We start from the raw sequence: 139,289 nt of genomic DNA on the forward strand, positions 1-139,289 counted from the left end.
TTCGTGTGAGCGAATTCTTCTATAAATACATATCTGAAAAGATAGAAATAAAGGATTTTGTGTTCGTTTGACATTATTTGTGGGTGATGTCGTGAAAGGAATAACAGATTACTCACTTACTTTCATCTCTAGTATTAGGAAAGATTTGAAGGAAATTGAATAATTTTATCATATTAGCCTTGTAGCTTTGAAAGGTTATGTTTCTCCATGACAAAAAAGTATTGTTTTTCTTTGTTTCTAAAAATGAAAGCACTATATATAATAATAATAATAATAATAATAAATATATTATTTTAATTATTTATTAATTTTTTATCAGAAAATATCTTATTCACAAATATTATTTTATATCAATATTATGCTAATCTTATTTTTTATTTATTAAAATATATTTTTTATGACATCAATTAAATCTTACGTAAATTTTCATAAAATTAACTTCTAAATTTACTTTCAATTATCTTTAATTTGTTTTTTAAAAATAACACATATTTTACTCTTAAACCTATTTATTCACTTTCTCTCAAATCTTTTACTCAAGTGAATACATCCTAAAGAATTTTATAGTTTTGGTAAAGTTATGTTAATTAAAGATTAGGATTTAGGTTGTTAAAAGTAATTTAATGGTTTAATGTCTCGGTAGGTCTTTATTTTCGGCGTGAATCTCAAATAGGTCTCTTTTCTTTTCGGCGTCTCAATTGGGTCCTTTTTTGTGTAAAATTATAACAATTAGGGGTCTGCCGTCAAATTGAACAAACGGCCGTTAAGTTTGGGTTTGGTGGCATGATGACTGTATTGATTAATCACACGTGACATTAAAAAAACGAGTATGAATTGATTTTTTTATTAAAAAATGGATTACACATATGTTAAATCATGTAACTTAAGGACAAACTGGGAAAAAAAATTATGTGCAGCTGCAACTAAGAAATCGAAATCAGATTGGGGAAAAAAATTGGACTCCAAATTAGGGTTCGTGGGAGAGAAAAAGAAACCCCAATAATTTCCCAATTCAAGCCCTTCAAAGAAATTTCCAAATCCAATTTCATAACCTAACCCCAAAATTGCAATAGTTGAATTCCAAATCATTTTACAATCTGCAGAAAGGGAATCAAAAACTACCACCCCCAATTCGCGGGCCACACACGAAAACAGAGAACTCAAAAACCCCAAATGAAAACCCTTGCCACGAAACGCAGAATAGGGCTGCTTCTTCCCAATTAACCTAACCTGCTCCAAAAGTCCGGACTCAATGTGGACATTTTTCAGCACGTGAGCAATCAAGTTAAAAGATGTCTCCTGCCTCTCCAAGAACTCCACAGACTCTTCCTCGAAGGAAATAACTTGCTGGGTAGACGAGATTGGTCCAAGATTACCATCATTTAAACCCAAATTCAAAGCCAATAGATCAGCACTGGACCAATCTGTTGGCATCGGACGACGAAATTGGGATATAGTTCTGCGACACACCGACCAAGAAAGCCCTAGCAATGCTGGAGCGAGGTTCGCCGATCGCGGAAATGATTACTTCGCCAGCGAAGGCAGTGAGCTCCTCGGCAAAATCCAGCGACACTTGCGCGGCCTTGGAGACGTAGCCGGTGAAATCGACGAAAAAAGAGGTCACGAAATCGGCGTTGAAAGGGTGCGGCCAGAAGGACTGAGTGAAGGAATTGGGAACGGAGCGTAGAAACTCGACTATGTACATTTAATTTTTTAATTCAAAAAAAAAATAAAAAATAATTGACACACGTTTTTAATGCCACGTAAATTAAAACTACACTGTCAGCATGCCACGTAATACTTTCCTTAACGGCGTTGTTCAATTTGACGGGAGACCCCTAATTGCTTCAATTTTACAAAAATAAGGATCCAATTGAGACGCCGAAAAGAAAAAGAACCTATTTGAGATTCACGCCAAAAATAAGGACCTGTCGAGACATTAAACCTAATTTAATTTTTGTGGAATGCGTATTAATTTCTTAAAGTGTACACTACCAAAGGCGCACACCAAACGGCACTTGTCGGGTGTGGTATTCCCTATGCAACGTGTATTTGTTTTCCGTGATTGAGCATCGTTGGTGAAGTGCAAAAATTAAGGAACAATGATTTATACTATGTTAAAAAAAGCAAAAATTGATGAGGAGAGGAAGAAATTAAAAAGTGAATGATCTGAAAGTGTAGTATGAAATGATTACTGCTGCTATTATGTGTGTGCCATTTTTGTCCATATTCTGTCTTTCTTCTCACTCTAATTAACATCTTCCTTCGTCTGCCACACACAGACAACCCATGCCTCACAGTAACAAAGCTTGCTGTGACAACACACTGCTCTCTCTCTCTCTCTCTCTCTCTCTCTCTCTCACTCACTCACTCTTCACATATCAATTCTTTCCTAAACTTTAGCCCACAAACTATGCCTCTTTAACGTTTTTCTAGGAATAACTGTATAAAGAAAGCAACGAGTTGATCATTTTTTTTCTACTTAAAAACTTAAAACAATTTTTTTCATTAATAAAATTTGAATTTAACTATATAACACAATCAACATTATTTTCTATTTAAAAACTTAAATTAATAGATTTTTCACTTAAAGATTCCCTTTCTCATTTCTATCTAATAATATTATTGAATTTGTATCTAATAATATTATTGAATTTGGATTCCCATTTAAATTCTCAATAATTCATTCTTTGCCCAATCAAGATGTTGAAAGTGAACTGTGACACATTTGAACGTTTAACTCAGAAAAAAAACAACATAAGATATATATATTTATGCTTTTGATTCCTGTTCTTTCTTTTCGAGTTGAGATGAATCTTTGCAACACACTCGAACGGTATCATCAACCATACTAGATGCGGTAAATAAAAAGTAACGATACCATTATACATTTTTTAGGCTTTGTTTACTTGAACGGATTTTGATAAGAGTCATTGAATGAATTTAGACTTTGTTTACTTGAACGGATTTTGATAAGAGTTATTAAATGAATTTAAATGTAAATTTTTTGTTGTTTATTTAAGTGGATTTTGGATGTAAGTGAGAATGAATTTGGAACTAAAGTTTGTAAGAATTAATGCAGAATTTGATGGATGTGATAGATTAAAAAATTTTACTTTCAAATCCATTCTCACTTACGTCAAAAATCCACTCAAATAAACAACAATAAATTTATCTTTAAATCCTCTCAAATTCATTGAATCACTCTCACTCAAATCCATTCAAGTGAACAAAGTGTTACATTCATTTAACATAGGCTACAAGGGTAAAATGGTCAAAAAAGTGTAAATTTTTATATTGTTTCAAGAAAAAAGAGAATAAAAAAATAAATAAAGTAGTGTCAAATAAATATAAAATATTTAGGTGTATTAAAGAATCTTTACTCAATAAATAAATGAACAATTTCACCTTGTATTCATTATTCATTTTTATACTGTTTTCACAAATTTTTAAGATGTGTTAATTACGATATTAATCTTTGAATTATTTTAATGAAAGTTTTAATGACGGGACGAGACGATGTCTGCAACAAGGATAACATCATCCTGCATGTATCCTATACAATAATGTTAAGACTGAAATAAATAAAACTGTGTTATAATAAAAATAACTTCTTCTTTTTTCATTTTTTTAACTAAACAATCTTTGTTTTCTTTTTTCTTCTTCTGTTTTGAAAACTAAATTAGATTATCATATAATCAGTTTAAAGAAATCACTAATGTTTTGTATTTGTTTCTAGTCATGTATAGTAGTTTTAGATTGAAAAATGAAGAAAGATAACGTTTGTTAATCAGTGATAATGGGAAGATTATTTGCAACGAAAGTCATTTTTCATATCTTTTTGTTAATGCGAAGAAAGTCAGCATGAAAATCTTAAATTTAAAAATTTATCTTTTTACTGACATGAAAATATTTTACTCTTTACTTTTTAATAAAAAATGTGATATGCTGTGCTATATAATTACAATAATCAATTATGTTACGTAACATAATTATATTTAATATATTAATATAAAATAATAAAATTAAAATCACAAATCCTTAATCATACTAAAAATATTAATAACAAAAATTATATATTTATATAATAATAAAAATAATAATAGAATTTTAAAATGATAACAGTAAATTTATAAATAATAATTACAAAAATAACATATTTATTAAATGATAAAATAATAAAATTAAGAATATGAGCAATATTATTAAGAAAAGGTATTAATAAAAAATAAAATTACAAAATTTTAATAAGATTACAATAATATTATTATTAATAATAAAAATAATATCACTAAAAAATAAATATATAAAATAATAATAAAAGTATAATATAATATTTAATTAAAATTAATGTACAATATTAAGGATAATTTAGTATATATGTCATTTCATAATTTTTTAAAAAATTTATCATAACAATTAAATTATTTACAAATTTTTCATCGTTTTCTTTCACTTTCAACTTTTTATTTTAATTTAAACAATTTCACTTTTCTTTCATTTTCGCTTTATTTATTTTTTAATTTTATGGATATAGTGTGTGTAATATCTTTTATGTTAAGAATTTAAATGTGAGTAAAGTCTCACGTTGAATGAAAAGGTAATATTATAATAAAATTATTAACTCATTATTTTAATATTTTGAGTTTAAAATGATGTTAATTTTTTTTTTTATCTGACTTAAGTTTATTAGTGTTATGTCCATGTATTTTGCTAATTTTTTCTTTTGAAATATATATAGACAGGTGTAACCATATCTTGTTCATATATACACATATATTAACTCTAAAGAAAAAGGAATATAAGTTATATTATATGTCCTTGATCATTCTCTCCATTACCTTAATTAATTCATGCTGGTTCAACTAAGACTTTCATAAAACAATACAAAAACGTGAAACCATTACTTATAAAAGGTTACTCGAATGGATTGATTCCAGAGTTAACATGAATCAAATATTCTCTCCAAATTAGAGAAAACTTTGAGTATTTGAGTGTTAATAATTAAAACATTTATTTAATGAAGTTCTCTTTTATTACACTTATAATCATATCAAACATTCACCTCTATAAATATCTACACCAAAAGAAGTGTCTGCAAAACATGTTCCTGTTGTTTCTTTATATGAAGACCAATCGATGCATGTCAAGACAAAACTAATATCAGATTACGTATATATAAATAGTATATAAATAAGTATAACTTTTCTTTTAGAAATTGATTTTCTAAAAGTCACTGACTTTTATATTCTGAGCATGAAACTGCATGAATGCGAACCGTGAAAAAAACAGCTTTTGATACCGTCCCTGGTCAAGAATGCACTGTTGTTTTATCCCCACGCGCTCTGAACTCTGTTGAAGAATAATAAACTATAAGTGTCCATTTTTCGATTAGCTTTCTGCGTGGTTGTGTTTGTAGTTTAAAAGGGACAGAAGCAGTTGTGTTCAGACCTGCAGAATCCCTGAAGCAGAATGAAGTGAAGCGAATGATGATGGTTTAAGTTTCTGAAAGTGATTGTTCAAGTCAAGCCTTCGAAAGGGGTGAATGTTGCTGTGGTATTAGCGCCAGCGTGAACAAATCCAATCTTATCATTATCTGCCATCTCATTTCATCTTATATCTACTCCCACTGTTAGGTTTTTCCCACACATCAATATTAAGAAAATTATATTATTTCTAACTCAACTTTGAAGTACTGAATATGTGAATTTTCTTTTTATATCTTACATTTGCGTGTCAAGGTGGAAGTCTAACTAAGTATTATGATCTGTTACATGTGAAGGAATTTTTTGAGGTTTGTAATTTGTTTAGGGAATTAATTCTGATAAGCATGTATAGTTTCAAGTTGTTTTGGTGGAGATTATGGAATTGTTAAGTTGGAATGATCTGTATCATTTTTTTAGAGCATAGGATCTACCTATATGATTACTGTGCAGAATTTTATTGGCAATAAAGATCATGGTTTTGGTATTTCAATATATGGCTAATTGTGGTTATAGTGATATATATGTTCAATTGTTAAATTGATGGGCTGATGTTATGGTGAACTATATAGTGGAATAGAACATACTTGTTAGTTAAACCAAATTTGAAGGGTGTCGAGCTGTGTATAGTTTGAACTGGATTGTTTTATGTTGATCAATGTTGTGTAGGTTGGAAACAGTGAGTCGTTAATTAGAACAATGCTGTTTTGGTTTAATTCGTTATGTTAAATTTTTAACCGATATTGATGGTTGTACTGAGCTGTTCATAGTTTGAACTGTGTTTTTTAATGTTTTAAGTTGAATCTGTGTTGATTTTAAGATTGAATTTGTGATTTTATAGGTCGAATATGTGTTGTTTTAAGTGGAAGTCATGTTGTTGATGTTGTAAACGGAATGTTTTAAGTTGTACCGTGTTATATTGTTGTGTGTCGGGTTAGGTTGGTCTTGACCGGGCTATGTTGAGTTAGTTTTGTTGTGTTGTGTTGTTTTGAGTCGTGTTATATGAGGTTCGACCGAACTGGATTAGTTTTGACTGGATTGGGTTTTTTGGACTAAGTTGTTTTATACCTCGTCCAAAAGGTTTAGAACTCGGTAAGAGGTTTTGGAGGTTGATTGTGAGGTTTTTGACTTTGGCCAAGTTGTTTTGTTTTTGGCCAAGTTGTTTTTGTTGTTTGTTAGGCTATGTTTGAATCTGATCGAGTTGTTTTATTTTTGGTCGAGCTATTTTTGTTGGTTGCTTGGTTGTTTTTAAAATGATTGTGTGATATAACTCGTCGGTAATTGAGGGAAAGAAAAAAAGTAAAAAAGAAACATGAATTATAATTTATGTAGGGTATAAACCTCTTAAAAAAAAGTATTAAAACCCTTATTATTATTGGTTTTTAAATAATTTACCATAACAATCTAAATCATGTTAGTTTGTGATTTTTATAACCTCCACTAAATATTTTTTTTTGTAATGTCAGTTGGTGTTGGAAGACGTGGTTATGTGTTATGTCTTTTTGCGTTTAATTATAAAGTTGGATTTGGTTCTTTTCACCCAAATGACTTTGGTGAGTCAAGAAAAAGGAGAGATTATTTCCTCTGTAATGCTTTAGGCTTAAACTGAGTATAGTGCTTTGTTCATAAAACTTTAGTGAGCATGCAAAATTACTCATAAGGCTTATGTAAGTAGGGGAAACATGTCCTGACTGTAAGACTTTGGTGAGCAAGCAGGATGAATCTGACCGTAAAGCTTTAGTGAGCAGGCAGGGTGACACCATGTTACACGGAAAAACATATTCTTTAGTATTACTTTGTGGTAATACGACTTTGTGATTTTCATGGATGTGGTTTTGTTTCATGGATTTGGAATGGTTGATTTGAATAGTGTGGGTGAGTATTATGGTTATTATATTGTCATATGTATTTTCTGATTAGTTTTGTTTGTGTTTGTTGCGATTATCCTATAAGTCGTTTAGTTATAAAGGAGCAGATGTTACAAATAATGTTGGGGACACATAAAGTGAGGAGACATGTTGGAAAAACTATGAGTTTGTTGAATGTATTGGAAAAATGTTTTGTTATAACATTTGAACACATTTTTAAGTTTAAGTTTGGTTTTAACATTGTTTATGTTGATCAAATAAAGGCTTTTTTAAGTTTACTGTTTAGGAATGATACCAGAGGCTATATTTCTTTAAATTAATAAATATTTTACAAATTACAAATAACATCATGAAAGAGATAGTATAACGTGCATAATACACTTTGTCTTTAGAGATGTGAAATTTGATGAACATGAATTTTCATTCTTGGATTACAGGAGAACAATCTTTATACTCCTCACATTAATTATGAAATTAAATATGATATTATGATATTAAATAAAAAAATTATGATGTAAAAAGAAGTGTCTTGGTGACCCTATAAGAATAGACTCAAAAGTTATGTTTTTCCCAAGGGCATTTAAAAAAAAAATTAGTTGTAGTATGATAGGAAGATAGGAAAAAAAATGATATCATTTGTTTCAACATGCTTTGTTATTTTATGAAATAGTAAATTTTAAATTGTGTATCGTATGAAATAGAGACCGAGCAGTTATTAATAAAGCAGACTGGTCTATCCGCAATTGGGCCAGCGCTTAAGCTATTATTGGGCCAGTGGTCCAGTAGATAATAAAATAGGGTGTTGCTCCCTCCACCACCACACCTTTCTCCCTCCACCTCCCCAATTTTTTTTAATTCCAATTATATCCTCAAATTAAAATTTTTTATTTTTATTATTTTAATTTATTCCAAACCTAGTTCTCCTACTTTACTCCCTGCACTCAATCTTTCCATCTCTCAATTTCGTTTAACAATTTGTCTTCTGTTTTACTTTACAACTCCATTTGTCTTCTCCGTTTCACTTCTCCTCATACACGATTCTTTCTTCTTTATTTTCCTTACATTATTAAAATACATTAAAAATATATTAAAAAATAATAAATCAAAACATTTAAATTAAATTATTAAAATATTTCCAAAATAAAGAATAAACTAATAAAATAAATCCTAAAATTAAAAACGTAACTCGGAGTCCGTTTAAGGAAAGAACTGATGTCAACATCCGTTTATGGAAAGAACGGATGTCAACATCCGTTTAAGGAAAGAACGGATGTCAACATCCGTTTTTTCCTTAAACGGATGTTGACATTCGTTTTTTTCCTTAAACGGATGTTGACATCCGTTCTTTCCTTAAACGGATGTTGACATCCGTTGAAGGATGTCACCGTTTAAAAGTTACGTTTTTTATTTTAGGGTTTTATTTGAAGGTTTATTCGAAAACACACCTTAAGGAAGCAACACACGCACTGCACCACGAGAGGGAGACTACTTGATAATTCTTTCCACTACCACCAACCTTTACAACTTGTAGTATCTCACCGCGACAAAAGAAAGAGATGAACAAAAATAATGTTAAAATAAAAGAAAAATATTTTACTCATGTAGGAGGAACTAAAATAGGTTATTAGTGGAATAGGTTGTGAATGGGTAAAATTAAAAAAATTAACTCTAAAAATAAAATTTTATTTAAGGGCAAAATAGTAAAGGGGAGGTGGAGGAAGAAAGGTGTGGTGGTGGAGGGAGCAACACCCAATAAAATAATGAAGAATATTTGATTGAAGATCTAATGAAGATAAGAGGTTAAGATACTGATAAGTGGTAAATCTGTTTATATTTTATTCTGTTTATATTTTATTGGGCTTATGTCAGTTTAAAGTCCATGAGACAACTTATAAATATAGAGCCAGAGCCACAAGCTAGGTACCTTTTCACTTACGCATTATACACTCTACGTTACTCTCAAATACTAAACAGTGATAATCATTCACTTAATATTCAACCAAGAGCCGAGGCTCTTCAACAACACGCCTAACGTGAGCGTCAGAGATATTATAACGCCGAGTCTCTCGTCCCAGAAATATTTGCAACGAGTCTCTCGTCCCAGAAATATTTGCAAAAACAAAATGTATAATTTTGATAGAATATTATAATATATAAAACTAAAAGTTTTAAATTAATAATAAATTCATTATCACTAAAAATATTTATCACCAAAAAAATTCTAAAATATGTAGGTAACAATTTTTTATTCATTTGTAAAATTTTGTTGTTAAATACAAAATTTGTTATAGTTTCATAGTCAACACAAATTTTGACAACAATGGTAAAAAAACTTCAAAGTGCATAATTAAAAAAAGTAACAAAAGTAAAAGTGAAAGAAGAATGAGATAATCGACAATCAAAATAAAAGACGAAGAAAATGAAAATAATAAAAACGGACACGAAACAAAAGTAAAAGTAACTTTTAAAATGTAAAAGACATTTTGTTATCAGTTAGATAAAAGTTTTATGTAAAATGAAATATTTGCGTCAAATAAACTCACTCAACGTAAATTTTCTCTTTTACATGATACTAATATCCAGGCAAGAGAAAAATGTTCACCCAAATAATAAAATCATCATTCATTTCTTTACCACAATCAATTTTATTTTATGTAAATCTTAATTTGTACACTAATAATACAAAGTATTAAAAAATAGACAAGTTATAAATTATTGCTCATGTGACAAACTTTATTATCTTAATAATTGAAAAAACACAATATTTATTTTAACTTTTAAATATGTAAAAATGTTAAGTTTTGTGTAACATCCCATATTATGTAGAAGTACATAATATAACAAGTCCACATTCAAATAAAATAGAACAGTTAGAGTAGACTGTAAATGAAGTTGATAAGCTTACCGTCATCCCAAATTGAGTCAGAATTTAAAACTTAACATACTAGAGTGTTTTGAAAGATAAGGAAACATTTAAATTCCTAATGAAATTAAGCAGCAACATTGTCTTCCTCCAAAGCCTGCTCTAGAGGCACCTCATCAGCCTCTGCTCACATCCAAATGGATGATCATTGCAAAAGAAAAGCATACCCAAACAAAACACAACACAAAAGCAAGGGTGAGCTAGATATAAAAATCATGTTATAATAGTTACAGGCAACATGCAATATAAAGACAGATACGCTACACTACACACATGACTTGTTGCAGTTAAACTTGACTCGTCCGGACTAGAATGATTGTCGAACTATGGCGGGTTATGCACTCGTGGTGGCCTCTACTGCTTTGCAAAGTCGTTGCCAATGGGTCTCACCCTACCACACTCACGAGGTTAGTCCGTTATCACTCACCTTGGGCCATACTGGAAACACCCAAGGCTAGGACCTCTTGCTACTCCTCACCACATGGATCAATCATCTCTACTTGAGAATGAAAGACCATTGGAGCGTCAGGAAAACCCCCAAGACTAAGTTACCATGCGAATCATTCTACACGTTAAGGGCACCACCATAAATCTTCTCCTTGAAGATCATGGAATTACGTCCAACACTATAGGGCACCACCATGTGACCTCCCTTTGAGATCCATGGAATTACGTTCATCAACCATACTAATACAACCATATACTTTCAATCACCAAACATGTTTCACATACTCACATACTTTTAATATAATCACATCATACTATGCATTGCAACTCACACACTTGATTCAACCGAAAAGAGAGCAAAAGAGAAGACTGGACTAAAAGGGTTCGCACAGCGCACCCTATTCGCAAGGCGAGACAAGAGGATATCGCACAGCGCATTCGCATGGCGAATTAACTCGCAGCATGCATCAGACTTCAAACCTCTCGCATAACGCACCCAAGTCGCTATGCGAGAGTCCAGACAGAGACCAACCCCCCTAAAGCTCTCGCTATGCGCCCTACTCGCCCTTCGAATTAAATGGGCAGTGGTCCCAGACTACCACCAGTCGCATACGACAGGATTCACAAGGCGAATCCACAAACAGAGAGCAACACCCTCTGGTAATTCGCACAACGCACCAGCTCGCACAACGAATTACCCAGACAGTGAGCACCCTCTATAGGGTCTCGCTATGCGAGACTCTGCATCATCTGCAGAACGCGAATTCTGCAGAATCACACACTCACACCAGCCCTTACCATTTCTAGGCCTTTTGGCCAACTTCTAAAGCCTCTAATGGTTGATATGAACCTGATTAAACTTATCTAACTGATTTTTTTTACTGATTCCTATAGTGATTATTAAGTGATTAAGACCCAAATTCCTTCTTAAAACACTAGTTTCCTCAACTTAGGGGCTCAATTCTAATTCTACCATTTTTAGCCTGTTCTAAATTAGTTTTATGATCCTAACAAGTCACAATTGACTTGCCTAAGCTATCCTAACAGTCCAAATGTGCCCATAACCCCTACTTCCCAAAATCACTACCTCACTTCCTCTCAAGTGACCCAAAACCCTTACAGAACACCCAAATTTCCTACTCATTCACTGATACAACAGGTCCCTCACCACAAGCACTTCAACATAGTTATTTCAGCAATTAAATACATCCAAATAGTACACAAACATCACACTCTAGTTTCCACTGTCCCAAGGTTCAACCACATGCAACTAAACTTTTTTCAAGTCCAAACACAACATCAACAACACAGCAGTACAAAACGCAACATACAATTTATGCAACCAAATAAAAGAACAAATCCTAGCTCCCCTAATATTGGAGTTGAGCAGTACAGTCCACTAGAATGTCCTAACAGTGCCCTTTACAGCGAGAACCCGAACAGTGCCCTACAACCACCGAAATGGTGATGGAAACAGCTCTTAGAGCTTGGACCGAGTGGAAAAACAGGAGGAAAATGAAAGCACAAGCCACATGCAACTATAGAGATTACATATGCTAGTTCAAGGACAAAGAAGAGCTTGCATGAAGGGGCTTACCGACTTAGAATCCGAAACTGATCGGATGGTTCCGAAGCTCTCTACGCGGCGAATGTTTCGGCGTCACCTAAACAAAAATCCAGTGGTTCAGTGTAAAGAGATTGAAGAGAGAAGGATGAGAGGTTGTAGAGAGATGGCAGAGAAAAAGAAGAGCTGAACTTTTAGAGAGAGAATGGAAAGTGGGCTAACTGGACTCAGACTTTTGAAAGATCCCTTACTAAGGTCATAGTGCTCTTAGTCTTATGGGCCTGACTATCTCAACATAAGGCCCAACTGGCATATAATTTCAGGCCCTTACATTTTGTAAGATTATTTTAGTATGAACTTTGACCTATTAGTTAATGATTTAAAATTCATCAATTATTTATCATTAAATAAAATTTTATTAATAAAAATATATAAAACACGAAAATGACATAAATTCACGATAAAAATTGATGGAAATTACGTTTCACGAAATATAAATAAATTATAAAAAATTAAACCACTTATTATTAAATATATTTTCTCTTGTCAATCGGACTTTCTTCACCACCGTAATTTCCCATATTTCGGATGTTACTTTGGCAAAAAAAAAATTATGACCAGCAAAAAGTTATATTCTTTTTGTCCTTACTTAATACAACACAATTTCAAGGATTAACAAAAACAATTAACTTAGTTAAAATATGACCTCTTTCTTATAGAAAAAAAAACAGTCAATTAATCATTTACGACGAATTATAAAAATATAAATAATTAATGAACGAAAAGACCAACCTAAATTTCATAACAACCAATCAACTAGGACAAATCAATATAATAAAAAACCTATTCTATATAGGATTAAGTATAACATTAAACCAAACTTCCAAATCAAATTTTGCATCTATATGCAATAATTCAAATTTACCTTCATTCTTAACAAAATCTAAAATCCATTTTTATCTATTAATATGAAACACAAATCTAATAATATATTGGTGAAAATAATAATAAAAATGCATAAAAATCATAAACATTTTATCTATACCTATATATAAGTGGATTCTCTTTTTGATGTTCACATTTGTTTTCCAATTTTATCTTTTAAATATTTTTTTATTAAAAAATTATTTTATCAATTTCACTTAAGCTTTTTTTAAATTTAACAAATTTTTGTATTTGACTGTTTTTAAACTTAATTAGTTTTTTAATTATACAATATTTCCAAAATAAATAAAAACTAGTTACAATAAAATTATAAAAATTATTTATATTTAATTTTATAATAATAATAATATTATTATTATTTTTTTATTATAAAAAAATAAACTTACTTACATGTAATGTAATGAATGTGTTTTTCTGAAACGTATTTTATATTAAATATCAGAATGAGAATTGAGGTGAAAAAAATTGATTTCAGGAGAACTGTTCTTTTTATTTATTTATTTAAAAGATCAATAAATTGTTGGATTTTTAAGGTTTTTCTTTACAGCAGTACAAATACAAATCTGAACTCTAAAATAAAAATATTTTTGAATTTATTTTCATTCAATAAGTATTTTCTAGTGCATTACTTTTTTATAGTTAAATATATTATTCATTTTAATTTTGTGTAAATTATATCAGAAGTACTTTTACCATCAAAACATTTTTTTTATTCATTTTCTATGTTTTATGTTTTACTGTTCCTAATAATCCTTCAAGTCCATGTCTGTATAAATGAAAAACAGTCGTATAACTTTTTCTATGAAAAATTATTGTATAACATTGAATATTAGGTTACTAGACCCTACCCAACTAAAAAAGAATTATCTATAAGTCAAACATTAAATTTAGAAAAAGAAAAAAGAAATAGTTTATTATGTCAAATTTCATTCATACTCCAATATTCTTCCAAAAGTATCCATATAATAAAACTAACAAAATACTACATCAAATATTAAAGAAATGTACTATAGCATATATTCAATTCCTACCTTTAAATACAAATCTCATACATTAATTAAATTTTAGATACTTCAGAAATCATGTATCCATAATATTTTATAAACATAAAGAAAGAAAACAAAATTTAGTATTTAATAAAAATTATAAAATATTTTTTAATATTAAATATCTTCTATTTAATATTTCATAATCATTTAAGGATTAAATATCTTCTATTTAACATATTAAAAAACACTTTTAACCTCTTTAGGTTTTTAAGTGAGAGGTTGAGGGTCAATGGTTGAGAAGAGGTAAGATAAGAACATTAAAAGTAAAGCAAGACAGATTTAATGTGATAAAAAAAAAGCTTTTATAACCTCTTCTATTTGAATTTCTTGTTTTAACTTATTTTAATTTATGTATTAGCAAGACAGTTTCATAAACTCTTTAGTTTATAAATTTGAAATTGATAAACTATTTTATTGGATTATAAATGTTTAGTAAAAGTTAATTAATGAAATAAAGTAATACAAACAATATAACTACATAAAGTTTTATTATATATACAAAATTTACTTTTTTGACTTTACTGTTATGGAATTATACATTTATTTTTTAAATGATTAAATACTTATTAAATTTACTTCATTTTTAAAAGTTGTATAAAACTTTGTTTATTAAAAAAACATTTTATTTAAATGAGTTGATGTACCAAGTATTGACCAAATTTAACTTTCATTTGATTTTTTATATAAAATAATTAATTTTACATTTTTCTTAATAAATTATTAATATATAATATAAAACCACAGCGGCTAAATTTAGCTAAAAAAGGGTTACCGTGATGTTTCTTGGTAATGAAAATGCAAAATGGTTTCAACTTTTGAAGTCATTAACCAGTGAGATAAGAAGCTTTGAGCTTTTGGAAATGGGCTTCTTCTACAATCGGTTTTTGTTACTTACACTCGTCAACATATCTATCTACACCTCCCCTTCTTTAATTTTTTATATTACCAAATATACCCTTTTATCTAAAAATATGCATAAATCCTAAATTATTTCCACTCAATCCTTTTTTTTTTTATAAAATGTTTGTAAATTTCATTATAAAGATATTAGATTCAATTTTTTATAAAAAAATTTCAATCAAAATCTTAACTTTCATCTACACAAGATTGAGGTATATTTTATTCCTTTCATCGTTTCAAAAAATACCATCTAATAAAATTATTGTAAGTAACTTTTGAAAAAGTTACAATACTTTTCAAAAAATTTCTAGTGATTAACCTTTGATTATCTCTATTACAAAAAAGGGAGATAATTTTTTTTTGGAAGCTACTTAATTAGTTTGTCTCTAATTATTATAAAAGAGAAATAAAAGAAGTGAACGAAGAGGAGCTGGAAAAAACATAAAAGAGGAATATGAAGAAAACTCAAAAAAAAATATTAAGGTTGATAAACATTTACATAAATAAAAATGAATTTGATAAGTAAGGGTGTGTAAGAAATAAAATTTATTCATATCTCAAATGTGGAAGTCTTTATCATCCTTAAACAAAATATAAAACATATAATATAACCAAAAAAGGACCTGTACATAATATAAAATATTTTATAATATTACATAAATGCTTTAGTATATTTTGAAAATTATACATACTAAACTGAAAATTGAGTTTTACATCAAATTGATTTATTAAGTGAAATAGTTTAATAACTAAAGGATACGGAGTTGTAAATATTGTTTTAAAATAACTTTTTTTTTTCATGAAAACCTAATATACTGCTTCACAAATCCATTTACTTAAAATATATCATGTTAATTACTTGTCTAATCTCTCATGTTTCTTTTTTTTTTTAAAATATGCCTTAACACATATAAATTTTCTACATTAATTGTATATTATTTGTTTTCACTTTTTATTTTTTTTTAAATTTAATTTTTTTATGATAATTTTATTTTTATAATATTTATCAAATGAATGTAAATATGTATTATTTTATTATTATAGCATAGTTAAGTTTTGAAGTAATAGTTGGCTTAGTGATTTTCTTTTCTTCTTTGTAAGTGACAATATTCAATAAATGAAAGATATTATTTTTCTTCTTTTACTTGGTGCGGTTGATAACAAAATCAAACAATAAAGATTTAATCGAAACATAAAAGTTTCACACACTCAATAAAATAACTGTTCAATAAAAAAATATTATAAATACCCATTATGAGATACTAATAAAATAACTCTTTAACAAAAAAAAAATTATTATAAATACCCAAATTTATGAGATACTCAAAATTTAATTAAGAAAAAAAAAGATAATTGTGTTAAGTAAGATGTTTCATATAAGAGAAACCGAATTAAATTGTTTGGTAGAAGAAATAAAAACAAGTTACAATTTATCTTTTTACCTAGAAAAATGTAAAATGATATAAAAAAAAATGTGAAAGAAGAACAATCTGATCTTGTAGAAACTATTTAATGAAAGTGTTTTGAACTATTTTTCTTAATGTCTTATCTATTTAGTTTATCTTCTTCATATTTATTTTTAGATTGAATTTTAAAATTTCAAAAGTTGTCAATAACTAAAATAAACCTCATATTTATAAAATATACCATTAATAAAGAAATCATTCCTTTTGTTTTACTAAGTTTTGTTTTTAATTTTACCATTTTATTAACTATTTTTAAACTAAAATAAATAACTTGTCACAACAATAAAATTCACCTACACAAATAAAAAAAATGTCTATTAATAAATTTTAGAAACTGTTTATTTTTATAAAAGCTATTAATAAAGAGAATTTTCGCTTTTGTTATGCATAATTTTTTACAATTTTACTATTGCAATACTTGTTTATTTCAATTAAAATAAAAATAAATAATCTATACAATAAAAAAAATTAGTAATAAATTTACAAAAGTTATCTATCCTTATAATTACTTTTTCTAATAAAATTTTTATTATAGTTTGATAACATTTATATTTCAATAATTACTGTAAAATAACTTTTTTGCTATAATAAAAAAAAATGGACACACGTACTCTTGAACACACGTAATCTTGACACATGTGTTTCAACTAGTTATAATATATAAATTGCTTATCATATTCTAAAATATGAAATATATTATTATTATAAATTAGATATTTATTCCCCAAATTACATATATAAAAGTATTTTGTTTTTATTAATGTTTTAATGAATGGGTAAAAGAAAGGTAGTTGCTTTTCCTTTTCTCATAAATATATATATTTTAAATAAATAAATAACTCGAGTATTATTGACAGTAAAAAAGAAAGAAAACCGAGTTGGATCTGAAGAGAAGAGAAGCGCACTGTAGACAAAAGACACCATCTTCGTGTTAGTTCTATTCATAATGCTCTAAAATTCGCTCCATTCTCATCTCAACCCAAACCAAAACCTCTATTCGTATATCTCACTCACACCCTTCTCTTCTCTTGTTTTTCTTCTCTATATATCCATGCAAAGGAACGATTCCCTTTTATAATCGCTTCACTCCAGGTTCCACATCTTCTATCCTTTTCAATTTTTTTTCTGGATTCCAATTTTCAGTTCTCTTCGTTTCTTGATGTTATTTGGACTCGCCGAATATTTTTTAGAATAATCTGTTGAATCCGGATAGGTTTCGAGGTTGGACGTGTTTTCGATTGCAACATTCGATTCCACCACCACCGATTCACGGTTGGTTTAAACAATTAAGAAAATAAAAATTGTGGAAATGAAATTAGTCGGTTATTGCTAGTGTTTGTTTGTTGTGGAGAAAAGGATAGTTAAGTTTCACGTGTTGCGAGCCTTGTGAGCCTTGTGAGATCGCTTAGGTTGATCTTTTGAATGTTGAAGTTGGCGATGAATAGGTTTTTGGAATTTGGATAACTGGCAATTATTTTATTATTTATTTTAGTGGATTTTGTTTTGGTGAATATGCGCTTGGTTGAATCAGGGGCAAGATGGATTTTCCCTTGAGCAGTGAGGATCCAGCTATACTTCAATTGCACAATTGGGACCCTTCTGAGACCCCAATTGGGCTGTCGGACTTTCGTGAAGCTTTTATTTCTCCTACAAGAGAGGTACTGCTTTTACACTCACATGGAAGGGAAGCTCTTTTACTTCCTTTGGGTAAAGGTGATTTCTCTTTTCCTTTATTCACAATTTTATTTACAATTGTCTGTGTTTCGGATTAGTTGATTACATGTTACAATACGTGCATTTACTTTGTTACTTGCAGGAGAGTTCCATTCTGGTGGTGCTGAAGGGAACGTTGATGGTTACGATAAACACAATCCAGGGTCATCTAATGTTTCCTTGGAGGCATCCTCTAGGCCTAGTTGTTCAGTTTTGGTAAATGAATCACCTTGCACTTCAGGGTCGGATGTTGATACTAGTCTTACTGGAACAAAATGTTCAAGGTTCAATAGTTACCGATACATTAGTGATGTGAACTCATTGACATGGGCACGATGTGTGGATGGCTATGACCAGCACAATGATGCTTCATTTAGAGAAGTTCTATTTGTTTCTGGACGATGTGGGGTAACAGTCCATGCTTTTCCCAAACTAACTAAAACCAGTGGAATGGATGAAGTCATGTTAGAGGGTAACTTTAGGCAAGGCAGGTGGGTGGAATGGGGACCCATTGCTACTTTATCTTCCAATATTAGTCATGGAGTCTCTGGAGGCGAGAATGTAAATTTGACTGGTGGAGATGGCGGAGTCGAACCATTAAGTGGCTCTGCTACTAAGAGATACTTGGAGTCATTTTTAACTAAAGTTGAAACTGTTGTATGTGATGGTATTCTACGGACCAAATTCCCCGAGAATAATGGATTTCCTTGCTCGACAAAAGTGGTTTCTTTTAGCGTATTTGATGGCAGCCTATCTTTGGACCATCTCGTTGGAGAAAAATCAGTTCAAAGCAAGGAGAATGGACAGGAACCAGTTGATTCAAATAATAAGTTTGATATTTTTTCCACTGTATTTGGTATTGTGGTTAATGGGTTCTATGAATGCCCTAAAGTGTTCTCGAGTGCTTCATGTTGCTTGGTAGGATTTTATTTTACGTTAATCCATCACGTTACTGTCAATAGTAGTGATGCAAATCAAACGTGCAGGAGCAGAAATTTAATTCTTGTTGCCAAATTAGATAGTTGGGGTATTCAGTGGGTTTCAATGGTGAAGCTTGACGAAAGAATAAACATTGCTCAGGCAGTTGAGTGGATGGATTTCCAATTTTCTGATAATCTTCTTGTTTGTCTTAATTCTTCTGGATTGATTGTTCTCTATTCTGCAATGTCTGGTGAATATGTGACATACTTAAATGTTTCGCAGGCATCTGGACTTAACCCTCATTTTGATTTTCAAGGATTAGAAAATTTGTATTCAAATGATGATACATTTGCTAAACAGGAGTGTGGCATTGGGGATAACATGTCTAATCAGAAGAGTGATTCTTTTAGGAGATCATTCAAGAGGTTAGTTGTAGCTTCACAGACCTCCCTTTTAGCTGTGGTTGATGAATATGGTGTGATCTATGTGATATCTTTGGGGGAATATATTTTTGACAAAAAGTACTCATCTGAAAAGTTGCTTCCACATTGTCAGCAATTTGGGTTGGGAACATTAGTTGGCTGGGGAGTTGGTGGTTCGGATCTTGATTGCCAAGCAGTGCACTCAAGTGATTTGAACATAAAATATGGAAGTGCTGCTTCCTCAGACAAAGCTGTGGCAGGTAATGCACTTCAGAATATTAATGGTTGTGCATTAAAAGAAAAGGGGGATTTGTATAGCTTCCATTCAGGCGTTTTTTCTGCTGCTTCTAAAGTAAATAATAGTCACAAATTTCATGGTTCTGATGTCAAATCACCTGTTATGAGAAAGATACTCATTCCCAATTTTAGAGTATGTGAGGATGATTCTATTTGTTTCTCTCCTTTGGGAATTACTATTTTTTCTAAAAAGAAGCGTGTAAAGGATCAGAATGGTTCTCAACTTATCCATTTTAATCTGCAAGTGAATTTAGAAGTCCATGATGACAACTTCTTAGGCAGTGTATGTGATGATGTATACCACTTTGATGGAAAAGATGTCGCAGGAGAAGCAATTGGTTGCACATTCCAAGGTTGTTTTTATATTGTGAGAGAAGGTGGTCTATCTGTACATCTTCCCTCTATTTCAATTTCACCAAATTTTATTCCTGTTGAGTACATTGGTTATCGCCAATCAAGTAAGGATATAGGGATTCCAGTTCTACTAAATGACAATCTAGAAATAAAAGAACCAACGAAAAGGTTTTCTCCTTGGAAAGTTGAAGTTTTGGACAGAGTTCTTCTTTACGAAGGCACTGAAGTGGCAGAGCAGCTGTGCTTGAAAAATGGTAAGTTTTACCAAGAAACATCATTTTGCATTTATTTATAATATTCATTCACCGGAAAGGTATATAAACAATTTTTTTTTCACAAGTTTCTGTAATGGGGATGTCATAATTAATGTCTCTCCTATTCAAAGTGATGGTTCCTTTTTTCTGTAAAGGACTCTTTGTTTCATTGCATTAATTGCTTCATTTGAATAAAATATTACACTTCATTAAATAATTTCTATTTTTTGAAAATACATTCGTTCTAGTCCAACTTCTGTACATAAGTACCTTTGGATATTTTGCAGTGTAAGAACCAATCCACTTGTCCTGATTTGCTGATTTGGTTTTTTCCTTGCCTTTTGTTGACAAAATTACCTCTATTTCAAGATGATGATGATGATAATAATAATAATTATAGTTGTTGTTGTTATTATAGAAACCAGAAAATTGTCTATTAATTTAATTTTTGGTTTTAGAATTTGATGTGTTTGTATAATGGGGGTGGTGTTCTTTAGAATTCAGTGCAACTATTTTAGGTGCGTGGTTATTTATTTATTTATTCTTTGTCAGGATGGGACATCAAAGTATCTCGTATTCGTCAGTTACAAATAGCATTGGACCACTTGAAGTTTTATGAAATAGAAAGGTAAGCCAAAATTTAGTCAATGCATGCTTGATTTATACATTTGCTTTGTAGTGTCAATTTTGTGCCATAATCTGTGGTCATGTTCGTAGTGTTTTGTTTAAAGAAGAAAGCAAGGACGTATGGGGGGAGGGGCAATATCAATGATATTATCCTTAGATCGTGTATCAACATGATTGAGGAGTTGGATTAGTGGGCCAGTAATTCAACTAGTGAGTCACAGGATAAACTTAAAATATAAATTTAATTCAATTGCACATAATTTTTTTCAACGTTATTCTGTGTAATATATTTATATTTCTGGTTTCTTTCAAACTTCAACATTACGAAGTAACATGAAATCACTAATTCTAAAATGTATCATTTACACTATTCAAAATATAATATTAAACAAATTTGAAGAGACAAGTCCCATACAGTTTTGGACTGAGGCACCAGATGATTATTCAAATAAAATATATAGTTATCAATATCGCTTATAAAATCAGTGGTTTTTGCAGCCGTTTGGGCTTGGATAAGCTAGCAAAATTCTGCTCACCGGTCAAACTTGTTGTCTTATTTGGGTTTTATAACATTGATATCACTGAAAAGAACCTGGAAAACCCTGAGTGTTAGTTCTCCATCTAGCAAACAACCTAGGAGGCATGTGGCAGAAACTGTAGAGTTTGCAAAGGGATACTCACCATGCAAAGTGGAAATATTGGGCAGTTATCAGCATTTTTTTAGTTGATATTTATTCCTATTCAATACAATTGGTTTAGTGTTGTAATTTAATATCTTATCTCTGGTGGCCGTTGACATGAACATATGACTTGATTGTATTAATTGATACCTAGTGAAAGAAGGCTTTTTTTGTTGTTATCTTCACTGTGATAGCAGATAATCAGTAGGTATTCCTTTGGTCTGGGGTGGGAGATAGGAACAGGGATCTTCTTATCATCTAGGAGGTTTATTGTGGCACATACAAGGTTCTAATTCTATCAGACTGGTCATTCAAACATGTAAAAGTTGCTGGTCCACAGTCTGATCATTGAACTATGCAATACATGCACACAAACATTTGTGTGTAGAGAGAGGATAGGAGAGGAAGGGAGAGGCTGATAAAAAAAGGCTTAATTAAGTTTTGAGTCCCTGATAACTTTGGGAACTTTCAATTGAGTTCCTATTAAATTTTTGTGGTTTAATGAGTCCTACAAAATGTAAAACTTCATTTGAGCTGATAGATTTTTCTGTTGACTAAGTGATATGACTGTTAATTGGGTTATGTGACCGTTATCTTGTCCCATTACCTTCTTTAGTTTTCGCTACATGTAATTTTATAAGTTTATAACTTTACAATTTTTTAATTTTGTAATTTTGTTTTGTAATATTGTAATCTTATAATCTTATAATCTAAAAATTTTGTAATTTTACAATTTTGCAATTTTTTCACGAGAAAATTCTTTGACCAACTCTCTGTTGGCAGAGAATTGGAACTGAGCTTCACGTTTTGCAAGAACCACCTTTCTAGTTTAGTCTCCACCTCAGTTTCTGTAACGTGCACCTGCAAAGCGTGAAGCTTGGGTTTCCAAAGGAGGGGTGGGCAGAGAATTTTCCGATAAACAGGACAAGATAACAGTCATATCACCTAGTTAATAACCATATCACCTAGTTAACAAAAAATCTAACCGCATAGGTCAACTGAAAATTTTTAAATTTTTGAGAACTCAATAGATTACAAAAATTTAATAGGATTTCAATTGAAAGTTTCCAAATTTGTTAGAGACTTAAAACTTTATTAAGCCAAAAGAAAAAGGAAGGGAGAGGGATTAATGTGTACAATTTTTGTGCTCATGCTAACTTTGCTTACGCAGCTGCTTGCTTATTTTAAAATCTTATCATTTTCCATTTTCTATTTTATTAATGAAAATTTTATCATGTGCCATTTTCTAATTTCCATCTCCTTTAGCACAATCCATTTTTTCTTTCGCCTACATAGTGTGAACTGTATTCTGTCGCCTTCATTAAGTCCCCCATCATTTATCAAAATCCTATTTTCCTCTAACTCTAGAAACACAAATATCCTTGGCCAAAAAGTGAGCATCACATGAGGTAGTTATGAAAGAGCTTAAACCTGAACTGTTGCAGATCACCTCTAAAGAATTAGGATGGTATTTTGGGAAAGTTATTGCAGTTAGTGTAGGGGTTGATTAGTTCGTTAGAGAGGTATTTTTTTTTGTATAAATGAATAAAGAAGGAAGTAGGCATTAAGATTGTATCAGTTGTAGATTGAACTTGTTCTGTTAATTGAATAAAATCTTTCATTTTCTTTACCCATTTTGTTTGGGGTTTTTTTAACATCTCTGGTATTGATTTCACTGCTGCCACTATTTGAGAAACTTCTCTCCCTTTTGTAGACTACTGGATACCCATAAAAGGATTTCTAACTAAGCATTTTTATATGGATATTGTTTGAACGAGATTTGAAGGTTTAAATTGTTTGCATTATTATAAATTATAATTGAACTGACCACTCTGAGACTGTAGTAGGTGTCATCATTATTGCCAGCATTAACAATGAGGAAACTTGGGGTATGTTCTGATTTCTGAGCAATTATTGGCCTTATGGGGAATACTTTTATGCCTAGCTTTGGATAATACTGGATAAAACAATTTAACTGGTTCAGTTCAGTCACGTGCATCTGTATTTTTTTTTTTTTGGGAAGGAATATAGAGGAGTAGGATGTGATATGAACAAGAACAAGATTTGAGGAATGTGTTTGAAAAACTTGTGTGAAAATGAAACTATCATTAAGTGGAGAGTATGCACAGACAGGATAAGAAGAGAAAGTGCTACAATAGGATAATTAAAAACTTGAGGAATGTGTTTGAAAAACTTGTGTGAAAATGAAACTATCATTAAGTGGAGAGTATGCACAGACAGGATAAGAAGAGAAAGTGCTACAATAGGATAATTAAAAACAGTCAATAGAAAGGAAAACTAAATTAAAGGATATCATGTGAGAAGATTTTCATTGGATGAAGATGAAATCAATTGTAAGAAGTTGGTGCAAGAACTTGATGTCAGTCTGCCATACTCATTTGTTTATGCAATCACAAATATTTGTGTTTCATGAGGGCTATTTTTTAATGAGAGGAGTCTCGTAGGCCTTATATCAAAATTAATAGGTGGAATTAGACCACCTGATTGTTTGGTCATATGACTTTTGTCAGCTCTTTTGAATAATTTGTGATTGCTATATTTCAACTTTTGACATTTTGCTGCATGTTGTTTGAATTAGGGCTGAATTGTGTGTTGTCTCTATCTAGCATATATCTGGGTATGCCACTCTTGGAGAAAGTGGATTTTGAGTTTAAGTAAACCTCACAAATTAATAGGTTTATAATTTAACCATATCTCTAGTCATATGAGGTCTCCAACATATCCTCTTGTGCTGAGGAGTGACTCGAAGATGAGACTAAATATTTGTGGATGGTGCGATAATGGGTGACATGGTAGGTCTAACAAACCTTGTTATAATAGACTATGGTACCATCTTATAAAGTAGATATTAAGCTTACTTCAACCTCATAAAACTGATTTACAAGGTACTATAACCAAAAATAAAAATGCCAGGGGTAAGGAAGTTTAAGTCAATAACAGTGGGAAAATGGGTTTGGCTGCTTGGGGGAGGAACTTCTTTAGCATTTAATGAGATATTATTGTTGAATGTTCAACACAATAAATTCACCTTCTTGCAATTTCATGTGAAATGCACAATCAAGGATAATTTGAATATATGAGGGAGAAGGTTCATTGATGATGACAGTCATCATAGGGTTTCTCCAATGGGTTTATTGCCAATTCTTGGATTGTGTACGTTGAATTGTGGGCAGCTTGGGACTCTTGGAGATAAGTTTGTCATGAAATGAAAACCAAGCAATGTGAGTCAAATCAGTCTAGATCTTCTAATAGTCAGAGATTTCGAAATATGGATGCAACAGTAAAATGTTTAGGGTTGGGAAAAGGGGATGGTATGACTCACTTTACTATTGTGATCTTATTTTTTATTAAATGGTTGGGAGCTTCCTTCTTTGTTCTACTACTTTTCTTATTTATCAAATATATTCTTTCAAGAAACTTTTAGCATTTGTGACAGGCCACACTAGATCTGGCACTCCTTTATCAACAGATATCCATTCTTGATTTTACATTTTGATATAGTGTAGACTACACAAATTAAGTTATCATGTGTGTTACGATGGTTAAGAGGAAGTGAAGTTGTAAATGAGATGTATTATAATGATGTGTTTTTTCTGTAGGTTTTGAGACATGTTAGCAACATATACTCTGTAAGACATTCTTTTCAACATTCTTGATTATTGGCTGAAAATTTTCTCATTGAGTCAATTTTGAATATATTTCAGCCATACTAGAGAATGTGTTAGAAAAGTGTTAGAAAGTGTTGCTAGCACTCTTTAGGTTTTTATATGGCAAATATTATCTAATGAAATTCACTTTCCAGTTTTATTGATGAACAGATCTTTGGAAATGCTTGTGGATGTTGATCTAGCAGAAGAGGGGATTCTGAGATTGCTTTTTGCTGCAGTGTGTCTTATGCTTAATAAAAGCGGTAACGATAGTGAAACTTCTGCTGCTTCAAGGTAAATTTATTTGTCATTGCGGACATCCATATATTTTTGTCCTTTATCATTCTCAAACCAATTTACTACTTGATAATGTCATCTGAGTAGAATATATGGAGCCAATTTCCAGTTTTGTCCTCCAAAGATGTAACATGACATCACACTGGCCCTATAATGGCTTGTTACTTTAGGATAGCGATATAATTGTTCATTGAGTTTAGAATGTTATAGTAGTATATAGAGAGAGAAATTGAGAAAAGGAAAGCTGTTGTATGATTTTATAAAGAACACGGAGTGGCCCTAGGGTATAAAACAATGTACAAAGTGATAGGATCTGTTATAGATCTAACTGAATAACAGACTAGTAACTAACAGAATGCAGTTGGATTATTAAACAGTAGCAGCATTCAGTTCACTGAATAACAGAATGACAACTGGATCACTGAATAGTTGCAGCTGTCAAGACTATGCTCTAACATTGCTCCCCTACTAACCCAGGATGTTGGTGACTGAGTGTAGTAAACTGTAGTTTGGAGAGTGGCTTGGTGAGGATATCCAAAATTTGAACAAGATGGACATGGAGGGAGCCATCCAGAAACTTTTCTCCAACAAAATACATTATACTCCATGTGTTTTGTCATGGAGAAGAACAGTATTGTTATTCAACGCCACTGTGCTTTGATTGTCCCTATAGATAGTTGGAGTAGTAAAGGGAACTTGTAATTCCCTGAGCAGGGACTGAACCCGCGGAGTGTCAGATGCAGCAGCAGCTAAACTTCAATGCTCTTCCCCAACACTAGATTTTGCAGCAATAGTCTGCCTCTTAGACTACCAGTAAATGAGGTTGTTCTTGAAACAAGCAGGCACCAAAGGTGGATCTGCAATAATCCACATCAGATCCAACATCACAGTGGGCATAGAGGGGAAATTAGTGCTTCTGCAGTCTTGTTTGAAGGAGAAGACCAGGGTCAGAAGTTATTTCTTGTTATCTTAGGGTTTTCTTTACAACTTACCTATGAGAATTTAAAGGTTGTCCCATAAATTGGCAAACTTTGTTGACACTGTAGTTGATTTCGGGATGAGTGATGATGACTGCAGCCCACCAACAATGGACCGAGAGTGAGTTTGAGTCTTCCATGTACAGCAGTAGCACTGTGCTTATGGTGGCCTGATTTTGTAAATCATGAATATATTTCCTTTGAGAAAGTAACAAAGAACCATTATAAAGGTATTTTACTTAAATAAACAAGAAATGGTCCAGTTGGTCAAGCTGTTTTATGGTAAAAATGGTGGAGTATATTGGTAAGAGTTTGAATTACCGTGGAGGAAGTTCCCATACTGATAATACTCTCAACATATACGAGAACATAAAGGCAAGTAGTTGAAGTATAGTGTACTAGTAGAGAAGTAACTTTGTAATTATCACATTATAGAGGCAATTAGAGGCAAAAGCAAAGACCACGTGTTTGATTTTGCAATTGTATATTCGAACATGATTCAGGAGCTAAATTGAGTCTTCACAAAATTCGTATCGCGGAGGAGCTCACTTGTATTGTATTGTACGATTGAATTGAATGATGCTTACTATAATGCCGTGATGTATCTATTTGAATTGACCCTTACTCTCGTGGTAGCAATTTCCAATTAAACCATATATTCCATTTAGGATACTAAGATGTATCTATTTCAATTGACCCTTACTCTCGTGGTATCAATTTCCAATTAAAATTCCATTTAGGAAACTAAGATGTGTCTATTTGAACTGACCCTTACTCTCGTAGTAGCAATTTCCAATTAAACCATATATTCCATTTAGGATACTAAGATGTATCTATTTCAATTGACCCTTACTCTCGTGGTATCAATTTCCAATTAAAATTCCAATTAGGATACGTAGATGTGTCTATTTGAATTGACCCTTACTCTCGTGGTAGCAATTTCCAATTAAACCCATTAAGTTCATTGTTAATTCATAGATTCAAGGATCAAATCTAATCTTGTGATTTAAAACCTAAGTATCTCTCCTCTAGGTTCAACATTTAAGTTCACCTCTCAATCCCTTTCCTAAGCAATTATGAAGGTTTAAATCAATAGTTAAAAGTTTCATATAAAGGAATACAATAGAAGAGAAATCAATTAAAATCAAAAGTCATCAAGGGCTAGGCCCCAATACCCAAATAAAAAGAACTACTCACATATGGCTATAAGTTATCCCATAAAAAACAAGAGGTCCGAATAGAAGATGATAAGGCAGTCTGTCACTCTTACCTACGTTCAAAATAGTTAACCTAGCACAAAAAGTGCCTATTCAAAGCATGGGCACAACAATATCAGGCCCACACTAAAAGAAAATTAGTTAAATAGAATAAAATACAATAAGAAAATCTTGCTAGAGATATGTTAGATATATTATCTTTATCTTTTTTCTTGTTAGAGATATGTTACAAATAAGAAATAATAACAAACTAATTAAAAATAAAGATAATATATCTAACAAGATATAACCATTGTGTAATTGAGAATATTCTAAGAAAAGACATTCTTTAGACTTGAAATCAAGTTTGTGACTTATATGGTCGTAAAAGAGGAAAGCAAGAGCATGCCAAAGTTGAGAAAATAAAAATATGGGTCTTTATTGAACAAAACCGAATAGGGAATCAGAAAGTTTAAGGACGTTGTAGGTCTTGATAATCTATTGATAAGATACACAACAATAACAAAAGCATAATCCCAAAACTGTAAACGGAAAGAGGCATGATGCAATAATATAAGGCCTAAATCAACAATGTGTCTATGTTTGCGTTCAATGACATCATTCTGATGATAAGTTTGAGGACAAATGAGTTTATGAACAATACCATTATGAGCTAAGAAGGTGGTAAAAGGGCACTATTCACCTCCCCATTCTGACTAAACACTCAATTTTTAAATTCAGTTGTAACTCAACCATTTTCTTAGAAGTTTGAGAAACTGTTAAAGTTTTAGCTACCATGTTGCAGTAACTCAACCATTTTCTTAGTGGAAATATCCATGCGGATCTGGAATAAGCATCTACCAAAAAAACATAGTATCTATATCCTACATGAGAAGTAATATGTGCAGGCCCCCATAGATCAATAAAATAAGTTCTAATGGAGAATATACATGACTAGAATCATGAGAAGGCAACCTATGAAATTTTCATAAACCATAATTAGCATTATTGGACATAGGAATTTTGCAATGTCTAAGTACGATTTGCATAACATGACTACTTGGATGACCTAATTGGTTATGCCACGTTACAGAGGTAGGCTTATTGACATTGCTAGAAACATCCTTTATTACAAAGGATGCTTGAGTAGAATATGTAGTGAACTTAGGAGAGGACTGCAGCTGAGGACTGATTGAAAAGTTGAACATTGTTGAATGAATACAATCCATCAGCCATAACCGCTCCATGGAGAACTTTTTTCGTCCCATGAGACTTGACAAGACATTTATCAAAATGAAACTCAGAAAACAGAGTTATCCTTTGCAAACTGATTAACGCTTAAGAAATTTTTAGTAATGGGGAACATGCAACAAATTTTGTAACTAGAATAAGACTCTAGAATCATAAGGTGAGACAAAAGAAGATGAACCAACAACATAAGTACTCAAACTTGCACCATTTCCAATGAATATTTGATTTGGACCTTCAAATTGTTGGAGTTGTTTAATATTTAGAGGTTCACCAGTGACATGAAAATGGGCCACAGAATCTGGTATCCGTTAAGTATTGGCATTACCTTGAGAGTCAAACTTCATCAACGTAGCACTAGGTTGATTATAGCTATTCGACTTAGTGTTTGGATTCACCCAAGTGTTTGAAGTCTTGTATGAACCAACTAAATAGGGAATAGACTATTGTGTAGTCGGATCAATAAAAAATAATGACTCATGCTGCTGACAAGAGACATAAGATCTGAAGTGACAGACATTGGTTGTATGACCAAATTTTAGACAATTTTGCCATTGTAAATTAACAAACTTTCCACCACGACGTCTGTGGCAGAACCTCTAGCAGGATCTCCACCAAGAGAGGACCTTGGAAACCTCCTATTTGTTAGCACAATGAGAATGAGAACCTTGAGTGTAGTTCAGATATGGTGTGCCTAAACTTTGAGTCTCTTGAACATAACGAGTAAGTTGTGTTTCATGACCATACAAAAGAGCATTAACCTCAGCAATGGAAGAAGTGCATTTCTTACTCTAAATGATAGAAACAACAGGAGCATAATCAGATGGAAGTCCTTCTAATCAACATGTTCTACATGCCTAACAGGAACACCAACTCCAGCAACTTCAACATAGTTCTTAATTTTGAGCAAATATCCTTCCATTGATTTTGAGTCAAGTTTGATGGCATGCATAGCAATACGTAGCTGTCTTGCACGAGATTTAGTTTGGAGACTAAAGTACTCATGAATTTTCTCCCATACTTCATAGGAATGAGGGCATCCAAGAACACGAGACAAAACATATTTTGAGAGAGTAGATTGAAGCCACACAGACAATTTTTGATCCTAAACTCCCCATTCTTCAGACTCAGGATTAACAATGTTAGTAACAAAGTCATGTTCATTGAGATATCTAGATGGAACCACTGGATTAACAACTAATCGTTGGAGTTTATGTGACTTATTTACTGGTTCAACATATTGACATCAGCGTAAGTAGTTAGAATCATCAATTTCTCAGCAATAGATGAAGGAAACGAAGCAGAAGCCATAGCAAGCAGAATTATGAAGAGCAGAAAGCAGAAAAACAAAAATGCTTAGAGAAAAGAACCAGAGAAAATAGCAATTCACTATGTGCACAATTAATTCACCTTGAGCAAAGCCAGATAAACCTTTGCAAAGCACAAATTCAGAGACGAAAGATGAAACAAAGAACAATTCACTGTTCCAAAACTTGAAATCCAACATCAAGCAATCTGGAGAATGAAGAACAACGCATGAACTGGAACTTGCATTTTGGAGCAAAGCTCAATTTGAATAGAACAAAGAGATTCTGAACAAGTAAAGAACAAATTAGTGGCAGAACGCTCAAATCATCAGTGCCAAATACTATTGAACTAAGAATTTGGAACGAAGAACAATTCACTGATTGAAATACAAAACGCTTGAGAAGAAGCAATCATGAGCTAGATCTGGAAGAATTCACCAATTAAAATCTCAAATTGATGAAGCTGAATCAACATCGAGTTGAAATGAGAACATATCACCAATTAAAGATGTACATTGATGAAGTGAATCAATCTGAAACAATGCACCGAATGAAATCACAAGAGGATGAAGCGGAAGCAATTGCAATTTGAACAACTTATAGAACATTGAAGAACTTGAGGAAGTGGGATCATTGAAGAAGCTCTGGATACCATCTTAGAGAAACTGAAGAGAAAAGAGAGAGAATTGAACATGAATTGAATATATTTATTACTGTATCACGCTTAGAATCATGAGTAAAAGATGTATTTATAACTGTAGTTTACTATTAGCTATTGTAAGACCTGACAGCTGTACAAAGCAGTAAAACAGTTTACAGGTAAACCTACAACTGTACAAGGAAAATAGGAAGTTGTACGATACTTTTGTAAACTATACAGGTTAATTGTAGTGTGTATACTAACAGTAAGTGTGCTTATTTTGGCATTCACCAATTATGCCCTAATTCCATCCGAAAATGTCTCTGCCATACTCTTAGAAAGTGGATTTAGGTTTAACTTAACCATAAAACCTGTGGTAAGGTTTGGTTTGTACCACTTATATGTACATGTGTATGTTTATAAATATTATAATTTGATCATTACTGTAGTCTATGTGAAATCTCCAACACATTCTTAGGTTGAGAATTGGACATGTCAAATGTGAGACTAAATATTTGTGGTTGGTCTAATAGAAGGTGTCACTATGGGCTAAACAAACTTTGTTAAGTAAGATGGACTTTGAAACCATCTCAAGAATAGAAAATATGAAAAAACGTCTAAGAGAGCACATTCATCTCTTAGCCGAATAATTCATTTATATGGATTCTTACGTTAGTAAAATACAAAATGATATGATGATCTATGGATAGGTGTCAGATAAGGTAATACAAAATGAGTTAACCTATTCTAGCAAGTTAATCCCTTCACTTGAGTTAAGCAATTCTAATACATAAAACCCCCAAAAATGTAATATGTTTGGTAAAAGAGAAAAAATAAATAAAAACAAGCAGGACAAAGGTTTAAACAATGTATTATGCTCTACTAGTCCTAGCTCAAGTGGCTTTACATTCTTAACGAGAAAAATGTACTGCTGAAATTTCCATTTAACAAGCTAGTATTTTTTTTTTAATTCTGACTTGTGATATTATGTTTTTTGTTCAACATCTTTAGGCTTCTTGCACTGGCCACTTGCTTTGCAACAAGGATGCTTCATAAATATGGGATGCTACAACATAAAAAGGATACATGCTTAGCAGAGAGCTGTAATAACACCAAATTACTTCCTCTTCCACCAATTGAACCAGTTAAACTACAAACTGATGTGGATTTTACTCGTAAACTTTGTGAGATATCTCATTTCTTGGAGATAATCCGAAATCTGCAATGTAGGCATAGATCAATATTTCAAAGGGCCAGTCAAGGACTGGTATGGTGCTCCATTGCTATGCTACTTACATTCTGCTTAAATTGGTTGGATTGTTTTTCCAGAAAATTAAGTGATTCCTTATTTCTTATACACAGGCTGACAGTGGAAAAGAGTCATCTTTAACAAGTACACACATGTTACAGGAAGATCCCCAACTTCCAATTCTTCCATCAGATTTAGAGTCATTGGATGTGTTGAACCAACGTGAATCGTCGTTTCCTGTACCAGGCAGTGCCAATAATGAAAATCTTGCACTGGTGCCTGTTGATTCTGATTCTCATCTGGTCTCAGATGAATTTGGCAACATATCTCATTTAACCTCATCAGGAGGAATTTTACACAAGAAAGTGTTGCCTGTGGAAAATCCTAAAGAGATGATGGCACGCTGGAAGGTCGATAACCTGGACCTTAAAACTGTGGTTAAAGATGCTTTGCTCTCTGGTCGTCTTCCTTTGGCAGTTCTGCAACTGCATCTTTTTCATCAATTGAATGATTTCGTTGCTGACGAAGAGCCTCATGACACATTTACTGAAATTCGTGACATTGGCAGAGCTGTTGCTTATGAATTATTTCTGAAGGTAATGCATATAACATTCTCATTAGCTCTTACAAATTACATTAAAAATAACAAACCCAATGCAATTATATAGGGTGAAACTGAACTTGCTGTTGCTACACTTCAAAGACTTGGAGAGAACATTGAATCTTGTCTTAAACAACTGCTGTTTGGCACGGTAAGAAGATCCCTGCGCACACAGATTGCTGAGGAAATGAAAAGATATGGTTACCTAGGACCATATGAGTGGAAGATATTGGATGATATGTCACTAATTGAGGTAAGTGGAATTTAGTTTTCTTAATTTTTGTGGTAAATGTTGTGCAGTTCAAGTAGAGTGAAGAGAAATTTCTGAGCTGAGGCTTGTAATCTTATTTGTCTGTGCATGTATATGAGAAGAGTCTCTATCCTAGCAGTAGCTTCTGGAAAACATATAATCACCGACTGAAAGATATCAGCAATCCATCAGGCTCTGTTTTAACAGTGGAAAGTCAATTGAGGCTCTTGCATAACCATTCATTTGATAGTCATGTCATTGAATGTGGTGAGATAGATGGAATTGTGTTCGACACATGGATTAATATTAGTGAAAGCTCATCTGCCCTGGAAGTTGATGAAGATGATGCTCCTGCTGGATATTGGGCTTCTGCCGCTGTCTGGTTTGATGCCTGGGATCAAAGAACTGTTGATCGTGTAAGTTCCTTCTCTGTTCCATGTCTGCATGTTTGTATAGATGTTAATTTCTATTACTGATTTCTGATGAAGCCAATGATGATTAGCAACTCTCTCCACCTTTAGAACAGTCTAGATCATGAATTTTAAATTGATTTTATATTTGTTTACTAAATTATATAAAGACCAAAAGAGGTTTCCGTGAGAATTCTTGAAATTTGGGTTTATTTTGAGTGCAACATTTCTCTTGGATCAGGTTGGAAGCAAAAGGGCTTGTTTTCTTAGAGATTTGGATATGATTGCATGTGCCTATTTATTTTTTGAGGTCCTTTAGTTTACCAACTTCAACAGACACCTTTATTAGATCTATTTTCTTGATTCTCTACTTGTTTTGGTTTGAATATGAAACCAAATATTTCTATACTTAGGATTAAAATTACAGCTGAAATGAAAATTTACTTCCGTTGTTTAACTATGGTAACATTATTTTTTATTATTCATTCATCTTTGTGTGTACAGATGATATTGGATCAACCTTTTCATTCAAGCAATTCTATATTGTGGGATTCACAACTTGAATACTATGTTTGCCGTAACAACTGGAAGGAAGTCTTTAGACTGCTAAACTTGATACCTCCATATGTCCTATCAGTTGGAAGCCTTCAACTCAATTTGGATGTCTTACAGCCTACCTCATCTTATGGAGGCAATATAAATGTGAAGTCTTCTAATTATGGAAGTTTCTTGTGCTCTTTTGAAGAATTGGATTCTGTATGCATGGAAGTTCCAGATGTACAAATGTTTAGGTTTTCACCAGACATATGTTCTGGGTGGATGAGGATGCTTATGGAGGAAAACCTTGCAAAAAAGTTTATATTTCTGAAAGAATATTGGGAAGGGAGTTTGGAGATGATAGCTCTCTTGGCTCGTTCAGGTTTCATATCTGGCATAGATAAGTTAAGCATAGAGGATGATCTTACTGAGACTTCATCTGTTCGAGATGGATCTATACAAGCTTTGCATAAAATATTTGTACATCACTGTGCACAATATAACTTGCCAAATCTTTTGGACCTTTACCTTGACCAGCACAATCTGGTCCTTGACAACGATTCACTTTATGCTTTACAGGAATCTACAGTAAGCTTCTTTATGTTCATTATTTGTTATTGTTTTGTATGTTTTTCTATTCCAATCGCTTTTTTGTCTTTATTTCAAATTATGCTTAGATGCTTCCATAAGAGGCCGATGCACTGAAATTTGTAGGTTCCATGTTTTTTGGTGTTTTTCAAACTTTATTAAATATTTTGTATTATAATACAATTTTAGTTACCAATTCAGGTTACCTCTTTGATAAAAGAAGAAAATTCATAAGACTATGTGAAAAAACATAACAGAATATGGACAATAGGAGACCCCTCTATAGAGGGAAAAAGGAAAACGAAGTAGAGAAAAATTATCATTAGTGCAAAGCTGCTCAATCCCAGAGAACATAAAGAAGCTTTATTGTTGTACAAAATTCCTTTTCCCATTCATTATTTCATTCAACTTATATTCTTCAAAACCTTTATGTTAACATGATCTTTGCTTTTAAGAGGTTTTAGCGTTGGGCATTGATACATATTGCCTCTTAACAGGTTGATTGTGAATGGGCAAGATGGCTACTGTTATCGAGAGTCAGGGGGTGTGAATATGAAGCCTCACTTGCCAATTCTCGATCAATAATGTCACGTAATTTAGTTCCTAGAAGTGACCTCAGTGTTCTTGAGCTAGAAATAATTCGAACTGTGGATGACATTGCTGAAGGAGGGGGAGAAATGGCTGCCTTGGCAACCTTAATGCATGCTGCTGTCCCAATTCAAAACTGCTTAAATAGTGGTGGTGTAAATCGGCAGAGTAATTCCTCTGCCCAATGCACATTGGAGAACCTCAGGCCGACTTTGCAAAAGTTTCCCACATTGTGGCGCACACTTGTTGCGGCGTGTCTTGGGCAAGATACAATGGCCTTGCTGGTCCCTAAAGCAAGAACCGGTTAGCATTAAACTAATTTTTTGGTAACTCACTGTCCCTATTCTACTAATATTTGGGCACTTAAAATAACCCTATTTTCTGGTGGCAATTTTTGTCTTTCGCAATTTTGCAATGCAGCTTTATCAGACTATCTTAATTGGCGTGATGAGATCTTCTTCTCTACCGGACGTGATACTTCTCTTTTGCAAATGCTTCCTTGCTGGTTTCCTAAGCCTATTCGAAGATTGATACAGCTTTATGTCCAGGTCTGTTTTATTATTCTTTTCAATGTGATTATATCTTTCATCTCCAATCTTTTGTTATCTTCTGTTTGTTTATAAACACCGCAGCAGTTGTGTACTTTGCATGCTGTTGCAGAAACAATTCTTGTATATTTATGCAATTCAAGTTATGTAAGTTTTTCATTACATTACAGGGTCCTCTTGGATGCCAATCATTTTCAGAGTTTCCTACTGGGGAAACTTTGCTACACAGAGACATTGATTTATTCATAAATGCTGATGTACATGCTGAGATAAGTGCAATCTCTTGGGAGGCCACTATCCAAAGACACATTGAAGAACTATATGGTCCTTTACTTGAGGTATGGGCTTTTAATTTTATTGTTTGTTTCTCTCTTATTTTCCTTCCCTCTTTTACAAGGATTTATTGTGTGCCTTGCCATTTTCGTACTCAAATCTTCTTCCATAATGTTTTCACTCCTGAAAATTGCCAAGAAAGGCTCCACTGCCTAAAGCTTGTTTAGCTATATAGTATTTGCAGCTTTATTGGTACAACGGACTCCAATTGCAACATAGTATGACAAACTCAATTGACTTGGTTCAGCCAGCCACCTAGCTTGTCTGATTATGTGCAATTTTAAGGGAACATTTGTTTCCAACAACTTATGTTTAGCTTAAGATCTTAGCATGACATGATGTAGTTTTGTTTGCATGACAATTTTGAAATGTAGTCAAATAACTTTTTACATGTGAATAAATAATGAAATAAGCTAATTGGTGGTGAATCAAAGTATTAGAATAGGATATGAAGAAAAGATAAGAAAAAGCTTAAACGTAATACTAATCTTGAGTATTATTTCACATACTAATCAGAGAATACACACCTAGATATATAAACAAAAAACTAACATCCAATATAAGCTTTCAAACCATACCATTACCAATATAAATTTGAGTAAACCCTTCAAAATGATCCAACTGTTGAATATTCTGAATGTTAAAAAGTGGATTTTAAATTTAACTCAACCTTGTAAAACCAACTTGTAAGGTTGATTTAGGGTTTAGAGTTTAGTTGGGTAAAGAAATGGGTATTAGTACTTTTTTAAATTATTATTATTATTATGATTATTATTTCTTTCATATTATTATATTTATTATTGGTCTTCACAACACTGATGAATGGATCTGTCCTGTTCTTTTCTTATCACAAGATAAAATGTGTCCTTTACTATTAGTGTTATGTATTTGTCTATAGTGTTCTATTTTTCTGTAGTTTGTTTTAACTATTTTACAGGTGTGTTTGTATATTTTATTTTCTAGATTATTTGTTAAAATAAGATAATACACTGCTCTGTAACTGTCTATAACCTCAACTGCTATGTAATGTCTCCTGGTCATTCATGTTTTGCTACAGAACATACCTGTATTTTTATCTTTTGAAACTGATAATACAGCCTACATATTTTGCTTTCACACGACTGCCTGTTACTATCCTCTATATATTCTTTTCATCATCCTCATCAAATTCTATTATTTACAAACCAGAAAGTTAATTGAGAAACTTCATGTTGAGTTTTACTACCTGACTGCATAGGATCACGATCTTATTTTTATTTCTTCCCATGTTTATAAAAAAGTAACATGTATGACTGTTGGACTAGCATGAAGTGGTTGAACCAGTGATCCAATGACTTTCTTCGTATATTAGACTGATTACAGGTTACATTAGTTTGCATTTCTTGTATCTATTATGATTTTGGAAAGTCAGTCTACAACATTATATTTGATATTTGTTTCTCCCTTGTCTTAGTTGTGTGAAGCTCTCTAACGAGCACGTCATGCATTATGTTTGTTATACTGTGAAGAAATGACAATTGTCAATTAGGAACGACTTTGTATCTTTGATCTTGTGTATTTTCCACCAAACATATTTTTCGTGCTTCATATGTTTGACCTCAATAGCTAATTACAGTTCTTTCTAATTGCTTTATGGTGGCTAGGCTACAAACTAAATGAGTACACCCATGTGACTGAATTCCATGCAGTTTCTGGCATGCTGTAAGACTTAAATCTGCATGTGAAAATTTCCTTGAGAGTCAGTTTTTCCCCCTAATCAAAGGTTATTGTAGGAAGCAATGCTGTGCAGTAAACAAACACAACAAAAAATCTGCATGAATTTCTCATCATTCGATAGTTGTTGGATAAGTCAAAAGTGTGAGGGACCACCTATCTATTCAAAATTCAGTAACTGTTCCAACAAAATATTCTGCCTATCTATTATTTTTCCATTTTAGAAGCTTGACATCGTGTCGTTCTTCTTTTGTACAAGTGCAAATATGCTATTTGATGAGTTCCATTCCAATTATATTTTGATATTATATCTTGGTAATTTGAATTGATTTTTCAGGAAAATGGATTTGGGCTTGAGCATCTTTTGCATCGTGGACGAGCACTGGCAGCTTTTAACCAAATTCTTGGCCACAGAATCCAAAATCTGAAGTCAGACAGGGAATCTAGTACTTCAGGTCATGGACAAACCAACATTCAATCAGATGTCCAGACACTTCTTTCTCCACTAGAACAAAGTGAAGAGACTCTACTTTCATGTGTGAGTTTTTTTTTCTTCTGTTTATCTAGATTTCTGATTATGAACATGAAACGAGAGTTATAATTAAAACAAATGAAAGCATCTAGAATGCTAAAAAAATAGGTTCCTTTTCACTAGATAAAAATCTTTGTGCTCATTGAATATAGTGAAAAACTATATGGGATTAATCTCTCTTGTGTAGAAAATACACATAGGATATTGTCTTTATAATAAAGAAAATACGGGTTAAGCCAAAAATACAAATAAAGAATAATAAGTAACTGAACATAAAATATAAAGATAAAATATTTATTTATGATATCTAATAATCTAATATATCTAACACTCCCCATCAAGCTGGATGTATGTACTAAACTTGTTACATATATAATCAATTTTTGGTCCTGGTAAAAACTTAGTGAAAATATTTGCTAAGTGATCACTTGAGTTAACAAACTGAGTCTTAATGTCTCTAGATACAATCTCCTCTGACAGTCAATCTCAATGTGTTTGGTCCTCTCATGAAAGACAATATTAGAACTAATATGAAGAGCAGTCTAATTGTCACATATAAGTGTCATTTAATTGACATTTCCAAATTGTAACTCTCCAAGCAGTTTCTTAAGCCAAACAAGCTTACAAGTGGCTGAGGGGATAACTTTATATTCTGCTTCTGCACTAGATTGCCCAATCAACATCTGAATAACAAACAACTCTTCTATGGTTATTGGAACCATATTGCAACTTTTTTCCAAGAGATTTTTTAATGTATTTTAATTTACGGATGATTGTATTCCAATGATATTTACATGGGGAATTAAGAAATTGGCTTACCACACTGACTACAAAGGAAATGTCAGGATGAGTAACAGTAAGATAATTCAATTTCCCAATTAGTCTTTTATATTGTTCAGGATCTTACATAGGCTCCCCCTGATTTGTAGAAGTTTAGTATTAGGACCCATGGGTGTATCAATTGATTTTGGATTCATCAACCCAATTTTCTCCAAAATATCCAATGCATACTTCTTTTTGAGATATAACAATACCATTATTGGATTGTGCCACCTCAATTTCCAAGAAATATCTAAGTTTGCCAAGATTTTTGGTCTGAAAATGGTGGTAAAGATGTTGTTTCATCTGGGAGATGCCATGGTTGTCATTGCGCCGTAAGAACGATGTCATCAATATATACTCAAGTAGACACATCCAACATAAAAGACTAAATGATCACCAAGTCATACCAAATTGTTGAACAACGTTGCTAAAATTTTCAAACTAAGCCTTAGGAGACTGTTTTAGGCCACATAACGATTAGCAAAGATGACATAACAACCCAAAAGACTTCCCTTAAGCAACAAATCTTGGAGTTTAATGTTTGACGCCCAAGTCGAATAATTAGTGCCATCTAACTTATCAATAGACAAGTGCATATTGGCATAGTTAGTATATATTGACGATTCAGATGCATTGGTGGCAGAAGAGATATCAGAAGAGACAGTAGTATAAGAAGCCATAGATGAACAAGAGAGAGATAAACCCTAAAAATCCAAGGTTCTCCAATCAAGGTACAAAGCACAAATTCTGAAAGACGAGAAAGAGGCGGCTTCGGTGCTCTGAATCATTGCTAGAGAGGAGTCAGGACGCTCTGCCACGTGATGGAAAAAAGGAGCAGATCCGTAACTTCAAGAGGCACATGAGAGCTCTGATGAGGACATCGTTGATTGCATGGTGGTCCCCAGCCTAGACGATCAAATCCGTATGGTCGCCAATCGAAACTGGACCTCCGTGTTGATGACAACATACGGCGACTACGGTGGTTATAGTGGCAAAGGCGATGTTTTTTTTTTCTAAAGAACCTTGAGCTCTAGATACAATATTAAATATAGTGAAAAAATGTATGGGATTAATCTTCTTTGAATAGAAAATACACATAGGGTATTGTATTTATAATGAAGGAAATATTGGCCAAGTCCAAAATATGAATAAAGAATAATAACAAAGTAATTGAAGATAAAAGATAAAGATAAGATATCTATCTAAGGGATCAAATAATCTAATATATCTAACAATGGTGATGGTAAATTTCATAATTGGCAATGGCATTACTCCTAAGCTCATCTAGCAATATGTTTGTCAAGAACCAATTCAACCAAAAAGTTTAAAAATGTTTGTCTTTAACATGCCCTATAAGAGTGTTTTGAGCTTTAAGCATGAAAAATACCCCGTCCCATTTTATTTTATGTTATTGCTTGATGGAATTATGACAAAAATGGGTGGCAAATTTTGGCCACTTGGTCATTGGGGCTTTGGGACCTCATGAAGAACCGAAGAACCTAAATGTTTAAGCGGTTTGGTTAAGGGCATTAATGAATGATCCTTTATTTAACTCTTCATTCGGTATTTTATCAGGTTTATGTTACTCAGAATTTGGATATGAACTTAAATCAACTCTACAAAATTGGCTTTTAAGTAAGGGTTACTCATACTTGTACAATTTAATTTGATTATATCTATATTTGATGTGAGATCTGTAAGACACTCTTCTCATAGTAAGGATTAGACATCTTGAAGCATAAAGTTTGCAAGAATGACATCTATGGGTGATTGGAAAATGACTATCTTGATAGGCAACATATTTTATGATTGATTTTGATGCCATCTTAGAATTTAGGTTTAGGTATAACTCAATTCTATAAAACCAAATTGTAAGTGAGAGTTGCTCCATACTTAATATTTTAATTTGGTTATATCTTTGTACTTAGTTAGATTTTCGATAGAAACATCTTAGTATATCTTTTAATTTTGATGGTGGAGATTCTCATATTCTTTCTTAATATGTAATTTTACATTCATGAAAAATACAAAAAATATGAATCTCATTGAAGTTTTGAATGCTATATTGAAAATTGTTCCTAAATTTTCAGGTTTTGCCAATTGCCATTATGCATTTTGACGATTCCATGCTTGTTGCTTCATGTGCTTTTCTTTTGGAGTTATGTGGTCTATCTGCCAACACACTGCACGTTGATATTGCTGTGCTAAAAAGGATATCTTCATTTTATAAATCAATTGAAAGTAATGAAAATCTTAGGCAATTATCACCTAAGGGTTCTGTGTTTCATGCAACATCCCATGAAGGTGATGTTACAGAATCTCTTGCTCGAGCTTTAGCTGAGGAATACGTGCACAAGGATTCTCCTGTAATTGCTACTGAGACAGGATCTGTTGGTAAACAACCTTCACGAGCTCTTATTCTTGTCTTGCACCATCTGGAAAAGGCTAGCCTTCCACGGTTGTTTGATGGAAAAAGTTACGGTTCGTGGCTATTAAGTGGAAATGGTGATGGAAATGAGTTAAGATCTCAACAAAAGACTGCTAGTCAGCACTGGACTTTGGTAACAAATTTTTGTAAATTGCACCAGCTTCCATTAAGTACCAAGTACCTTGCTGTATTAGCCAGAGACAATGATTGGGTATGTTTCTACTTTTGTTTCTTTTATTGACTACTCAAACTAGGATCTTATGATTTTTTGGTTTCTGTCAGATTGAATTTTTGTCTGAAGCCCAGATTGGAGGATATTCATTTGATACGGTAGTTCAAGTGGTGAGTCTTGCTCCCTACCTTTACTCAACATCATGTTTAAACCATGTATATAATGTTAAAATGAAATTGTTCCACTTTGAAACTCTGTGATTGTGAATGGTAGGCATCAAAGGAGTTTAGTGATCCACGTCTCCGACTTCATATGTTAACAGTTTTGAGGGGAATGCAGTCAAAGAAAAAGGCAAGCTCTGCATTTTTCTTCGATACACTTGGGAAAGACGGTGAAACAACCTTTCCTTATGAAAACATGTGTGTTCCAGTTGAACTCTTCCAAATATTAGCAGAATGTGAAAAGCACAAATGTCCTGGAGAGGCTCTCTTGAGGAAAGCAAAAGAGTTGTCCTGGTCAATATTGGCTATGGTTGCTTCATGTTTCCTTGATGTCTCTCCATTGTCATGCCTGACAGTTTGGTTGGAAATTACTGCAGCAAGGTGACTGGGACTGTTTATAAGTAAAAGGATAATTTCATAAATATGTTCTTTTTATTTTAATTAATTTAGCCATTTCTGATGTGAAGAGCTTGCAGTTTTGTGTGATTTAATTTGTATTGAGCTGAGTGTATAAGTAGTCTAAGTTACAGTAGGCAAAATCTGTCTGTCCTCTATGTATGTTTTAGGATAAAGTAACTGCTTAAATGATATTGAAAATGTTACACAGAAGGAATTAATATTTTCGTGACTGGTTTATTGAAAAATACACTGCTGAATTGAAATTTTCATCATAAATATTACACTCATAAAACTTTACATTCATCTAAAATCTTTAATATTTCCTCATTACATGTTAAAACTGTCATCAAATTCAATATATTTAGTTTCATGTTTATTGGTGTCTAATTTTTTTAAAAGAATTGGTAAGACAAGAGCAACATATTCTATCCAACTCGACTAGTAGAATAAGGCTTGTATAATTAAATAATTGGGCTGAAAATTCAGATAATATGATGAATTGATAAAGCTCTGAGCATTGAGACATGGACCCAACCATGTATGTAAACTTCAATGATTGAAACTTTTTACTTTTCTTTTGTGGACAGGGAAACTTCATCCATTAAGGTGAATGATATTGCTTCCCAGATTGCAGATAATGTTGGAGCAGCTGTAAATGCTACTAATGCCCTACCTGTAGGTAACAGAGTACTTACATTTCATTACAACAGGCAGAGTCCTAAACGACGACGGTTGATAACTCCTATTTCACTTGACTCCTCTGCTTCTGCAATATCTGATATCTCTCGCACTTCTACCAGTGAAAAAGTATTTGATTCCCAAGATAAAGCTGTGGAGAATGATAGAAAAGTAGAACATTTTGGATGCCTTAATGTTCCAAGTGATTCTGTTGAAGGACCTGCATCCCTTTCAAAGATGGTTGCAGTGCTTTGTGAACAACAATTGTTTTTGCCTTTGCTCAGGGCATTTGAGATGTTCCTTCCATCATGCCCCTTGCTACCATTCATCCGTGCTCTTCAAGTAAGGCAACTCATTCAAAATTTGTTCATTTATTGTAGACTTCTGAATAGTGGATACTATGTTCAAGTGTCAGGGTTGGTTATTTTTTACAAGTGTTTCTTGACTTTTTTTCACTTGCTATTTTTTTTAAGGTAAATTGCACTTTATCTATCCCCTTGTAGTCTGTTAATGTGAATTTTTTTTGTTTATTCAGGCATTTTCACAAATGCGCCTCTCAGAAGCTTCTGCCCATTTGGGTTCTTTTTCAGCACGAATTAAGGAGGAACCAATGTACTTACAGCCAAATGTAGGAAGAGAGGCGCAGATTGGGGCATCATGGATTAGTTCTACTGCTTCAACAGCTGCTGATGCCGTGCTTTCAACCTGTCCATCTCCTTATGAAAAAAGATGCCTACTGCAACTTCTTGCTGCGACTGACTTTGGTGATGGTGGACATACTGCAGCATACTATCGAAGGGTTTATTGGAAAATTAATTTAGCAGAGCCTTTACTTCGTAAAGATAATGAGTTGCATTTGGGTGATGAAGAAATTTTAGATGATGCTTCGCTCCTATCTGCACTAGAGAATAATAGTCACTGGGAGCAGGCAAGGAACTGGGCCAAGCAGTTGGAGGCCAATGGTGCACCCTGGAAATCTGCTACGCATCATGTTACTGAATCTCAGGTAATACTTAAAGGTTGCAAACCAGTTTGTGATGTTAGTGTCTATTGAGGGAATTTCTTGAGCCTATATTAAAACCTTAGTCAATTCTTTTTAATTATATTGTCTCTTAATAAGTTTAGTTTTGGTCTGTAAAACTTAATATTAGATTAATTAAATTTTACTATGGGCATTATATATTCCTTTTCATATAGGCATATGTTGGCAATTGTAAACTTAGTATTTTGAACATGAGTAATGTTGTCATATAAAATATATTTTTCTTTGTCAGTACATCTTTTATACGCAATTATGTTCTGTTACTTGTGCATAATTGTGCAAATGATTTATCATATTGGTTTGACTCATACTGTAACTATCTGTTTTAATAAATTCTGCTATATATGATCATTTATTTTGATCAAATGGATGGCTATTAGAGTAATAGAGAGTTCTTCTCTAATGCTTTCTGTAAGCTGATTAGTTGAATGTCACATTGGCATAGTTTGTTAGGACCCTACAAATTATGTTGATTTTCCAATGTTACGTACCAAAGTTATAGTAGTAAAGAGTGAAGAAAATTCAAAGGTACTGGTGAATTGTATGTTATTTACAATAAAAAGGAAACTACAAAAAGAGGAAACCTCCAATTGCCTAGAGCATAGCTCCTCTAACAGAAAATCAGATCATAGCCCCGTCTCTCTTCTGCCTCATGAGACTAAATAATAAAAATATTCTCCCACATCTAACAAGCTCCCATTTACTCATGCCAGCTCCGTTTTGTAATAACCTCTCCACTTACTCATGCCACCTCATCGTGAGAATTTGCCTTCTTTCTTTTGCACACTTACACCTTTCATACCTTAGGTGTCTCACGCCCTTCATGGACCGACCCATAAACTTGTTGGGCTCCAACAGCTAGCTAGCCAATCAACTTACAAGAATCCTAACAAATTCCTGTGACAAACTATGTTGATGTGGCAATTAGCTAATCAACTTGCAGAAATATAAGAACTTTAGCAGAATATTGTGTTGAAAATGAGTTTTTATGAACAAATTTCATATTTTAAACATTAGACATTACTGAAAATTTATAAATTCACTTGAATATTGAATTATCTTATTTTTTCTGAAAATCTGAGTTCGGGTAGAAATTACTATTTGCCTCTTTTTTTTTGACAATTTTCTTTAATGCCTTTTATCAACTTTAAATGATAGATTGTGCATTTATCATCAACACTTTTCCCTCATTTGTCTTCCCCTTTTATAAATTGTAGGCTGAATCTATGGTAGCTGAATGGAAGGAATTTCTTTGGGATGTTCCAGAAGAGAGGGTTGCATTATGGAACCACTGCCACACACTCTTCATTAGATACTCTTTCCCTTCTCGACAAGTGTGTTTGGTTTCTAGTACACTACAGTCAACGTTCTGCTAACAATATCTTCTATATTGCTTTGTGCTGAAATTTCATCTGTTGTAATTATTTCAGGCTGGTTTATTTTTTCTTAAACATGCTGAAGCTGTTGAGAAAGATCTCCCTGCAAGGGAACTTCATGAACTTTTGTTACTATCGCTGCAATGGCTGAGTGGGATGATAAGTCTTTCCAATCCGTATGGAACATATTCAATCATTAGTGAACTACTTTCTGTTTCAATTTTAGTTATCGTTACTTATAAAATTGTTGAATTTTTCAGTGTCTGTCCATTGCAACTTCTGCGTGAAATTGAAACCAAAGTATGGCTCTTAGCTGTTGAGTCTGAGGCTCAGGTGAAGAGTGAAGGTGATTTCAATTTTACCTTTTCTACCAGGGAGAGTGGTATCAAGAATGACTCTAGTATTATTGACCGAACTGCAAGCATAATAGCAAAGATGGACAACCATATAAATACAATGAAGAGTAGAACTGTAGAAAAATATGAGTCCAGGGAAAACCAAATCCCTCACAAGAATTTTGTGATAGATGCTGGTCTTTCAACTACTGTTGGTGGGAATACAAAGACAAAAAGACGGGCCAAAGGATACATGGCACCAAGGCGCCCACCTCTTGAGTCAGCTGATAAAAGTGCTGATACTGATGATGTCTCTAGTACTATTCATTTAAAAAATGAGTCGCAGTTGCAAGATGATAACATTAAAGTTGAAATGTCCTTTTCTAGATGGGAGGAAAGGGTTGGAACAGCAGAGCTGGAAAGGGCTGTACTTTCTTTATTAGAATTTGGGCAAATTGCTGCCGCCAAGCAACTACAATACAAATTCTCTCCTGGACAAATACCATCTGAGTTTACACTTGTTGATGCAGCCTTGAAGCTTGCTGCTAGTTCCACTCCTCCTAGCAATGTATCAGTTTCAATGCTTGACGAGGAAGTGCGTTCAGTTATGCAGTCATATGGTATACTAAATAAACAGCACTATATTGACCCACTGCAGGTAGTTGTCCAACCAGACCCTACTTCATGCTGCAATTGCAAGTTCCTTTTCTCTACTGACAATAAGATGTGTATAATATAATATTGTGGACATGCAATGCTAGGTTTTGGAGAGTTTGGTGACCATTTTTACCGAAGGGAGTGGTCGTGGGCTATGTAAGAGAATAATAGCAGTTATAAAAGCTGCAAACACCTTGGGCCTCTCATTTTCTGAGGCATTCAACAAACAACCAATTGAACTGCTACATCTCCTTTCTCTTAAAGCACAGGATTCCTTTGAGGAGGCCAACTTTTTGGTGCAGACTCATCCAATGCCAGCAGCAAGCATTGCTCAAATACTCGCAGAATCTTTTCTAAAGGTTTGGTTCATCATTTGTTTCAATTTCTATTTCGTAATGGTTTTGGATGGAACAGTGTGTTGTAATCTGTAAATGTATTTCGTCACTCCTGGTCATAGATAAATTTTGTGGGCATGTTGCATAAATTTGGATATAGTCTCACTCATATTGACCCGGATATGTGAACTGGTGTCATTTTGACTTTTTTTATTTATTTAACATGTAGTTAAGAAGGTGTCTGTTACCCACTGCATAGGTACAATTTTTCGACATTAATAAGGTCCATATAACTATATTTCTGTTTTGCTAGGGTGTGTTGGCTGCACATCGTGGAGGGTATATGGATTCACAGAAGGAGGAAGGGCCTGCTCCTTTGCTGTGGAGATTTTCAGACTTCTTGAAGTGGGCAGAGCTTTGTCCCTCTGAACCAGAAATTGGGCACTCTTTAATGCGTTTGGTGATTACTGGGCAAGAAATACCACATGCGTGTGAGGTATTGTGTTCATAGTTGTCAGTCTAGCAATTTCTTTCACTAATAGTTCACAAAATGAGTAAATCGTGAATTAAAATTATATTGCTGATAGAAAAAATCTAATTCATGTTGATCTTTGGATGATAGATGAAGCCCTTTGTGATGTGATACACCTTGTTATTTGTTTTGTTTGATTATGGAGGAAATTCATTATGATGAAGAAAAGGATGACATGAATGTAGAAAAGCCCTAGTCAATCTCTCAACATGTCTGTGAGGAACACCCTTTGAAAAGACCATGTACTTTAGCCCATGTGGAAGTCAAGCACCTAATCTTATCGCGGAGTCACTGCTCTAGTGAAGAGATATCCTTAAAACCTGATAGGACTTGGGTATCAAGGGGTGCCTAAGTCCCAATTAGCAGTATTGGATACTCGGTGCAATATGAAATATTTAAGGAAAGAAATAAGGAAAGGCATTGAAAAGAGAGGTTGTTTGGATTGAGGAAGTATGTGAAAAGTGTGGAGAAAGTTTGCACCAGATTTAATTGATTTGATAGGATAAATTTGGTTGTATATTAATATATTTAGAAAATAATTTATAAAAAAATTTAAATAATTCGAAAATATAAATTATTGTTAAAATCAAATGTATATTAAAATAAAAAATTATTACAAAATTGTAATAATAAAAACTTATATTTCATAATAAAAATATATTAAAATAAAGTATCAAAATTTTAATTATTTTATTTATTAATTATTTTGATTATTTTAGTATAAAATATATTAACAAAATATTAAATTTATTTTTATTTTATTTCATTATTATATACTACATATCAATTAATAGTATATAATATTAGTTTGAAATTTAAGTTTTTAAATTTGATTTTAGGTTCTTACAAAATTAATTATTAAACATTAAAATAGTTTATTTTATAAAATATTAAAATTGAAATTAATTTGTTTACTATTATAATATTATCTGTTTTAATTATTTATTATATTTAATTAAACATAATCTATTATTTATTTGATAATCGATTATATTTATATATAATCAATTATTTATTTGATATTTGATCATGGGTGATTTTTAATACTTTCTTTGCATATTTGCATGGAAAGTTCTTTTTTTTTTTGTTTTTATGTGCTCCCTATGTTTCCATCGTTGGAAACAAATTGGTAACTTATCAGTTGAATAAAAGTTGACTGTCGGTGTCTCGCATAGGAAATTGAGTGAAGTGTAACTTACGTTTGGTTGTTAGGGTTGGTGCTGTGATGGACTTGGGTATCATGGATTGTTTAAGTCTTACATTGAGTAAAATGTGATACTCATTTAAGTGTTGAGTCTCCTCCTTAATAGCTACCTGTTAAGGGTGGATTCCCTAAGTGCTTGAGAACTTTACCAAAGCCACCTTTTTGTGACAAAATGTTGCAAACATTGCAATTTACCGAACTTATGTTTCTTTCTCTGGTCCAAAAATAATTAAAAACTCAAACAAAGAAATCAGTATAACAGTGGCAGCAGAACAATGTTAGAGCAGGCGAGTCAGATCATAACACTTTGGGATAAATTGCCTTGTCTCTACACACTTGAAAGTTGAAATATGCCATTGGCATTAATTCTATTAACATCAGTTGTTCAAATAATAGTCTTTGAGAGAGAGCCTTAGACTCCCAAAGGGGTTTCTTTTGGTGGAATGTTTCTCTATTCACTTACTTGTACTGAAGAAGAAACAGAAACAAGAGACTACATAAAGGAAACCCCAATTTAGAGGAGAGAGAGTGCAAGCAACAGAAGCAGCTACAGTCAGCTGTCACGTGCCAGCTAAAGCTGGCTGGGTGAACTTACTGAAAGTTAGCTCGGTACAATATTCACACATTTCCTAAACAAAAAAGGTTGTCATTTCAACAATAACCAAGTCATATACCGTAGCCAATAATTGACTCATCATTAGCTGGTGTGTGGCAGAATTTTAGGTGTAGAAATAATAAGACCTGTTTGTGTGTGTACAGAAAGAAAGAGACAAGACATATTGAGTTATGGAACTAGTTCACTATCAGAGTGAGGTAAGTGTATCGGAATCTTTAAATCTCATAAATTGTAAGGATTAAATGAGCACTACACACACTTTTAGGGCCCTAAACATAAGATGCTATGTTCAGTATTTTCTCTTTATCCAATGAAACCTTGACAGCTGATGGTGTTGTTTTCAATGCCCCTCTTCCTTTGCATTATTGGGTATCTAAACGATTCTGACTGAGTGAGTTACTTTTCCTGAAGCTGACACTATTCTTTCATGTAAATTTGGCATTTTCAGGTGGAGCTTCTCATTTTATCTCACCACTTCTACAAATCATCTTCTTGCCTTGATGGAGTTGATGTTCTTGTGGCCCTTGCTGCAACTAGGGTTGATGCTTATGTCTTGGAGGGTGATTTTCCATGTTTGGCACGCCTGATAACTGGAGTTGGAAATTTTTATGCTCTGAATTTCATTCTTGGCATTCTTATCGAGAATGGTCAATTGGATCTACTTCTTCAGAAGTACTCTGCTGCTGCAGACACAAACACTGGAACTGCTGAGGCTGTCAGGGGATTTCGAATGGCTGTTCTTACATCCTTGAAGCATTTCAACCCTAATGACCTTGATGCATTTGCCATGGTTTGTGTTTTCTTCGTGCTACAGTAAATGAATATATAGATTAATGATTGTATGCTGCTAACATTGAATTAGCCAGTACCTTCCGTTGCGCAATAATTTAGTCGGAGTGTATACTTCGTTTTGACCCATTCAGTAACATTTTTATTTTTAAATGATTCAGGGATCACTGAAATAGAGTCCTTTTAACCCACTACATAATATGTCAATAGTATGGCACTACATATTCTTTGTTATGTTAATAACTTCTTCGAGCGGTCACTTTAAAAGTGGACAAATTGCTCTTTTTTGTGTGCTCAGAAAGTTTTTCTTTTCATTTTCTCGGTTCTCCTTTTCTCCAAATCAATGAAGCTAAATTTCTCTCAACATAAATCAAAGAAACTAAACAAAAATATGATAATTTATTGATTGTAATTGTGTTCTGTACAGGTCTACAATCATTTTGATATGAAGCACGAGACAGCAGCTCTTTTAGAGTCACGTGCAGAGCAATCATGTGAGCAGTGGTTTCGCCGCTACAACAAGGACCAGAATGAAGACTTACTGGATTCCATGCGCTACTACATTGAAGCTGCTGAAGTTCACTCTTCTATCGATGCTGGCAACAAAACACGTAGAGATTGTGCACAGGCTTCCCTTCTGTCCCTTCAAATACGAATGCCAGATTTCCAATGGCTTTATAGATCAGAAACCAATGCTAGACGAGCGTTAGTTGAGCAATCTCGATTTCAGGAAGCTCTGATTGTAGCCGAAGCTTATAACCTGAACCAGCCAAGTGAATGGGCTTTAGTACTCTGGAACCAGATGCTTAAACCGGAGGTAATGGAGGAGTTTGTAGCTGAATTTGTTGCAGTTTTACCTCTTCAGCCTTCAATGCTGATTGATTTAGCTAGATTCTATAGAGCTGAAATTGCGGCCAGAGGGGACCAATCCCATTTCTCTGTCTGGCTCACAGGGGGGGGATTGCCAGCTGAATGGGCTAAATATTTAGGACGATCATTCAGATGCTTATTGAAGCGAACAAGGGATTTGAAATTACGGATGCAGTTGGCTACAGTGGCAACTGGATTTGGGGATGTCATTGATGCATGCGCAGAAGAAATGGATAAGGTCCCTGACAACGCAGCGCCACTAGTGCTGAGGAAGGGTCATGGTGGAGCTTACCTCCCTTTAATGTGAAACTTTCTACTTTAGATCATCAAAATGATCTGAAGTTCACGATAGATAGGAAGTTGGTTCTTGACGTTTAACCATTGATGGATTATAAACAATCGGGGATTATTGCGCAAACATTAAAGATGGGGGGAGCAGAGACCTGAAGTCTTGATCAAATGAAATTCGGATGGAAAGTTTATATAAAGTGCGATGTATATTTTTTTGGTTGAGCAAATGCTTGATGGTTGTATATTATGCCAACTGTATCTATAGCTCATTCTTGTAAAACACTATTCTAGTTTTGTTTTCTCCATTTTTTTGCAGGGAGGAGAGAGTAGATTCTTGTTGCTTTTGAGGCTAGTAGAATAGAATGTTACATTTGGTTTTTTTTGCCTCCAAAATGTATAGCTCCTGTACATCAAATATAAAATTCCATTGATAATGTTTTACAGGCTCCAATTCTTTCCACAAAATACTTGTGCGCAATTGTCTGATTTGGTCGGTGGATTCTACTAGTGATTGACATTTTATGTTAATACATTATCAAAATAGTTTATGTAGTGAAAAGCTCATTTTCGATTTTCAGTCTGCTAAACCTTCTCAGATCAGCGATTAACTTCTAACCTGGAGGTCATAAAGATCTATAGACCTCCTTTTAGCTTTGATTCAGAACATGTTACTGAGTGATGCTATTTCGTTGCAGTTTGACATCACAGAGTCAACACTTCCGCCTCCTTTTCAAGAGATGTTGACTATTTTGTAATCTCAATTCTTATTAATTCATGCTTCTCAAAATTCAACACAAAATCATTTCAGCAATTGAACAATGTATAGCTGACGGACAAGCGGGAAGGAAAATAATCAAATACTATTTTTCTCTGAACGCTTAAGAAAAAAAAATTAAAGAGGGTACACTGTATTTAAGAAAATATTGCTCTTGGAAAAAGCCAGTGAGATAGGCTAGGAAAAAAATCTATTTATCTTTACTTTTGTCTGAGTATGTGTGCTGAGATTCTATAGGACGCCTCTCAGCAAGAAAACGTTTTGTACTCTCAAGGACACCAAAGAATATTGAACCACCTATGCCTATCCATAGTACTCTGGGACCAATACCCTGCAGTAAATATAAAATTATACTTTAGAAGCAACAAAATAGATTTTTTGCCATTTAGCTGCACCCTATTTTTTCACTCTAGTTATACAATGTATGGATGAAAACACATAATCCTTACCTTCAAAAAGGCACGAGGTCCTTCTTCCTTAATAATAGTTTGAACACAGTCAACAATTCCTTTGTATTGGTTTGCAGATCCCTTGAGGAAGAAAATAGGAACTTGTGAATGTTCTCATTGATTTAGTTATAGACTACTCACACACACAAGGTAGCATTTATGTGTAAAAGAATATTATAAAAAAGGAACAGGATCATAGCTCACTTGAACCATTAGTCTTGTCTTGATGACATCAAGGGGAGTAGTTATGGCTCCAGTTAGTGCACCTACAAGAAATAATGCACTTAGTCACATCCCAACACAAACAATGGTGTCTAGTTGGACTTCCAATAAAGCTCAACAAATCAAACATAAAGAAAACTAAAACACAGCAATTTTTGGAGATGTTTTTTCCACTTTTTATTCTTATAACTACTTTAAGAGTTTATTAAAACAAGTTTGTAGGCATATTGATTCAATAAAGACTAGTATTCGAAAGAAAATTTTGAAATATGCATGGAAACAATGAGATCAAAATGCTTATCAAAGTCATGTTTAAGATATATATTGTTAGAACTTAAGCACAAAAGAAGAATCCAATCCAAAATACCAGTTCATCGGGTGGGAAAATCTCAAGGCTTAAATACTAACATTATCACCTCCTTTAAAAACCAATGCACATGACAATATTCATTTATCGACACTAACAGGATAACGCCATTTTCTCTTACACGGCTTCACTCGCGATAGGTATTTTGTTTGCGCCTAATTTCAATCTAAAGGTAGCCCTTTTTGTAGTCCAACTCTCAATCAAAAACACCAAATGTTAGGACATAAGCACAAGAGGAGAGTCAAACCCAAAAAACTAGTTCATTAAGTGAGAAAACCTCAAGGCCTAAGTACCACATCAAGAAGCTTATCTAACCCTATGTGGGATTCTGAACATATGTTATAACATCATTTATACTTGTTCTTCATAGCATGGAGTGGGGTCATGAATAAGTGATACAATACTTTGCCATGAAAGCATGATGTAGATCAGGAAACCAAAAGAAAAACGATTCAGGTTCTCTCCCTAATCCTCTATCTTTTTTCATTTTTAACTGATAACCAAAGCACCATATGGGGTACGAATGTAACTTGTCACCTTGCAAAGAAAATTCACAAGATACATGACATTAATTGTAAACAGTAACGGCTATTTGTGCCAAACGACCATACACCTTACAAGATTAATTCAATGATGAGGATAAAAAACCAAAAGCTTTTAAATCCCTCGTCCAGAAAAATGCCAGCCTAGAACTTAAACCCATCATAAGCTACTAGAAATGAAACCTAACATGTACCTATTTCCACATATTACTCTATAATACCTTTATAAAGATATGCGTATAATGGCATGCATTTACCTGCAAAAGCACCAATAATTGCATTTTCTGGATCATTCAGATTTCTTCGTGCCTAACAAATAGAATGTAAGATTTAAACTATATAAGGAAATAAAAATTTATTTTATTTATAACAATCCTACAAATTTTATTCTCATAACCAAACTCTAAAATAAGAAAATAAAAGCATATTGAAATGTATATGAAGATCCTAAGAATATTTTCTCTTGATCAACATGGATGGATATTTTTATCCTAATAATATGCTACTTACAACACTTTTCCCCAAGTTAGTAAATGGATATCAATCATTCTCAACTTATTCACAAAATCCTGGAATACGTCTTAAGGAAGCCCCTTAGTGGAAATGTTCGGTATCTAAAGTATGTAGAGATGAGTTGTAACCACAAGACCTTTGTCAATATTACTTTTGATAACATGTCAGTCAATTTCAACATATTTGATCCTATCATGTTGAACTAGATTATGGGCAACGTTCATGGTTGACTTGTTATTAAAGTACAATTGCAAAGGAAGAAATATCAACCTTTATTTTAAGGTCATCTGTATGATTTTCATCTAGAGTTTTTCTTCACACTTACATTAAGCAAAATCTCAAAATACAGCTTCTGCACTAGAACAAGATACTTTGTCTTGTTGCTTCTTTGGGTTACTAGACTTTCTCCAAGAAACGTAAAGTACTCAGGTGTAATTTTCAATCAATAATAGAACCAATACAGTCTGCATCAATGTATATCTTCGAAGTTAAAGAGTTTTGTTTAGCCAACTTCTCCAACTTTGGCCAAAACACAATCGTAGTCTTCTCTATAACAACCTCATAAAGAACATCTTCAAACACAGAAAAAAGAATCATCAAATGCATAATTTCTTCTTGCATCTACAAAACATGTCTCTCCGTGTGGCATACTCCTTGAGAGAGTGTCCACCTTACTCCTTAAGCAAAGCCCTCATCTCAATCCTCAAGTTGAAATTGTTCTTTTCAATAAATTTCTCTATCTTGGAAGTGATCCTTATCTTCTTGCAAGAATCTAATTGTCACATGTGGTAAGAGATCGAACTAGCTCTTATACCAATTTATTGCAAACAAATATTCAAATTGAGCCGAAAAAAATGAAAACATTGTGCACACATATTTCGAGCTCTAGCTAAAGGTGAGTGCCAAGGGGTTGACTCATCAATGAGTGCCCTAAAAATAGTCAATTCAACCCAATTTACTTTTTGGTAAACAAAATTTTGTAACTCGACCTACCACAGATTGGTAAGTTAAGTGAGTTGGTTCACTAAGCATATTTTGCTCTCTCATCTTGTTTTTTATATTTATTACAGTACAATTAAAATGGATTAACTCGACCCACACTAGTGCAATAAGGCTGTTCACTTATTTCACTAAATATTAATTACAGTTAGGACGGAAATCTTTTCAGGCTCAAAACTATAACGAGAAAAGGAACAAAAAAACAATATGGATGCTTCTAAAACACACGAAAATAGAACTTAAGGAATTTACCGCAACCATATAACCTATTCGAATCTGCTCATAGATGCAAAATTGAATAGCATCAAAGGGTAAATCTCGCAACAAAAAAGATCCATATCCCTGTGATCAAAGATCAATATTAGAGAAAATTTTGAACATATCATTGTAAAAACTTGGGGAATATAATTTATCAAAAAAGTTTGGAAGGAAAAAATGGTGAACTTCATACAGCATAAAATCCTTTGAAGCCTTCCTTAGAAGCAATAAAGCGAACGGCACCAGAAGCTGAAGTAAACTGCCCAGTTTGCATTCGTTGCTTGATAACCTTAGGAAAAATATGAAGTTGTCCGGTGAAATATATTTCAACCATGAAATTGTCTCTTTTACAAATAAAAGAAATTAATTACCTCTGTTGGAACACGAATCAATGAAGCAGCAATGCCTCCAATGGCACCTGCAGTCTAATGAGATTGAAAAAGACTGAGATTTTTGTCCCCATAAAATTAGTAAAGTTTTACAACAAAAGGAATGGGTGCCAGCAACAAAAGAATGATAAAATAGACAAAGCATCAACTCCAGTAGAAGCAAAATAAATGCCAGAGGCTTCAGAAGACTAATTGACCAAAATTCACACTTTTTTAAAGTAGTAACAGGTCTTTAATTTACTTAAATTTCAGTGTGCCCATTGTAATATTTGGAGAAAAGACAGATTTTTTTCTATTACTCATATGTGGAGCCATACAATGCTAGAATCTGAAGTGGGAATTTGGTTTGGAAATATCAACAAGTCCGCAATAATTTAAGAGAAAACAGGAGAAAAATAGGGGATGAAAAACTGATACTTAATTCTGATCTGAATTGGATAATTTAGATCGTATAATAATTCTAACTTATCTTCCTAACTTTCAATTCCAAACAAGCATTTAAACCAATATCTACATATTAATGCTAATATAAGAAGTATCTTACTAAATGGCTAAAGGCACTAAGATTTTCAGGAAATATCCTCAGCAATTTCTGCTTTATAGGTTCATAAACTCCCACAAATAAAGCAGACGCCCTGCACATTTAAAGCAACAAAAAGGTGTGAAGGAAAGAATCTAGATTCATTCATGATTTCATAACTTCATAAGCCTGAAATACAAAATTTGTGAAAATAACTTTCATAGATTTGATGGGGGGAAACTCTCCTTTGGCTTTCAATATGCATAATAATAAATAAATAGTTACTTTGCTCCAAATTATTCTACTCCAATATGCATAATAACAACCAGAGCCGAAATTAATTCAATTTTGGGAATAATTTTGTCTTCCTTCTTCACAATTTTCAATTAAAAGCCAAGTAGGCATGATTTATGTAAATAGGATGTAAAAATATGACATCCACAAATAAAAAATAACAATCACTTTATCCAATTAGAGGTATAAATGCAAATATTTCTTCCCTGGTGCACACCCTAATGCAAGAACCAAGATCATAATAGGGTTTAGGCCTTGCACAATACCAAATGAGCTACCAAGAACCCACAAGTGGAAACTAGAAAAGAAACTATATCGGGAGAGCACATCATTGAAGTAGAGTAAAACAATGGCGCCTAGGAGTACATAAATCCCCAACATGGAGTTTTCAATCTCCTGCTCTCCTACATCAATGTTATCTGCATAATTCCAAGTATCCTAAAGTCCAGCTATTTCAACAAATAAATGACGTGTTGATCTGCATAACAGTTTCCAACCACGACCAATATTTAGGTGAATCAAAATTCATAACCTGCTGATGTTGTGAGAATAGATTAAAGAATTATCAAATAGTTCTACCAAATTCTTATGATTTATTTGAATACACAAGCTCACTATATTTATGGTATCTCAATTCTTAGCAGCAATAATATAGTTGTGATCCCAAACTTCTCTATCAAAGGAACTCCGAGAACCTGGTTAAGTCACTCTTACTTTCGTGGATGCCATCAATCATATCATTTTTACAAAAAGAAACTAGCAGAAATTCTGCTGCGGAAGCAGCCTCGAGTGTTTTGCATTTTATGGATACATGCCAACAGCAGGATCCAGAAAAATACACAAGTAAACAAGGCACACAGGAAATACTGTGGTTTGCCCTTTGCCTATGTCCATGGTCCGACAACAAATAATTAAACTGAAGGAAAATTCCAGATAATACGGCTTAGTGGCTTAACTGCAGCTTAAGCACATACACCAGCCAATAATACTATACATACTTGTATAGCTTATTTAATTTAATAGTAAAAGAAAACCTTGATTGGCAAACTTGACATCGAATCTTGGAAGGATCTAACAATCTCGTATTTTAAAATATTGGGAAAATGGAGTAAAGTCACATTTTACTATCAACACTATGGGTTGCTTGGATGAGTTTCTAGACAGCACCTTTAGGAGAGAAAAATTAAAATTAGTCTTTCTGTAAGTTAATTTATAGAAGCTCTCTCGTCTCACTTATTTAATTATTTTCTTTTTAACTTGTGCATAAGTTAATTGTACCTTATGGAGAAGTTCAATTAATTTATTTATTTTTTGTTATTTTTCTCATTTAGAAGGGCTTATGGAAAAATTCATCCAAACAGACTCTAATTGTTTGACTCCATGTCTCTACAAAGTCTCCCCTTTCAAGACATAGTGCCAGAACCAGCTTCAAAAAGGATTGTTGCTGGATGCCAGCCTAAGAATTACAATATCTAAGCCACCTCTTTTTAGGATATGCAATATTAACTAGCCAAATAAATTTTCTTTCTTTGTCATATGTACTACTACATAAGGATATGTTATTTCTCAAATGTTTTTACCACTGAATCTGGAAAATGATATATAGAAACCAATGACAGTGCAATTTTGCAATTAGCATTTAGAAATTTACATGTTTCCTCTCTTTTTTTCAAAATAAAAGAACCTTCATACAAAAATGTAAGTCTCTTGAGTTAGCTCACAGAGCAGAAATTCAATGAATCACCACTCGTGGAAATAAAATTATTAATCATGCCAAAAACTTTCTCGGTCTTTTAAAAAGTGATTGGGATTTCAAAATTTCTAATTAACTTAAAAACCTATAATGTTTGAAACATCATGTCATCCATGAGATTCTCACGGTAAGACACCAGCAAGGTTCCCTGCCAATCCGGAATACAAGCCTTTCAATATTAGTTTTTCTCCCCCGCGAGCAGCCTAGGGAAAAAAAATATCATCAGCACATTCTATATCAAGTCAGCATAAATACACAAAAACAGGCATAAAAGGGCCATACGATTGTGTTGTCAGTCAGTAGCCACTAACGAAGGTACACCAAAAAAATGTTGTGAAAGAGCACAAACAAAATTCCATGACCGAAATTTAGCATAATGAAAAAAGTTTTATAGTGTAAATCAATTAACTAAGAGTCCAAGAAAAAATTGTATAGCATTCCTATTTTCTAATAGTAGATTTTATCTTAAAACCAATTGGCATTAAGATAAGTTGATTAATAAGTATATAAGTCACACCCAACAATGGAAGCAATTTGTGCAGAACTTTCCAACACACCACACACAGACAAATGCCACGTTATAGTTGAATACTATATATGTGGTGTAGATTCCATCCAAATATCTCTAGCAACTATCTAATAAATAAATTGGGTTTAATTCACTTTCAAAAGACTGCTCAAAGAAGGATGATTTTCAATGTCTTATAAGAGATGTCCGGAATGCCAACGTGGGACATCTTAACACTTGGGTCTTGCCAAAATAAAATACTGTCTATCAAGAATCATGCCTAGATGGCACTGATGCAGAGCCTTATCAAGCATCAAACAGTAATCAGTATAATATACAGCAAAGCACAACCCTTAATCTTCATTAAATATTTGTCATAAGAACCTGCCTGCAGACGTGTTTTAATAGTGTCGATTGGGTATAAAGCTGTTTCAACAACAACTCCAGCTGTACCTCCTGCAATAACGCCCTCTGCAAATTCCATCTTGCTCATCAGAAAGATTAAAATGCAATAAACCCATCAATTATAGTATGATAGTATCGTCTACCAACTAATTAACAAAGTAAAATACTACTTAAGAGGAGCCAAAATTCAGTTCTTCACTTCATATATGAAGAACTGGGGGATTGCATTTCCTTGCTGGTCATCTTTCAAACAGGGCTTAATTGCTAAATCTCTTATAGAGGAAGTGAGTATTTTATGTTGTGTTGAGATTACAGAACTCAGTAAATTAAACAAACTGACAGTAAAACACTTGCTAAAACACCAACAGTAACAAATATATTCAATGTGAACAACACCAAAGAAGATCTTATGCCTACCAAATAAAGTGCGTAAGAAGTCAAAAGGCTTTTCATCTCCCATGCTAACCGATGCAAAAGAATTTTTCAGAAGAAAGTTCTGTTTTCTCTTCGAACAAGCATCTGTGAAACCATATATCCTGCTAAAATGAGAAGCAGATGGCACAAACCAGCAACAAATAGAGTGCTCAAATTGTCATGAAAATGGCATGATACCTTTCACTATTGTTATTCCCGGAATATGTAATATGCAATATTAGTTTTCATATTCCTTTTTCACTGACCATACCAGCAATAATATGCTAAAATATGTAATTTCTTTTTCTCACCGCATGCAATCCTAAATCCTAACTAGCATATACTTAATTAAGAAAACCTCCTGTTTCCAATGGTGCTGCTTGAATCAATATCATAAATCCTTCAACTACAAACTATGAGCAGCAAAAAATCAACTCAATCAAAATTACTAAAGTACAATTTCTCCGTGTCCACATATAATTTGTATATCCTATAATTGTGAGATCAATGAGTTCCCAGTATTCACACCAAGAGAACAACAATCCTAACTAAAAGGAAAAATGAGAGAAGCACAATCAACTCTTACACCAATCTCAAGTAATTGGCATTCACAAGTTCAACCTCCACCCATGCTCTAACCTAAATATTAAGGAGTGAAAAACCTTACATTTGTAATTTTTCATATAAACAATGGCTTAATATAAAAAATATATATATGAACCCAAATGTCTCAAATTCACACTTACACACAGAAAATGCAATAGGGTTAGCTACCTGGTAATGAAATGGCAGGGTCATTAAACATAACGGAGAGTGTAAAGGGACCCATGACTGCTCCACTAACCAAATAACAAACTAACTGAATTAGACAGTATTATTTAACAAAGAAAGCATCAAATTTTGAAACAGGAAAAAATAAAAAAGCAACCACAGAAGTTTTTTTCAATATAGCGTGAAGAAAAAGCAAATGTTTACCGCAAAAGTGAGAAAGTTGCTGGAACTAATACAAGAAAAGTGAAGAGATAACAGTCACGGATAAAAGAAGAGGAAGAAATGTGCAGGTACAAGTTATCTTCTCTTTTATCGTCCTATATTACCCTATCAGTTATTTCTTGATGCATACCTGAAATTATCAATAAAAAAATTCAAATGATAAACTTTACTTAAAATTTAAAATAGAATAAATACTCACGTTTTATATGCAACTACTTTCATTATAAATAAAAGAATTTAGGTTTTAGAATAAGTTAATTTGGAAAAAAAAAACACAATACGTGTTTATTGACTTCTTTTTTATTTTCTCTTTTTTTCATTGTCCATTTTCATCCTAGTCACTTTCTCTAACTTATTTTATCTTTTACCATCTCTTTAGTTTATGAGAATTATTTCTTATCATTTTTCCAATCAAAGTCTACCTGTCATCGGAAGGTGATTAAGTATAAATCATTTTCATTTTATCATAATATGATATAGATTAGGTTTCTCTCTTATTTTAAATTTTTTGTATCCTTGCCAATTTAAATTCATTAGTTAGAGTTTCGATATTTTACTTCTGAGTTGGAAAAGTTATTTTTCGGTTTAATACGTCATTTAGTCCTTAGTTTGGGGCGTTGTGTTCAAAGTCGTCCTACCTTTTAAAAAAGTTCACTAATGTCTCATATTTCGTTAAAAACGGTTCAAGTGGGTCCTTTTGACTGACAGCGTTAAAAACATAACTGTACAATGATATGACAACTGTGACCTGTCCAATTTTTTGTGACGCGGCAACTGTGACCCAATTGACGTGGCCAGAAACTCTAATTTCCCTAAGGCCAGAAACCCTAATTTTCCTAAGGCCAGAGACCCTAATTTCTCTAAGGCCAGAAACCCTTGTGCCACCACCGTGAAACCTTAGCTGTCGTAGAACGAAACGCGCCACCACCAAACCCTCTGCCACCATGTCGTTGTCACCACCATCAACACAGACCTACAATTCGAAGCAGAGAAAAGCAACAGAAAACCCAGGAATCAAACCCAAATCGCCTAATTCCAACCAAACCATAGCCACCATGAAACTTAAACCACGTCGCCAGTAATCAAGGCAAAATCTCCACCATGTGTCGCGCCTCACCACCATTAAGCAAGAACTGAATTGAAATTCCTAACTTGCAAACTAGAAAATCCAACCCAAATATGAATAAGAAAATCGCAATCGGGACACTTAGAAACCCAATTCACACTTACAGCAAACCATAAATACACATAATCGTTACCCAAATCGCAGAAACTCGAGCAACATCCATGGACACCAACCTGCAAATTGCACAAGCCAGAAACGCAGAAACAATGTGCCTCCATGCATCGTGCAAGAAGTCTCTTCATGCGTCATCCATCTTCATCTTCTTTGCAAAGAGCAAAAGCTTAGAGAGAGCTTCTTCTTCGTTCATCACTGATCAAATGTATTACGCAACCATGGGCTGTCGTGAGTCAAGGTGCAAAATCATGAAGGCTCTCTCGCATAAACATTGCACATGTCACAGTTTCTCTGCTTCGAATTGTAGGTCTGTGTTGATGGTGGTGACGGCGGGATGGTGGCCTGAGGGTTTGGTGGTGGCACGTTTCGTTCTACAGCAGCGGCGGCTAGGGTTTCACGGTGGTGGCACAAGGGTTTCTAGCCTTAAGGAAATTAGGGTTTCTGACCACGTCAATTGGGTTATAGTTGTCATGTCATAAAAAATTGACAGGTCATTATTGTCACATCATTGCACCCTTATGTTTTTAACGCCGTAAGCCAAAAGAACCAACTTGAACAGTTTTTAACGAAATATGGGACATTAGTGAACTTTTTAAAAGGTAGGACGATTTTGAACACAACACTTCAAAATAGGGACCAAATGATGCATTAAATCTTATTTTTCTTAACTAGTTCATCTTTTTATATAAAGTGTTTTGATTTGTTTTTGCCGTGTTTCCCTAAATTTTGGAATGAAATTAACTTTTCATTTATTATTGCTTAGGAGATAAGTATATGTAAGAGAATCTATTTTAAATTATAGATGAATTTGGTTCTTTGTATTGGATATTTGATGAATATTGGATTCCTTTCATTTTAAATGTTTGAAGTGATTTGGTTGCTGATTTTTTTTTTATACTTTTTGTATTTAGATGGTTAAATTGAGTTATACTAGTTGTAGTAAGTAAATTGTGTGCCAAATGTGTGAAAAATACATTTCAAACTTAATAGAATAAAAAAATAGTTAGATTAGGGTTGAAAATATATATTTAGTGAAAACATGCACTATTGTTATTTTGTATATATCCTTAAGTTGTTTCTAAGTGATAACTATTAGTGTAGACACAAAACAATATTGCTCAAACAGAAACTTTATATTGTTCAGATACTCATCCCACAAAATATAGACGGGTTTCAGCAAGATAGGAACTACGTTAATTTTTTCTTATAACGTATCTTCTATTTACGTGATAGAGTTGTCAACTTATATATAGTCTACAATTCAATCACAATCTTTTTTGAAATTTTTTAGGAGAGTTATTTGAGGGAGTTAAAAAAAGTTATAGTGGTCAATGTTTCATATAAAATACATTAAAATCAGTATTAAAATCAGGGTTATGGTGATATAACCTTAGTCAAAAATTAATCAAATTTGATTAAGTTGTTGTTGGTCAAATATTAGTAAATTTAGCTTAGTCTATAACTTGGTTTTATCTATAAGCGATTTGGGACTTTCAACACACCCCCTTCACGCCGAGGTATAGACATGCTAGGATAGGTTCTAAACTTGACTTTGATACCATATTAGAAAGTGGTTTTAAGCCTAACTCATCCCTACAAAATCGGCTTGTAAAGTGAGGTTTGCACCTCACTTATATATTATAATTTGGCCTTATCTCTAGTCGATGTGGGACTTCCAATAGTTAGTATGAGTTTTCCTAAGTCAAATGACAATATAGATAGATTCAAATCAATGGTTGAGAGAAATCGACACAAGTCACAAGTTAAGACAAATCGACACGAGTCACAATTCAAGACGATTGGCTCATGTCAAAGGTTGAGAGTGGTACAACCAAGGTTGATGATCAAGATTGGTCATCCCGACTTAGTCCAAAGATCGACTCAGGGCGACCTAGACTGAAATTCAGATCATCGATTTAGGTAGAAGGTTAAGATAATCTTCTTAAACCAAAAGTTTAATAATATATTTTTAAAAAAATTAAAAAAAAATTACAAGTTGGTTTTGCGCTATTAAGTTTTTTTATAACGAGTTTTTATATAATTTTTTCAATGTTGTTAAATTATCAATATGAGACTAGTTATGTCTCGTCAACCTTTTTTGCTCCTCTAGTCGTGATATGTACTTTATTTTGACGAATCAAAATTGAGTCGAATTTAAATGAATTAGATTAACTTATTTTATCACTTATAACCACCAACAAACATAAAAGTTAAAACCGTAATTTTTTTTTCTGAAACACAATTTAAGACTTCTTAAATAGTATTGTATTTTTATTTGATAACGACTTCATCAAACGCATGTAATAGAAATATAAATTATTGTTATGCAATGGAGATGACCAATGGTTGGTTATACAAAATCAATGAGTCAAAAACAAAATTGGTATATGATTACAATAATGTTAAAAAATATTAGTGATGTTTTATGTAAAGAGATTAACAATAATACAATATGAGCTGAAGTTATATAAAAATTTAATATTATTTTCAATTAAAATAAATTTAAACTTTTTGTTAATTTTTATATTATTTTATAAAGTCTTCCAAATACAACTAATTTGATATATTAATTTTTTAATATATTTAAAATATTAAAAATTGTATATATTAGTAATCAAAACGCATCCAAAACCTTAAAACAGATCTTGTTCAACATTTTTTTATTATAAAAAAATTTAGACTCATGTTTCGATTCCTAAGCATATAAAAAAGTGAGGTTGAAATTGAAAAAATATATATTCATAACTTGTTTATTCTTTGTTAAGAAATATCTAGAATGGATAAAAATTCAAATATGATATACTTTTTCTTTGTAACTGTAAGAATTAGAATAATAATAAAAATATAAAAAGAAAATAACTTAGGTGAAACTTGAAGATGTGATGAAAATATAATAAAATTTGGAGGGTTGACAAGTTAAAAATGGTGGAGGAAGTTGAATTTAGTAATGGAAAATAAAAATAATAAACGATTGAAAAATTTAAAAGTGAGTTAATGTCTTCTAGATATGTGGGCTCACTATAAAATAAGGTAAAAACAATTGATTTTTTGACTGAACTTAATTTAAGTAAAATTCTTTACAATTTTACTTGACCCATTACATAATATTAAATTAGTATATTTTTGTTTCTTAACTTAGTAATTAAAGTGAGTTTGCTCAACTTAATTATTTATTGCAGTTGAAAAGTGTAATTAAGTTAAAGAGAAATATTCAAAATTTATTATAAAAAGGATCCGTGAAATTTAGTTTGATTCAAACTCATTTAATCAAGTATACCAAATTCATTTTAATTCATTAATTTTTTTTTTCAATTAAACCCAACTTAAACCTATTTTCACGAATTTAAACTCATTTTTCACACCTAATTTCTTGTTATAAGACAAATAGCTATTTTCCAGTTACATTGAAACAAATCTCTTAAATTATAAATCTGATAAGTTGTTTTCAATTTATACTATTGCAATAAAAATATCTAAAATTCATATTAATTTAATAAAAAAACCCAAATACAATAGTAGAAAGATCACAAATTTACAACAAAATAACTCTAGAGTATTCCTTTAGAGTTACATCATCTTAACCCAATAAAATATAGAAAAAATGAAGGGTAAAACAAACTCAAGACAAAAATGAATGTCAGCTGTTTAATATTTCATTACAATTTTTTAAATTATTTTGATGTCAAATTTCTTATTTAGTTTACATCACACTCTTAACTTGTTGAAGCAAATACACTTTTTGATATTTTGATACGACCTGTCAAAATTTTGCATAAAAATGTAAACATTCATTACATTTTCTCAATCATGACAACAGTATGCATACTAAATATACCTAAACATCTACATCATTTAATCTAATATCACTAATCTCTTGTCTAAATAACATCATAGTAAACATTACTATAAACTTTAACATTTCAACTACCAGTCCAAAAAATTTCTACAGACAAAATGTGAAAATGATGATAAATCCAATTAAATATCGCCTGACATGTTGCATTGCTGTAAGAATGTTTGCACTGCTCATAAGTGCTAAAGGAAAGCGACAACTTCCTTTAGATGGGTCATTTTGTACAATCTCTGCTAATCCATTGAAATCACATGCCTCAACACTTTGATCGTTTATTTGAAAGTACTGATTGAAAGCATATGAAACATTACCAGCTAAAGTCAAATCTGCACAAGAACGAGAAGAACCCAAGCTCGAGCAATCACCCATCGAACAAGCATAAGCTAATGCATCTTGCACAGCCTGCTTATCAGCTTTTGTTCCCTGTTTAAGGACACACCATTTTTGCTCTTGGTAACTAACCCCTTTTGCTGCTATAGGCATTTTATCTTGTCCTTTGCCAGAAAAATCAATAGAAAACTTTGGCTTCCCATCGTATGTAAAAATGCCCCAGTGGCGTTCAAAGTCACCTGGTGCAATGCTTTTCTGGTTCTCATCAGTAAGAGAAAACAGATAAGTAATCATAGATTTTGGATGAAGTGGTGACCCTTTTTTGTTTGCCATTTTCTTAAGAAACCCTCGGTAGAACCTTTTTGCATTTTCTCCATTGGCATTTTTATCACCATCTGTTGGCCATCCAACTTCACCTATAACGATTGACACGTTAGGGTGACCAGTTTTCTTCAGCGACCAAACAAGAGTATCTAAGTTTGCATCAAACATGTTGCTGTAATGCACATTTTTGTCATCAGTTCCCTTAGCATTACCATCGAAGAATGCATAATCCTTTGGAAAATCCTCATTCTGATATAGACTAAGGAATGGATATATGTTAACAAGAAAGGGTGACTTGTTTTCATCAAGAAATGACACTATTTGTTCCATAGTATCGTAAATGTCTTTGCGAAATTTTCCATCAGATGGTTTATCTGTAGCAGACTCATAAACATCAGCATTTAAAGCTGATGTTACCTTGATTTTGTCTCCAAGACCAGCCTTATTAATTGCCCTTTGAACATTCTTCATAGCTGGAAGTGTAATCCCCACATACGAACCATTGTAACTTTTCAAGAATGGCTCATTTCCTACAGATATATATCTGCATCAAACACATTCCCTTAAAGTTGTGATGTGTTGTTCTTGGTAATTAAAATGCTTGATATATCATTATGTTTTAGTCTATGCACTTAGAAATAACATGTTTCTGTGAGTAATCTGATGGAAGTGTAAAGATTGAGATGATTAACGAAACATGATTAATTAACTGAGGAAAATAAAGAATGAGAGTTTTTGTGTGAAGGAGTTATATAATATAAGCACACACCTGATGTCAACCCCTCCCTTAATTTGTTTGCTAACATTATGTTTAACCCAATCTTCTGCATTATCTTTATCTTTAGACAGTTTCTTCAACATTTCATTAGGAATTCCAACCATGACTTCGATGTTTGAGCCAGAAAAAGCACTAACAGTCCAAGGATCTGCATCAAAAAGCTTTATTCTACTAATTCCATTTTCTTTCAACAAATTCACCACAACAGGAGGATACAAAGGTTGAGAAGCCATTGCACCCCAATTGACACCAATATCTGATAGAGCTTCTCCTTGACCAGCTTGAAAGTGGGAGAGAGCCATAACCAAAACCATACAAAACGCCCACATAAATGATGAGTTCATACTAGTCAATAAAGGTTCATTAGCAGGCAAAAACATGTCCTGGGATTGAATAATTAACTACATCTGAGAAAAAAGTGACTGTTTTGTGTGTTTTATTAGCTATTATGTCTAAATAAAGCATTCTGAAAGTACTGGCTCTTAAGTTACTTCTTTAACTAACTTTCTATTTGTAGATGCCATAGTGATCTACCATAAGTTTATGAATTTTTTTTCTGTAGATAAAATAGAACAAATAAAATTGAGTTATCTGTTCACTGAACCAAATACAATAATCAATGTGCTGTCTACAATTTGCTTTACACTGTATACAAAATTCTTATATTGGTCATCATTCTTACCATGGTTACCACATTGACATTATTGCTGAACAAGTTCAGAGGGAGATGATATTATAAAAGTTTGGTTTTTTACTAAAAAATCCAACTGCATTGCCAATATTAAATATTTTAGACTTAGAAATACCAAAATTATGGATTCAACAAAACAAAATAGAGGACAAAAGTTATATTTAAGCCAAATTTTAAAATATGATGTTAATTTTTAAGTATGTACTAGTAATCTTTACAGTGTGAATTAATTATAATTTTATCTCAAATACTTTAAAAAAGCTTAAATATGACTATACTTTCTCTAATATACCTATTTTATTGTTTTTCTTGCTAAACTTTTTTGGCTATTATTAGTTTAATCACTTGCCTTTGAGCGATTATATGATAAATAAAACATTACACTCACCTCTTGCCGTGTTATATGTTACAGTAATAAAAATAGTAAAATTTACTTTATATGGACTAAACACACACACACACACACACATATATATATATATATATATATATATATATATATATATTTAAGGACCAAAATAATAAAATTACTGTATTATAATAAACAATCAAATATTTTAAGAAACAATATTTGTTATCTTCATGATTTTTTAAAATATTATATCATTTATGCATACATATTTTTTATTTAAATCAATTAGGTAATTGATTCATTAATTTGATTGGCTGATCTAATTTTCAAAATAAAAGTTTTATTTTTATTAATATGTTGAAAACTAAAAATAAAATCTCAAATTATAGAGAAAATAGAAAAGAAACATTGTATTGTTAAAAGATATATGTAAACATTAATATAAAATAATATCTTTATAAATGTATTTACAGATATATTTTTTAGAAATATGTAAATTATAATATAGATAATAACATATTGCCTTTTATAAGTTTTTTATGTATTTTTCATTTTTTCATTCTTATATATTACTCAATCTCATTCATTTATAAAATATATTCATTATAATAAATGGTTGTTATTCTGACAAAAAGTTACAACTTTTTTATTCTATAATTATAATATTAAAAATTCAATTAATACAATTTTTTTATAACCATAATATTAATATTATTTATTTTAATAATTAATATTTGAATATTATTGTAAAAAAAAGTGTTGATATAACATCAGTTATAAATTCTCTTACTACATAGAATAGTTTGAGGGGGTATATGCTTAAGCCCTCCGTAAACCCTAGTATATATAACTTGTAGTTTTTTTTTTTCTCTTTCTTCCTTCTCTTTCTTTTGGTTTATTCAAATTCAAAATCCTCAGTTTGCAGCCGTCCTTCTACTCCAGGTTCCACTTTCCCCCAATTTTTGTTCATTAATTCATTCGTCAACATTTCCTTCTCTTTTTCAGTCGAGGCCTTTAGTGTGTTTTATTTGTATTGACACTGTTGCGATTTAGCACTTACGAATTTCAATTACGAAAGAAGGAATTTGAAGTTCAGGAAAATCTTTAGTTTAACCAATTATTTATTATTGGTCATTTTTGTTGTGTACGTTGCGAAGAAGTGGTTACTTGTGAGCACTTAAATTTCGTAGCAAGGAAATGAGGAAGAAAGTGGACGAGCGAATCAGAACTCTAATTGAAAATGGCGTTAGAACAAGGCATAGGTCCATGTTCGTCATCATTGGTGACAAGTCTCGTGACCAGGTCTTTTTGTTGTAGCCTTATAGTGATATGCTTCCTAGGATTGGAACCCTTTGGAAACTGTATTTGAATGCTAACTGCAGTGACTCTTCTGCGTGCAGATTGTTAATCTTCATTACATGCTTAGCAAGGCGCAGATTAAGTCCAGGCCAACCGTATTGTGGTGCTACAAGGACAAACTAGAACTGAGCAGGTTCTGGATACAATCAATAAAACTGTCTTCTGTGAATAAACTTTGATATGCTGTTGTCTTGGTTGGTTAGAGTTGCTTCTGAATGAGGTTTGTTTGAGCTTGATTAAGATGATTGATCATAAATGTCCTAATGCAGTCACAAGAAAAAGCGCAGCAAGCAGATTAAAAAGTTGATGCAGAGGGGTCTTTATGATCCAGATAAAGGTGATTCATTTGAATTGTTTGTGGCAAGTGGGGGATTAACATATTGTTTATATAAGGAGTCGGAAAGAATTCTTGGTAACACCTTTGGAATGTGTGTACTTCAGGTATCATATATTTCCTTGTAGCTCATTTTCTTTTGCTTTTTTTCTTTCTGAGCTGTCTTTTTCTTTCCTTTCTCTACAATGATTTTTTTTTTTTTGCATCATCTTTCTCTTTAGGATTTTGAGGCATTGACACCTAATCTTCTAGCAAGAACAATGGAGACAGTGCAGGGAGGCGGGTTGGTTGTTCTGCTGCTACGCTCTCTATCCTCGCTGACAAGTCTGTACACCATGGTCATGGTATGAAAGTAGATTCATAAGAATTGATATTCTAGTTTTTCCTTTTAAATTTCCAATTCATTTGGTTAAGTATATGTGTTCTTTCAAGATATAGTTGTACTCCCTTCTTTTGCTGATATTCCTGTCCAGGGCTTTAGATCTGGGATATTCATTTTTGTTTGTTCTTGTCTGCATTTTCATTTATTGGAGTTCATATGCTTTCATGAATCATTACACTCTCTTCATGCCTATCCTTTTACTAAAAGAAGGATATCGGTCATTATTTGATGCTATTCTTATATCTGATTAGTAATAATTTTCTTGATATATCTGCAACCTTCTCAATTGGCAAGGAAGTATTTTTTGACGGCAACAAACCAAAATACATCAATCAATTATAGGTCGTGGGTTGGTGCACTTGTTAACAAAAAGTAATATATTTACAACTAATATTTTCTGATAAAAAAAGATAGCATAATCCTATATGTTTGATTGGGGCTTTACTAAAATAAATATAGTGTATGTTAAGGAGGCAAGGCTGGTACTTACCATGCTGCTTTTCTGTTAGAAGTCTCATTAAATTCAGCTTTCTTGTGGATCACTGCTTGCAGGATGTCCATGATAGATTTCGAACTGAATCCCACTCTGAGGCTGCTGGGCGCTTTAATGAACGGTTCTTATTGTCTCTAGCATCTTGCAAGGCATGCGTAGTCATGGATGATGAACTAAATGTTTTACCAATTTCATCTCACATAAGGTCTATTTCCCCGGTTCCCGCTAAAGAGGTACTTCTATTATTATGTATTAAACAAAATATTTCCTTGCACTTTTTTTTTCATTGGGGTTTGTGGATTGTTTGGGTTTTGATGTGTTGGAGATCCCATATTTCTACTCCAAGTTAGATCCTCTAACACACCCCTCATGCCAAGGACTAGATGAGCATGAGACTAGATATTTGTGGGTGGTCCAATAGAGCCCTGATATTGGGTAACATAGTTGGTTTCAACAAACCTCATCAAGATAGGTCCTTGATAAACTCAGATACTATTTTAAAAAGTGAACTTTTAAGTGTAACTTAACCTTATAAAACCAACATGTAGAGTAAGGTTTGCATATACTTGTATACTCTAATTTGCATATACTTATATACTCTAATATGACCATATCTCCTGTTAATGTGGGGTATCCAATATATTGCATGAAGGACTTTCTTTTAATGTTAGCATAAGTGCAAAACAAATAATTATTTTCTTTAAATATTCTCACATGTTTTAATTCTTAGTTTAAACTTGCAATGCTTCTTGATCGATTTTTTGTGTGAAGATTATGGTGCAAACAGGTCCTTCTCTTCCTCAAGAATCTGTCTGATAGAGTTCATATAAGTTTTGCTTTTTAATATATGATAGAGACTTAGTGATAGTTTTGAAGCATTTGATAACTGTGAATATTGAAGATATTTGTACTTGTAAACGTGGTGGAGAGTGATAGTACATGGAGGAAGATGGAACATGGAAGAGACTAGGGAGAGCGATTATATAATAGGGTGATCTGTATAGCACAGCCTCCCTATGTGTGTGTACATATGTGTGTGTGTGTGATATATAAATACTAATATACTACTAGTTATAGGATAAGGATACAGTGCAATACTGTATAAAGTACATCTAGGCCGCACATACTTTCAACAATACTAATTAATTTTTATTATTGATCTTCCTTCGGGATGCAGTATTCCTCATTTGTAATGATGGTTTGTAGTTTTGCATTTAGTAAATTTTGGTTCGTGTTATTTTTAAAACATTATCGTCATAATTTCCGGAGTGCATCAGTTGTTATTGACAACCTTTTGCATATCAAATATCATGAAAATTATTTATAGTAAATTTTGCACTGGAATGCTATAACATTCTTACTTGTTGAAAATACTATTCTAATAAATTTTGGAGTTATTATTTTGTATTATGTAGTGTAGTTTTGCATACTTTTTTACATTTTCCAAACTTTTGTCTTGTTGTCTTGATATCTGAAATATCCTATATTTTTCTAATTGTAGTGTATGAACGCAATTTTTTAAGTAATATTACCAAAGCTATTTAAACTATATTGTAGGATTTTTATTCTTCTATATTTCTTGGCATCCAAGCTTGATGGTTGTTTCTTTAAATTTTGATGGGTTTCAATAGCTAATATGTAAGTCTCTGAATTGGTGCTGTAGGACTCTGAAGAACTCTCAGAAGCAGAACTGGAGCTGAAAAACCTTAAAGAACAACTAAATGAAGATTTCCCTGTTGGTCCATTGATTAGGAAGTGTTGCACGATGGACCAGGTCGAATGTTTTACCTTAACTCATTTTCTTCTTACCAAAGAAATTAGTTTTTGGGTGGTGGATGTCAGCAAGTTTATATATGATTTTTGTATATAGGGAAAGGCTGTTGTGACATTTCTGGATGCAATTTTAGACAAGACACTACGTAGTACTGTTGCTTTATTGGCTGCTCGTGGCCGTGGGAAATCAGCTGCTCTTGGTTTATCAATTGCTGGAGCTGTAGCTGTGGGGTACTGTTCCATCAGACATAGATATATTTATTTGGATAGTTACAACAAATTTTTGAGTAACTTACAAGAAAATTATCTGTAGGTATTCAAATATCTTTGTGACTGCGCCTAGCCCTGAAAATTTGAAAACCTTGTTTGATTTTGTATGCAAAGGTTTTGATGCTCTTGACTACAAGGTACTGGTTTTCTCCCTTGTTGATGGCTACAACTATTATTGGTTAATTAGTATGACTTTTAGTTGCAAAAGTTCTAAAGATGGCAACTTGGTTATTAAGTAAGCATAAGTTCCAAAGATGGCAACTGGGCTGTTAGTTTTGGTAATTAAGTGATCACTAGCATTTATTTATTTTTATTTCTGTGGTTCATTTCCCATCTAAATCATTACCTATAGTGCATATTTGGATTGATTTATCTGAACAAAATTGATTTTAAAAAATGGTCACCCAGTACACGAGCTTAAAAAGTGAAGTACACTAAAGTTGCCTTACTAAACATACCAGCTTTTATTCTTAAATAATGTTTTTTAATCAGAATTTAATCTTTTCCAAAATATACTCTAAGAGGGCTACTGTTTCCACTGACAATAGGAACATATAGATTTTGATGTGGTGAAAAGTGTGAATCCCGAGTTCAAGAAAGCTACTGTAAGGATCAATATTTATAAGCACCACAGACAGACAATTCAGGTCAGGTCGTTGATCCCTCTGTATTAATACTGTTAATGGAACTTTCTGTTGCCGTGTAGTTACAATCAAATGTAATTCTGGACTTATTTTTCATCTTCATTTTTTTTTTCATTCAGTATATACTGCCAAATGAGCATGAAAAGCTTTCACAAGTTGAGTTGTTGGTTGTTGATGAAGCAGCCGCTATTCCACTTCCAGTGGTGAAGTCTTTGTTGGGCCCTTATCTGGTCTTTCTGTCTTCTACTGTTAATGGGTATGAATAATGTTTGTTTTTGGTGAAATATTCCATCAAATGCAATTTTTTTCTAAACAATTATCAATCCATTCGTTAGTCAATTTTATGTCTCAGTTAATGGACCTTAACTTATAACATGGCTTAATTGCTGACTCTTTTTGGTAATTCATTGGAAGTTATGAAGGTACTGGACGCTCTTTATCGCTCAAACTTTTGCAGCAATTGGAAGAGCGAAGTCACGTGTCTGCTAAGAGCACAAAGGACACTGGTACTTACACCTCAGACTTTTAGAATTCAATTTAAATGTAAATAAATATCGTGCATGTCATTAGTTTTTTTAATGAAAACAATCTAAGTTGATTGTGGAATAGAGATAATTGGTTTTCACTGATTAATATCTTTTTCAAGGTATGTGTGCATTAATGTTGACTTGATGCATCAGGTCGTCTTTTTAAGAAAATAGAATTGAGTGAATCCATCAGATATGCTTCTGGGGATCCCATTGAAAGCTGGCTTAACAATCTACTTTGCTTAGATGTTTCAAATGCCATCCCTAATCTTAGCAGGTTAGATCAAAGCACATTTCATATTTCCCTTGAAAGTGAGACCATTTTTTCAATCTCCATTTATTGTTTTTCTCTTGAAAACAGGTTACCACCACCCAGTGAGTGTGATTTATACTATGTTAATCGGGATACTCTTTTCTCTTACCACAGAGATAGTGAATTATTTTTGCAGGTAAAATCAGATATCTGATTTTGTAGGGTGGCTTGTGGTTGATATTTTCATGTGTTTAAATTCTGTTCTAAAAATATTTTATTATTGCAGCGAATGATGGCTTTATATGTTGCATCTCATTACAAGAATTCTCCCAATGATTTGCAACTAATGGCAGATGCTCCAGCACACCACTTATTTGTACTACTTGGTAAACTTGATTTTCTTTCTATGTATTATTCTTTTGTTCCTCGTCTTAATTAACATGACTTGAATTAGTCTTATAATAGTATTTGTATGACAGGGCCTGTTGATGAATCAAAGAATCAACTTCCTGATATTCTGTGTGTCATTCAGGTTTGCATATTTGATCAACCAATTTTTCTGCTCTATTTTTGCATTGGGCCTGTCTCATTGGCTCTCATGGCTTGGCTTCCCTTCTGTGTTTTGACAGAACCTCTTATTTCCATTTTTCTTTTCACCTGGTCATTATAATGTGTTCTTGATAGGTTTCTGATTTTATTGACCTCCAAGAAAGAATACAAGAATGAAGCAATAAGGGAGCCTAATCTTCCCCCAACAAGACTAAACAGTCTGTTTATACACTGGAATTGCCAAAAAGTTCCTCTCCTCTCCCCATCTCAATAATTTATACAAAAATATATTCCCGCTCTTCCTAACTATTAACACAGTTAGGCAACTAACTCCCTCTAACTGTTAACTAACAGTTGGTTAACACAGTTAGGCAACTAACTCCCTCTAACTGTTAACTAACAGTTGGCTAACCTCTCTTCCTCCTTACATACACTCTCAACTTCCTATCATTACCCTCCCCTCCATTTTCAACCTTGTCCTCAAGGTTGAACTCCGGAAATTGGTCCTTGATTGTTGCTAAATCTTCCCAAGTCGCCCCTTCTACACCCCCGGTCTGCCACTCTACCAGCACATGTTGAAACACCTCATCTCCCTGCTGTATTTGTCTGCGCTTCAGAATCTTGGTTGGCCAAAAAGCAGGTCCCTCTGCCTGCAACTCCTCGGGTAAACCTTTTTCTACTATTTGATCTCCCACCGCTTTTTTTAATTGAGAGGCATGGAACACCGAGTGAATTCGCGCTGCCTTTGGAAGCTCCAGCCTGAAAGCCACATTGCCAACCTACTGTAATACTTCGAATGGCCCAAAATATAGCTGACAACTTTAGGTGTAGTCGCACCGGCATGGAAGACTGTCTGTGGGGCCTTATCTTCAAATATACCCAATTCCCCACCTTTATATCCACTTCTCTTCTCTTTTTATTAGCTTGTTGTGTCATCAAATCCTGGGCACGGCTTAAATGATATTTCAACTGCTTGAGGGCCTCATCTCTCGTCATGAGATCTTGTGCTACAGCTTCAACCTGTGTTTCTCCTGGGATAAACCGACTGAAAGAGGGAGGGGGCCTTCCATATACAGTCTCAAATGGCGTGCATCTTGCTGCCCCTTGGTAGCTTGTGTTGTATCAAAATTATGCCCAGGGTAACATTGAATACTAGCTCTTGGGCTGTTCAGAACAAAAACACCGCAGGTAACCTTCAACTATGCGGTTCACAACCTCCGTTTGCCCATTCGTTTCCAGATGGTAAGATGTACTCATTTTGAGCTGAGTCCCTTGCATTTTAAACAGCTCTCTCCAAAAAATCTCAAGAACAAGGGATCTCTGTCACTTACCACCTAAACTGGGATCCCATGCAACCTGATTACCTCCTTAGCAAATACATCAGCGACTGTTTTTGCAGAATATGGGTGCTTTAATCCCAAAAAATGAGCATATTTAGTCAGCCGGTCAACCACCACCATAATAGCATCATATCCTTGTGACTTAGGTAGTCTCACGATGAAGTCTAGGCTAATTTCCTCCCACACTGCCTGAGGAATTGGTAAAGGCTGTAACAAGCCTTGAGGTGATGCTGTTACGTATTTGTGTTGTTGGCACACTGCACAACTCGCCACAAATTCTGTAATCTCCTTCTTCATACCCACCCAATACAAAGATTGGGCTATCCTTCTATAAGTTCTGTAGACCCCCGAATGCCCCCGGTCTTTGTCACATGAAATTCCTCAAGTAACTTAGGGATCCAAGTTGCGTTTGCAGATATTACCAGTCGGCCTTTATAATGCAGTCTTTCGTTCTCTAAAGTGTACGCCCCATGCGAGTTGGGATCACTTTTCAGACCAGCAATCACCTTTTGTAGCTCGGAATCCTCCTCTACCTCCTTCAAGATCTCTTGGAAGTCTGGCCAAAACGGCTTAGAGATAGCTTGCAATTCCCTTTCTCCCCGTTCTCCTTCATGCTTCCTCGAAAGAGCGTCGGCAGCCTGGTTCATACTACCCTTCCTATACACAATCTCAAATTCATAACCCATCAACTTCGCTAACCAGTTTTGCTGACTCTGGGTAGTTATCCTCTGCTCCAACAAATATTTCAAGCTACGCTGGTCTGTGTGCACCATGAATTTTCTTCCCACCAAGTACGGTCTCCAGTGTTGGATGGCTAACACCAAAGCCATTAACTCCTTCTCGTAGATCGATTTACTAAAGGTGTTCTCCGACAAGGCCTTAGTGTAGAAGGCAATGGGTCTCCTGTTTTGGGTCAGCACGACACCTACTCCTCCTCCTGAGGCATTACACTCAACATGGAACTCCTGATTGAAATGCCCGGCGTGATAGCTGCCTTTAATTCATCCATAGCTTGCTTCGCCTGTTCATTCCACGTGAATCTTCCCTTTTTGAGTAACTCCTTCAATGATTTTGCTATTTTTCCATAGCCCGTTAAGAACCTCCGATAGTAACTGGTGAGCCCCAGGAACCCTCTCAACGCTTTTAAGTTTCTGGGTTCTTCCCATTCAACCACCGCTCTAATTTTATCACCGTCCATTTCCACCCCTTGTTTGGAAATTTGATGGCCCAAGTAACGTATCTTCCTTCTTCCAAAGTCACACTTTTTCCGGTTGGCCACCCACCCATTTCGTTCCAGCAGCATCACCATACCCAGCTGCTTTAAATGATCCACCCAGTTTGGACTATAGATGAGAATATCGTCGAAAAACACCAGCACCCATTTCCTAAGATACGGTTGTAACAACTGGTTCATGGTACTCTAAAAAGTGGCCGGCGCGTTCGTAAGTCCGAACGGCATCACGAAAAACTCGAAGTGTCCCAGGTGGGTGCGGAAGGCTGTCTTGGCTACGTCCTCTTCCTCCATCCTGATCTGGTGGTACCCAGATTTCAAATCGATCTTTGAGAAGTACCTGGCCCCTCTTAATTCGTCCAGCAGCTCCTCTACATCGGAATAGGGAATTTGTCCAATACAGTGGCCTTGTTCAGGGCTCTGTAATCTACACAAAAACGCCAACTCCCACCCTTCTTCTTCACGAGGATGACCGGGCTGGAAAACGGACTCGTGTTGTGGCGTATGATCCCGGCCTTCAACATATCATCCACCTGTTTTTCGATCTCACCTTTCAGAATGTGAGGATAGCGGTATGGCCTCACATTTATAGGGTCTACACCCACTTTCAATTTTATTCGGTGTTGTATGTGACGTGTTGGAGGTAGCCCGTGCACAACTTGGAATAAGCGATGGTGGGTTTGCAGCAGCTTTTCTAGTTCAGCCTGCTGCTGGCCTGTCACATCTGTCCCCCACTCACCGTCTTCAGCTGTCTCTAGTGCACTTAGACCCCACACTAATGCTCCTGACTCAGCGTTATCTCCCAGCTTCCACAAAGATCTCGCTTTCACCAGCTGGCGCGATAGGGCTGGATCACCCTTGATCGTGATCTTTTTATCCCCCACATTATATTCCATTGTCATGCTACCCCAATTCGTCCGAACTTCGCCCAATTTAGCCAACCATGCAACCCCCAGAATAACGTCGACGCCCCCCAACTCAAAGACATGGAACTCTTCCTCCACATCCACCTCCTCCAGTCGGATAATCACCCCTTCACATCGTCCTTGGGTAATCCGTCGACACCCGTCGCCCAAACTCACTGGGTATGGTATAGTATCGATCACCGGCAAGCTCAGCTCCTCCGTGGTCCTCTTACTTATATAGTTGTGGCTTGCTCCGCTGTGTATGAGCACCACCACCCTCCATTCACCAATTTTCCCCATCAACTTCAAGGTTCCCGGGTTGGTCCAGCCTTCTGCCGAACATGCGGACAACTCCATCTCTTTCTCCTCCTGGTCGTCGTTTACCTCGCCCTCTTCCCCTTCGTCTTCGTCCTCTGCCGCAATAACACCCGTAAACTTCTCTCGGCGCATCGATGGCCGTGCAAATGGGCTGCCACATCGGAAACAACGCCCCTCCTCCTTTCTCTTAAGAAACTCGGGGTAGGGTAAGTTTCGAACCATTCGACCTCGACCTTTACTCCCAATCGCAGCGCTCCCCCTCGCTATAGTGTTAGCCGCCGCTCCCTCTCTCCTCGCGGTTCCTCCACCCTCTGTTCTTCCAAACGGGTTCGTCGATGGTTTAGTCGATTCCGATCGCGTCACGATACCCATTGATCGCGCACCGAATGGGTTCATCTTTAATCCACTAGCCTGGCTTCCCTGCGCTTTCATCATCGCATCTTCTACGTTGCGCGCAATCCTCAGCGCCTCCATCAACTCCGATGGGTTCTGGATCCGCACCTGACCCTTCACGTCCTCACGTGAACCGGCTAAGAAGTAGCCCATCACCTGTTCCTCTGGAATCCCCGTTGTCTGCCCCATCAAAACTTCGAACTGACGCACGAATTCCTCGACTGTTCCTTCCTGACGCATAGTAGCCAGTCGCTCGAATACGGTTCCCCTGGATCCACCACCGAAGCGATTAATCACGGCTTCTTTCAACCCGTTCCACGTTCGGTTTCTCGCTTTCTCTTTCCAGAAAGTGAACCAGTACGCCGCGCTGCCTCCATGCTTACGTAGGCGACCTCCACCTTTTCTTCATCGTTCGTCACTCTTTGTATATCGAAAAACCTTTCTGCCCGATTGAGCCAACTAAGTGGCTTGTCTCCGTCAAAGGTGGGTAACACCACCCTCTTCCTCCAAGGCCTTTGCGCTCCACTTCTGTTGCCGCTTCCACCGCCTCCGGTCTCCTCATTCCCTCTGTGTCAGTTATCATTCACGGAGCTATCCTCCGAACTGCTCTCCGCGTGATTTCCCTGTTTTGTAAGAATTTTCATAATTTGTTGTAAATCGCAATGTACCGCCGTCGACTCCGCCTTCATTCCCTCCACCGTTATCTCAATCGCTTCTAATCTTGCCTCCGTCGTCGTCTCCATCTCTTCACCCCAGCGTCCAAAAAATTTGGATCTGGCAGGTCGGACCAAATTGATAGGTTTCTGATAAAGAAACCTTATCTTTCACCCAACTAACACACGCAAACAGAGCAAAAGTTCTGAATAACCTCTGATTTTATTGACCTCCAAGAAAGAATACAAGAATGAAGCAATAAGGGAGCCTAATCTTCCCCCAACAAGACTAAACAGTCTGTTTATACACTGGAATCGCCAAAAAGTCCCTCTCCTCTCCCCATCTCAACAATTTATACAAAAATATATTCCCGCTCTTCCTAACTGTTAACACAGTTAGGCAACTAACTCCCTCTAACTGTTAACTAACAGTTGGCTAACCTCTCTTCCTCCTTACATACACTCTCAACATCCTATCAGTTCTGATACCAGTTCACCTTATCTTTTCCTGCTGCTTGATTATGATAAGTAAAATTGTTGATTTCTTTCTTGTTATATGTCCAATTATGGAGCTACAAGCATTTATCACTGTAGAAACTGTTATTTTGATACTGATATAATCTTCAGCGGGGACACTAGCTTGTATTGGTTTATATGCTTGAAGCTTTGGGTTCTTTGTTTAAATATTGATGTTTGGTAGAATGTATCAGTTTTTTAATCATATATGTGAAGTTTCTGTATATGCATCTTCTGTTTTTTCCTTTTCACCTTCATGCTTTATCATTACACTCAAAATATTGGCTGCTGTATTTCAACTTTCTGTTGATTGCAAGATTTCTTTGTTCAACTAAATTTTACTTTGTTTGCTTTAAATTTGTTATTAATTATGGTTATACTATAGAGGGTTGCACTTATTATCCCTCTTCTGCTTGTCTTTTCTGTGACTTGAATTTTCCATAAATTTGATTTACAGGTTTCCCTTGAGGGACAGATTTCTCGTAAGTCAGCTATCCAAAGTTTGAGTGATGGTCATCAACCTTTTGGAGATCAAATACCATGGAAATTCTGTGAGCAATTCCGAGACACAGTTTTCCCCTCACTTTCAGGTGCTCGTATTGTACGCATAGCGACACACCCAAGTGCCATGAGGGTAAATTTTATACTCTGTTCTGCCATATGTTTAATCCAGATTCCTCCAAAGTTGTAACATCTTTCCTTAATTTCAGCTTGGATATGGTTCACAAGCAGTTGAACTTTTAGTTCGGTGAGTGCATGGCTGATTTCTTGTTTAAATTGGAGTAATGTTCATTTTATGCTTTTATTTTTTACTGAAGTTTCTGTGAACATTCAATTTGTCAAAAGTTTTTAATTTAGTATCTTATTTTGTTTGGGTGGAGTCACGGTTCAACGGTTTGATAGAAAATATCTCTGATATTTATGTGTATAGTCAATTATTTCTCTAAACTAGGTTCTAGTATAGGAGTTGCTTTATCTTTTTCTTAGGATTTTAATTTTTGTAATTAATACAGTATTGGTGTAAATATATTCCTGTGTGTTTTGATCTGATTACTCAAAAAGTTTCCATCTCACTCTGTTTACTAGTCTAAGAATGATGCCTTGGACCTGGTGATCTTAAGTTCTAGACTGAGAAACAGCCTTTGTGCTTATGGGTAAAGTCTGTGCACTTCCCTGAGACCCCACCCCCACGAAGGTGGTGGGAGAGCATCATGCACAGGGCTGGCAAGGAAATGTTTTGGCTTGTTTGTGAATGGTTCTATTTTATAGTTTACACGTGTATCATAGACCTGCAGATAGCTTTACCTACGCTCTAGTTAGTTATGACAGCTGTTCAGTCTGTTACAACAGCTGAGTTAGTGGAGCACTTGCTTAGTTAGTGACTGTACAAACCGTCGTGTAATCAGTTTTTATAATAATAGTGATTCAGCATATTCTCTCAATGCATCTTGTATTTTCTCGTTCTAGTTTTAAGATGATATATCAAAATTAAAACTTTGCTTCATGATACATTGTATTTTTGTCTTTAGTCTTTTATGTGTGTCAAGATGTAATTTGCAGAACATCATCAATTAATCATTTTGTCACTGTCTGCAGTTACTATGAAGGACAACTCACTTCTATTTCTGAGATTGATGTTGAAGATGAAGGGAAGACTCCAAGCGTTAGAGTTACAGAAGCTGCAGAGAAAGTATGTTACCACTGAAAATCCCTTATTCAATTGGTTGAATTAGTTGTCTTCATTGAAGTCTCTGAAGATTAAGTATGCCAGTGGTATTGGAACTATCTAGGATTCCTTTTACTGTCTAGCTGATTGGCTCTGGCAGGATCGTGATTCAACTAGAAAAGATGAAAATTTTAGAAAAATGTCATTGGTATTAATTACACTAGTAGAAATACAGGCATTGTAGCACCTGTGTAACCATATTTTTACTATATTACTACCATTTATGATGTCTCTCTTGGAATGTATATTTCGATTGTACATGCTATTGTTTTTTTCCAAAGAAAGGCATAAATTTTCTTGCTTCTTTCAGTTGCTACATTTTGATTTCATAAATAAAGACATTATTTTGACAGTCCCTTACCGTCAAATGTTAGCACTTTATTAACTAGTTTCTTTTAGCTCTTAGATATTATTGATTGAATAATTTGAATACAGTCATAGTGCAGTTTGAGCAAGACTATATTTGATTTGTTATTTTATGTGCCTTTTAACTCCATTTTTATGCTTATCTTTTTCAAATACACTTTAGCTTTTTCATGATACCATTATGGAATATTGATTCAGGTTTCACTACTTGAAGAAAATATAAAACCTAGAACAGATCTACCTCATTTGCTTGTACATCTGCGTGAAAGGCGGCCAGAAAAGCTCCATTACATTGGTGTCTCCTTTGGGCTAACTTTGGACCTTTTTCGCTTTTGGAGGAAACATAAATTTGCTCCTTTCTACATTGGCCAGATTCCAGTTAAGCTTTACTTTTTCTGAATTTGTAAATAATACTGAATTTTATAAGTTATTAACGTGTTTGTTCAATTTCATAGAATACTATTACTGGTGAGCACTCGTGCATGATCCTAAGACCCTTGAACAATGATGAAATTGAAGCTGATGGATCAAATCCGTTGGGTTTCTTTAGTCCATTTTACCAAGGTGGGTTTCTCTTCCTTTGCTGTTATGATGTATGTCTTTGATATTATAATCCATTTTTGTTAATGATTGACAATTTAGTTTGCCACTTGCAGATTTTAGACAAAGATTTACTAAACTTCTTGCTTCGACCTTTCGTGGCATGGAATACAAGCTTGCTTTGAGGTTAGGATCAAGAGTTTAGTGGTTCACTGTTCTAAATTCTTAGATGTATGTTGATATTTTGCTGTTCATTGAATTCTAACGAACTAAGGCTATGTATTATTGATAATTAATTAGATCATATGAGGAATAAGATTTTCGACAACCTTATTTGTTCATTTTGATAAAAGAAGTATTGGTAAATGAAAAGAAAAATATTATCTTAGACAAAAAAAACACTTGAAAGGAAAAGGAACTTGATATGTCAACGTCTTTTGCACACAAGCTCTTACCTTTATAAAGGTTAAGCGGAAAATAGTATTAAGGGAAATTAAAACGAAAAGGTAATAGGAAAAAATTATCAAAGATACAATGAATTTATTTTTTTTTCACGACATTCCCTTTCAAATTGTTAAATGAATATCAATTGTTTCCAAAGTTGTTATTAAGTTTTTGGAATCTTTTTATTGGGAGTCCATTGATGAATACATCTACGTCACTTGGATTCTTTGAGAGAATTTTAAAACTCTCGGCCATTAGACTTTCTTGAACACTGTAGGATATGCCTCCCTGATTTATCTATTTAATTTTCTAAATACTTATTATAACGATAATTTATCCAGCATAATAGATCCAAAAATCAATTTCAAGGACCAAGACCCTAAGGAAATCGCATCTGAAAAATATCTGCAGTCAATCGGAGAACATTTATCACCACATGATATGAAGCGTTTGGAGGCTTATGTTGACAACCTTGCTGACTTTCATCTGGTAAGAGCTCGAGTGTTGGATAATGATACTCTGATCAGTTTTCTGAATGGTTTCTTGATGATGACATGTCTAATGCTTTTCTGGTTATTGAAAACTGTTGTTCTTCAACTCCTTATGGTTCATTTGGTAAAATCCTAAACGGTTATTCATTGCTTTTTTTCATTTTTCAAAGCAAAAGTCCATCTTTCTCCTACCCACCTCCACCAAAAAAAGCCCTAGTTTTTTTTGCCTGCATAAAGGTTCAATGTGTACTTAAAATGCTAAGTACAAATAAATATATTTTTACCAATTGTTATTGTGGTTTAATGGTTGTTGAGTGAAGTGAGTATGATTTTTTTATTGGAGAAACTGGATTAATGTGAGCTTGCATGATATGTAAGATCATCAATATGTGAGAATTGTGATGACCAAATTAAATGATATTCAAAATGGTTCAGTGTGGTGACTGATGTAAACCCAAATGCTGAAGTTGTGATATAACTATTCCAAACCTAGATCATTGAAATAACATAATTTGAATATCTGTTTAATAAATTTGGATCGTTTTTAAGTTTGATCTCGACCCCTTTTCTCTTTGACAGATCCTAGATTTGGTGCCAACCCTTACACGTCTGTACTTCCAACAAAAGTTCCCAGTTACATTGTCCTATGCTCAAGCTTCTGTGTTACTCTGCATTGGTCTGCAGAATCAGAACATTTCATACATTGAGGTCTGTTTATCGACTTAATAAGTTGTTCAGTTGAAAATATTACGCACTCGGATGACTGGTTATCACTTGATGTCTTGTACGTCAAAGCAATAAAGGACAATCTAAAAGTTGAATCCTAATTAGTTAATTTATATGCAGTGTTGGTGTAATTTTTTTTATAGGCATCAAGTATGATATCTTTTGCTGCCACGTTGTATTAATGAATAGGATGAATTATTGTTGAATGTCTATGCAAAAAGGTTTAACAATGTTCGTATAAATTAAATTCAAATTCTACTGTGAAATTTACCCAACAAAAACCTTATCTCACCGGGTAAGGTCGGTGACATGGATCATGTGTTGAATTTTTCTGAAGTATGCTAAGTCATCTTTTGAAATTGAGCGTACGTTGTCAGTTTATCATGATACAAAATCAACGAGTCAATCTAAAATTTATTGTTCGATTTTGTTTTGAGGTTTGAGTTTTCCTGTTTCGGGGTCTACCCTCACTGGGGCGCTTCTCAATAAGATGGAATCACATTCTCAAATATATATCTCTTTTGTTTAACAGGGACAAACAAATTTGGAAAGGCAAACAATATTGTCTCTATTTATAAAGGTTATGAAGAAGTTCTACAAATATCTAGATGGCCGTGCATCCAAGGAGATTGAATCAACCTTGCCAAGACTGAAAGAAGTAAGTTTCTTGATGACAATTTAAATGTTGTATTCCATGACATGGTGCTTTCACTAAAATCCACACAAGATTTTGGTTAGTGACTTTATAATTCTGCTGCTGTGTTTAGGACAACAAATTCTAGTTTGTGCCTCCTTTTTAACATTCACTAATCTTGCACCACTTCTTTTTTGGTTTATGTTCTGTTTTGTCCATAGATTGTCATGGAACCTCACAGTGTCTCTCTGGACGAAGATCTCAACAATGCAGCTAAACAAGTCGAGGTATGTGTTCATCTTTTTTGTTTTCTTTTGTTGTAGATCACTATTCCAAATCCAATCTTTGCTTTTTCACCTCCAGTTTTGGTGGCTCAAATCATGTTACATGTTTGTCATTGGACAGGATGACATGAAATCAAAAGCAGAATCACTCTTTACTCCTGAATTGTTCCAGCAGTATGCCATTGACGATGGAGACTCTGGCTTTCAGACTGTTTTACAAAATAATGATGGAAAAATACCCACCGGTGGTCTTATTAGCGTAAAATCCAGTAGGAGCGCAGTGAGGCCTGAAAAGGTGAAGGAAAGTGGCAAGAGTGACAAAAAGCGCAGTAAAGATAATCACAACCATAAATCAAGCAAAAAGAGAAGATCTTGAGTTAAATATGATAATAAAAACCATCCAAGAAAAAACTGACGATTTCAGGGAATTGTCCGTCCTTGAGTCAGAACGGCATACAAGGTCAAAGTGAACGTCCAAATCATGGGGATGAGAATCCACTGACAAGAAGCTCAGTTCATGTAATGGACTCCCCTGTGCATGGTTTGCTGTGGAGATCTTCATAAATTTCAAGTGCAGGATTATTTATAGTGGAACTAATCTTCAGTTTGTTTTTATTTTATGTTTTCATGGGAATTAGTGGGTATCACTACTGCATTACTATAAATTCGACGGCTGCAGAGAAATGTATTCATGATATAGTTTTAGTGGCCTTAGTTTTTGACGGCTTAAGAGGATTAGTCACAATCTCCAGTTTTGTCTTATTTTGTTTGGTTAACTACGTCCTGTGTGCACCATGCAACTTTCCAAGAAAATTTTATCTTACAGGTGACTGATTTCACGGTCCTGTGTTCAAAATGACGCATTTTAGATAATTATGTAGTGTTAAGACGAATGACATTTCAGATAGGTTTGAATTAACCCACTAACCTCTGGCCTTTTATTCTTTTGCTTTTTAACGTTTTTCCAGATATTATTTTCAAATATACATATTCTGTAACTCAACATGATAGAACCTTAAGAAATTTATACATTGATATAGACAAGCGACAGAACCAATCGACTTCCTTTGAATATAGGATCTGGAGATATGCAAAACATAACTGGATTGAGAAGATTAGCATTCCTATTGATTTGGCACAACAATCAAACAGACAATTGCTTTGGATCTTCAATTTGGACTACAGTGTGTAAACTAGAACCCTCTGGAATTCCCAGGGGAGGATCTATGCATGAACAATTATCAACATTATATAGCTCCCACTCTTTAATTTCACACTTGTCTAGTGCAGCAACAATATTTGTCCTCTCTCTGTTGTCAGTTGGAAATGCTCCATCTGGACTAACAAGTACTGCTCCAGTATAAGACTGCCCTGCAACTCTAGCAGCCCCATGATAATGGAACAATCCCCAACTAAGATTTTCAGCTACATCCACAATTGTCCAAAACTCATTTGAAGCAACTCCGTTGTCTAATACACTGAAATAGAATGTGCCAGGTACCTTGCCCCTTCTCACCCTATATTTTCTCCTCCTCCAGACCATTTGACCTTCCAATGTTTTTACCTGGAATACTGGTTCACACCAGAACGACCCTTTTTCCTTTCCCCTATAGAATAGTTGATATTGGCATGGAAATTGATCATATGCTGGATTCTGCCCTGCTACCACACGCCAGCTCCATTGCAAACTCCCCAACCATCCCACAAACAGATCTTCTGCCATTTCATAACTTAAGTTCTGCCCCCGAAACTTCACCATTGGAGGCACACATGGTTTTTCAGGGATTTCTGCTTCCAACCCAAGACAGTTATTTTTCTGTAATACACATTGCGAAAAGGATTCTAGATTTGCACTTTCATTTGAAGCAATACACCGGTAGTTACATACTTGATCAACAGGGCTACACTGATTCATGCATTGAAGAGCTTTTCTACAATTGGGATCCAACAAGCAATTAAGTACCTGGCGACCACAGTTCCTCAACATACAGTTTAGGGTAGAAAAACCTTTAGCTCTCAAATTATTCAATACTGGAACGGGTCTTATATATGCATTGATTATTACCAGCAAACAGAACCTTATATCATCAGAATTATGTCGATCCCATGCTTCAGAAACCGTCTGCACTACTTCATAAGATTCTTTAGCTTTATCAGATTGAGAAGTTCCAAAAATATTACCTCTCACTCCACTGGGAACATCATAGCCTCCTAATCTGTTCTTCAAATCCGATGAAGAGTCAAGGCATATTACATTTTCAATAGTTTTGCTGTTGTTATTAATCCACTCAACAGATTCCTGTTTTGTAACAGCAATAATCACCAATATATCCGCATCCCGTAATTCTTTCTGAAGTCTCGTGGACATTTCTCCGCCAGATACAATACATTCATCAGTAAATACAAGAAGCTCATACCCTTCATCAACCCATTTCAGTCTCTTTGCCTGATAAAAGGGAATATTAATGGTACTGGACCCAACCAAAAAAATAACCACACTATATTCATAGCAGAATATTGTGACAAAGAAACGTACCACACGTATAATTAGAAACATCACTCCAAAATATAAAAGAATAACATAACATAAGAATAACATCACAAAAACTACACATAATTCCTACCCTTTCCCCTCCTCTACAAATATTGAACCCTTAGATATTATTTTAATTTTTTTATTTCTACAAGTTTAAACAATAAGAACAAAAAGGGATTAAATATGATAAATATGTTATATATCCTTCTTTTAGTGTACACAATTTTTTTCAATATTACTTTTAAGTATAATTATTTTCCTTATATACAAGTTATATAACTATTAACTCTTGCAAGCTCTCCTTTTATTTGTCGATATATCTTAATGCATGCGTTTTCACTCGTATACGTACACGAATTAAAATATGCAGTACAACTAAAAGTTTCGCATACAAGATTAAAAAGTAATATTTGCATAACTATAAAAACTAAAAAGGAAATTAAAAACAAAAGAGAAAAAGTAACCTAACATTTTTCAATATAGGATGTTGTATTGCAGGTACAATAAATAATGAATAAAGTCTTATTCTTTCTGTGAAAAAAAAAATATTTTAAAGTCTTGAAAATTCAGAACCTCAGAGGATACAGAATTACTAACAATAAATTCCTGTTTTAGTTTAGAATCTCTAGGATCTTCCGTTTTTTTAAGTTTTAATTGGGTTTTTATTTTTATAAAATTGAATTAAATAGATCTTTTCGTTAAGTATTGTGTCACGGGCATTTGGACAGTGTTGTTTTAACAGAAGTATCATTAGAAACAAACGTGGATGAATTATATTATTTTAAATTAAAAAATTAATTTAAAAACTTCAATCAGGGCAAAGTTGGCAATAGATTTGGGGGAAACGTGCAGAAATGAACGCAGAATCTAAGCTTAGTTAAAAATAGATTTGGGGGAAACGTGGTTACGGTAGTGGTGCCTCCTATCTGATAATTCTTTTGAGGAGAGAAAATTGTTCGAAAGAGAAGACACAAAAACCTTGAGAATATAGCATGGTCTGTGCCACGGGTGAGTTAACCAGGACCTGCAGTAGCTGGGAGCGATTCAGTTTCTCCAGATCCACGAATACTGCTGAGTTTTGGCGGAAGGAAGGCGAGGAAGAAGATGAATGGGAGGGCATCGACTGTAGCAAGCGGATCTGCGCCTGAAGAAACCTCACGTACCTGTACGCTTCCTCCAGGAGCGTGCCTTGGTCCATTTTCTTGTCCCACGACATCAGTTTCTGCAGGCACCGGGTTTTCTCGCTCATCTTCTGTCTGCGTTGTCGAGCCAGGTTGCTCTGCGGGATCACCGGGGACTCCAAACGCTGCCGTTTCTGCTGGGGCTGCTCCGGGGAGCGGAGCTGCGGGAGGCGGAGAAAGGGGGGTGGGATGGTATTGGGGGAAGAATTTGAAAGGTTGAGAGGGTTCGGTTTTAGGGACAAGGATTTTTGAAGGCTCTGCGGTTTGCGGAATTAGGGTTGGGTCGTCGGTCCGCGAAAAAGGGAAGGGTTGAGAGAGGAGTGGCTGTAGAATGTGCCGGATAACATGGGGTCCAAGGAGGAGCCGGCGGAATACATTATCATAACTTCCAGAGAGAACGGGGTTCTGTGATTGAATTGCCAACTTTGCTCTAATTGAATTTTCCCTATTTTAATTTAATTTTTTAATTCAAAATTTAAAATAACAGAATTTATCCACGTTTTTTAATGACACGCGTGTTAAAAATAACAGTGTTAAAAAAAAAGGGTTCTGAGATTCTGGACAGCGACTGGACAGCGACATGTTGAAACATTAAACCAATTATTAATAAAAAAACACTTCTGAACAACTAAAGCTCAATGAAAGAGGAGAGAGAAGGTACGTAACAGTGTGAAGCATGACTTCTTCCCAGGATGCGGGCTTAAGAGGACTGGCAGCTCCGTGACCAGCGACAGCTACCATCCTCACCGGCGGCGCGGATGACTTCTCCGCCGTGACGGCGGAGAATACGGTTGTGCGTGGGCGAAAGCGAGGGTGAGTGTGAGTACGTGGCAGTGATGGGAAAGAAAGAAAGGAATGGGTATGAAGGTGAAAAGGAAAAGTGAAAGCATTAACAGATAATGCATTCTGAAGAAACTTAAAACTGAATTTTTCAACATATTTTAGTTGCAAATTCAGAGACATTTGGGATTTTCTCTCTGTCTTGCAAATAACACACTGAAAATCATCATTTGATATTCTTCTTTATAAATATTTTCTTTTTTCTTTTAAATTATGAACTTACAATAAAGCCCTCGAGCCCATAGTCCTCACTCATTCATTCTCCTCTCACATTGGCCTCAATGAATTACAGAACTACAGTGAACTGTAGTAAAAAGTAAATGGATAAATAGGAAAATGTATAAAACAATTTTAATCACTGAAGTTAATACTGAAAATTATAAGTAATTTATTTGTGAGTGAAAACTCCATGAGACAAAAAATTAGGGTCTTAACCAAAAATTTCTGATTAAATGTCTTAAAACATGACATTTTGACTGATCTCCATAATGTTATTGTACAACACCTACCATGATACTAATTAACACGATCTTTATCAAATTCGTATTTAGAATGTTTTAAAAAATCAAATTAAAATCTGTGTTTACCATTTTTGAAATGAAACAATACAAAAGTATACAAGTTTAACCGTGATTTTATGTTATATTCTAAGTGTGACGTATTGTAAATTGTAACCAATTTTAGATTTAGGCTTAAATATTAATTTTGTTTGTGTTTTTATTGAGTTTATGTAATGTGATTTTTTTAAATAAAAAATTGGGGATAAATACTAATTTAGGGTTTGAAGGGTATGAAATGAATTGTGAATGGTTGTTATTGTGGCTTGAGAAAAGAGATTATGCAAATTCCTTTTCCTAATGTGTGCATTGCTCATAAAGGTATGTCTCATTGTTAATTTTCTTTTTCTTGTTCTAATAGTTGGGGACAACAAAGTTATAGTTCCTTTTATGGTTGTGGTTCAAGGAGAATGAACTTAACCCTCGTTTACAATTGTGAATAGTTTGTAATTCTGAGAATGAAAAAAACTTCAAAGAATATTAGTAAATAATTTTGGAGTTTGTCTTATTTACAAGGTTAGAGTCATTATAATATTTTTTAATAAAATTATTTGTTGGTAATTAATATTGAGTTTGTTATTTTTGTGTTGGATAAGGGAGTGGTTCCACTAATGTGGTGTGGAGTAACTATTTCAAATAGTGTTTAAAAGAAAATATTGATGAAATATTTATTATCGCAAGACAAAATGAGGAAGATATATGATCTAGATAATTCATGAAGGTTTATGAAAATAATAATCTAATAATTAGAAGTGATTTCTATTATTGGTGTAATGATCATAGTGATGGTGACACTAATGTTGAAAAATTAATGTGTTTTGGTTTAGTGTGTTGCTAAGATGACTCAATTGTAAGTTATGTGATACTAAGATTGTATTATTCTATTGTTTAATGTTAAGAAATGAATCAATGAATGAAGTTATGAATGTTGATATTTAGTTCAAATAAATCATAATTTTCATTATATTTTGTTCAACTAAGTCCCAACTTTCGTAAAATCTTGTCACTATAATCCTTCGTAGTAATGTTGTTTATGTAGTTAACAATACAAATATGTAATGACTAACATGTGAATTGATGCCTAATAACAATACATATATGTTTTTGAAATGTATAATAAAATTAATATTTGGCCAAAATAATACAAAGTACTTAATGTATTTGACCACCAATTACAAAAATAATTATAGTTTTCCAAACAAGCCAATAATTTTGTTCATCAGATTCCACAAAATAAATGCTGACAATGTACATTACAAAAGTTCAGCAAATAGCCCAAAATAAAATTGAATAGACATTAAATTCCTCTCCTAAATTGAAATTTCTACCTCCTAACTGTTGTGGTTGATGGCCTTGACTATTCAGTTCATTGTTGTGGTGTTTGGATTGGTTGTGAAGACTGTTGACTTAGTTGAGGTGGTGGCTTAGTTGGTTGAGGACTGTTGACTTGGTTGCAGTGGTGCCTTAGTTGGCTGTTGAGGGAGTACCAGATAATTACTTTTGTTATGGCTAAAATGAGGATATGTGCTATATTTTTTAAGGTGGTCACCTTTTCTCAGTTGGGTGTGTCATTCTTCTTTAACGTCGAGGAAGAAAGTTCCATCCCACAGAAGCTGGCGATTTATTGGAAAGATGATGGTCATATATGTTTCTTCACATGTGGATAGTCTGAACCAATGATGACTGTGATGAGCCATTTCCTACAAGTGCAGTCCTGAGTGTCTATGTTGAATGTACTCACTTTAGTTCAAAGGTGAATCTGTAAACTGGCATGTTCTGTCCAAAAAAATCATGCCACAGAATCTTACAATTGATACCGTAAACTTCATTTTAAATGTTGCAAGATTGCTTGACTTGGTCGCGGAATTTCAATTAATGAAATCGATGGAATCGAAATTGGGAACGAGCATAATATCAATAGGAATAAAAACTCAAGAAACATGACAAGAAAATTCAAGAAAAAAATTGATCGCCTCAACTTTCAGTTTAACAAGGAATTTAAATACAATGACCTTGAAGAAACTCAATCTTCAAACTGGCATCAACGTTACACTTCAAAACCAGTGGTGTCTACTTATTGAAGAAACACAGCTTCATCATTATCCAAATGCAATAATTTCTAATGTATGCAAACATCTTTAAGACATTTTAAAGGAAGTTTCTGATGTCCAAAGTTTTCACATCAACTGATTCAGGTTCATCCTTGAATTCCTCCCTGAAATGGAAAACAGACAGCAAAATAAATCATAAGGTCTAGAACTTCTATCATCCTACTGCACCTAATGATACGAGTAAAAAAGCATTTCTAACAGTAAAGGAGAAAACAGAAGCCAAATTTCCATCGCATCAATTATTTTCATCTTAAATTCAAAGTTAAAAAGCCATAATACACCTGCAAAACTAGGAAAGCCCAAGCATCATCATTCCATCTGGACTTGGGCGTTAAAATTAAGCAGAAAATATGTACTTATTAATGGTGTTCCTTGTCCAAAAGAATTAAAGAGAATTGGGAAGAAGGGGGAAAATATAAGGACAATAAATGAAGTCATCATAAATACCTTTTCTTTTGAGTTTCCATTGCCTCAAGAGCATCCTTCTTCAGCTCCTCCAGCTGTGCTTTGGCTAATTTAATTTCAAGCTCATCTTCATACTTTGGTAGATCTTCCCTTCGAAATCCAAGTCTAAGGTGGCACCACCAAAGGAGGAACAGAAAAGAAAGAGAAAGTAATTACAGCCCATCAATTTATTGTACTCAACTGAAGGGAATAAAAAGCCGAAGAATCCTCACTAGCAAATGAGGATTAAAACAACGAAATGGAATACTCAGCCAATAAAAGTAGGTCAATACACAACCGACAAAGAATGGACTGTACATTTCCCTACAAGTAAACAATGCGACGCAAGTTCCAATGTCTACGAAAAGGAACAAAACCTGTAAAACTTTGAAAATTGAATGTGTTAACTGGAATCTTGCTTCTACTTAGTAAAATTTCCTCCTCTACATCTTATTACAAAACTCCTTGTACCCTCTGCCATCTAATGTAATGAGAACTTTCACATAATGAGGGTGCATATGCCCACTCAACAATATCAAAATAAAAATATTTATAAAATCATTAACAATTCCATGAATTGTAAGTGAAAAAAATAAACGCAGATGAAAATTTCAAAGCATAGTATTATCCAACCTAACATCAAAAAGATATCCAGCGTCATGAACTTACTTCTTATTAATCTTATCAAACTCTGCCAATAGAAGATCCATTCCTTTCTTATCATTTCTCAGTAAAGGTTTCTTTAGCTCCTTTTCAACTTTGTCCAGTGCATCTATCATCTGAGCTTCTGCACCAAGATCATCTGTAAGACCTCTCCTGTAAGAAATTTGAACACGTAAATATGAGCTTATGTAACAAGAACCTAACGCATCTTGAAGCAAGTGATGCTCGTGCCATATGTTGGCTTTTATTTCAATTATATAATAAGGTAAACCCGAATGATAATGTAGGCTTGTCATAATTTGCAGAAGAAAAAAACAAAGCCAACAGGCAATTTTTAGAACCAGAGGCTGAAAACAAATAACAATATTTTTTCATAATGAATTCAAGAAGGCACATGGGATTCAAAGAACCGTTTTACATACAAAAAAAATAACGAGAACCTTGTATGAATGAAAAAGCTGAATGGCACACAATACATACAATAATCACATCTACGTAAAAATTGAAGGGAGCAGAATAGATATCACCACACACTTGATTCTTATCTCCTTCAAAGTCAAAAGATAGGTCCGAGCATCTGGAATATCCTGTGTTTCCATTTCAATGGTGGCTCGGATATCTTGGGACTCTGACAACAAGCTTGCCCTGTAGAATGCACAATAGATTGTAGGATAACATAATCAAAACGGTTAAATAGACTGCTTCAGAGATTACAAGTTACAACCAAAAAAGTATTGAGCAGAATAGTATGACAAAAACAACAAAGGAAAGGCAGAAACTCACTTCTCTCTAACTGTTTTCATGACCTTTGCATAGTGAGCAACAGCAGCTGGATCTTCCGGATCAATGGTAATCTTCTCATTCTTTAATATTCCAATGGCGGTCTCAAATTTCTTCTTCACTTCCACAAAAATGTTCTTCAGCATTTCTGTTTCCATTCAATCAAACAGTATATTACTAAAAGGCAACATCTATAATCTATAATTATACAAGAAGGGGATACATTATCTTGGTATACACGTACACATTTTGTATGTCATATTTTATCTCTCACAATCTTATTTATACTTTCTAAATCACTCATCCTCCTACGGGACAACACAATCACAACTATTTATTATGTAATTCCTATCACTTTTTATTTTTATTATGTAAAAAATAAACAACTGCACAAGAGAACTCACGGTCTCCCTTCAGGGCAGGAGGATCAGACGCTTTAGCATAGTGGCGAACTGGAAAAGCATAGTCCTTTTGCAAAAGCATTTGACTGCCATAGATCTGTAAGAAACGGCGCAAAATGAGAAAATTGCAAAAAATAGTAGATAAACCACAAACATGATCCCTTTTAAATTAATAAACAAAATTAATGCATATTAATCATCCAGGAAACACCAGTTTCATATAATTCATTTCACCCCACAATTCTGAAACTCAATGAGATAAATCACCAGCACAGTCACTTTTACATTAACCAACAAAATTTAGGCGTATAAACCATCATTCAAACACAAGTACCATACCGTTCATTTCCACACACTATTACGCAACTCAATATGACAAATAAAAAACACTCCCCAATGCATCGACAACTCCTAGGCTGCAAGCAAGTTATTTCCCCCAATCAACAGAATCAGCGACGACAGAAAAACCTAATCGACCAAAAGAAATGGATAAACAGCATGTTAACCCTCGAAACATAGCGTGAATTGTCCCTTTTCACCTAAATTGGATTTAAAATTATGGAGATAGACAATCAGATAGCGCCTGATGTATGGAAAGCAATACAGATCCCGAGATTCAACGAGAAAGTCAGAACCAAGAATGTGAAGAAAATTGGTACGGTAATGCATGGAGAAGGAATTGCAGAGAGAAAATGAGAAATACCAATTTGGATTTGGAAAAGAGACGAGAAGAGAGTGCCATGAGTGAAGAATGTTGTTCGTTCAGCTTTCTGAGAAATGCGTAAGTTAGGTCTTTTCTTCGTTTTTCACTTTGATGCCTCTCTCTCTCTCTAATGAGACCGGTTCAAGCGAATCACACTGACTCTACTAATCTGCTAGGGTACACTACACCCTATGTCGATCCACGATGCAGGGCATCTCATTAATTCTCAGCCGTTGGATACTCTGCCACGTGGAAAATAATCCTATGTCCTTCGCTCTTCTCCTGGTTTACATAAATGGCATATTTTTAATATTTTATAGAATTTTTTTATTTATTTTAAACACTTTTTTATCTTACATTTGTTTTAAAATGACACTTATATATTTTTCAGTGAAAAGATATTAAAAAAACAGTAAAAAAAGCTTAAAAATTTAAGAAAATATTATTATAATATGCTCAGTGCTATTTGTAAGATTAAATTGTGGATGATATAGTTTTATCCTATTATTGTTTATTACCAATGTTTGTTTTTTATGTTATTTATCTGTCTTTAAAATATAGTGATTATAATATTTTAAAATATATGGCTTCATGATTTCCTTCCCGCAATGACTCTCTTTTTTTCTATAGACACCTCACACATAGTGTAATTGTACCATAATGTGTTTAATTTTTTTTTTCTCTCTTTAAAGTGTCTTAAATTTGACATTATATATTGATTTTATATTTGAGTCTAAAGTGTTTTTAATCTAGTTTTACGTCTTGAAATTTTCATCTCGACTTAAAAAAACAAAACAAAGTCTTAAGTTAAAATACAAATATCCCTTCCAAAAGATAAACGTGAAAAATGACGTTTTTGTTAACTTATGTCATGTTAAAATAAATATTTTCCATGCAAAAAATGCCTCACGAAAAAAAGAAGAAGAAAGTTTTGAATCTAATTATATTAAATTAAAAAGATCTTACTTGGAAAATACTTTTTTTAAAAACAAAAGTTTATTCATTCAATTAAGTTAAAATATAATGATTCCTTTCGATAAGAGATCTCTCAATTACTTTAACTTTATTTAGCAAAATTTCATATTTGTTTGAAATTTAACATCAAAAATTTATTAACTATGTTTCACTTGTCGAATGTTATTAAAATTATTTCTCATATTATTTTATAATATAACGAAAATGATGACACTAAAATAAAAATAACGATAAATTGTAATGAGACACGTGACAATCACCCCATATCTCCATTTTTATTTTTATTAACTTTCAAATAAACGTCAATTGAAAAACTAATTTTCAATATAAAAGTTGTTATATAAAAAAATCAACTAATACATTTTGTCGGTCTTGGATTTGTATGTCATTGCCCACATTTTCTTTACAATTTATTTTTAATAATCACTTTTTAAAATTCAAATAATTATTATAACAAAAAATATTTTAATTTGTTTCTTTTAATTATTATTATTTATTTAAATAATTATTTATATAACACAAAAATTATACCAATTATTTATCTATAGAAAGAGGATTAATTTTTTTATGCCACATTTTATCCAATTTTACTTTTCAAGTAACTTTTTTTTTAATTTAGTCATTTTTTAAAATTAAATAAATAAAAATCATATACAAAATAAATAAAAACTATCTATAATTAAATTATAAAAAATATTTATATTTATTTTTATAATTATAATTTTATTAATTTTTATTATCACGAACATATGGCTAAGTTAAACAACATTTGAAGATAACTTTCTCATTTACTGTGACATTTGTCAGAATCATTAAAAACGCATCCAAAAAACTCCTCTGAACGGATGTCAGGTGTCAAGCGACGAGGATCTGAAAATCAGATAGTGGAAGGCAGGTGTCGGCAGATGAGCGGACGTTCGTTTTGACGTGGGAAGCAAAACTGATTTTTCTGAAAATTCACATCACACTCTTTGCATGCAACATTCTTCTCCAAACTCTGAAATTTTCATTTCTCCTTTCTCTCTCTAAAAACTCTCCCTTCTCTCTACCAAATCTCACCCTTTCTCTTCTCTGATCATCATTCAGGCACTGTAAAAACACTTCCGACGTCAAGGGCTTCAGTTTGAACCGATCGGTTTCGAGTTCTGAACTGGTAAGTTTTTCTTCCCCTTTAGTCATTCGTTCTTTGATACATGTAAACCAAGTTCGGGTTGCATGATGTCATCTTGTCTGAGCCATTGTTGGTATTCTGTTGTTTGGTTTAGTTTGAAGAATTGTTGAACGTGAGGGTAGAAGGAATTTTAGTTAGACGAACCTTAATTCTGCCTCTAGGAACGTTCGTTCACGCTCAAAGGTAAGGGAAGCTTATTAATTTAATTTGTATGATTATTTGTATTGCATAAACGTTCGCTGAATTGACTGAATTAATATGATATATATGATGGTTGATATGCTTGGATTGTATGAAGTATAAAAATTTACTATGATATGAATGTATGAAATTATGAAAATATATGTTGAGAAATGAGTTGAATATAAATGATTCTAGTATAAATTTCCCCTATGAAAGTGTACGTTCGTCACTGAACAGTCATTGACCGTTCAGTTTTTGTAGTAAACTTGAGTAGAAGGAGATTCTTTCATTTGGGAAGAATCCTAGTTGAGGACGAGCGTCTGAGTTTTGAAATACTGTGCATGAGCGTTCGGCCAAGCATAGTTGATTCTTGGAGTTTCGGTTAGAAACTTAACCATATATATATATATATATATATATATATATATATATATATATACATATACATATATATATATATATATGTATACATATACATATACATATATATATATACATATACATATTTCGTTTGTTCTTAAACACTACTCCAAATGGCATTTTATTATATTTATCAAACCTTCTAATATAAGTTTAGTAGTGCTCGGTTTTACACCAAGCGCTCGCACTGAGTAGTGTTCGGTCTTACACCAAGCGCTCGTACTGAGTAGTGCTCGGTCTTACACCAAGGGCTCGTTCTAGTTTCTTTTATAATCTATCTTGATGAAAATAGTGTTTGTCCAACTTCAATAGAGTTTTCTCTCTACCGTGCTCGGTCATTGACTGGCATTCGGTTTTCTTGAGGTTAAAGTCAAATGAGTTAAGTATTTATAAGCGTTCGATCTTTTCCTATGAATTCTTCTAAGTATTATTCCTTGGATGTCGTGAAGAGTCTGTATCCATTGGTTTCGGCCTAGAGTATTAACACTTGGTATGATCTTTTCAGTGTTCGGTTTGAGCTCATAAGGGTCAATTCATTTAATTGGCCCACTTTGTAATTAACATTCGTTCCATTCGTTTCTTGCGATATCCATTGCACACGGTTTCTTTCTCAATTTGATAGTACCCTCCCAGCCTTAATCTGTTCTGGAACAGGAGACCCCTCGGTCACGCTCCAAGCGTTCGGTCTCGTTCTGAGTTAAAGTTTAACGTTCGGTATTTGGTACCTTTATGATTTTTTGAACGAATGGTTTAATTAAGATGATTTATAATGAAAGATGAAGAGAATGTGATATGGATTGAAATGTTGTGGATTATGGACGAGCGTTCCGGGGAGGAATGACTCATGAATGAATATTGAGATTTGTAAAGTATGAATGTGGGCATGCTAAGCTGGCGGTTCATCCTGATGTTCTGTGAGTACTCGTCCTCACGTAGAGGAGGGTAGGTCATGTGTGAGAATGGTAGGAGGTCCTAGTCCTTATGGTTAATTTGGACAGATAGGACTAACCTCGGGTGGCAGCTGTTGAGGGTATCCCAGTTACTACATCACCCGGGTGCACGAACGTCGTAGCTACACAAATTTCATACAGTCCGGACAGTCAGTCTAGTATTAGGCTTTGTATGAAACGTATGATGAATTATCTTGTTTGTTTGATTGTGTGAAATGTATGCTTATACATGAATTAAATTACATAAGTTTACCCTGTGTTTCCTGTCTTGTCTTGTACGTTCGTCCTTGTCATTGCAATGATCATCCGTGTGGATGTGAGCAGAAGTAGACGAGCTGCTGGAAGAGACGCTGGAGGAAGAAAACCTAGTTGAGGTTGAAGTTAAGATCGAATAGTAGAACATTAGGTCAGCAATTTAGTTTTATAGTGAGGTGGTCGTTCGATCACCTTCCCCTTTTGATTTGTATGACCGTCCGGTACTTGACTTTTGTAAACTGTTCGGTCAGAAGTGTACCCTTGTATAGTTAAATTTTCTCGTACTGCTTTGTAAGACCGTTCGACTATAACTGTACGTTCTCCTTAGTGTAAGACTGATCTGAATTATTATTGAATGTGATTATTCTATTATATAGTTTTAAACTGTATTGGGATGTTACAACATTGAAAACATATTTTCTAGAAAAAAATTAATTAATTCCTTAAGCAGATGTGATGTCGAGGAATTAGTCTTTGGTTCTAACTCAGATATTCAAAATTCAGAAAAATAAAAACATATTGCCTAACAAGTTTCATAGCCATAATTATATAAATCGAATGGCAATATACTAATCAAATTCTTTCTAACTCAGCATTTGAATGGTTAGAAAGCAGTTCCTTTAGATCATGTTATCAGATTAATTTTTATATTATTAAAACCATTAGGGAGTCCCAAATCCACTAACAAGAATTTACGAATATAATTATTGAACTGATGCATTTGTGATAAATAAAAGATGTTGATTGCTGTAAATAAACCTGTGTAATGACCAACTACGATATCCAAAGGGCGGTTCCTCTGAAAATTGTATTTTATCATAATACCTTCAGATAATTGTGACAAAACATCCCATGTTAAGATACAGATCCAACAAACATGTACCTTACGAAAATTATTAGCTAAGAGATTAATAAATAAGTTTCTAGAAGTCACGATTAGATTATATTGAACAAAATTTGATGAAAATATAGTATTAACATTTTTCAATATTTTTTTTTCTTTCTTAACAAGTATCCTGAAAACTGAAATGTTCCCGAAACTGAAATGTTTTTCATGAGAAACATACTTATTTTTTATGAATCAGCTGCAACAAATGTTTAGTAGTTCTTTTCTGACAATGCACAAATTTATTCGTGTTAGTGATAAAAATCTATGTTTGGTACAGAGTGTTGCTAGAAACAATCACCTTAGTATTGCAACTACTGTCTATAAACATGGTTTTACATTTCGGCGGCAAAGGATTTACCACATCCACAAGTCTGTGTCGCGTTAGGATTCTTGAAAGAGAAGCCTCCCCCAATCAGAGCATCACTGTAATCTAATTGCATGCCAAATATGAAGAGTAGGCTTTTAGGATCACAAACTGCAGAAATAAACAGAGAAGTCAAAATATATCATAAAATGGCTTATGGTTTTAAGGCTTAAACAAAAATTTTAAACATGCAGTGCAGTGATGCAGTCGTTACATTGATCATAGAAATTTAAAATGGATTGAGGATCAAAGAAACAAAAATATACAAGAAAGTCTCCAATACCATAATCACCATATACATGCATCATTTTTGCTCTGTCGTAAGGTGGGAGACAGTTTGCTCACTGTTTTATTCTTTTATTTACCTATTGCAGTATGCTCAGTACTGGAATCAATCCAAATGCAGTCTTAAAAACAACAATAATAATAAAAATAACAGCATCATTTTTAACTGTTGCTCCATGCATAACTTTGACCATCCAAGCTGAAAAAGAATTACAAGAGTTCATGTTGAGCGGATCAAGCTTTCAATTCAACTTAGTTTCGAATTGTTTTGCTTCCCATTGAAACGCCATAGAACTAGTACGGGATTGACTTGCACTTCCTGAATAGTAGAGATAAATATCCACCCAATTTTGGGAAGTGGAAAGAAGAAAAATAGGAAGAAAGAAGAAAAGGTAGAGAGAGAATGTGACACATGTGATAAGTAATGATAGTTGGAAATAGAATCCAAGGACATTGTACAGGAAAAAAAATGTTATATTCTAAATTAGACACTATTATCATTGACTAAGGAAATAAATAATACTCCTTTTAAGTTTCAGAGCATGTCTACTTCGGAGAATCCATCCAATAATAATGTTTTTGCTGTGCCAAGATATTTTACATGATAGAAGGCTAAAATTAGTCAGATATATAAACATAGAAACAAAACCTCCTACCACACAAAAATATAACTAAGATTAACATCAGTACTGCAACGCACTTAGTATCCTCCACATATTTGCAAAGTGCCAACCAGTACGCACTTTGTCTGGGTCATATAGCTTAATTAGGAGAATAATCTTAAACAGAAGTTGCGGTGTTACAGTTTGTAAAGATAAGTGCATTGGCACGTTGACAAATAAACCTGTAGGGAATGTGGCTAAAGCACGTCAAATAGTTAACCCTTCCCCGAGTAAACCACGAGATTAATCCTTCCTTGTGAATTATAAATGTCAATTATAAGAAACAAGATATGAATCATACCAATTTCAAAGCCTTCATACTCGATGATGGAGTCATCTGGCCTTTTATTAGCCCTGTCCTCAAAATCCATTGTGTATGACATACCAGAGCACCCACCTTGCCTGACACCTATTCTTAAACATAAATTTTCATTTCGTTCAGACCTCATCTTACTCAAGTGCTTCAGTGCGTTATCCGTAAGAGAAATTGCAGGGGCCACAGACCCAGAAGCTGGTGCAGCTGAAAGGTACGTGGAAAGAGTGAAAAAAGATTAAATAAGTGCTGAATAAGGTGGAAAAAGCATTTCGCAAAGCACACACTGGTATATAAGAAAATTCAAAGTACACGGTTGCAATATAGTTAATAATATTATGATATTAAAACTGGAGCGAATGTTGATAAGAGACTACTCTAATTTTTATTTTTTTTACTTAGAGTACTAATCTAAATTAATTTATAAGATAGTTCTCCAAATAATTACAGTATTGATAACAACTACACCAATTATTCTCATTACCTTTACACGTTGTAACAATCAAAGTCTTCAAAATAAGAGAATAAAAATATGCTGAAATAAATGAAAAGATTCTAAAGATATCCTCTCATAACTACTATGATACTGAAGATATCTTATTCCTAATAATCCATCATTTACAACACTCCTCCTCAAGTTGATAAATAAATACCAAACTTGCCTACAAAAATCTTATGCTATTTGAAGTCCTGCAAGGACATGGGTTACAATCACAACACCTCTCTTAAAGTTATCTTTGATGAAGTGGCAGTTAATTTTGATATATTTGGTTTTGACATGGTTTCCTAGACTATTGGCAATGCTCATGGCTAACTTGTTATCATGGTATAATTATGTAGGAATGTCAAACTTCGCTTTAAGGTCTTCTACTATGATTTTCATCCAAAGTTCATCACACACACCTTGCTTTTTTTGTTTCTCTTTGGTACCGTACTTTTTTAAAAAATATACAATATCCAAAAGTAGATTTTTTATCAGTAACAAAACATACATAGTTTGCATCAGTATATATCTTTAGGGTTAAAGTCTCTTTCCTAAACCGTAGCTCCTTTTGAGTGTGACTTCAAGAACTGAAATTTTTTTGTCAACTACTTGCATGCGTGTTCCTCTTTGACCATGCATAAACCAGTTTACCGCACTAATTGCATAAACAATATTTGGCATACATATGATAGATGTTTAAGTTTTCCTACCAATCTCTAATATTGGATTTTTTTTCTATAAGAGAACTCTATTCACTTCCAATTTTATAATTTTGTTCAATAGAAATTATCGGGGGGTTCCAAACCCAGCTTAAATGCTTATTTGAGAAGATCAAATACATATTTTATTTGGGAGATGATAATCCCCTGTTTGGAATAAGCAACCTCTATTCCAAAAAAAACTACTTGAGATTTTCCAAACCTGTCACTCATATTGACAGCCAGATTTTTCTTTTAAGTTAATTTCTTTGTTTCATCATCTTATGCAATAATCAAATCATCCACATAAACCAATGATATAGTGAATTTACTTGTAGTTGAGTGCTTTATGAATAAAGTATAATCTCCCTGACTTTACTTGTATCTGAAAGAAAACATTGTTTTCATAAATCTCCCAATCAATGTTCTTGGAGATTGCTTAAGATCATATAAGCCCTTCATTAGGAGACACGTTTTATTCCTTCCACAATGAGTTTCAAATCCTTAAGGAATCTACACGTACACTTCTTCTAAATCTCCATGAAGAAAGACATTCTTCACATCTAATTGGTGCAAGTCCCTAACAAAATGTTAGAGCAAGAACTAATCAAACTGTCTTTATCTTTGCTATTGAAGCAAATGTCTCTTCATAATCAATTCTACAAGTTTGAGTGTATCCCTTTGCAACCAATCAGCCTTTATACTTTCCTATTGTCCTATTTGTCTTGTATTTTACTGTAAATATTTTTTTGCACCCTACAACCCTTTCGTCTCAGATTGAGAAATATGATATTCAACATTTTGTTGTGCACGAGGAGGAACCACAAACAGGGAGATATTTCGCAAATGGGTCATGTCATGAGTTAATCATAAAAGAGAAATTTGACATTACTCTTAACCCAAAATCTGACGGCAAAAGGTTTGCGAGTCTCTCTTATAAATTGCTCATCTTGTCCAATTTTATCCAATGTGTGACTCCAACTCTCACTTGACTCCAACAATCTCTTCCTAAGTGTGTTTCTTCTACATTGGTATATGTTTACCCTCCATCGAAAGCACACAACTACCTTAGCGGTGAGTGGATGCACAAACTCGGGATCCATCAACCACTCCATATTGTACGTCTGAGTCGGACATTGTTAGATATATTATCTTTATTTTATATTTATCTTTTATCTTCTAGTTAGTTTGTTATTATTTCTTATTTGTATTTTGGGCTTAGTCTATATTTCTTCTATTATAAATAAAGGACCTTATGTGTATATTCAACACAAGGGAGATTAATCTTATATATAGTTTTCACTATATTTAACTGAACTACTAGCTTCGGTAGTTAGTTGTTTGTTGTGCACAAAGAAGAACCACAAATGGAGGCATATTCAAGAACTAGGTCATGAGCCAATCATACAAGAAAACTAGTATCAAAGTTAGTTTCATCAAGAGGTCCCAACGACATTGTTAGTGTTCGCAAGATGAGTGGGCTTTGCTAGAGCCAGGTGTGTGTGCTACACACACAGATACTGGTGGAGGCATGTGGCAATGCGTGAAATCTCTGATGACAATGCAATTACCAACATTGTGATTGATGGCATGGAACGCGTCATTTAAATTTTCATATATTAATATAATGCCTAATTGAGATCAACTAAGCATCAGTGAAATACATCATTATAGATTATGTAATGCCAAATCATTAAAAGATTCAGAAATTTTATCATCCCCTCAGCCATCTAAGAAGTCAAGTTCTTCTAATGATGTGCCAATTCATCACATGAAAGTATAATTGATTATACAGAGGCAAACATGACTGATATCATATCGTCCACAAGCCTTTTTGACTATTTACTGATATCCCTTTCATTGCAGTATAAAGCAAACAGATAGAGAAGGAAAAGGTATTAAGGGCACATTTGTAAGAGTTTTATAAAATTTATCTTATGACAAACACTTTTGTAAATATTTATGAGATTCTAAAAAAACAACTTATAAGTTGTCCATAAAGCAGTCAACATAAGCTTAAGATTTTTGGAGAAACTAACTTCAAATTTCCTTCTTATTTTCCTTTCCTAAATGTGTTTATTAAGAAGTTTTTCTAATAAGCCCCAAGTTTTTTACCCAGACAAACCCTAAATGAAAGGGTAAGAAAGTTGACTACTATGTTGAAATCCCATGATAAAGAAGCAAAAATTATAACAGAAGAGTTCCGGCATGCATACATCCACTGGTTAACATTCATCCTTTACCCTGGCCAATACACCTTCCTCGAAATTAGGGTAGGCAGACCCAAATCATGCACACCAATACCAACCATGAATTCAAAGCCAATAAACTCTGGCAAACAATCGAACCTCTTATTAAATGGAGACGAAATCATTCGCAAAAGTCTGAGAACAAAATCTTCAAATTGAAGAAAGTGCGTCCCAATTCCTATAAACTAGAAAGATGTATAATTTTTTTCCAAACCACAAAATTATAATCTAATAATCATATTTGTCATTGATGTTGCTAATTAAGAGAAAATTAACAAACAAGGAAATATAAGGATGCAAGGCGTACCGGGGATTGAAACTGATCGAATGGAGAGTGGTTTACGGCGTTTTAGATTTGGCGATGAAAATTTGACTATGGGTGAAGAATATTGCGGGGAGGAGATAGGAAGACGAACAAATTGAGGAGAGTGCATAGCTGAGATTGCAGAGAAAGCCATTGGAGTTTAGAAAGAGAGAGAGAACTGCACCCACAACACGTGTTGTTTGCCTCAAACTTCAACCATCGTGTTTGTATGTGTGTGACGTGTTTGGTTGGGATTTTCGAATTTGATATTTCTACGTAATTCATATGTTCAGCTCATAGACTAATGTCAGCCGGAAAAATTTCCAAAAAAAAAATAAAAATAAGTTCAGAAATTTTACTTTATTTCATATTTAGTTAGCCTTGAAGTCTTTTGCATTTTTAGTTAATTTTTTATTTATTAAGTGTTGAAATTTTTATAGTTTTTAATTAAGTATTTCCTCATTAACTTTTTTTTTTAATTTGTTCAATTATATTGTTTACTTGTACATGTAAAAATACCAATGTGAGGCGCATACGAATTAACTTATTAGCCTACTAGATAAAACGCAGGACAGGTCGAGTTTACTAGAGTTTTTTTTAGTAATTTTTCAATTATTATATTGTTTATAAAAATTTTAATTTTATATGTTTATATGTAGATATTAATATTATGGTTAGTTATTTTACTTCAATTTTAGTATCTAAACTCATAGAGTTTCTAAACTTAAAAAACAAACAATTTATATTTTTTTTATACTTTTCTTGTTTAAAATTTGTCAAAAAATTCATTGAAAAATACCTAGTTATAAATTAAATAAATAACAAAACTTAGATTTGGCTGGATAGTGAAAATTAAAACTTGAATGATATTGCGCCAAAGGGGGTTCCACGCATACTGAGAGGCTAATTTTGGAATTTAAAGATAAATACAGCTTAATAAATTGAATGATATTGTGCCAAAGTGCGAAACCAAATATGTTGAGTAAAATACATGACTTCAGCATGCACAACCAGTTCGTTGTTCTGCTTCTGACACTGCATCAGAGATTCCTCGAAAATAGCTGCAACCAACATTACAACATTTGATTAAGAATAATCACTACAACCAAATACAAGGTAAAAATTGTTCATTCTCACATGTCTTGTTCGTGTTCATTTTCTAGTGCAATTTTGGCAACGCATAAAAAAGCCTCCTCAACATTGTAGCCTTCTTTTGCAGAGGTCTCAAAGTATGGTATGTTTCCCCTGGAAGCACACCAGTCTCTAGCTTTTTTTTCAGTCACCTGCAACAAATGGCAGACACTTTACACCAAGACATTCAAATATATTGAAAATCACTGCCAATGATAACAGTGTATGAAAAAATAATTGCTGCAAAATTTCATATATTCCATACCCTTCTACTGTTTCCACCGTCTACATCAACCTTGTTCCCAAGTAATACAAAGGGAAATGCTTCAGGATCATTCATATCACCCTGACATCAAACACCAATATGCAGAACAGATCAGACGGGTAAACATGGTGAAAGACCATCTTCAACCGATCATATATATATATATATTCAACTCAAGGACAAAATGATTCAAACAGAAGATAGAAATCAGCAATAAAGAAATACAAAAAGAGGAAGAATTGAAAGATGGTATGAAGAAGTAACAACATACCTGCTTAAGAAACTCGTCATGCCAATTGTTTAGTGTATCAAATGTCTTGTGTATATTTACATCATACACCAGCACACAGCAATCTGCCCCTCTATAAAATGCAGCCCCAAGACTATGGAACCTTTCTTGCCCTGCCGTATCCCAAATCTGCCAAAATAGTGTTTCATTTTTCATTGTGTCAACCAAAAGTTGAAAAGGTACTCAAATTGATACCTTTGTAGTGTACTCACACAAAGGTAAAACTTTGATCACATTTTAAAGTGCTCACCTGCAATGTTACCAGTTTGTCATCAACTTGTATCTCCTTTGTGACAAAATCAGCACCAATTGTGGCTTTATACTGCAGGCTGAATTTTCTATAAACGTATCTGAATTCAAAGTTAATGTTCCACAATGATATGATATACACTACTTTCTGGTTTCATTCTTTGAATCAAACACAATTTCAGTAATAAAAAACTCAAAAACCCAATTTCAGCCTTTGTTTTAAGTCAGTTCCGATCAAGATACTAATTGCTAAGAAAAACTATTTTGAATATGCAAAACATATTCAGTTTTTAACTAAATCTGGTGTTATGCAGCCAATAATATTTTTCCAGCAGGATATGCACTTACAAAAGCTAGTGCCAACTCATGTACACTTTACAGAGACTCGTTGGAAAAACGAAAGAAAACAAATTCAAAACAGTGAAAAGCTCAAAAGCATTCATGATTTTGGAATGAATAATGCAAGTACAGCGAATCATTGGCATCAGAAAAACTACCAAACTTTCACTTGTTTATTTACTTTTTGCTCTTAAACTGTAAATGTAAGTGCCAAATGGATACTGATTCATCAAAGAAGTCTTTCCCACCCTGAAAAGAAGATCAAGAAAAAGGGATTAATCAGCAGCATTCACATCATCAATAAAGAAGCTTACATGAGGTAATAACAGCAAAAAAGGAAAACTTGGAATGCAGAAAAGAGTTACCATACATACCCACTATCACCAAGAACAATGACCTTAAGCAAAGTTCTCTTTCTCTGTGAAACATCCATGTGGGAAACTCAAAAGGGTGTGGGCAGAAAGAAGAGGTTTCTCTTTTTGTGAAGAATGGGAAATTAAATGAAAAGAGAAAAAAAGAAAATAAAGGGTGTCATGAGAGAAAAGGGAAGTTCTGGATTTCTCTTAATGGTTGTTGGTGCTATCCTTCTCTGAGGGGAATTGCTTTTTTCTCTCTCTTTTTCTCTTCATTTCTGCATTTGAACGAGGCAAGTGAGTATCATGTGATTTGCAAATCAAAACCAACGTTCCAGTGACAGCGGAGCATGATTGTTTTTTAACATATAAAAAGGGTGTTCTGTCACAAATCACACCAATGTTTTTCCTTTTTGCTTAGTTGACTTTGAAACATACGTGGTTGCCTCTAATTGTTGGATCTAACACCAAAATCTGTATAAAGGAGGTTTTACTCTGCTTTTGACAGTTGAGACAGTTCGGTTATGTTGCAATCTAGTCTCATCTGACACACACTTTGAACAAACCGATCATGCTTGCATTTAATTTACAGCACTGATATTGTCTTTTCTCAAAACTAGCATTTAAGATTTACCAATGTCTCCGTGAGTCTGTCAAAACTCTTCGGATAATGCCACTAATATTAATACCAATGTATTCAGTTTATGCTTTAACATACTTAATTTTTTAACAAAACAATGTCAACAGAAATTAAACAACAGATAAAATTGAACGTTCCCACCTCATTAAATCTCTAATAAAATAATATTATCATTTTTTTATCTTTAAATAAATATTCACTCAACTGTATTTTAATATGTAATACTTATTTTTTAAATAACATTACATTTACTTTTCTTATTTTATTTTAATGTAACATGTTGACTGCGTTTTTAACTTTTATCACCTAGTTTTACTTATTTAAACATTCACTTTTATTTTTTTAAACTTATTTTTATTTCTCTCCTCAAATTACAGTGAGATAAATAACACACAAGTTTCTTTGGATTTTTTTTCATTCTCTCCTTTTCTTTTTCCTAGGATAAATGGATCAGTTATTTAAAAGAGACCTTTCTATTTCAATTTATTGTCGTTGACTTTAAAAATATATTCTGATTGATATATATATATATATATATATATATATATATATATATATATATATATATATATATATATATTATTTTCAATAACATATTCCAAATTTACTCCTGTTAAACATTTTTTTCTCCTGACATATGTTTATAGAAAATAAAAAATATATTTTAATATAATTGACATCTAATAATAATTATGTTCAAATTTTTTTTCTCTATCAATGTCAAATAATTATAAATATAAATCAATTTAAAAAGGATGAAGTACAAAATTAAGAATGAGGTTTATTGACGAAAGAATAGACTCGGGTGCTTTCTGAATTTAAACAATTTTGCGTTAAAAATGTTAAGAGAATTTATTACTAACAGTCACTTCTTTGTATTTTAACTGCATCAGTTTAGAATCATAATAAAAGTTCTTTCAAGATCATAATCATAAAAAAATTGTTAACACACTTTGTTCGTACATTCTTTATTATTTTATAACATTTGATAATTAAGGATAGCTCCTGTCCAATGTAAATTTGATATTTATATTGATACATTATAGGCCAATGCAGTTTTGTCCGTTATATTTTGGAAAGATTATTTAAGACACACGTGAGACAAGCATATTTCAATGATAACGTGCTATCCAAATCTACCTTATTTTTCTTTACTTACTATTCGAGATCTTGTGTTTATTAAAGATAAGATCAACAATTTTCAATTTAAAAACGAAATTTTAACGTACTTCTTAATATAATACCAAATTTATATCCTAATAATGTTATTGGATGTTATTAAATCACCTGTTAAGAATAGAAAAAAAAAATCCAATTCTAAAATCTAATTTATAATAATCTAAATCAATATTACTTTAAGACCATTTAAATAGATTTATCCTTAATTTAAATCTATATTTTTGGATTTTAAGTTCAATTACTTAATTAATTGGATTGAATTATTTTTTGAATTTTGAAAATCTAAAATTAATGTTCATCTAAGTCGAGTCAAGGTGGTTGAGGATTAGTCTATTCAAGTTGGTGTAGTCCATATAGCCAATTCAGGTCAAATGTTGAGTTGAGATGACTCAAGATGAAAGTCCAGCCAAATTAACATAGGTAGAACCTAGTTGATCCAAGTTAAAGGGTTCAATTGAGTTAATCTAGGTTGAAGATTAAGACGAGTATGTCCGAACAAAAGGTCGTGACACGAATTTCCAAGCTAAAGGTTGAGACAAGTCGACCTAGGTTTAAGGTGAATGAGAAATTGACCCAAGCCAAAAGACATAGTCAAGTTGGAATGGTCGAAGAATGAATTGAGTCAACTTAGGCCGAAAAATCAAGATGAGTTAGCCCAAACTAAAGAATTGAGTCGAGTTGATTAGGGTTGAAGGTCGAAATGTTTTGGCCCATACTAAAGATTGAGATAAGTTAGTCAGACCGAAAGGTCAAGCCAAGTTATCCCAAGCCAACAAATTAAACCAATGTAGCCAAGGTTGAAAATTTGAGCTGAGTGAACCTATGCTAAAAGTCAAGTCAAGTCGGCCCAGGCTAAACCATCAATACTAGTCAACTCGGGCCAAAGAATTTAGTCGATTTTGCATGGGTCGAAGAATCAAGTCAACTCAACCCAGGTCAAAGGTCGAGCCTAGTTGTCCTAGGCTAAAGAATTGAGTCAAGTTTGCCTAATATGAAGGTGAATAAGAGTCTATTCAGATCGAAGAATTGATACGACTTTATCCAAGATGAAGAATGAATTTGAGTTAGCTCGAACTAATGGTTGAGTTGAGTCGATCTGACCAAAGATTGAGACAAGTCAACTCTGACTGAAGTTCAAAGTGAGTCAGCATGTGCTAAAAGTTGAGTTAAGGTAGTTCGAACTGTCAACCTGAGTCATCCTAAGTCGAAAGGCTAAGCCGATTTACCATGATCTCAAGGTCCAATTGAGTTATTTCGAGCCTGTGGTCAAACTAGTCAAGCTGACTTAAAATTAAGTCACGTCGAGTTGACCTGGACTCAAATCAAGTCGAGTTGACTTAGGCCCAAACTAAAACGAGTTAGCCCAAGTGAAGTTGAGTCAACATAGGTCTAAATCGAGTCAAGTCAGTTTGAACGATTCAAGTTAGCTCTGACCAATGTTTAGATAAGACAATTAAAACTCAAATTAAGCCGAGTTACGAGATCTAAGTCGAACCATATCAAACTTAGTCATATATGATAAACCTTATAATAAAATCGATTAAATTGATCTTTTATATTTAATCTAATTGTTAAAGTAGATTCAATCTAAATTTAATTGTATTATATTGATAGAAATTTAAGTACAGTGGATTTAGTTAAAATAATCTAAATTATACACCTCCAATCTATTTTATTAAATGTAGAGTAATCCATAGCCATGCTCTACCAATCTAAATATTGAATATTACATATTGATTAAAATAGCACCTTTTCGAATAGTTAGTGATGATGCTTATGCGTGCAAATTGTGGAGTTCACTTTAGTACACGTGTGTTGACTCAAGTGTCTAACTCATTGAAAATTCAACCCAAGTGTAGATCTTGATGCACATATCATAGTGTTGGTCTTGTTCTTGGTGTTGACCTTAACGCATTTGGAGTTGGTTCTGCTGTGTAAACTTACTTAAATTGCTGGCACGGTGGTTGATAAAAAAAAGTTGTGGTTAATAAAAGAAATTATTCAATTTTCCTTTTCTGGATTTTACTTGTCTTGATTTCTTACCATTGTAATTCATTTACTTAATCTGTAGCTCTGATTTCAATTTTTCCCATTAAATTCCTTAGTTGTTCTTTGTTTTTCTTTACTTATATTTGTTGTGAGGTATATGTTTTAAAGAAAATTGCAAACTTTGAGATTTTTTACTCAGTTTCTTAATTTTGAAGGAATTTCTTCTCACCAAGTCTTAAAATCATGATTTGATTTTATATATATATATATATATATATATATATATATATATATATATATATATATATATTTTTTTTTTTTTTTTTTTTCTGTTTTACTTTAAGCGTCTTTCGATTCTCATATTTCCATTTTTTTTTAATTCACGATTTGCGTAGATAGTTTTTTATTCTGTGTTAAATCTATTATACTGTTTTAAAACATTACCTTGAATTAAAGGGCAGCAGGTAGGTGTCACTTTTGAGAACATCTATCTTCGATATTTTATCCCGTTCCATCACTTATTGGTGTTAATATATATTAGAAAAAAAAATTCTTATTTACTTAAAAAAAAGAATGATGTCTGTTTCGGTGTACATTTGTCCGGTGTGTCTTTATTGCTTCTGGCTGTCTGGGATGCTGTCTGGGACGCTTGCTCTTCTCCAATTGTTGTTGTTCATACTCGCCAAAGGACGGGGAGGTACCTGCAAAGATACTCCGACGCTCAAGTCAGATGTCAGTTATGGAGCTTCAGCTCTCAAGAGAGTAATTGGATATTACTCTGAAATATTATTCAGGATCTCTAGAGCATAAAGAGAACGTACCTAGACTTTGGTCCTGTCACTGTATTTATAAGCAAAATAAAAAATAACCACCTTACCTAAAAATGTGGCTAGTGGCTTTGACAAATATCTTAACTGTCTAAAATATCTAAGATATTTATGTTATTACATAAATATCCTTACTACATAACAATGTCAATTGAAACAAATTTCTATAAAAATTGACTAAAATATAACATACTTTAATAGAAAAATCATGATTAATATTGACGAAAAAAACGAGTTAGTTTATTTAAAACCATTAAGAAAAATCATGATTAAAATTGATTGATAAATAACTCTTGATCCAAAGGTAATTTCAAAACTGTTAATAAAAGAATTGCTTTTACCAAAGGTTTAATCCTTTACTACATCCCTATTTATGTACGAATGTCTCAATTGGGTCCTCGTTTTTTAAGGTGTATCAAAATGGTCCTTAATTTTGAAAATTGATATCAATTGAGTCATTTCCGTTAAATTGGCTGGACGACGTTAAAAAAATTGATGAGTGGATGCTGAGATGACGAACGGACGCTCGTCCACCAGCGAACGAACGCTCGTCCATCAGCGAACGAACGCTCGTCGACCACCGAACGAACGGTCGTCCAGTGTGGAACGAACGATCGTCCAGCAGTAAGAGGTCGACGAGCGTTCGTTCTCTGGTGGACGAGCGTTCGTTCGCTGGTGGACGAGCGTTCGTTCCCTGGTGGATGAGCGTTCGTTCGTCATCTCAGCATCCACTCATCCATTTTTTTAACGCCGTCCAGCCAACTTAACGGAAAGGACTCAATTGATATCAATTTTCAAAATTAAGGACCATTTTGATACACTTTAAAAAACGAGGACCCAATTGAGACATTCGTACATAAATAGGGATGTAGTAAAGGATTAAACATTTACCAAATATTGACGAAAAGTGTTTGACTGATAGAAAACTTTGATTAACCTTAACTGTTGTTATAAACTCATTATACAATAGTATTTAACATTGGTCAAAAGAATTGTAATTAACATCAATAAAATATAATTTGAGATTTATGCTGAGATGATTGAAAATTTACTTAAAAAATATGGCATATTCCACAAGACATAATGTATAAGGGGCATTAGACATAATATATAAGACATGTCAGCTCTGATACTACCATTGCGTCTATTGAGGAGAAAAGTTTCCAGTGAGTTACACAAACATCAATAACATTGGAGACAACTATATAAGAGATCAACACCACTCTTTACCCAAAATCTTAAGGCAATGGGTTAATGAGTCTTTCATCTTTATATATGCTCTACTTTCTTATTTCTATCCAAGGTGAGACTTAGACTCACACTTGGATACCCAACAATATATAGGACACCGAACATAAAGAGAGCTCAATAGGGCTTAAAGGCTTAGGTCAGAAAAAGTTTATGATTTAAGACTTAGTGTTTGTGGGACTTGAATTCATATTTATTTGTTCTTGAAGTTAATATTGCTTCTAGATATTTTTACTTTTAAGACTGTTATATGTTTTGGTTTTATAGATTTTTCTGTAAATATTTATGAATCGAATATATTACAAATTTAATTGAAATGAAAAATTAAGTTTCAGAAAAAGGAGATATACCAACAAAATCAAAAGTTTAAAGTAGAGATAACTTTTATTTTAAAGATTCTATTACTTACTCTTGTTTATGGATAATGTTTCTATAATCATCCAAAAGCAATTAGTGTTGTTAATGTCATTTTGTGACAACATGTTAAATTGAGTGATTTATGCTAAATTCTTATTATTATGTAAATATTATTATTGACTTTTATTAATCTTTTGTTCAACTTTCTTTGTGTGGGTAGTCTCAAGTTATTCACAAACAACTTCTGTCTATAAAAATGCATTATATATTAGAAAATATCTTGTATACACTTAAAAATTATATTCTTATTAACTAAATAGTCAGTGAGGGCTATCATTCTCATGACCAACATCTATCCGTTCACCAACCAACAAAGTGCTATTTTCAATTTTAACCAAACATGAATCAATCATTTCCCAAATATTTATTTATTTATTTATTTATTGTTGACTAACTTATTTATTTATTTATTCATTTATTCAGTGTAGTCCATTCCAGGTAATTTCATTCTTTGTTGCTAAGTCTCCTTTTTCTTCAAAATCCCCACGTTTGATTTTGAAGCACATGAGTAAAAGTTTTGATGACAAAAAGTAATGTCACTAAATTGAATAGAAATATGAAGACGGCGTCGTTGTGTTGGGTGGGAATCAAAGACCTAAAATTGCTATGTCAAGTCAATGTTCTTATCATCTCACCTATTTCCTTGTACTTTCCCTCTTATTACTTGTTGTACTACGCAACATTCCCTTTAATCTAACACTAGTGAATAATTAATTAAGAAAATTCATATATAAAATAATAAAACTGGATAATATGTAAAATAAAAATAAAAATATCGCTGTTGATTTAAAAACGTATTACTAAATATGCTCTAAATTATCTTTAAGGATAAATAATATATGTTTGTTTCTAACAATGGAAACATACTAAAAGAAAAAAGACGTGGAAAGTCTAAATGATGAGTGTTAAAACACTAAAAAAGATAAATTTTATATTAGAGATTTTCTTCTCTTCTCGTGTTATATACTCAAGATAATCAATCATAACATAATACTAACATATTCGATTATGTGTAGAATATTTTATTATCGTTTAATTTAATACCAAAACAAAGCTTTTATAATAACTATATTGTTAATATATTATGACATTATATATTAAATATTTATAAACTTTTTCCAAGGCAAAAATGTAATAAAATAAATAATTACGCAAAAAAATATTGAAATAATAAATAAAATAAATGAATTTAAATTTTATATTTATAGAATAATTTATTTTTGATGCATTATTATTTTGAAATATATATATTTTTTTTAATTTTTAAGATTTGATAATAATTTTTTATTTTAAATTTATTTTAATTCAAATTTATATTTTAAAAAATATTTTTAAAATTATATTTTATATATATAAAAAAAATTATTGCATTGCTTCAATTATTTCTATTATAAAATTTTCACACCCTCATCTCAATTCCAAAAAGAAATCTCACCTTTGACTCTCCTTTTCTTACATTTTTTATTTTCTCTTTAATTCAAATTAACTCACGTATGGTTAGCTCGTAAGTAGATTGACCTAGGCCTTTTTTCTTTTTCAAAAACATAACATTCTAACTTTAAGTCCATTGACATAATAAATGTATCCTGGTCCATTTAAAATTAATATTCCGTCACATTTTTTTAAAGAAAAATGTGTCTAAAGTATGTAGGCCTTTGTAAATTAATCTCTTATATTCTTATTATGAAACATATTTTGGATAAATTTTTGGCTTTTTTTAATAACATACTTTATAATTTATATAAATTATATTTTTTTCCATATTTATCTCTATTAAGAATTATGAAATTTGTATTTTACCTTAATGAATAATAAGATTTTTTTTTAAAAGATTAATAATAAGTAATTTTTAAAAAAAAAAATCAACTAAATTATTTTTAGTGGCATGCAAATTATATTTTAAATTGTTATAGCAAGGACCATATGAAATATTCGTTTTCGAATCCATATGATAATATTAACATAAAGAAATAAATCAACAAAAACAATTAATAATTCTTTTTATTTTCTTATTAAACATTTTGTTCTCACCAAAGAAAAATGCGAGAGTAATGGTCTCCACTACATAGCAGTATCTCTTCACAGTCAAGGCGTATTCAACACTGCTACTCACATTAATTCCTCCAATCACAACAAACATAATTGAAAACATAATTGAATCATTTCAAAATTGATTGACTTAGAATGTCATAAAATATTGATTTGTATTATAGACTTTTACAACTCTGTTCCTCTTTAATGATGTGTTTTTGTAAGAGGTTGGAAGTGGAAACTAATTAGAAATAAAATTAATTTATAATATATATAAATCAATATAAATTTCATTTTTGTTGGTTTTTTTAGAGTTAAATTAGATTTAAAGTTTATTTTTCAAAATAATATCAAACATGAAAGGAATATATTATAAGTTTCACATCTATTAAAAATATGATTAATTTAAAATGTATAAACTAATACAAACTTTACATTAAAATCTATTTTTTTAAGATAAGAAAAGAAATAAATCAATAAAAGGAAGAGGAAAAAAAATGTATGTATAAAGCAAATGCAATTGTCTCTACATATCAGATAAGAACTTAGTAAGATGTTCTGATACACAGTTATTATAATACAGGCAATCGTAAAATGCAAATACATCACAAAACAACATTTAATATGCTTTATCTAGTTCATTTTAAATCATTTTAATTAATTACACTCAAATCTAAGTATTAAATGGATACAAGATAAGAGTTATTTTTTATATTTGTATTTAGGCATGTGTCTCAAAGATACAATAACTCTCCATTGGATGCTTACCACTTAATTATTTAATTTATATAAATTAAAGATATATTCTTTTAATGATGAATGTTTGTATTTAATATTACAAATCATATCATTTCATAAAGTTACATTATATATATATATATATATATATATATATATATATATATATATAAAATGTAGCTTAGTTGTTATATGCTATTTGATTTATATTTTCCAAATATTTTCCAAAATCCTCAACATAAGCTTCATATATTATAAATAAAAAATTATGATTTTTAATTAAGAACTCTAGTTTTGAACCGAAACTGCATTTCCTCATCATTATTGTAATGAAAATATTGAAAAAAAAATGGTAGATAACATTTGAATATTGTCTATCTGTTGGAAGTCCCATCGACTAGAGATAAGACCAAAATATAATATATAAGTGAGGTGTAAATCTCACTTACAAGCCGGTTTTATGAGATTGAGTTAGGCTTAAATCCACTTTTTAATACTATCTTATCGAAATAATTTGGATTGTGGGAGATTATATTTTTACATTGAGAAATAACAGTACCTAGATCTAAAGAATCAGGTTATGCTAATATAAGCACCAAAACAATATTTTAAAACAAAAATTAGAAAAAACAAAATGCATTAATTCATGGTTTAATTAACTTTTAAAAATCTTACAAGGTATTCTCAATTGAATTTTTAATAATTTTTGTTTTGTTTTATTAAATGCTCAAAATATTTTTTGTCTTCACTAATGCTCTATCATTTGAATTTTATTGTCCACGAGACGAGACGATGTGGTTGTTACTTTATTTATTTATTTATTTTTATTTCTAATTCATCAATCAATTAATATTTGTTATTTTTAGTTTCTTCTAACTCGTTTTTGGAAACTGAAATGAAGGAGTTTGAAAAGACTAAGAAACGAGAAAATGAATTATTAAGTTAGAAACGAAAAGAGAAAAATAATAATTTCATGATTTATTTGAAAAAATAACAAAATACTCTATAAAATTAAATATTTAAATTTATAAAGTAGTGAAAATTTAATTAAGTCTTTAATTGATTGTATTGAAAGCATTTAAACCTAAAAGCATCCGATATCATGAACTAAGCATAATTTGGTTGATACAAATGTAGTTTCTTTTCTGTTAATTAATCTAAGATCATCAGTTTTGTTGTTTTCAGTGAAAGGATCTTTCTCCAGCCGCCACAAGCCCACAACTTTCTATACATGCTGTCGTGGTTAATTAACCTAACCAGCCAATTACGTTGGATTTAATGATGAGACAATGAAACCTCACGACCAAAGTGAAAATTAATTAATTAATTAATCAATAATTAGGGTAAAATCCATTTATATTATAATTATTATTATTATTTGGATGAATTAAAGAGATAAGAGCTGAATACTAAATAAAAGAATTAAACAACATAGTGGCCTTTAGACAGTGACGTCATGGAATGACATGAGATTGGTGTACATGGATGATAGAGGAAGCTTCATTGCATCATCTAGGAAAGAGTACAGAAAGGTGGTTCCTGGAAAACCATAACATGGAAATGGAAAACTATGATTATCATCCTTCTAGATATCATTTTTTAATCATATAAAAACCATTCTCTACTTTAACTCTCACTCTTATAAAATGCTCATTCCCTGCATTCAACTACTACTACTACTACTACACATTCATCTATAGCAATGGATTTCTTCTACTTTGGAAACCCAAACCCTTCTCATACTCATCTCCATAACATGTCTCCATCATCCCCTGAGATCGCACTCTCTGATTTCCTCCTTCTCGATGATTTTCTTCATCATCATCACGGAGACTCTCTATCATCTCAAAGCACGGAGTCGTCGGAAAAACCAACCTGTGACACCACTCACGGATTCACCACCGGTGCAACCTCTAAGAACAGCAACATCAACATGCAAGTGTCTTTTTCTCTCTCTTTCCTTCTCATACTTTCAAGTAAACAGAAATTATACTTTTTACATAACATGACAGTTTTAGTGGTGAATGATTTTATGCAGAAAGTGCAAGAACGCGAATGGTGGAAGCAAAGCAAGGTTGGGTCCGAGAGTGGCATTCAGAACAAAATCAGAGCTTGAGATCATGGATGATGGATACAAGTGGAGGAAGTATGGTAAGAAGTCCGTGAAGAGCAGTCCAAATTTAAGGTAAAAACCTACGAAGGTGTTGATTAACAGAGACAAAAAACCTAGTACAAGATAACAAAATTAAGATAAAATGAACATTAATTTGACCTAGGCTATGAAACAGTATAGTGCCTGATAACGAAGCTAAAGAATTGCACATGGTAGAGCTAAAAATATTATACTAAGACTTGACATTGTGAGGTTTTTGTGCTAAGTGGGTGATTTGATTAATGATGGTAGGAACTATTACAAATGTTCAAGTGGAGGATGCCCAGTGAAGAAAAGGGTGGAAAGGGACAGAGAGGATTCCAGCTATGTGATAACAACGTATGAAGGTGTACACAATCATGAGAGCCCTTTTACCACATACTACAGCCCTATCTCTTTTCTACATTCTGATCATTCTACATCTTCCAAATGACACCGACTAAGAAGAGGTTTTCAAGATCCCTTCATGCAGGGGAAGGAGCTGTGTATCATACCAAGGTTTAATCAATCATAGTTTTTTTCATTATGTAATAGATTGAAGAGAGTCTGTACTCAGATCATGGAACCTTTTTATCAATTCTATAACTTTTTTTGCACTTCGTTTCATAGGACTTTCATTTCTCACTTAATTTCAAAACCAACATATGTAACTTCGTTCAAAACCAACATATATCTTGTATTAGGATTAGTATCTCTTCAACTCTGTTTCATAACAAAGTTTTTTCTTATTTAAAAAAATGTTGGTTTAATGTTGATAATAGTACGAAGGAGTCAACAACAAATTTAAAATATTCAACTGGTTAAAAGTATTTTCATTCATTTAGTTTTATGTTGGTTTAATAGGTGATAATAGTACGAAGGAGTCAACAACAAATTTAAAATATTTTAGATTTTTAATTTATTTTTATATAATTTGGATTTAATTTTGTGTATTATCCTTTACATTTGTTTTCAATAAATCTTAATAGTTAGAATCTCTTTAGACATTAGTTTCTATTAGGTTTTGTAAATGACTTATTGAATAGGCTTACTTAGTAAGTAGGCCTTAAGATTTAAGTACAAAGTATCAATAACTTTTTGTAAATTCGTGTATAAATTGGGATAAAGAATAACTAATACTTAATAAAATGTATGAAAAATGATCCTCTCATAAGAGTTTATTAGATTAGATGAAGTCTATAAATATAACACTCAAAGTTCATAATATAGGGAAAAATAAATTTCATAACATATTAACTTTAAATAAGGAAAGAAGAAAGTACTGGGAAAAGTATGAATCAAAGTTCATAGTTTATTTTGTTACGCCTAATAAATTAAGAATTGTTTAAGATATAGTTGACAAGTGCATATGATGGGATGGTTCACAAGTGCATAGCCATTCAAGTTAATGGTGCTGGCATTTTGTAATTTCATGTTGGTTGGCTTGACTTTGACACAACATAAGAGAAACTTCTTGTTGGTTACAAATTACAATCTTATATTTTTCAAACTATACTTACATTTTTTATTATTTTTATTACTATAATAGTTTTACTATGTAATCAAAATTGTGACGATGCAATGAGTTTAAAGAAAGAACAAGTTTATGTAAAATTAAAAAAATCCAATTTTTTTGTCATTTACTCTTGCTACTATTATTAATATAAATGGATTTATTAGTTTTTAGTATAATACTCATCGTTGATTAACACATTACATTGATCACTGTTTAATAAAAGATATATATGTTTTACATAAATTTTCTAATTTTTTGTTTTAATGATACTTTAGACCATTGATACAACATTTCGATGGGTGAAACGAGAGAACAAAAATCAATATATTATTGTTCTAATTAGGTTGGGTTATTTATATTTTTCAAAGAAATTAGTTTTTAAATGTATATTATCTTCCACCGCTTCATTGCATTTGTGTATGGTTTTAGTATTTTTATTATTCAATGATTTTTTGTTATCATTAAGTAAGAGTCAAAATGAATTGATTAAAACCAAGTTTTACAATATTTTAGATTTTTTTTTCATCTTTCCTATTTAGTCAATAAACTATGCCTATTTTTTTTTAATGTAACTTGGTGTTTTTAAAAGTGTTTCATAATATAATGAAATTATTTTTCATTTTTCATTTCAATAAAGCCTGTGGAAACATATAGCGAAATATGTTTTTATATGTATTTGGGTAATATTTGACAAGTACTTTAACAACATTTTGTTAAATAATGATGAAAACATGTTCATTGCACCATTAGGAAGTATATTTGATGAGATGCATAATTAAAATTTATTTTAATTCTGTTGTGAGAGGAGTGAAACACACTAGATTTTTTGTTAAAATATAATTTTTTAAAAAGTTAAATGAGTTTAATAGTGATTTGGGGAGTGCCAATGGCAATGGTCGAAGAGGCCTTCCCTGTATATGTTTTGGGCTTACCTTGGCCTTATTACCTAATGCGTTTAGTGGGAAAAGGCTGATGGGGTGGAAAAAGAGGACTTCGTTTTTCTTTTTTCATTTATCACATGTTGGAGGACATGAATCAATAATTTTATTTATTACTACCAACATTTTATTAATACTGAATAACATAAGGATGTCCTATTGAAGTAATCTTTTGCAGTTAACTTTTCATTTTCTAATTTTAAGTATTAATTATTTTTACAATGTAATTTATTATTAATAATAAGATAATACTTATGATTAAATTAGTTTAGATTCTAATAATTACTTACTTTAAAAAAAATATTTAGGTAAAACAAGAAGAATAATAATTTTTTCGTCTATAACTATTAATAAAGATAATTCATTTTTATAACTGTATGTAACAATTATTTGAATCTACAAAATTCATTACCAATATATTGTAATATTTTATTTTAATAAGTGTTTAACTACAAAAAAATCATCAAACATATAATATGAAGAATAGTTACCTCAAGAAAAAATATAAGATATTATTACAATTATCCAAAAACATGACTATAACACTAAAATATATGTACAAGATCTTATGTTACTAAGAGTTCTATTACACTGGAAACTAAAGTGTAAAACTAGAGTTTTACAAAAAGTTGATCTATATATCTATACATATATACATAAACCAAAATTCCTACTCTATGTTCCTTGCAACATCACCATCCTATACTTGCTTTACCATCATCTTCTCACATCATTGAAGTGATCATGACAAATAAGAAAGCAAATAAATATACCGCAAATACAAAAGAGTAAGCTAATTTACCAAAGAAACATAACTGCATTATGAATATTAACACTTAAACACAAGTATATCAAACAATCATAAAACATACAATCATCAACTCTAGACTTGATCATCCAAATACATGTATGAATGTCAAACTCTAGCATTTTATGCACTTGTGGTGGCTTCTAATGTTCTGTGGAGTCATTGCTAATGAGTTTTATCTTTCTACACACAATGTTCATCCATTAATGACTTAGGCTTAGGTAAAGCACCTAGACTAGGACTTCATGCTTCTCTCACCACATATCCTACCCTTCTCTACTTGAAATTAGATGGTTATTAGAGTATTAAGATAACCCCAATACAAAATCCTTACATCAATGCATACACAACTTGAAACCACACAAGAAACTTCTCATTGAAATTTCTTTCACAATATACTTAGTACTTTCATATAGTCATGATACAAATCATAAGGAGTCATACATTTCACATTAAGCATACATGGCATTCATAGAAAACCCCTTCAAATAAGCAAAGATAAAAAAAATCACATAACAAACACACTAGCGCTCAGATTAAGGCTCAACACAAAAGCTTTTGCAAGAGAGAGCACTCAGTGCCAAAGCTCTCACTTAGCGATCCCTACTCGTTGATCAACGAAAAGAGTGAAAATAGCCTCAGATGTGTAGTGGTCACTAATGCTCAACGATATCATGTCATCGCTTAGTGCCAAATTATTCGCATTTTGGTCGCTCAATGGGGGAAACTGGTGTTGAACGCTATACCAAAAAACTGCAACAACACAACTTTGATATGATGAACTAAAAGCCTATTCAAATGACCAAATTGATATTCCTAACTTAATGATTGGTCCAAAAATAAGTTTTAATGTTCGATCGAATATCAATTTGCTCAAATTACCATAGACTTAGTTTATCAACTCAACACCAAACCAATCAATTCAACAACACACAATCATATTGAACAAACAAACTTTAGCACACAATTTTAACCCATTTCCAAACAAAAATTTCATCAATTTCATAAAACAAAAAACCAGTTACACTCAACAAGTTATCCAAACAGAATTTCCATACCAATTACACATTTAGATCAAACTCAACATGCATCACATACTATAAATGTATCAATGACTTAAAAATGTGTTGGTTAGCTTATCTTACCTGTTAGAAGCTCAAACTACTCTAAGGAACCTAGAACAACTCCCTTAGCTTAAGGAATTCTATCTGCTTCTACAAACAAGAAAAACATTATCAGAACACACTGTTAGTACCACTAATCAACAAAGAGTACTATACAGAACTCAAATGACACATGCAAGAGGTCACAACTCACATGTATGGAAATGCACACAAACTAAAGAAAAGAGCATAAACTAAATTACTCTTTTGCAATAACTTATCCGACAATCTTGAAGACCTCACCCTAGTGATCACTCAAACATCCTTTTATCTTCAAATTGATGAACTATGAATCAGAAGATTTAGAGAGAGGGTAGAAAGATTTTATAAAGAAAGTATTATTTTGGCTTAAATGCTTACTTCATTCTCATGTTAAGAGGTGAATTTCTGTTTAGTTTCCAATTTTAAAATTGAATCTATTGAGTCTCAAAGTTGTAAAAATTGTATAAATAAAGTCCCCTCCGTTAAATTAGCATAAACGGAGTTAAGTTCGTTTTGACGTAGCTATAAAATTTGACTTTTTTTCTTCTCTCTCATTTGTTCTTTCTACAACATTCAACTTTTTTTCTCTTTCTATATTAATGATTTTCATAATTTTCATAAACGAACATTTTTTTCTTTTTCTCTTTTTGCAGTTTGGTGGTGACGAGGGAGAAGTGGTCATGGGCGATGGTGATGAGGATGTAGAAGTGGAGGAGGAGGAATAGGGAGAGGATGGGAATAGAGAGAGGTGTGTTGTAGGAAGTGGACCACCACAAGCCATCACCGCAACCTAGCACCACCACTGATCATCTTCATCGCCTTCAAATCCTATTTCGCCTCACCACCATCAACACAAACCTAAAATCAGAAAAGCCCCAATCGCGAAGCCACTACGAAGCCTTCACACTCATCTTCTTCACCAAAAACCTCCATAGCTTCGCGTAACCAGGACGCCACCAACCCACCCCCTTCTCCATCATTCTCCAAAACAACCTCCATTGCGAAACCTTCACCAACCTAAATCGCGTCGTTGTTCAATCCAAACGCACCACCCCCAGTCTTCTGCGCGAACCAGATGCATCATCAAAATCGTGCACCTCACACCTGCAAGAAGAGAAACCAAACAATCTAGATCCAAAATCACACAACCATCAAAAACGCGAATCATCTCCACAGCAAAGCAAACAAGTCATGCCTTCATGACAGCCGAGGAGAAACCCTTTCTCCCTTTTAACTTTGATCCAGGGATTGAGGGACTTTGGGTGCTGATGATGGAAGTAGTTGAGTCAAAAGTAATGTGTAGTTTGTGGAGGGTCTAGAATTGTGATTTAGTAGGGATTGCAATATGGGCATGGGTATTGGAATTGAAAAATTGTGATGAATTGATTGAATTAATGGCTGAGGTTGAATTTTTCAGGAAGGCTCTTTAGGTGATAAAGATACGAAGGAGAATAAAAAAAACCTTGATTGGGGAGAGAAAAAGAGAGAGAAAAGGATGACAACAACAACAGAAGAAAGAGAAAAAAGTGCAGCCAGGTCAGCATGGACTTAACTCTGTTTATGCTAATTTAACAGAAGAGACTTTATTTTAAAACCGGATACTAAACAGAAATTCACCTCTTAAAACGGGGACGAAATAAACATTTAAGCCTATTATTTTACATAATAAAACTCATTAATTGAAATTCTATTTATATGATTAAACTTTTAGTATTAAAATAAACAAGTTCCATTATTTAAAATACATTATCACTTTTAATATTTTATTTTCTAGGCTCTTACATATATTTTATTTTATTATTTTATTCTTTAAATTTTGTAAAAAAAAAGTTATAGTTAACTATTTGCAAATAAAAAAATATACATGGAAAAATCACAAAAATAATTAATTTTACAAATATATATATATATATATATATATATATTATTTGTATATATTTGTGAAATTATATATATCTATATATATATATATATATATATTATTAACCTTTATTCTTTTTAATTAATGAAAGATTTTTTGAACATAAAAAACGATTTAGACATTTTTTTAAATTAACTAACATTTGATTAAATTATGTTAAGAGAAAAGCTAATAATAATAACTTTAACATTTTTACAAGTATCATGATATAGATATTTTTTTGTAATCATTGAAAGTAATCTTTTGACATGTATTATAGAGTCTATATACATATATATTTAGGATAATATTTTTTTGCCATCCCCAAATAACATTTGTCTCCATAATTATTTTATTAAAAAAATCATAGTTTAATTCCATTTGATTATATTGATAATTAATATTCATAACTAACCTAGATCATCCTTAATAAAGGTTTTTTCTTATTCACAATTTTCTTATGCACAAAACTCAATACTTGCTTAAGAAACCAAGTTTAGCATTACTTTCATCATATAACAATTAGATCGAGTACATCATTAACTTTTCCTAAAGTTTATAAATTAAAAAAGAAATAGCAGTTTAATCAATTTTTTTGATGGGTTTAAAGTACAAAACATTTTAACTACGGAGATGACGTGCTCTTGCATCGCGTGGTTTACACGAATGAGTAGCGAGATTGTATGATTACGATGAATTGTTCATCTCTTTCAACTTTCCGCCACCATCGCGTCAAAAAACAAAGCCATTTTGAAGATACTGCACAACACAGATACGCACCACAAATCCATCATCTTCGCCCTAATCCCTTTCCCATTCACCGCATCCCAAACTCCTCAGATCTGTCGTCGATTCGCGTTTCGCGCTTTCCATTTCGTTTTCTCGCGAGATGCGCGACGCCGGAGCGTCAACTTCTCGCTCCGATCCCGGCGTGATTGTCATGTGACATGGGTTTTGGAACTTGATGAGCTCACGTGCGTGTGGTGGTGAAGGCGTGTTTTGAGATTATCGTCGGTGAAGAGGGAATCATGTTCTGGAGGGACCGTGAGAGGGAGAACACAGAGTTGAACGGTGGGGTCCTATGTGGCCAGGTCAGAGTGCTGGTTGTTGGTGATTCAGGTTCGTCTTTCTTTAAAATCCACCCTTTTCTGTTACCAATTTTGTTTCCTTCTAATTTTGTAGAATAAAACTTGTTTATACTCTAAAGTACACTACTAGGCCGTGTCCACTTTTTTTTATTATTTCGTTTACAAGTGTATGTGGTAATCTTATTATTGCACTGGAATTTAAGGTTTTAGGATAAGTGCCGTTTTTTTGGAAAAATAAATTATGATGAGGAGTTTTGTGATTGTGTAGTGTGCGCATAAGGCAAGTTGATTGAGTGTGGGAGGGTGCACTGTTAGGATCCGTTTGGATTTTTGATATTTCTGTTGGAAACATTGAATCAGGGGAGGGAGAAATGTTATCATGATGGCGGTGGTATAGTTATTGTAACACTCAATGGGAAGTTGACGAGTTATGTTAATGATTTTAGCTGTCAAGGTTTTAAGTTTTGGCTGTGGGTTCTTGTTTCGTTGGATCTTTGATTTTGTAATTGCAATTGTGGTCATGGAGATGCTGAATACCTTGATGCTGCAAAGTTGTAGATTTCAATTTGAAATGGGTTGGATGGTTAATATTTCGTTTTGGTATGTGGTTTAGAGAATCCATTCAAGTACGCTTGCTTTAAGAGATCTGGGTTCTTAATGTAAGAGAGTCAACTTGAAAGATTGTGGTTGAGGAAATAAAAATCATTTTGTATAAGTCAACTCTGGGCAGAGGGAAATTGTTGGAAGTCCCATCTAGACAGAAATAATAATCTAATATTGCTTAATAGGTTGAGGAAATAATTCTTGCTTTAGTATTCTGTAAGATCTGGTTCAGATTCAGAATCTAGAGGTAGGAATTGAAATTTTTATTGAAGGAGAAGATTACATTGACGGGTGGAAATCAATCGGAAGGAGAGTCCTGATTTTCCCCTTTTAATCAACTTCACCAAAATGTGCCCTCTCTCCCTGCCTTCTCCTCAATTATTCAATTCCCTCTTCCTGTAACTAGATCAGTTAGGTAGTTATGCCTAATTCCCATCCCTAGCAAGCCTAACATAGACTTTCTTATTGGTGATACTGCTGAAAGATATCCTAGCATATGATGCCTTTCTTAAGCTTTTTGGAAAAATTATTGTTTGCATCAGTCAATATTACAACGTCAAGCACATCAAAATCTCTCTTTAGGGCCCACTTTGTTTGATGAAATGTTTTAAGTTTCTATATTATGTTTTTAATAATAATTATCAAATGTTTACACTTTTCACTTTGTTTCTTGTTTTCACCTTATACTAAATGTTATTTTCGCCATTTCTAGTATGGAAGGATACAAAATGAAACCAAGCTATGCTTTGTAATTGTTAGTTAAAGAAAAATATAGAACAGAAGTAGAAAACATTTCCTTAAACCACAGAGGCCCATTAGTTGCCAGTCTTTGGACACAATTGGTGGTACTTCTTATCTCTAAACATCATGAGCCTGAATGTGCATTAGTTAACCTTAGGTAAATGATGAGTAAAAAAGTTAGAATTGTCTGAGCTTCTGATTACTTGTACCAGTCACCCTTGATATGATTCAGTCCGAGTACATTTTTCATAGATATCATAGTTGCGCGTTTGTCATATTTTCTCATCCTCCTTGCAGGTGTTGGGAAGACTTCGTTAGTGAACTTGATTATAAAAGGTTCTCCAATTGCTCGCCCTCCTCAAACAATTGGTTGTGCAGTTGATGTGAAAGTAATTACCCCAGATTCTTCTATGATTACATGAGTAATACATTACTTATGTACACAAAGTAAAGTCTTTACCAAATTTCTGTTTCTTTTTCCAGCATACTACTTATGGAAATTCAGGAAGCTCTTCTAGTAGCCTAAAAGGTGATTCTGAGAGAGATTTCTTTGTTGAACTGTGGGATGTCTCAGGACATGAACGGTACAAAGATTGTCGGTCCCTTTTTTACTCACAGGTTAATGGTGAGTAAAATAAATCCCATTATTTTAGTTTTCTAAAACATATACTTGCTTACATTGCAGAAGTAGTTGTATAGATGCAATCTAATTATGTGGCAATCTACAAAATGATGGATCAATATTTGTGATCAAGGGGTTAAGGAAATAAGGAAGAGGATTTCCGTGTTTATTTCAGTCATTATGTATCATTGACTTCTCTTTTTCAAGCCTTGCATTCTGAAAATAATAGAATTTTGATATGGAACATTTTGCAATAATGTTCTAAATCTGCTAGAAGAAATCCTACAGATTTAGCTGTCTATCTAGAGTCCAAACTTCATTTATTTGCAAAATACCCTAATTACCAATATCCTGATAATTGCATTAGCCTCTTAATAGCATTCGGGTATTCTGGAACTCTTGACAAATAAATTTAGTAACAGTTTGTGAATATTTGAAACTTGGCTGTCTGATATTTTAGACTTTGAAACCTTGTTTGGACTTCATTTGCAGGTGTAATTTTTGTTCACGATCTCTCACAGAGAAGAACAAAGACTAGCTTGCAGAAGTGGGCAGCTGAGATTGCTGCAACTGGAACATTTTCAGCTCCTTTGGGATCTGGTGGTCCTGGTGGCCTTCCTGTTCCATTTATTGTTATTGGTAACAAAGCTGATATTGCTGCACAAGAGGGTACAAGAGGAAGCAGTGGGAATCTTGTTGATGTTGCACGCCAATGGGTTGAGAAGCAGGGTTTGCTTCCTTCCAGCGAGGAGCTTCCTTTGACTGAGAGCTTTCCTGGTAGTGGGGGCCTTGTTGCTGTAGGTGTCTCAACTAAATAATTTGTCAGTTTTACAAGTTGGTTTTGCTCCACTTTCAATGTTTGAGATAGTATGCTACCCTCATGTTAATTAGTATGTTGTATTCGGGTAGATTTGAATAAATCTGATGTTAATGCTAATTACAGGGAATTTCAACTACTAGCAAGTAGCAATTTAAAATTTTAGTTGTTTTATATTTTAAACTACTGCTGTTTTTCGAACATATTAAATTTGTTTTAAGCATGAATAATTTACACTTACTTTTTGTGACAATAGCACTGCATATGGATGGAGGAGTATTTTCATTTAGCTAATTGAGTGACAATATCACATTTCACTTTGGTACCACCATCTGGATTAAAAATAGGTTTTTCTGTTTTCATCCATTTTCAAATTGAGAGGCTAATCATTAAACATTTTATCTTTTTAACTAATCTTAAAGGTTATCCATGTATATTTTTTTGAGCCACTCACTAACAATAATGAATTTAGATCAGGCATTGCCCACTGTGCTGTGTTAGGAAAATGTTAGACTGGAGATGCTATGTTTTCTGAGAATCTTTATTTCTCATGTTGATATTCTTAATCGCAATACTTGTTGTTGTTCCTTTGAAGTACCAAATCATATCTTTTAACAATTGATGCAAAGACATGCCCAGATTTTGCATTCTGTTGAATAGTTGCTATCGAATTAATTCTTCTTGTAATGGTTGTGATTTTTATGTTGGACGTCTGCAGGCTGCAAAAGAAGCAAGGTATGACAAAGAGGCTGTGGTGAAATTTTTCCGCATGGTGAGTACGGTCTTTGATCTCTGTCTCTAAAAATTATAATTTATGGGTTGCCATCTGAGTTTTCTGGTACATTTCCTTTCAGTTGATCAGGAGAAGATATTTCTCAGATGAAATACCTTCACCAGCATGGTCCGTTCCTTCTGTTCAGAGACCAGCTCAGCGTATAGATGAAAATTTCACAGAAGATGATCTGTCCTACAATAGAAGAAGGTATGCTGATGTGCTTTTATCATCACCACCATGACCGCAGTAGTTTTGGCTGGAAGATGTCTTCTTGATCATATTTTTCATTCATGGAAAGACGACTAATAATGCAATTTTGGGTTTGCCTCCTTGGGGTGAAAATTTCCGGATCATTGTGTTCAATGGTAGTTGAAAGATTATGCACAGATCCTAGGTAGTTTGGTGATGGAATTATATAATTCACGTGTGTTTGCCCATTTCCTTGCTTGTCTAGGCCACTCCTTACGAAGTTCATTGCTTGATTGCAGTCTAAGCGGTGATTCTTACAAATACAACACGCTTCCCCCACTTCCAGCACAACGCAATCTAACACCGCCACCCACACTCTATCCTCAACAGCCAGTTTCGGTGTCGGAAAACTATAGTTTCCCTAGGTATTCCTTGTCAGGCATCTCAGAAATCAGTGCTGTGGCCAGAACAAAGCGGTCAGATATTAATGTCTGAAGATTTATTTGTGTATTTTTGGTAATTAGTCATTGCTAATACATGGATGTATTCTTGCATGGAACGAAGTTATTACATGTTTAAATTCTTTGTTCCCATTGTAACTTCTTAATTGATTCATTCGTTTTCAAGAGGCTTTCTCAGTCGACAGAAGAGCTAATTGTTCAATGTTTTGGGAGAATTTAAATGATATATGCTCCATTCTTTAATATCAACACTATTATTATTGGTAAAATACCACTCTAAATTCCACGTGTTCCACTTCCACGTAACCGTTGAATGATCTTATCCTGTAAGTTGTCTTTTCTTCTTATAAAATGCAGTTTGAGTGAGGGTAAAGTCAAGCTGAATACTTTTCAAGAAAAAATTATTATATTAGGTTTTAGTACATTGCTAAATTTTTATCAGTCTAGATTAATCGTAATTTTTTGTCAGTTTATGGAATTTGATAATATTTTATATCAGAAGCTTGAATTTAAAAGTTAGTTAAAAGAATATGGTCCATGGAATGATATCCTTTCTTCCTGACTTTTATTATTTTAAAAAATGCAAATAAGAAAGACTAATAAAAATAAATGAATTTAATAAATTTGTCCTCAGAATTAATTCTTTTTGTGGTTTTGGTCGTTATTTTTTCTTCAATGAAGAATTTTACCAAATAATTTTCATTTCAGAAGATAAAACTTGTTAAAAATTAGTTGTCACTAAATATAATAAAATATTATCTAATCTAATTCACATCATCACTTAATTACGATAATTCAAAAAGTACGTCAAAATTATAGATAAATCAAGATGTGATTTAATAAGACTGATAAAAATTAACTAGCATACTAAAAATAAAACATTATATAAGATTTGTGAACTAAAAATAAAACATTACATAAGATCTGCACTAAAAATTAAAATTCTCAAAATCAACTAAATATGTGAATTAAATAATTGTCAATTAACTTTAATTATCTGCGTCAAATCATCCACATAAGTAGTTAAAGTGTCAATTTTTATAAAGATCAGACGACATTTTTACTATTATAATAAAATTAAAATTAACAAAATCTTTTGCATGGGGAAACATTTAGCCTAATTTTTCTAAAATCCTACCAAGAAAAAGGTTTAGATGAAATCCTCTATGGTAACTTTGCAATGGGATTTCAGTAAACAAAACAATTTAATGAAACTGTAATTTTACATTGCCATTTGATTAAAATAATTTTCAATTAGTTATGTATCCGAATTTTTTATTGATATTATATTAAAATTGAACTAGTTATAAGTAAACTTTTATTAAACTATACATACTATTTATAATATATTCCAATTTCAATTGTTTGATGAAGCAAAACCCTTACCCGGATATTTCTAAGACAAAAATGATTAGGTGTCAAAACATTGAACAGTCATGAATAAACTTGTCCACAAATTTTAGATTTTGAATTTGTCTTATATTAACAATGTTTGAATTTTGAAATATTCAAGTATGAACGTGGAGCAGTTGCTACATGCAAGATAGAAACCCCACGTAGTAGCACAGAACACGTTCAACATAGAGAGATCTCAAGCTTCAAACTACCAAATATACCTTTCATTCTTCTCTAACCTTTCTGCAACAATCTGTTACTGCTCCATTAGCATGGTTAATTTCAGCATAACCATTCTACTCTTTCTTCTTTTCTGCGCCCTCTTTCAGTTTCAACCTGCAACACTTGACGAAGTTGGTGTCCAAAGTGATGCTCAAAAACCACTATTTTCCAAGGTACTCATGGATACTGTGTCTCTGCTCAGAAAGTCCCACAAAAGCTCCTGGGACAAAATCAAAACTGTCATAAAAGATCTGCAAATGCAGTTTTCTCCACCAAGTTTGGAGTAAGTTAATAATATGTTCTTACTTTTACAAACTTTTTTTCCTAGGATTTATTACTTATATTTTTTTTATTGGATATCTTTTTCATTCCTAAATTATTATAATTCTGATCCAACACTTTATATGAAAATAATGTGAAGCATAGTCTCAAACCAAACATATAAAAATTATATTATAGTATATATATATATATATAAGAAATACTTTACACATAATGAGAAACTATATTTTATCTGTAAACTAAATTATAAAATATTTTTCCTGTACTTTGTAAAAATTAATAGAAAATATTTGTTTTTCAACAAACAACATATGACATGTTTTTCATATATAGAATTTCATAGTAACTTTCCTGTATAGGGATTAAATTTCTTATATTTAATTTATGATTAAACACAAATTTTCATAATAATTCAAAAAATAAAAAATAAATTTAATCTTTACTTTTATAACTTGCTGGACTAAATGTTTTATGCCTTAATTTTGAAGCAAATACATGTTTTCATAATATAGTTTAAAGAAAAAAATATTTATTTAACCTATTGTCTTTTTACATTTCCTATACATTCTTGATTACCAGAAATAAGAGAATGAAAAAAACACAGTTTTATTGAGTACATAGATTAAGTAAAACTTTTAGAGATCAAAACAGAAAAAAAAAAGTTATAATTTTGTTTTCATATTGTAGTAATGCCATGTTTGTTCTCAGTTTCAGGAGTGGTGGGGGAAGGGTAGGAGTAGAAGACCCCAAAGAAACTCTTAAAGAAGCATTTAAGAAGAGTATAGACAAAAGCAAAGAAACATTTGAGGAAAGTGCTAAATCAACAGGTAAAGCAGTTGAAACAGCAGTTCGTAAGACAACAACAGAACATAAGAAGACAACTCATGACTCTGAAAATGAATCTAAAGCAGAACTTTAATCTTTTTTTTCTTTTTCTTTTTTGGGTTGAAATTGTATTGGTTTAGGAGATAACAAAAATCTCTTTGTGAAAAACAATTTACTTATGGTAACATCTTTATCTATGTGTTCTTTGTTTGCACTATTCCCGATTTTGGTTTAATGAGAAAAGAAAAAGAAAAACTAATTGCAAAACATGTCAAATGCTGAATGGAACAATAGATGATATGAAGTTATATCATTTATTTTTTCTTTTTGGGCTATTTTTTGTATGTATTTATCGTATATCATAAACAAGATTATGAATTTTTAACAGTTAAATATAATAAAAGACACTATTACAAGTATATTATATTACAAATTATATATAATATTCAATGTAATCCATTTAAATTAAAAATAGATCAAATAACAAAAGTGTAAGTTATATAAAGGGAAATTATTAGTTATCACTGAACTTTTAAACTTTTAATTTTATTATATTTATTAATTTTATCATATAAAATTTTAAATCTTTTAGCTATTGTCAATCTTCACCATTTAACATGATTAGTGTGAGATAATTTTTAGTCTAAAGTAAAATATGTATTATATTTTAAATTATATATTTTATCATTGAACTTCTACATTTTTATGAATTTTATTATTAAAATTATTAATTTCGAAAATTCAAAATATATATAAAAAAAGTTAGGTAAGACTTTTTTTTTAACATCTTCAGAAAAAAAAAAAAAAAGATTTACAAAGATTGTAATTTGTAATATCCCAAAAATACAGTAATAAACCATACATTAGAAATAATTACAATCGGTAATATATCAGTTCAGTCTTATACTAATCAAAAGTAACTGTACAAGATTAAGGGAAACATGACCGAACGGCTTACAAAAGTCAAGGTACCGATCGGTCAAATAACAAAAGGAGAAGGAAGTGACCGAACGGTCACTTCATACAAAACTACTATCTACAAACCGAACGTCCTACGGTTCGGCCTTTACTTCAACTTCTACGAGGTTCGCATCTTCCAAATTGTCTTCTTCCAGCGCCTCTTCCAGTAGCGCGCTTCCATCTGCTCACATCCACATGGATGATCATTGCAATAACAAGACGGACGTACAAGGACAAGACAACATAAAGAAATACACAGGGTAAGCTTATGTAATTTAATTCATGCTTCAACATATAAGTTAAGCAATTCAACACACAAGAGAAATTCAACATATGTATCACACAAAGCCTATTACTAGACTGACTGTCCAGACTGTATGAAATCCGCGTAGCTACATGAGTTCGTGCACCCGGGTGGTGTAGTAACTGGAATGCTCTCATCAGCTGCCACCCGAGGTTAGTCCTATTCATCCAAAGTACCCCTAAGGACGGGACCTCCTGCCGTTTCCACACATGACCTACCCTCCTCTACGTGAGGACGAGTACCCACGAAACATCAGAATGAATAGCCAGCATTAGCATGCCCACAATCATACTTTACCAATTCCAATATTCATACATGAGTCGTTCCTCCCCGGAACACTCGTCCAAATTCCATAACATCTCAAATTCACATTTCATTCATCATTCGTAATTAAAAATCTCGGTGATCTTACAACGATTTCAACAAACGTTAAAAGGACGAACGTTCAACCCGAACTTAAAACTGGGCAGAACACATAGAGCGAGACCGGGGATCTTCAAAGTTGAGAATGGTTTGAGACCAAGGGTTGACATCGGATTTTAAGGAAGATAGCAAGCAAAATAAGATATTCCAAGGACAAATGGGACGAACGTACATTTCAAGTTGAGTCAATTTAAATCAACTGACTCTTGAGAACACACTCAGAACAATAAAAGACTAAACCAAGGACGTGGACTCTTGGGTGAAACCAATGAATAGGAATATTCCAAAACACGAAGGTTAATACTTAGAATTGTCTCATATGAAGAAACTGAACGTTTGTGAATGCTTAGTTTAATTGGGTTTAATACTGGACACTACAGTGAGCGACCCTGGAGGGTCTGAACGAACGCTCATATCAAGAAATTTAACTTAGAGAGATAGGACGAGTGCCTGGTGTACGACCAAACACTACTCAGCACGAGCGCTTGGTGTAAGACCGAGCACTAATAAATTTATAATAAAAGGTTTGATAAATATAATACGATACTATTGATGTAGTGATTACGAACAACAAAATATACAATTACTTATATACTTAGATTTATAACCGAACGGCAATACCCAACTGTGTTTGGCCGAACGCTCATACACAGTACTCCGAAGTGCGGACGTTCGTCCTCAACTAAAATCCTTCCCAAATGAAAGAATCCACTACCAATTCAATTTCACTAGAAAACCGAACGGTCGAGGACCGTCCAGCAACGTACGTACACACTCATAAGGGGAATTTCTTATCATAGTCAATATTATTAAATTTCAGTGCTTAACATATAGTCTCACCCATCTACATTCATACCATATTCAATTTATCATATCTTATATCATCAAATCACAGAAATCTCATACATTTCATGCATCATAACATAACACCATCAATTTTCATATCCAACTCAATTCAACGAACGTTCATGCAACACATAGTCATATGAACTAAATTAATAAGCTTCCCTTACCTGGATTCGTGAGTGAACGTCCTAAACGTAGGTTCTTGGTTCGTCCAACTACAACTTCTACCCTCAAGATTACTTAACTCTTCCAAACTAAAACAAGTTACAGAACCAAGATTGATTCAGACAAGGTGATTGCATGCAACCAAGGCTTGGTTTGTATGTTCATACGAACGAACAGCTAGGGACGAGAAACTTACCAGTTTCAGAATCTGGAGCTGTTCGGTTCAGAATGAAGCTCACGACGCCGGGAACGCTTCTACGATTTCTGAATGATGATCGGAGAAGAGAAAGATGAGTTACAGTAGAGAGAAGGGATGGTTTTCTAGAGAGAAGAAGGAGAAAATGAAAGATCAGATTTTTGGAAGAAGAATGATGCATGCAAAGAGAGTGGGAAGAAGGTTTCAGAAAAATCATTTTTCTTTCCACGTAAAACGAGCGTCCGCTCTTCTGCTGACACCTGCATCCCACTATCTGATTTCAGATCCTCGTTTCGTGAACACCTGGCGTCCTCGAAAAGGGTTTTGGGTGCGTTTTTAATAACTGACAAGAGGGGTTTTGGGTGCACATTTACGAGGTCTGGCATAATTTAATCTCTACAATACTTGCGAAATTTTTTAAATATATTACATTCAAATAATAAAAGAATTTTTCAAAACATAAGAAAAAGTAATATGAACCACTAACACATTTTTTTGATATTCTTATTTTTGTAAGAATATCCACCCGACTGTTAAAATACTTATAATAGTTAAAAATATAACATATATAACACGATAAGCTAATTAAAATCAATTTATGTACAACAATAAATAATTAGTTAAAATACTTTATCAACAACATTAATCTAGAAGACTATAGTGACTACAAGCACTAGAGATGAATGAACATGTATTTGATTTATATGAATATGTCTAGCTATAGGGTGCCATATCCTTATTATCCCATCAACAATCTAGATCTCCATATATTAACTTTGGAAAAATTCTCACAAAATTCAAAATTCGATGCATATCTCAAACTTATATAATTAGCAAAACCTCATATGGGCTTAATACCTCAGTTTATATGATTAGAGTCAATTCAGATAAATTGTTGGGCATATGATCTTAACATTAAATTGTCCACCTATATTTTTAATAAAATTTATTTTAATTCTTCATGATTCATTAAATATCATAAAAAATATCAACGCAACTCATTTAATTTCAAATAAAAATCAAGAACAAAGTAAATATTTCATAAAAGTGGTGATCGTTTGAGTGAGGTATTATTGCTTCAACACCATCTTTTCAAAGGAAAATAAATTGTTTTAACCTCTTAATCATTCAAAAGTTCAATTGGCGTTTGCATCTACATTTACATTGCTTAAGTATGACTACAATATTTTAGCACAATATTTGAAATATTTGAGTGACTAATACAGGTGTCAATGTTCCTTGGCCAATGAGCCATCTTCATCCCACTCATAATAACATCCTTTCAAAGTAAAATTGAAAAGCTCAAAAGTCTTTTCTTAAACTAGGTTATAATTTAATTAACTTATAAATATTTTTCATAGTACTATGAGTTTTTAAAATATTTTAAATTGTAAAATGATCTCTAATATTTTACATTAATTATAAATTGGTTTTTATTAAATTTTTACCATTTGCAACTTAATAGGAAAGTTAGGAACCAACACAATTTGTCAAATTCGACTAAACCAACTCAACTTGGGTTTGATCAGACCAATGTGGGTCCAACTCAACCTGGCTCAACTTAACTTGAATTAACATGACATGATTTGACAGATTCGACTAAATCAACACTAACTTAACTTGAATTAACATGACATGATTTGAATTTTTCTCCACATCAGGCCAATGTGGGTCCAACTCAACCTGGCTCAACATCAACTTGCTCGACCTGATGTAAGCGCAACTCAACTTAACCAAAGGTCGATTTGGCTATATTCAACCAAAGGTAAGTTTGAATCAACTTGGACTGAGGCAGGTTGAATCAACTTGGTCTTATATAGGCCCAACTAGACTCGGTCCATTATCAACTTAAGTGACTAAATTTGACAGATTGGTTTTACTCGATCTAACATGAATACAAATCTACTTAATCCGATTGAGTCTCACTTAACTCAGTCTAAGATGGTCCAACTTGACTCAATACAAGGTAGGCTTGGCATGACTCTGATAAAGGTTGGTCTAAACTTGGCATGATGTGGACCTGACTTTACTTGGCTCAAAGTGGACTTGACTCAACCCGATCTAAGGTGGGCTCGACCCGACTTGGTCATACTTGGTTAGGGGTGAGACTAACATGACTCGAATAGGGGTATGCTTGATATGACTCAACCAAAGATAAACCTAACTCGAGTTAGCATAAATTGGACATGACTCAACTCGATCTAAGTTGGGCTTGACCTGTCTTGGCTAAAATTGGGCTTGGTCTATCTCGATTGAAGTTGGGCTTAGTCCAATTGTATGTTGGATGAAAGTGGAGTTCTAGTTATGGAGGATCCCTGGACTAAAGATAAGTTATCCCTTTT

General features: G+C 33.1%; 11 protein-coding genes across 18 annotated transcripts; 5 read left to right on the forward strand and 6 right to left on the reverse strand.

Moving 5' to 3' along the window:
- The first annotated feature begins 17,527 nt into the window (after window positions 1-17,527).
- LOC124826288 (spatacsin carboxy-terminus protein) lies at window positions 17,528-51,827 on the forward strand. Of its 2 annotated transcripts, XM_047299076.2 has the most exons (26): window positions 17,528-17,737; window positions 18,177-18,358; window positions 18,462-20,606; window positions 21,159-21,234; window positions 25,753-25,875; window positions 32,258-32,513; window positions 32,609-33,091; window positions 33,164-33,349; window positions 33,469-33,762; window positions 34,261-34,881; window positions 35,379-35,772; window positions 35,890-36,017; window positions 36,188-36,355; window positions 38,401-38,601; window positions 41,508-42,056; window positions 42,128-42,187; window positions 42,291-42,619; window positions 43,225-43,657; window positions 43,851-44,321; window positions 45,575-45,691; window positions 45,788-45,909; window positions 45,994-46,726; window positions 46,830-47,084; window positions 47,374-47,556; window positions 49,861-50,202; window positions 50,629-51,827. In XM_047299076.2, exons 2-26 carry the CDS (start codon window positions 18,184-18,186, stop codon window positions 51,376-51,378), a joined length of 9,594 nt encoding a protein of 3,197 aa, XP_047155032.1. In that variant the 5' UTR covers window positions 17,528-17,737; window positions 18,177-18,183; the 3' UTR covers window positions 51,379-51,827. The 2 variants fall into 2 exon arrangements, with proteins under 2 accessions (XP_047155032.1, XP_047155036.1); XM_047299080.2 differs by lacking the exons at window positions 17,528-17,737; window positions 18,177-18,358 and having other exon boundaries at window positions 20,550-20,606; window positions 25,737-25,875.
- Window positions 51,828-52,107: 280 nt separating this feature from the next.
- Window positions 52,108-60,900, reverse strand: SAMC1 (S-adenosylmethionine carrier 1). Of its 2 annotated transcripts, XM_047299081.2 has the most exons (13): window positions 60,746-60,900; window positions 60,545-60,609; window positions 59,774-59,875; window positions 59,340-59,422; window positions 58,570-58,646; window positions 56,421-56,511; window positions 55,859-55,912; window positions 55,681-55,776; window positions 55,482-55,571; window positions 53,975-54,026; window positions 52,791-52,852; window positions 52,587-52,667; window positions 52,108-52,468 (listed from the first exon to the last, which is right to left on the reverse strand). In XM_047299081.2, the coding sequence occupies exons 2-13, from the start codon at window positions 60,597-60,599 to the stop codon at window positions 52,328-52,330; spliced, it is 984 nt and encodes a 327-aa protein (XP_047155037.1). In that variant the 5' UTR covers window positions 60,600-60,609; window positions 60,746-60,900; the 3' UTR covers window positions 52,108-52,327. The 2 variants fall into 2 exon arrangements, with proteins under 2 accessions (XP_047155037.1, XP_087959493.1); XM_088103367.1 differs by lacking the exon at window positions 60,545-60,609 and having other exon boundaries at window positions 60,746-60,881.
- Window positions 60,901-65,946: 5,046 nt separating this feature from the next.
- On the reverse strand, window positions 65,947-67,617 carry LOC124826286 (glucan endo-1,3-beta-glucosidase 6-like). Its single transcript, XM_047299074.2, has 2 exons — window positions 67,280-67,617; window positions 65,947-67,054 (listed from the first exon to the last, which is right to left on the reverse strand). Exons 1-2 carry the CDS (start codon window positions 67,615-67,617, stop codon window positions 65,947-65,949), a joined length of 1,446 nt encoding a protein of 481 aa, XP_047155030.2.
- A 1,522-nt stretch (window positions 67,618-69,139) lies between these two features.
- On the forward strand, window positions 69,140-86,321 carry LOC124826290 (GNAT acetyltransferase (DUF699)). 3 transcript variants are annotated; one of them, XM_047299084.2, is made up of 27 exons: window positions 69,140-69,273; window positions 69,492-69,633; window positions 69,732-69,823; window positions 69,960-70,131; window positions 70,246-70,368; window positions 70,959-71,132; window positions 72,563-72,673; window positions 72,770-72,903; window positions 72,986-73,079; window positions 73,491-73,589; window positions 73,706-73,842; window positions 74,001-74,092; window positions 74,267-74,390; window positions 74,475-74,562; window positions 74,653-74,752; window positions 74,846-74,898; window positions 80,729-80,905; window positions 80,982-81,019; window positions 81,868-81,961; window positions 82,562-82,741; window positions 82,819-82,927; window positions 83,020-83,089; window positions 83,689-83,836; window positions 84,418-84,546; window positions 85,097-85,222; window positions 85,420-85,485; window positions 85,604-86,321. In XM_047299084.2, exons 2-27 carry the CDS (start codon window positions 69,529-69,531, stop codon window positions 85,856-85,858), a joined length of 3,090 nt encoding a protein of 1,029 aa, XP_047155040.1. In that variant the 5' UTR covers window positions 69,140-69,273; window positions 69,492-69,528; the 3' UTR covers window positions 85,859-86,321. The 3 variants fall into 3 exon arrangements, with proteins under 3 accessions (XP_047155040.1, XP_047155039.1, XP_087959494.1); XM_047299083.2 differs by having other exon boundaries at window positions 69,146-69,273; window positions 69,489-69,633; XM_088103368.1 differs by having other exon boundaries at window positions 69,149-69,273; window positions 69,522-69,633.
- A 171-nt stretch (window positions 86,322-86,492) lies between these two features.
- On the reverse strand, window positions 86,493-90,176 carry LOC124826291 (violaxanthin de-epoxidase-like protein). 2 transcript variants are annotated; one of them, XM_047299085.2, is made up of 2 exons: window positions 89,866-90,176; window positions 86,493-87,928 (listed from the first exon to the last, which is right to left on the reverse strand). In XM_047299085.2, the coding sequence occupies exons 1-2, from the start codon at window positions 90,160-90,162 to the stop codon at window positions 86,627-86,629; spliced, it is 1,599 nt and encodes a 532-aa protein (XP_047155041.1). In that variant the 5' UTR covers window positions 90,163-90,176; the 3' UTR covers window positions 86,493-86,626. The 2 variants fall into 2 exon arrangements, with proteins under 2 accessions (XP_047155041.1, XP_087959495.1); XM_088103369.1 differs by lacking the exon at window positions 89,866-90,176 and adding an exon at window positions 89,043-89,634.
- A 2,372-nt stretch (window positions 90,177-92,548) lies between these two features.
- Window positions 92,549-95,860, reverse strand: MGP1 (MALE GAMETOPHYTE DEFECTIVE 1). Its single transcript, XM_047299086.2, has 7 exons — window positions 95,699-95,860; window positions 94,999-95,092; window positions 94,598-94,742; window positions 94,349-94,459; window positions 93,821-93,967; window positions 93,155-93,277; window positions 92,549-92,811 (listed from the first exon to the last, which is right to left on the reverse strand). Exons 1-7 carry the CDS (start codon window positions 95,735-95,737, stop codon window positions 92,745-92,747), a joined length of 726 nt encoding a protein of 241 aa, XP_047155042.1. The 5' UTR covers window positions 95,738-95,860; the 3' UTR covers window positions 92,549-92,744.
- Window positions 95,861-100,757: 4,897 nt separating this feature from the next.
- On the reverse strand, window positions 100,758-106,136 carry CPISCA (chloroplast-localized ISCA-like protein). Its single transcript, XM_047299088.2, has 3 exons — window positions 105,904-106,136; window positions 102,154-102,372; window positions 100,758-101,016 (listed from the first exon to the last, which is right to left on the reverse strand). The coding sequence occupies exons 1-3, from the start codon at window positions 106,052-106,054 to the stop codon at window positions 100,874-100,876; spliced, it is 513 nt and encodes a 170-aa protein (XP_047155044.1). The 5' UTR covers window positions 106,055-106,136; the 3' UTR covers window positions 100,758-100,873.
- A 607-nt stretch (window positions 106,137-106,743) lies between these two features.
- RAB7A (RAB GTPase homolog 7A) lies at window positions 106,744-108,805 on the reverse strand. Its single transcript, XM_047299087.2, has 7 exons — window positions 108,548-108,805; window positions 108,396-108,422; window positions 107,836-107,935; window positions 107,568-107,714; window positions 107,297-107,377; window positions 107,038-107,183; window positions 106,744-106,961 (listed from the first exon to the last, which is right to left on the reverse strand). Exons 1-7 carry the CDS (start codon window positions 108,604-108,606, stop codon window positions 106,898-106,900), a joined length of 624 nt encoding a protein of 207 aa, XP_047155043.2. The 5' UTR covers window positions 108,607-108,805; the 3' UTR covers window positions 106,744-106,897.
- A 10,425-nt stretch (window positions 108,806-119,230) lies between these two features.
- Window positions 119,231-120,343, forward strand: WRKY59 (WRKY DNA-binding protein 59). The gene is made up of 3 exons (XM_088111163.1): window positions 119,231-119,534; window positions 119,638-119,780; window positions 120,000-120,343. The coding sequence occupies exons 1-3, from the start codon at window positions 119,298-119,300 to the stop codon at window positions 120,178-120,180; spliced, it is 561 nt and encodes a 186-aa protein (XP_087967289.1). The 5' UTR covers window positions 119,231-119,297; the 3' UTR covers window positions 120,181-120,343.
- A 6,347-nt stretch (window positions 120,344-126,690) lies between these two features.
- LIP1 (Ras-related small GTP-binding family protein) lies at window positions 126,691-131,578 on the forward strand. Of its 3 annotated transcripts, none has more exons than XM_047299090.2 (7): window positions 126,691-127,152; window positions 128,763-128,854; window positions 128,949-129,090; window positions 129,580-129,884; window positions 130,623-130,676; window positions 130,759-130,886; window positions 131,134-131,298. In XM_047299090.2, the coding sequence occupies exons 1-7, from the start codon at window positions 127,062-127,064 to the stop codon at window positions 131,159-131,161; spliced, it is 840 nt and encodes a 279-aa protein (XP_047155046.1). In that variant the 5' UTR covers window positions 126,691-127,061; the 3' UTR covers window positions 131,162-131,298. The 3 variants fall into 3 exon arrangements, 2 of the variants coding, with proteins under 2 accessions (XP_047155046.1, XP_047155045.1); XR_015783277.1 differs by having other exon boundaries at window positions 126,692-127,152; window positions 130,759-131,073; window positions 131,168-131,308; XM_047299089.2 differs by having other exon boundaries at window positions 126,694-127,152; window positions 131,168-131,578.
- A 1,398-nt stretch (window positions 131,579-132,976) lies between these two features.
- LOC124826281 (uncharacterized) lies at window positions 132,977-134,147 on the forward strand. Its single transcript, XM_047299070.2, has 2 exons — window positions 132,977-133,229; window positions 133,937-134,147. Exons 1-2 carry the CDS (start codon window positions 132,997-132,999, stop codon window positions 134,145-134,147), a joined length of 444 nt encoding a protein of 147 aa, XP_047155026.1. The 5' UTR covers window positions 132,977-132,996.
- The last annotated feature ends 5,142 nt before the right edge of the window (window positions 134,148-139,289 follow it).

The sequence above is a fragment of the Vigna umbellata genome, chromosome 1 (genome assembly GCF_029865625.1).
Source record: "Vigna umbellata cultivar VRB3 chromosome 1, Vumbellata_1.0, whole genome shotgun sequence".
Lineage (NCBI taxonomy): Eukaryota > Viridiplantae > Streptophyta > Magnoliopsida > Fabales > Fabaceae > Vigna > Vigna umbellata.

What these genes read in the sequence shown, in the direction of transcription:
- LOC124826288 (XM_047299076.2), top strand. Translation starts at nt 18,184, where the DNA reads ATGGATTTTCCCTTGAGCAGTGAGGATCCAGCTATACTTCAATTGCAC. An exon ending in GGTCCCTAAAGCAAGAACCG is followed by an intron (nt 35,773 to 35,889) that starts GTTAGCATTAAA and finishes TTTGCAATGCAG; the next exon opens with CTTTATCAGACTATCTTAAT. An exon ending in ACTATATTGACCCACTGCAG is followed by an intron (nt 46,727 to 46,829) that starts GTAGTTGTCCAA and finishes ATGCAATGCTAG; the next exon opens with GTTTTGGAGAGTTTGGTGAC.
- SAMC1 (XM_047299081.2), bottom strand. Translation starts at nt 60,599, where the DNA reads ATGGGTCCCTTTACACTCTCCGTTATGTTTAATGACCCTGCCATTTCA. An exon ending in CTTCTTACGCACTTTATTTG is followed by an intron (nt 59,423 to 59,773) that starts GTAGGCATAAGA and finishes TGGAATTTGCAG; the next exon opens with AGGGCGTTATTGCAGGAGGT. An exon ending in GAATAGGTTATATGGTTGCG is followed by an intron (nt 54,027 to 55,481) that starts GTAAATTCCTTA and finishes TCTATTTGTTAG; the next exon opens with GCACGAAGAAATCTGAATGA.
- LOC124826286 (XM_047299074.2), bottom strand. Translation starts at nt 67,617, where the DNA reads ATGTGGGCGTTTTGTATGGTTTTGGTTATGGCTCTCTCCCACTTTCAA. An exon ending in AAGGGAGGGGTTGACATCAG is followed by an intron (nt 67,055 to 67,279) that starts GTGTGTGCTTAT and finishes TGTTTGATGCAG; the next exon opens with ATATATATCTGTAGGAAATG.
- LOC124826290 (XM_047299084.2), top strand. Translation starts at nt 69,529, where the DNA reads ATGAGGAAGAAAGTGGACGAGCGAATCAGAACTCTAATTGAAAATGGC. An exon ending in GTGACAAGTCTCGTGACCAG is followed by an intron (nt 69,634 to 69,731) that starts GTCTTTTTGTTG and finishes TTCTGCGTGCAG; the next exon opens with ATTGTTAATCTTCATTACAT. An exon ending in GACAAACTAGAACTGAGCAG is followed by an intron (nt 69,824 to 69,959) that starts GTTCTGGATACA and finishes GTCCTAATGCAG; the next exon opens with TCACAAGAAAAAGCGCAGCA.
- LOC124826291 (XM_047299085.2), bottom strand. Translation starts at nt 90,162, where the DNA reads ATGTCTCTGAATTTGCAACTAAAATATGTTGAAAAATTCAGTTTTAAG. An exon ending in AAGAAGTCATGCTTCACACT is followed by an intron (nt 87,929 to 89,865) that starts GTTACGTACCTT and finishes CCCTTTTATCAG; the next exon opens with GCAAAGAGACTGAAATGGGT.
- MGP1 (XM_047299086.2), bottom strand. Translation starts at nt 95,737, where the DNA reads ATGGCACTCTCTTCTCGTCTCTTTTCCAAATCCAAATTG. An exon ending in TCCTGCCCTGAAGGGAGACC is followed by an intron (nt 94,743 to 94,998) that starts GTGAGTTCTCTT and finishes GAATGGAAACAG; the next exon opens with AAATGCTGAAGAACATTTTT. An exon ending in ATGGAAACTCAAAAGAAAAG is followed by an intron (nt 92,812 to 93,154) that starts GTATTTATGATG and finishes TTTCCATTTCAG; the next exon opens with GGAGGAATTCAAGGATGAAC.
- CPISCA (XM_047299088.2), bottom strand. Translation starts at nt 106,054, where the DNA reads ATGGCTTTCTCTGCAATCTCAGCTATGCACTCTCCTCAATTTGTTCGT. An exon ending in TCGATCAGTTTCAATCCCCG is followed by an intron (nt 102,373 to 105,903) that starts GTACGCCTTGCA and finishes CGTACCTTTCAG; the next exon opens with CTGCACCAGCTTCTGGGTCT. An exon ending in GTATGAAGGCTTTGAAATTG is followed by an intron (nt 101,017 to 102,153) that starts GTATGATTCATA and finishes TTATTTCTGCAG; the next exon opens with TTTGTGATCCTAAAAGCCTA.
- RAB7A (XM_047299087.2), bottom strand. Translation starts at nt 108,606, where the DNA reads ATGGATGTTTCACAGAGAAAGAGAACTTTGCTTAAGGTCATTGTTCTT. An exon ending in AAGACTTCTTTGATGAATCA is followed by an intron (nt 107,936 to 108,395) that starts GTATCCATTTGG and finishes CTTTGAATTCAG; the next exon opens with ATACGTTTATAGAAAATTCA. An exon ending in ACGGTGGAAACAGTAGAAGG is followed by an intron (nt 107,184 to 107,296) that starts GTATGGAATATA and finishes CATTTGTTGCAG; the next exon opens with GTGACTGAAAAAAAAGCTAG.
- WRKY59 (XM_088111163.1), top strand. Translation starts at nt 119,298, where the DNA reads ATGGATTTCTTCTACTTTGGAAACCCAAACCCTTCTCATACTCATCTC. An exon ending in ACAGCAACATCAACATGCAA is followed by an intron (nt 119,535 to 119,637) that starts GTGTCTTTTTCT and finishes TTATGCAGAAAG; the next exon opens with TGCAAGAACGCGAATGGTGG. An exon ending in AAGAGCAGTCCAAATTTAAG is followed by an intron (nt 119,781 to 119,999) that starts GTAAAAACCTAC and finishes TAATGATGGTAG; the next exon opens with GAACTATTACAAATGTTCAA.
- LIP1 (XM_047299089.2), top strand. Translation starts at nt 127,062, where the DNA reads ATGTTCTGGAGGGACCGTGAGAGGGAGAACACAGAGTTGAACGGTGGG. An exon ending in TTTTTACTCACAGGTTAATG is followed by an intron (nt 129,091 to 129,579) that starts GTGAGTAAAATA and finishes CTTCATTTGCAG; the next exon opens with GTGTAATTTTTGTTCACGAT. An exon ending in TGGTGAAATTTTTCCGCATG is followed by an intron (nt 130,677 to 130,758) that starts GTGAGTACGGTC and finishes ATTTCCTTTCAG; the next exon opens with TTGATCAGGAGAAGATATTT.
- LOC124826281 (XM_047299070.2), top strand. Translation starts at nt 132,997, where the DNA reads ATGGTTAATTTCAGCATAACCATTCTACTCTTTCTTCTTTTCTGCGCC. An exon ending in TTTTCTCCACCAAGTTTGGA is followed by an intron (nt 133,230 to 133,936) that starts GTAAGTTAATAA and finishes GTTTGTTCTCAG; the next exon opens with TTTCAGGAGTGGTGGGGGAA.